Source organism: Tamandua tetradactyla, chromosome 1 (assembly GCF_023851605.1).
Source record: "Tamandua tetradactyla isolate mTamTet1 chromosome 1, mTamTet1.pri, whole genome shotgun sequence".
Taxonomy (NCBI): domain Eukaryota; kingdom Metazoa; phylum Chordata; class Mammalia; order Pilosa; family Myrmecophagidae; genus Tamandua; species Tamandua tetradactyla.
The window spans coordinates 22,259,073-22,369,020 of record NC_135327.1 but is presented as its reverse complement, the minus strand read 5'-3'; the positions used below and the strand labels follow the sequence as shown (position 1 = coordinate 22,369,020).

Genomic DNA, 109,948 nt, shown 5'->3' with positions numbered 1-109,948 from the left:
AAAAGGAAAACAGCAGCAGCTGGTAAGTGGTTTTTTGATCCCACCCAGTGAGTCAGTCTCAGCTATAGATAAATATTTATGGCCGTATCTAGAAGAGCGGGAGCTTGTTTAGTATATATTGAACAGTTCCAGGAACTCCACAGTGAATTTCCAGTGAAAAACCCTAAATACCACACCCTTTTGTATATCTCAGTCTGACCCCCACTCGCCCACACTGCTCCATCCTGTAGTGTTGCATTTCTCATCCACTGTCCTGTCTGACTGCCTTTCTAGAGTTCATTTGTCCATAAAAATGCTCTTCAATTCAACAAAAATTAGTTGATGTCAGCCTGGCCCTATCCTAAGCACTGGGGATTGAGAGAAATGAGGCACAGGCCTTTGGGGAAATGCATGTTATTGTTAAACTTAAAAGTGGGAAAAAAAAATTGTGTTAACGGGATCATTTCAGTTGTGTAAAAAAATTCTATAGTAAAAAATAAGATTTCAGTAATTCTTAACATCATCACATAGATGCATGATCATCATTTCTTAGTACATTTGCATCGATTTAGGAAAAGACTAGCAAAACAACAGAAAAAGATATAGAATGTTGATATAGAGAAAAAAATAAAAATAATAATAGTAAAAAAGAAAAAAGAAAAGGAAAAAGAAAAAAAGACAAACAGACAGACAAAAAATAATAATAATAATATTTCCAGTCAGCATGATGGACTGAGCTAACTCAGATAGGTACCTGCCTCCTACTCCAGATACATGGAGGTGCTGTATAAAATACCATAATTTACTTTGAAATAGCCAGTTTCAAAGAAAGAAGTGGAAATTCCCAATGGCAGTAAGTGGAGGTAAGAGGGTATTGAAGTCATAGTGACCACCAGGACACCAGGCCTGGGTACGAATGAGCCTTAGGGATTAAGAGCTGGGGGTTGAATTGCTCCAGGGAGATTGCCTTAAAATCTTTCAAGGTGGAAACTGAAACAGCCCCTTGGCACTTGAAAAGCTGCCTCCATGAAAAAAAGAACAGAAGAAAACAAAAGATTTACTGTCCTGGCTGTGGGGAGCAAGATTGATGTCACAGAAAAACCTTGATTGGGAGGAAGAAAGGGGTGCTGAAGTCTTGGAGAAGGGAGATTGGTCAGGAAAGCCCATGGGAAAGCTTCCTGAGCTGGGCAGTGAAAGGTTCAGCCTTAGCATGTTGGAGCTGCCAGGATCCACGCTGGAATCAAAACCCATGTCTCCTGGCTCAGTTGTTTGCCAGACAAAACCCTGTCCAGGTTTCTAGCCAGTCATTACAGATAAACTTTTTCTTTAACTTTTACTCTCGCTTTCTGGTCATTTCAACAAAAACATTTGTCCTGGATATCAATAGCCAAATAAATGAAAGAAGACCTCCTGTCTTACACCCTGTGAGGTTAGGTTCTGGTGTCAGCTTGACCAAGTGATGATGCCCAGTTGTCTGGTCAGGCAAACACTGACCTAGCCATTGCTGCAAGGGTATTTCATGGCTGGTTGATAAACTGGAAGGCTGATTTATCAAACCATCGGTCAGTTGATTGCAGCTATGGCTCATTACATCCTCAATCAACTAAAGGTTTATCTCCCACAAATTAGATAACCCAATCAGTTGGATTTAAGCCAATCAACTGAAGACTTTTAAGGGAGAAGAGAGAATTTTCACTGCTTCACCCAGCAAGACTCTCCTGTGGAGTTCATCAAAAGACCCTTCATCAGAGTTGCCAGCCTTGCAGCCTCCCTTATGGATTTGGGACTCACAATACCCATGGTTGCATGAGATACCTTTAGAAATCTCATATTTACAGGTATCTCTTGTTGGTCCTGTTTGTCTAAAGAACCCTGACTAATACCCTATACAAAAATTAACTCAAAATGGATCAAAGACCTACATATAAGAGCCAGTATCATAAAACTAGAAGAAACATCTTCAAGACCTAGTGATAGGAGGTAGCTTCTTGAAGTTTACACCCAGAGCACAGGCTATGAAATAAAATATAGATAAATGGGAACTCCTTAGAATCAAAAGCTTGTGCCTCAGTGAGTTTGTCAAAAAGGTGAAGGAGCAACCAAATCAATGGGAGAAAATATTTGGTAACCATATATCGGATAAAATTTTGATATCCTGTGTATATAAAGAAATTGTACAACTTAACAACAAAAACCAACCCAATTATAAAATGGGCAAAAGATATGCATACACATGTGTTCAAAGAGTAAACAAATGGCTAAAAGGCTCATAGAGTTGCACATCTTTATTAGCTATAAGGAAAATGCAAATCAAAGCTACAAAGATATCACCTCACACCTATAAGAATGGCTGCAATTAAACAGGAAACTACAAATATTGAAGAGCATGTGGAGAAATTTGAACACTATTCACTGCTGGTGGGAATGTATAATGGCACAGCAGCTGTAGAAGACAGTTTAGTGGTTCCTTGAAAACTAAATATTGAGTTGCCCTATGACCGGGCAATATCAATACTAAGTATATACCGTGAAGAGCTGAAAACAGTGACACGAACAGACATTTGTACACCAGTGTTCGTTGCAGCACTATTCATAGTTGCCAAAAGATGAAAACAATTCAAGTGCCCATCAACCAATGAATGGCTAAATAAAATGTATATACACACTATGGAATATTATGCAGCAGTAAGACAAAATGAGATTCTGAAGGATATGACAACATGGATGAACCTAGAGGATATAATGCTGAAAGTCAGCACAAAAAGATAGATATAATATGATTTCACTACTATGACTCTGGCAAAGAGGGCAAACGAAAATCTACTCATATAACAATGAACTAGATGTTGCATCTCTGTAGCTAGGGTATGCAAATGACTTCACAAGTAACAGTTTCCATATGTTTCGTATTTTTAACATTGACCATTCATAATAAAGATTCTATAAAAGAGAAAAAAAAGATGCTAATAAGTGGTTAAGAGTATTTTTTACAATATGGTGAGTGTTATTTCATAATGTTTCATTAGCCACAAATCCTCAAGTTACTTTTAAGAAATCCAGTTGGTCTACTATAGGTATTTTTGCAGCTGTTTTGTGGGAAATTATGAAAGTGCAACTCTCTCTGGCAAAAAAATATATATAATTTCTACTGGGACTGGTCCCTTTTACTGCATAAAAACAGATGTAAAGACAACTGTGTACTGTATATATTCTCTCCATATGCCTGAAGTTCAGACAGTTAATATATCTTCTAATTTGTATTTTTATTTTACTTTGAAGGAAGGCCTCCTTTTGAATTGGTTATGATATGCTCTGCCTTACATTTTTCTTCCTGCTTTTTGCAGCACAAAATTGGGCCTCCAGAAGTTCGACCTTCGTCTGATGCTTTAGCTTTTGCAACTCATGTTATTGTTCTCTGTGGTTAGATTTATAAGTTGAAGCCACACATTGTTTTACCTGGTACACAACATATTGAGCATAACATGTGATCTTGGGATCACATATATTTCCTTTTGTAAAAAAAAAATCATATCAATTTTGAAAATTATATTGACAATATTGTGAATATACACTAACATCATCTTATACTTCAAGGATATTTTGACACATGGCAGCCACATTTTGTAAGTTTTATAAATGTATATGTAATAAAGATAAAAGCATTCCTTTCATTATTTCCTGTACCACATAATTTATAGTCTTCATTATCTGACATAATCACATATCTGGATTTTAATGTTTCTGGTAATCATTTCTTTCAAACAAACACTGAGAATATTGTAGAACTGGAGATTTGGGGCCCAATGGCCCTACTGAAATTCATGTTGCTAGGATTTCAGCTGCAAAATCAAGGCTAGAAGAATTCCATTGGGAGGAACTGTGCTAAAAGGAAAACTGGACTGGAATCCACAGACCAATTTTTGGCTCTAGCTGTTTGTAGCTGTTGGTGGCAACAGTTAGAGTTAATTATTTAAATGTTCACATTTTACAGATGGAGGGAGAAAAAAGCATTGATCCTGACACAGATCTGCAGGTAAACTGTGGTCCTACTGATCTAGAGGGTTCAGCTAATCACCACTGCTTCAGGTTGAGGTTGGCTAGGCTTAGCTCCTCCCGGTGATTGGACTTAGGTTTGCTCCATGTAATTCATTCCGGATCCTGTTCTTAAGCAGCAGCAGCAGCAGCAGCAGCAGCAGCATGCTCTACTCTTGGCAAGTGACTGGAGCGCAAGAGGCTAAATGAAATTACACAAGCATAACTCAAACCTCATGCTTGTGTTACATCTGCTATCCTCCCAGTGATCAGAGCAAGTCACATAGCCAAGTGCAACATTAATGGGACAGGCAGATATACTCCCCTTACAAACACAGTGGGAGAGCTATGCGGTACATGGCATAATCTTATTGCAGGAGAGTAAAGAATTGAAACCAATAATTAAATGAGCCATGTCATGTAAGTAGACATGGAAGGCCCCATATATAAACATCTATGTGTATATATGCAGGGAAAGTAACACTTGAAGGATTTACACTATCTGTTAATTGATTATCACTGAGGGGTGAGAACCATGGATAATTCTATCCCTCTTAATCATCTGTTTTATATGTGTGTGTGTTATATGTGAGTTATGTATATATGTATTCATCGGTGAGAACTCATGTTTTCAAACTATAAAAATCAACTCAAGAATCGGGGTTTGCAAAGCAATAGCCTGAGCCCCCAATCTTGGGGTTTGTTCATATGAAACTTAACCCTGCAAAGGATAGGCTAAGCCTACTTAAAATTAGGCCTAAAAGTCACCCCCAAGAAAACCTCTTTTGTTGCTCAGATATGGCCTCTCTCAGCCAACATGACAAGCAAACTCGCTACTCTTCCCCTCTCTACCTGGGACATCACTTCCAAGGGCGTAAACCTTCCTGGCAACGTGGGACAGAAATCCTAGAAGGAGCTGGGACTCAGCAACAAGGAATTGAGAAAACCTTCTGGACCAAAAGGGGAAGAGCAAACTGATACAAAATAAAGTGTCAATGGCTGAGAGATTCCAAACAGAGTGGAGAGGTTATCCTGGAGGTTACTCTTACACATTAAATAGATATCACCTTTTTAGTTAAGGCATAACAAAGAGGCTGGAGGGAAGTGCCTGAAAATGTAGAGCTGTGTTCCAGTAGCCATGTTTCTTGAAGATGATTCTATAATGATATAGCTTTCACAATGTGACTGTGTGATTGTGAAAACCTTGTGTCTGATGCTTCTTTTATCTACTTTATGGAAGATGAATAAAGCATATGGATTAAAAATGAATAAATGTTAAAATAAATTGAATAGATTGAAATTCTAGTGATCAATGAAAGGGAGGGGTAAGGGGTATGGTGTATATGAATTTTTTTCTGTTTTCTTTCTATTTCTTTTTCTGAATTGATGCAAATGTTCTAAGAAATTATCATGATGATGAATATACAACTATGTTATAAAAAAAGAATGTTCATATTGTATGTTGATTTGTTTTATTAATAAAAATTTAAAAAGGAAAAAAAAGAATTGGGGTTTGAGGCTCCCCAGCCAGATACAATATAAAAAATTCCACTACACACAGGGAGCTTCTGGGAGTGGCAGTGTTATCCAAGTGGTAGTTACATGTATGTTTGTGCTATAATTATTTGTTAAGCTGTACATTTATTTGGTGCACTTTCAACATATTTGTTAGAATTTGTTTTTTTTTTAGGAATTTGAAAAAGAAAAGGAAAACTAAACAAACTAAAACAAAAATACATCTAACTCCAGGAAAGGAAGAGAAGGAAAGGAACACCAAATATTACACTGCTGGCTCAGCTGTTATTAGTATTTGCATAGCCATAATAATATAAACTGAATACTGATTGTATTAGTTAGGGTTGATTCTCTAGAAAAATCAACAGGAAAATTTGTAAATATAAAATTTATAAAAGTGTCTCACGTAACCGTGGGAATATAGAGTACAAAATCCACAGGGCTGACAATTCCGATGGAGGGTCTGGACAAACCCCACAGGAGAGGCTCGCCTGCCTAAGCAGGAAGAGAGCCTGTCTCTTCTGAATCCTCCTTAAAAGGCTTCCAGTAATTAGATAAAACATCACTCATTGCAGAAGACACTCCCCTTGGCGGATTACAAATGGAATCAGCTGTGGATGTAGCCGAGGTGATCATGATTTAATTCTATGAAATGTCCTCATAGCAACAGACAGGTCAGCACTTGCCCAGCCAGACAAACAGGTACCGCCACTTGCCTGAGTTGACACATGAATTTGACTGTGACACTGATCTAACCAAAATTGCAGTATGATTAAAATGGAAAGTGTGAATGGTGGAAGTGTAGTAGTGTTAGTAATAGGGATAAACAGTTAAAGAGCATGTGCTGGTTTGAAAGGATATATGCCCCCTAAGAAAAGCCATGTTTTAATATAAATCCCATTTCATAAAGGTAGAATAATCCCTATTCAATACTGTATATTTGAAACTGTAATGAGATCATCTCCCTGGTTGATGTGATTTAGTCAAGAATGGTTGTTAAACTGGATTAGGGGATGACATGTCTCCACCCATTTGAGTGGGTCTTGATTAGTTTCTGAAGTCCTATAAAAGAGGAAATATTTTAGGAGAATGAGAGATTCAGAGAGAGCAGAGAATGCTGCAGCACTATGAAGCAGAGTCCACAAGCCAGCAACTTTTGGTGATGAAGAAGGAAAACACCTCCCAGGGAGCTTCATGAAACCGGAAGCCAGGAAAGAAAGCTAGCAGATGACGCCGTATTTGCCATGTGCCCTTCCAGCTGAGAGAGAAGCCCTGACTGTGTTCACCATGTGCCTTCTCACTTGAGAGAGAAACCCTGAACTCCATCGGCCTTCTTGAACCAAGGTATCTTTCCCTGGATGCCTTAGATTGGACATTTCTATAGACTTGTTTTAATTGGGACATTTTCTCGGCCTTAGAACTGTAAACCAGCAACTTATTAAATTCCCCCTTTTAAAAGCTATTCCGTTTCTGGTATATTGCATTCCAGCGGCTAGCAAACTAGAACAGAGCACTAAAGCTACATCTTTTGTGGAAAGTCTGTAAATAATGCCTAATATTGAAAGAACTGGTACTACGTGCATGGTATTTTAAGATGTAAATTAAAACTGCTCAACAGTTCATTCAACGAGTGGGAAATTGGAAGGACATAATATATTTATTACTTTGATAAAAATGTAAACCAAATTGGAAAAAAGTAGACAGGCATTTTGAATGCATCCACATCCTTCCCCATTCCAACCTCCAACTCCCTCATCCAGGTCACCATCCTCTCATCCACAGCAGATAACCAGCTTTGAAGCCTTTCTGTGTCTCTCTCTCTCTCTTTTTTTTTTTGAAATGATCATTCAATTTTATTAGTCACATTCTTTGCTATTCCAAAGGATATTATAACAGTATAGAACTTCTTCATTAAATGCTATTATATTTGCCTGTGTGTATAGGACATTTAGAATACCCAGTACAGATATAATTCTAATGAACTTGAAATATCAAAATTAAATATTTCACATTGTAGTTCCATCAAATTCTGATCACGCTCCTTACAATCATTCAAATTCCAATGGCTCTTTTGTGTTCTGTGATTTAATGAGACTTTTGTTGTTTTTTTAATTTTTATTAATTAAAAAAAAATTACGAGAAAGAAACACAAACATTCCCAACACATACACTCAGCAATTCACAATATCATCACATAGTTGCATATTCATCATCATGATCATTTCCCAGAACATTTGCATCAATTCAGAAAAAGAAATAAAAAGACAACAGAAGCCTAAGAGTCACCCCCAAGAGAGCCTCTTTTGTTGCTCAGATGTGGCCTCTCTCTCCAACCAACACAACAAGCAGACTCACCACCCTCCCATCTACGTGGGACATGACTCCCAGGGGTGTGGACCTTCCTGGCAACATGGGACAGAAATCCTGGAATGAGCTGAGACTCAGCATCAAGGGAATGAGAAAACCTTCTCGACCAAAACGGGGAAGAGAGAAATGAGACAAAGTGTCAATGGCTGAGAGATTCCAAACAGAGTTGAGAGGTTACCCTGGAGGTTATTCTTATGCATTAAGTAGATATCACCTTGTTATTCAAGATGTAGTGGAGAGGCTGGAAGGAACTGCCTGAAAATGTAGAGCTGTGTTCCAGTAGCCATGTTTCTTGATGATGACTGAATAATGATATAGCTTTCACAGTGTGACTGTGTGATTGTGAAAACCTTGTGTCTGATGCTCATTTTATCTACCATGTCAACAAACGAGTAGAACATATGGAATAAAAATAAATAATAGGGGAACACCCGATGAATCCCAGAGTGATTTGATCAGTGACTGGAAAAGTATTTGCAAGCCCCCTTCGGGGAATGGTGAGAGTGGGGAGAAATTCAACTTCCCCAAGTTGAATTCTTGATATTCTCACAAGCAGTGTGGACAACCAAAGCTATAGGCTGAGCCCCCAGTCTTGGGGTTTGTTCACATGAAACTTAACCCCACAAAGGATAGGTCAAGTCTACTTAAAATTTAGGCCTAAGAGTCACCCCCAAGAGAGCCTCTTTTGTTGCTCAGATGTGGCCCCTCTCTCCAGCCAACATGACGAGCAGTCTCACCACCCTCCCCCTCTCTGCGTGGGACATGACTCCCAGGGGTGTGGACCTTCCTGGCAACATGGGACAGAGATCCTGGGATGAGCTGAGACTCAGCATCAAGGGACTGAAAAAACCCCTAGAATGAGCTGAGAATTAACATCAAGGGATTGAGAGAACCTTCTCGACCAAAAGGGGGAAGAGTAAAATGAGACAAAGTGTCAATGGCTGAGAGATTCCAAACAGAGTCGAGAGGTTATCCTGGAGGTTATTCTTACACATTAAGTAGATATCACCTTGTTGTTCAAGATGTAGTGGAGAGGCTGGAGGGAATTGCCTGAAAATGTAGAGCTGTGTTCCAGTAGCCATGTTTCTTGATGATGATTGAACAATGATATAGCTTTCACAATGAGACTCTGAATGTGAAAACCTTATGTCTGATGCTCCCTTTAGCTACTATATCAACAGAAGAGTAGAACATATGGAATAAAAATAAATAATAGGGGGAACAAATGTTAAAATAAATTCAGTTTGAAATAGTGGTAAATGAAAGTGAGGGGTAAGGGGTATGGTATGTATAGTCTTTTTTTTCTCTATTATCATTTTATTTCTTTTTCCGTTGTCTTTTTATTTCTTTTTCTAAATTGAGGCAAATGTACTAAGAAATGATGACTATGCAACTATGTGATGATATTAAGAATTACTGATTGTATATGTAGAATGGAAAAAAATATTGTGTAGAAGAAACTTCCTTCAAATATAATTATATTGATCGAAAAAAAGTTAAAAAATAAATAAATAAATAAATAATGGGGGAACAAATGTTAATATAAATTTAGTTTGAAATGCTAGTGATAAATGAAAGCGAAGGGTAAGGGGTATGGTATGTATAATCTTTTTTTTTTCTCTGTTATCGTTTTATTTCTTTTTCTGTTGTCTTTTTATTTCTTTTTCTGAATTGATGCAAATGTTCTAAGAAATGATGAATATGCAACTATGTGATGATATTGAGAATTTACTAATTATATATGTAGAACGGAATGATATGTTAATGTTTGCTCTTAATTTTTTAATTAATAAATAAATTAATTTAAAAAAGAAAAAAGATTTTTAAAAGTAGGGGGAAAAAAAGACAACATAAAAATAACACAAAAACAGAAAAAAAAATTTTACATACCATACCCCTTATCCCTCCCTTTCATTGATCACTATCTATGTCTCTCTTAATTCCTTGAATTCATCCTCCACCCTCAACCAAATAAATCTTTCAGAAACATGAATCTTCTCATCTCTGTCCCTTGCTAAAAGTCCTTCGAGGCACCAGATTGCAGGCAATGTTGGTTGTCAACCCATCAGCCATTCCTTCCTTCGTCTTTGAGCCCCAGCTTGGGGACAGGAAGTGGGGGGATGTTCACCCTGCCTCTGTGTGACTCAGGGGTAACTGTAACCAGTCACCCTACTGACAGTGACTGGTTTAGAGGTGGACATAATGAAGGGAAGTCTTTTAGAAAGGGTTCTGGAGAACCGAGGTCAAAAGGCAACCACCTGGCCCCAAACCTAGGAAGATACAGGTGGGAGATGGAAGCGATGAGACCTGGGCCTAATTACTCAGGATAAACACAGCTGGACACTGGTACGAAAAACTGGCTCTGGTAAGACAGTGGGCTTCATATTGTGAGGTCTTTCACCAGTTTCAGGTTTTTTTTACGTGAACACTCACAAAAAAATTGAAAGTTGTAATAAAATGTCCCCTGTAAAAGATCTGGGGCAAGGGAGCAGCAGCAACTGTGGCAGGATCACGAAATGCCAACCAGACTCTTTTTCCCCATCTCCCCTATTGGACAAAGCCTTCGTCTGTGGGGGGAAGGGACAAACACTGTCACCGAGCACTGGTAACACCTCCTAGCATCTGGGGGAAGGAAAGGAGAGTGGGGGGTGGAATACCCGTGGGCAGAGGCAGGAAGGAATACATGCTGGGCCTAGAGCTACACTTGGGAAAGAACAGGAGCACCAAGACCATGTCCCCGAGATCCAGGGCACAGTGCCTAAGACAGAATACGCCTCTCCCCCCACCTGAGTTAACTAACCTCATGTCAAGTAAAAAATAGTGGTAGAATATTGCTGAAAGGGGCAGGAGAAGGGTGAAAGCATGGAAAGAAGACTATCTTCTGAGGTATAGCACAAACAGAAGACCTAAAGCTAAGCATGGATCAGCTATTGATGGGAAAAAACCTGGAAAACCAAATTTTCATTAAGGGAATTTGAAGCCTATGGTGTATCAGGAGTAACATAGCAACCATATTAGTTATGGTAAAGGCTCTAACAGAAAAGGTGAGTGACAGGTAAGATCAGTGCACAATCTCAGCAGAGAGATGGAAACTGTAAGAATCAACTGGAAATGCTAGGAATGAAAACATACTAACAGATGAAGAATATCTTCAATGGGCTCAACAGTACACGCAGCCAAGGAAAGAAGAGGTGAGCCTGAAGATAGGTCAATAAAAATTATCCACATTGAAACCAAAGGTGAAGACAGGCGGGAAAAGACACAGCACCCAAGAGTTACGGGACACTATGAAACATCCAAGCACTGTGTAGTAAGATTCCCAAAGGGAGGAGAGAAAACAAAGCAAAATAAATATTTGAAGAAATAAAGATTGGGAATTTTCCAAAATGAAGAACACAGACCTAAGTAAGCTCAGAGAACACCACAAGGATAAATTTAAACACACACATGCACAGCTGGGCATATCATATTCAAAATGTTAAAACAAAAGGCAAAGAGAAAATCTTAAAAGCATCCAGAGAAAAAAAGACATTACAGAGGAACAAGGTTAAGAATTACAGCAGGAGGGCGGACCACGGTGGCTAGCAGGCAAGAATGCTTGCCTGCCATGCCAGAGGACCCGGGTTCGATTCCCGGTGCCTGCCCATGTAAAATAATAATAATAATAATAATAATTGCAGCAGGTTTCTCATCAGAAATCATGCAAGCTGGAAAACAATAGTGGCATCTTGGAAGTACTGAAAGGAAAAAAAGAGAAAAAACTTGCTGACCCAGAATTCTATACACGGTGAAAATATCTTTCAAAAATGAAGAAGAAATAAAGCCTTTCTCAGACAAAGAAAAGAAAAACAAGGAATGCATTTTCAGAAGATCTACTCTGCAAGAAATGTCAAAGGAATTTCTTCAGTAGTATTATTTGTTGATTTTTATATTTATTACATTATTAATTGTGTATTTATAGCATATTGAAAGTAAAAAAATAGATAAATTGTGACATATCCATACAATGAAATAGTACTCACAATAAAAAGGAATAAATTTGATACATGCAAGAATATGGATTGATTTCAAATTAATTATGCTAAATGAAAGAAGTCAGACATAAAAGACTACATACTATTTGATTCCATTCATAAAATTATAGAAAATGCAAACTAATCTATAGTGAGAGAATACAGATCAGGGGTTGCCTGGGGGTGAGGGAGAAGCGGAAGAAGAGAAAGAGAAGGGAAGAATTTTAAAAAAATAAAAATGTATGTCAACAACAGCACAAAGAACAGGAGGGAGAAATTAGGAATCTACTTTTATAAGATCTTTACACGTAATGCGGGATAATTTTATTTGAACGTAGATTCTGGTAAAAGATGTATATTGTAAAACCTGGGGCAATCGCTAAAACTCATCTCTTCTACCTCCTCCCCACTCTGAGCCCCAAGGTTTTGGATGGGGCTCCACCCGATGCAATGGTGGAGCACGAAACTCAGGCCCAGCCAATTAGCACATGGCATTCCCCTGGCCACAGTGACTGGGTCAGGCCTGGGCTGATGACTATATCAGAGGCAGTAAGACATTAAAAGACTGCTTGGAAATGCTGTGACAAAGACACACTATTTTACAGGGTTAAAATGTAGGAAATATGTGAGACCTGGAGTTACAATCACGTTATGACCCTAGCACAACAGCCTGTTGAAGAATGCTGCTGCGCTGGTTTGAAAGGATGTATGTCCCCTAGAAAAACCATGTTTTAATCTAAATCCCATTTCATAAAGGCAGGATAATCCGTATTCAATACTGTATGTTTGAATTGTAATTAGATCATCTCCCTGGAGATGTAACCCAGTCAAGAGCTGGATTGGGGGAAATGTGTCTCCACCCATTTGGGTGGGTCTTGATTAGTTTCTGAAGTCCTATAAAAGAGGAAACATTTTGGAGAATGAGAGATTTCTGAGAGAGCAGGGAATGACATAGACACAAGAAGCAGAGCGCACCAACCAGAGACCTTTGGAGATGAAGAAGGAAAACGCCTCCTGGGGAGCTTCATGAAACAGGAAGCCAGGAGAAGAAGCTAGCAGATGATGCCATGTTCGCCATGTGCCCTTCCAGATGAGAGAGGAACCCTGACCGTGTTCAACATGTGCCTTTCCAGATGAGAGAGAAACTCTGTTTGCCATGTGTCTTTCCACTTGAGAGAGAAACCCTGAACTTCATCGGCCTTCTTGAATCAAGGTATCTTTCCCTGGATGCCTTAGATTGGACAGTTCTATAGACTTGCTTTAACTGGGGCATTTTCTCGGCCTTAGAACTATAAAGTAGCAACTTATTAAATGCTTCCTTTTAAAAGCCATTCTGTCTCTGGTATATTGCATTCCAGCAGCTAGCAAACTAGAACAGCAGCCAACATGAGTTGGGGATCTATGAGATGGAGAGAGATGGGGCATAGAGCAGTGAAAAATTTTCAGTTATGTGTACCTCTAAATCTCTTTGCCTGAGCTTATTTGAGTCAGATTTTTCAGTCATTTGCTGTTAGTCTTCTTTTTGCTGCATAACAAAATACTAAAAATTTAGCAGCTGAAACACAACACGAACTTATTACCTGACAGCATCTGTGAGTCAAAAGTCCAGGTATGGCTTATCTGGGCCTTCTGCACAGGGATACCTGGCTGAATCCAGATGTCAGACTGGGCTGTAATCTCAACTGAGGCTTAGGGCCCTCTTCCAAGTACACTGTTTTTTGTAGAATTCAGTTTCTTGTGGTTGTAGGCCCTCAGGTCCTAGAGGCTGCTCCCCACTTCCTGCCATGTAACCCACTCTACAATATGGGAACTTGCTTCTTAAAGGCCAACAGAAGAGCTTTCCAGTGATTAGATTAAACATCATTCATTGCAGGAGACACTCCCCTTAGCTGATTGCAAATGCAATCAGCTGTGGATGCAGACCACATGGTCATGATTTAAGTCCATGAAATGTCCTCACAGCAACAGACAAGCCGCACTTGCCTGACCAGACAACCGGGCACCATCACCTGGCCAAGTTACACATGAACCTGACCATGACAGTCCACCCCTAGTCAACTTGGTAGGTGCACACATCACTTTAAACCATATTGAATCTCTAAATAGAAAACAATAACAGATACATTTTTCCTCTCCTTGCAATACTCAACTGTCCTGCATACAACTGGAAATGCATTAAATCTCTCCAGAATAGGGTGCAAGTCCTTGGGTAATATTCAGTCTTAACTTAATATCTTATAACTTAAATACTATAACATGAACAAAAAAGCATATGTCATATGATAAAAGGGATAAAATAAAGAGAAAATAAAGATATTTGATTTATGCATAAATACATAAAACTAGTTACAAAGTGTTCTAGTTTGCTAGCTGCCAGAATGCAATATACCAGAAATGGAATGGCTTTTAAACAGGGAAATTTAATAAGTTGCTAGTTTACAGTTCTAAGGCCGAGAAAATGTCCCAATTAAAACAAGTCTATAGAAACATCTAACCAAAGGCATCCAGGGAAAGATACCTTGGTTCAAGAAGACCAGTGAAGTTCAGATTCTTTCTCAAGTGAGAAGACACATGGCGAACACGTTCAGGGTTCCTCTCTCATCTGGAAGGGCACATGGCAAACACAGCATCATCTGCTTGCTTCTTCTCCTGGCTTCCTGTTTCATGAAGCTCCCTGGGAGGCATTTTCCTTCTTCATCTCCAAAGATCACTGACAAGTGGACTCTCTGCTTCATGGTGCTGCAGCATTCTCTGCTCTCTCGAATCTCCTTCATTCTCCAAAATGTTTCCTCTTTTATAGGACTTCAGAAACTAATCAAGACCCACCCGAAAGGGTGGAGACATGTCATCACCCAATCCAGTCTAACAACCATTCTTGATTAAATCACATCTCCAGGGAGATGATCTGATTACAGTTTCAAAAATACAGTATTGAATAGGGATTATTCTGCCTTTATGAAATGAGATTTAGATTAAAACATGGGTTTTTCTAGGGGACATAGATCCTTTCAAACCAGTATACAAAGCAAGGAAGAACTATTCATACTATTACAGCCCTCATTTCTGTAACTGATTGCATGAGCATAGTTCATCTTTATCACTACCTTCTTACACTACCCATTTCATGTTCCCTTTACCCTCAGCCAGCACCTCAGGTGGCCGTGGTTCTTTGCCTGGTAGGGTGACCCAAATCTTCATTCCTGAAGTTTCAGAGCCATTAGTAGTCCTGCCTGGATTAGGTTTTTGAAGTTTTCCATTGATTTTAACCACAGGGCATAGCAGTACTAAGAGACACGCTAGGGGTTCTCCTACATTCCAGGAAAACTCTTCTTTACCTCCATTGTGTAGCTGCAGTCCTATTTCCCCCTCATAGTCAGGGTCAATCACCCCAGCCAATAATGCAATCCCCTTCTTGACTTGTTGATCCAGGGGCTTGAGTGACCTCAAAGTGACCAGGGGGCAGTACAATGGATTCCAGTCCATTGTACTGGAATCATTGTTGTTTCTCCTGGTGGAAGCACTCCCCTTTCTAGAACTAAAACCTGTAGACCAGCAGAGCTCAAGGTCGTAGGGACAGGAAGCAAAAATTTTCCTAGTAGATCACTAGGGGTAATAGTGAGTGGTGCCACTCCCATTTCCACCCCTTGATTTCTGGACCCATGGATTCTGGCTATGGGAGAAACAGCACCATACAGTGGATGCTGATTCAGAGCATACACAGCTTCCTGGAGACCATTACCCCAGCCCTTCAAGGTATTGCCACCTAGTTGGCACCATAATTAAGTTTTCAAAAGGCCATTCCACTGTTTTATCAACCTGCCTCTGGATGATGGGGAACATGATAAGACCAGAGAATTTCATGAGCGTGTGCCCATTCCTGCAATTCATTTGCTGTGAAGTGGGTTCCTTGATTAGAAGCAATGCTATGTGGAATATCATGACGATGTATAATGCATTCCTTAAGTCCACAGATGGTAGTTTTGGCAGAAGCATTGTGTGCAGGGAAAGCAAATCCATATCCAGAGTATGTGTCCATTCCAGTTAGAACAAATCGCTGCTCCTTCCATCATGGAAGTGTTCGATGTAATCAACCTGCCACCATGTAGCCGGCTGAACACCTTAGGGAATGGTGTCATATTGGGGCTGAGTTTGGGTCTCTGCTGCTGCAGACTGGGCACTCAGCAGTGGCTGTAGCCAGGTCAGCCTTGGTGAGTTTAAGTCCATGTTGCTGAGCCCATGCATAACCTCCATCCCTACCACCATGACCACTTTGTTCACGAGCCCATTGGGCAATGACTGAAGTTGCTGGGGTAAGAGGCTGACTCCACAGATGAGTCATCTTACCCACTTGATTATTAAAACCTTCCTCTGCAGGTCACCCTCTGGTGAGCATTCACATGGAACACAAATATCTTCATGTTTTTAGCCCACTCAGAAGGATTTATCTCTTCCCCAGACCTCTTTTTCACCAATCTTCCAATCTACCTCTTCCCCAGAACTCTTTTTCACCAATATTCCAATCATGCTCTTTCCAAGTCCCTGACCATCCAGACAAACCATTAGCAACAGCCCATGAGTCAGTATACAAACGCACCTCTGGCCAGTTCTTCTTCCAAGCAAAATGACCAACCAGGTAGATTGCTCAAACTTCTGTCCATGGGAGGACTTCCCCTCACCATGGTCCTTCAGGGACATCCCCAAAAGGGGTTATAGTGCTGTAGCTGGCCACTCTTGGGTGGTACCTGCATGTCGTGTAGAGCCATCTGTAAACTAGATGGTTTCAGTGGCCCAAGTTTTCTCTTCCTCAGTCAATTCACTGTAAGGAACTCCCCAAGACGCCATAGCTCTGGTCTGGGAAAGAGAAGGTAATGTGGCAGGAGTGCAGGCCATTTTTAGCCACTTCCTCATGTAACTTACTTGTACCTTCAGGACCTGTTCTGGCCCTATCTCATATATACCATTTCCATTTTACAATAGAGTGCTGCTGCGCATGTCCAACTTAATGGCTTGGTGGGTCAGACAGCACCCAGCTCATGATAGGCAACTCAGGTCTCATGGTAACTTGGTGGCCCATGGTTAAGTGTTCAGTCTCTACTAAAGCCCAGTAGCAGGCCAAAAGCTGTTTTCAAAAGGAAAGTAGTTATCTGCAGCAGATGGTAAGACTTTGCTCCAAAATCCTAAGGGTCTGTGTTGTGATTCTCCCATAGAGGCCTGCCAAAGGCTCCAAACAGCATCTCTATTTGCCACTGACACTTCCAGTACCATTGGATCTGCTGGATTATATAGTCCAAGTGGTAGAGCAGCTTGTACAACAGCCTTGGACCTGTCTCAGAGCCTCCACTTGTTCAGGTCCCCATTCAAAATTAGCTGCTTTTCCAGTCATTTAATAAATGGGCTGGAGTAGCACATCCAAATGAGGAATATGTTGTTGCCAAAGTCCAAAGAGACCAACTAGGTGTCGTGCCTCTTTTTTGGTCATAGGAGGGGCCAGATTCAGCAACTTATCCTTCACCTTAGAAGGGATATCTCGACATGCCCCACACCACTGGACACCTAGAAATTTCACTGAGCTGGAAGGCTCCTGTATTTTTGTTGGATTTATCTCTCATCCTCTGACACACAAATGCCTTACCAATAAATCTAGAGTAGTTGCTACTTCTTGCTTGCTAGGTCCAATCATCATCAATATAATGGACCAGTGTGATGCATTGTGGGAGGGAGAAATGATCAAAGTCCCTGCAGACAAGATTATGACATAGGGCTGGAGAGTTGATATACCCCTGAGGTAGGACGGTGAAAGTATATTGCTGACTTTGTCTTGAAAGCAAACTGTTACTGGTGGTCCTTACTAACACCTATTGAGATAAAAGTGCTTGCCAGATCAATAGTGCATACCAGGTACCAGGGGATGTGTTGATTTGCTCAAGCAACGATACCACATCTGGGACAGCAGCTGCAATTGGAGTCACTACCTGGTTGAGTTTACAACAATCCACTGTCATCCTCCAAGACCCATCTGTTTCCTGCACAGGCCAAATAGGAGAGTTGAATGGGGATGTGATGGGAATCACCACCCCTGCATCCTTCAAGCCCTTAAGAGTGGCACTAATCAGTACAATCCTTCCAGGAATCTGGTATTGCTTCTGATTTACTATTTTGCTAGGTAGGGGCAATTCTAATGGCTTCCACTTGGCCTTTCCTACCACAACAGCCCTCACTCCACGAGTCAGAGAGCCAATGTGGGTACTCTGCCAGTTGCTCAATATGTCTATTCCAATTATGCATTCTGGGACTGGGGGAATAATTACAGAGTGGGTCCGGGGACACACTGAACCTACAATGAGATGGACCTGAGCTAAAATTCCATCGATCACCTGACCTCCATAAGCCCCTACTCTGACTGGTGGACCAGAGTGATGTTTTGGGTCCCCTGGAATTAATGTCTCTTCTGAACCACCGTCTAACAATCCCCAAAATATCTGATCATATTCTTTTCCCCAATGCACAGTTACCCTGGTAAAAGGCTTTAGGTTCCCTTGGGGAAGGCTGGGAGGAAGATTAACAGCATAAATTTGTTGCAGTGTAACAGGATCCTCCCCCAAAGGGACCCTCATTCAAGGGGCTCTGGGTCTGTAAACTGTCTCAAGTCTGGAAATTGATTAAGGGGCCGTGACTCTATGTTTTTGTAATTCAACTTAGACTTCCATCACTTGCCCTAGAACTCTTCTGCTTATACTGCTCAAACAAGAATTTAGTAGACTGCCCATCTATTGTACTTCTAGGCACCCCATGATCTACTAGTCAGCACCACAGTCTCTATAAGTCAGATTATTTTGACTCCTGCTTTGAGTCTGCCATCCATTATGATAGCCATGCCCACCTTGTCTCTGGCAATTAAGTACTGCCATCTGGCTTCTACCAAATTGGGATCCGATCATCCCCATTGTGTTGAAGGATTCCAGCTCAGTGATAGCAGCTCCTGCAGTAATATCTGACCTACAGAGAAGGGCGACTACAAAGCTCTTCAGGGATGATGGCGCTAGTCTCACAAATTTGTTTCTCACAGTTCTGGTAAAAGATGCATCCTCCGGACTGTGTATGAGCAGAGTGTAAGAGCAGGCTTTGCATGATAAATCCACTCTAACATTCCAATCTCTCTAAGCCTCTGGATCCCCTCATCTACATTATACCAGGGCAATTCAAGCATTTCAACTGCAGATAATGTCAGCCACCTTTTGATCCATGTTTCAGCCAACCATCCAAACAAATTGTTGATACCTTTTCTAACCCCTCAAGCTATAACATTGAATCCAGAATCTCTGCTTAGTGGGCCCATATCGATATATTCAGCCTGATCCAGCTTTATATTCTACTATTATAGAATATAATAGTTCTACTATTTTATTAGTAATTATTAATTATTAGTATTTTAATAGTAATATATACTATTATATAGAATATAATAGTTCTACTACTTTATTTTCTACTATTATTCCAAACATTTAAAGTCCATTCCATATGTATTCCCCTGATTTCTGTTTATATACACTGGAAACTTCATGCAGTTCTTTTGGAGTATAGCATACCTCCTCACGGCTGGCACTTTGCACCTCACCTTTTGGGGCCTATTGGGACCTCAGTCTAATTATCTGTCTGTAAGAAAAGAGGGATGGTGGGGGTGGGTCATGAAAAAAATTAGAGGTATCTTCCAAGCCAATTACTTCAGGACATTCATTTGCAATTCCATCTGGTGAAACAGGATTAATCACTCCAGGCAGAGGAGGAAGGGCTGTTTCCCCATGAGGGGTAATTACATGCTTCACAGGCACTGAAGGGTTAATTCCTTCAGGTGAAAGTTGGGTGGTCAACTCTTCAGGGCAGGCTGGAGGTGGGGCGGCTGTGTCTTCAGGGCAAACTATTATAGAGTTATCTAGAGAAGACACAGCACAATCCAGGGTTACAATGTCTCCACAGCCATCATTATCAACCCATATGTCGCCATCTCATTTTTCAGGGTCCCACTCCTTTCCAGTTAATGCCCTCACTTTAACGGCAGACACCATGCAAGGCTCAGATTTCAGTTTACGTTGCAAAGTTGCTACTCTAACAATGAGACTCTGAGTCTGATTTTCAGAGATCTCAAGTCTGCAGCTACAGGAAATAAAAGATTTTCCTTCAGGGTGCTCATAGAAACATTTACATCTGCCATATGAAGTAAGCTTCTCATTGGAAGCCTTCACCTCATCCATTTCCCTCATCAATGCATCCAGTATATCCAACAACAATCAACCAACATCTCCATACCTCTTAATTTCACTTAATTCTACTCCATAAAAGTGTCAAAATCATTATCACCCAGAGCCTGACCTCGTATGAGCATACAATTAGCAGAATCAAATGGTGATATCTTGACTATCTCTTTTGCCAGCTCACCCCATGGACTGGCAATGCCATCCTGATTACAGGAAACAGAGTCATTAGTGCCTTTGAGTCCAGTTAGAGTAGAAAGCCAGTTGTAAAAACCCATTTTTAAAATTCTCTTTCTTAAGAACCACTCCCAGTACCAAGCTGTATTAGCTAGGGTCTCCAGAAAAACAGAATCACAGGAGATATCTGTAAATACAAAATTTATAGAAGTGTCTCATGCAACTGTGGGGATGTAAGAGTCCAAGATCTGTAGGGCAGGCCACGAGATGGCAGCTCCAATGAAGGTCCTCAATGAACTCTCAGGGGAGGCTGGCTGGCTGAAGCAGGGAGAGTGATTGTTTCTTCTGAATCCTCCTTAAAAGCCTTCCAGTGATTAAATTAAGCATCACTCATTGCAGAAGACACTCCCTTTAGCTGACTGCAAATGCAATAAGCTGTGAATGCCACCAACGTGGCCATGATTTAAGTCCATGAAATGTCCTCACAGCAACAGACAGGCTGGCATTTGTCCAACTAGACCGGACACCACTATCTGGTCAAGTTGACACATGAACCTGACCATACAGTAGGGACCATGAATATTGGTTGAGCTAAAAAATGAGTTCAGTTTCTGTGTCTGTGACTTGGGATCTTCTGAGGTGTTCATTCTTCCTGGTGTCCTTGGGCCCATGGCAGACTAGCCTGGCAGGATCCAGCCCAGAGATGGGCTCCAAGGCCAGGCCACGGGGTAGTGGCTCAAATCATACCCTAGCATAGGCTGGCTCCCACTGGCCCAGGAAAACTTATTATTATATTCTTCTTGCCCCCCTACATCTCCTTTCAAAGAGAGCACGTGTAGAGGAAATATAAGGTAAAATGACCTGCACTTCTTGTCATGCTGTACCTTTAGAGCTCCATGGTAAAGAAGTGCAGTTGGGCAATGTGCAGCCTGGAGGATGGGTTACCAGCCTGGAACAAGGGGTATCTGATACTTAAACTTTTGCATACTTGACAATAGCTTGGCTATCCTTCCTTTCCTCTGAGCCCCTGTCAACTTAATTTTCAGAGGACAAGAGCTGGCCAAGCCTCACAATGAATAGGCAACTATTTAGCCCCAGAGATGTGATGGTGGGGAGAGGAAGGGGCTGCTGGGAGCTAAGAGACCTGGAACTAATCCCAGACCTTTTGTTACCTTGCTAGGTAGCCTTTTTAGGGTCACTGTCCCATCATTATCACAGGCCAGAATCCAGCTGTCTTGCAGGACAGTGCGGTAAACAAGAGGGAATAAATAATGCTAAATTGGAATGACTTAATTCCTTCTTCAGTGGGCAAAGGCACCTTTTAACCTCAGTGATGATTTAGATCAAAGACTAGAAATATTTTCAAACTTTCAGTGTTAATATTTTTGTGTTAAGGAATCTATGTGATCTTATTCAGTTTGTATTAGCATATTTAAAAGAATGTATGACTCAATATATTTATAACTTTAACTTATTACATTTACAGGAGTTCTATTTGAACTTGACTTTGTTAGAAGATTATGATACTTTAAGGAAAGTGAATGATTACATTTATAAATGCAATTTCAGTGGTTCATAGGAAATTAAGTTTATTAATGGAACCAACCAAGTGATTGTTAAATTTACTAGATTATGAATAGAATTGTAAAATTTGTTCATTGAAGTGAAAAGTTTAAGGAAGAATTAGGCTTTGGGATTTAATCCATTGAATATTAGCTTTAAAAATTAAATTAACTTCCTTGAGGAACTATGGTATATACATACAATGGACTACTGAGCAGCCCCAAGAAGGAATGAAGTTGTAAGGCGTGCAACTAAGTGTATGAATTTAAAGGACAATATGGTTAAATGAATTGCTTGGAACAAGGAGACAAATGTTTTCATGCCTCAATCATATGGACTAACTATAGTATAAAAACTCAGCAATGTGAAGTTGAGAGCATGAGTTGTCAGATTGGAGCCTATTGTAAAGCGTCCTAGATTGTAAGATCTCACAGCATCATATGTATTCAGAAGTTGTAACTGTTATTTCTAAATTCTGAGATACTGAGCTGTTTTTTATAACCTAGTCATTGCCAGAAACTTCAGGCATTTATGTGACACCTGGGACTCAGAGTTAGAACTCTGAAGTTATGAAAGTCAGCAGTACCCCATATATGAACTATTTAAAAAGTTGAAAAAATGATCAAACATCAACTAGAGATATGAATGAAACTGATGTGGATAGGACTAAGGTAAATCAGAATACAGGGTAAAGGATATATTGTCCATATTTTAAAACTTCAACTTCTGTGAGACCAAAGGGAGAGATGTTTATTTGGTGTAAAATCTATATTTTGGATAGAGTATCTCCTAATTTAAGTTGTATGGTAAGTTTAGCTGAACACCATAAGTACATGGAATCTTGAATAGGGCATGAGATCTTGTTTGTTTGTCCAGGTTGGTGTGATGCTTCTATATATTCCAGAGTAATTTGGGCAGTGAATAAATAAGTATTAGCAAAGTGCCCTTGGGGGACTGAGGAGAAAGGATGAAACATTCCACTTCCCCATTTGAAGAATTTGTGATATTCTTACAAGTAGTGGGGACAACCATATCAATAGACCAAGCTCTCTGTCTTGGAGTTTGCTTCTTTGCAACTTATTCCTGCAAAGGACAGGCTAAACCTCCTTTAAATTAGGCCTAAGAGTCACCCCCGGAGAACCTCTTTTGTTGCTCAGATGTGACTTCCCTCTGTAAGCCAACTTGGCAGGTGAACTCACTGCCTCCCCACCTACGTGGGACATGACTCCCACGAGTGTAAATCTCCCAGGTAATATGGGACAGAACACCCAGGATGAGCCAGGCCCCAACATAAAAGGACTGAGAAAGCCTTCTTGACCAAAAGGGGGAAAGGAGCAATGAGACCAAATAAAAGTTTCAGTGGCTGAAAAATTTCAGACAGTCGGAAGCTTAGCCTGGAGGTTATTCGTATATATTACATAGATATCCCTTTTTAGTTTATGATTGTGCTGGTTTGAAAGGAAGTGTGCCCCCTAGAAAAGCCATGTTTTAATCAAAATATCATTTCATAAAGGTAGAATAATCTCTATCCAATACTGTAGGTTTGAAACTGTAATCAGATCATCTCCCTGGATGATGTGATTTAGTTAAGAATGGTTGTTAAACTGGATTAGGGGACGACATGTCTCCACCCATTTGGGTGGGTCTTGATTGGTTTATTGGAGTCCTATAAAAGAGGAAATATTTTGGAGAATGAGAGATTCAGAGAGAGCAGAGAATGCTGCAGCACCACGTAGCAGAAAGTCCACCAGCCAGAGACCTTTGGAGATGAAGAAGGAAAACGCCTCCCAGGGAGCTTCATGAAACCGGAAGCCAGGAGAGAAAGCTAGTAGATGACGCCGTGTCCACCATATGCCCTTCCAGCCGAGAGAGAAGTCTGACTGTGTTCGCCATGTGCCTTCTCACTTGAGAGAGAAGCCCTGAACTTCATCCGCCTTCTAGAACCAAGGTATCTTTCCCTGGATGGATGCCTTTGATTGGACATTTCTATAGACTTGTTTTGATTGGGACATTTTCTCGGCTGTAGAACTATAAACTAGTAACTCATTAAATTTCCCTTTTTAAAAGCCATTCCATTTTTGGTATATTGCATTCCAGCAGCTAGCAAACTAGAACAATGATATATTGGAGTGGCTGGAGGGAAATACCTGGAACTTGAGCTATATTCCAGTAGCCTTGATTCTTGAAAATGATTGTATAAAGACATAACTTTTACAATGCTACTGTGTGATTGTGAAAACCTTGTGTCTGATGCTCCTTTTATCCAGGGTATAGATAGATGAGTTAAAAAAATAAATGGATAAAAATAAATAAATAATAGGGGAGACAAAGGATAAAATAAATTGGGTAGAAGGAAATACTAGTGGTCAATGAGAGGGAGGGATAAGGGGTGTGGTACATATCTTTTTTCTTTTACTTTTTCTGGAGTGATGCAAACGTTCTAAAAAATGCATGGCAATGAATACACAACTATGTGATGATATTGTGATATTATACATGTATGGAATATATGCGTGTGAAGATTTTACTATAAAAATATTTTTAAAAAAATCAAATTAGCTTCCAAGTAATCTTTTCGGCTCATTGAAACTACCCAGAGAAAGTTAAAAAAAAGAAAAAAAAAAAGGACTTACAATGTATCAGTAGACCATGGAATCTAGACTGGGCAGATTAGACACGAAGCTAGGAGGGGCTAGTGAGCTCCATGGGCTGGAGGTCTCATGAGAATAAAGAACTGATGTGGCTGGGATCTTTGAGCAACCAGAATCATAGAAACTTCAGAGTGAGGGCTTAGCATTAGATATTTGGGAGGCTGGACAGGTCCTGCTGTTGACAGTAGGAAGGATTTGATCACAGGAATGAGCGGCTAACTGGAAACAAGGAGACTGTCTCGAAATATGAAGAAGGAAGTGAAATACCTGACGAGCCAGCAGTACTATTTTGAATGGGTGGCCATTACTTTGCACAAGACTGTTCATATAATCGAAATTTTGAATGGCGCCCCCTGGCGTTGTGCAGTGCACCACCCGCAGCTGTTTGCTTACGCTAAGTCCCGAAGTCGCCAAGTATAATGACAAGAGTTGTGGAGAGGTGAGGTAAGAGTTAAAAGTGCTTGGCAAGCAAAAAATAATAGCTCATAATTGTGGAATCATAATTGCGGACTATTTACTACGTTTGGTAGCACTTTTTCAATAACCCTGAGAGTTCGGTACTATTATTTTCAGCAGCACCATTCTACAAATAAGAAAAGCAAAATAAATGACAAAATATGGCCCTAAACATACTCGGGCAAGAGCACAACTCTACAGCTGAGTTGAACTCAACTCTCCCGGTCCCCTCGGCTCACGGAGCCTGCGCGAGCGCCGTCGCCCCAGTTTAGGGGAAAGTCACGTGCCTGCGCGGGGGCGGGGTCCGCACGGGAACGCCTACGCGCCTGCGCGCGGTGGGCCGAAGGCGCCGAGCCTGTCTTCGCGAAGTGGGCGCTGGGTTCTGCCGTCGCAGCTGCGTCTCCTCAAAGCTCTGCTATCATCCGGGGCTCGGGCCCGGGCCCGGGCCCCCGGGGCATGGCCCTCCGGAGTGCGCAGGGCGATGGTCCTGCCTCCAGCCGCTGGCCCAGGGACGCGGAGAAGGCAGGTACGGAAGCCGGGTGGGGCCGGGGCGTCCAGGAGTGGCCTGCGAGGATGGCCTGAGGGGCAGGGGCGGCCTGAGAGGCAGGGGGGAGCACGCCTGGGACAGAGGTGGCATGGGAGGGGCCGCTGGCTGGAGGGTCCGAGGCAGCGGAGCTGGGACACGCAGGCGGACGCGCCCAGGGCCGCGGGCGGGGGTCGGCGCGGCTGGGGAGGGAAAGGCTGAAGGGCCCGAGTCAGGTCTGAAAGGGGGAGAGGACTTGAAAGTGGGGGATCGGGCGGAGGCTGAGGTGGCTAGAGGAGCGGTGGTGGCAGAATCGCATCTCACTGAGATGGGAGCCCAGGCCTCACCCCCGGCCTGAGACAGCCCGGCCACGTCCGCAGACTCCTGGTGCCAGACTCCTGGTGCTTCCGCTGTTGCTGTAAGGCAGGTTTCTCAAACTTCATTCATATATTGGCGTCGTGACGTAACGCGATGTCCATTTGTCACTTAAAAATTTTTTCGGTAATAAATTTCAGTCTTTTGAAATATAAAATCCAGCGATTCTTAGTATATTCATGACCATTGCCGCTGTCTAATTCCAGAACATTTTCGTGGCCCCAAAAAGAATGCCTGTACCCGTTAGCAGTCACTCCCCCTTCCCCAGCCCCTAGCCACTACTAATTTACTTTCCACCTCTATCGTTTGCCACCTATCTTAATGTTTATTTAATTGTCTAGAAGGTGATCCTCTTTTTCTTTTAACTTAGTTTCATTTTAAGCAGTGATTTGTGTGAAATCATGTTTTTGTTGTGCATTGTTTCCAGACATGTTTTACATGCAATAAGTACATGAAAAAACCTTCAATATTCGCCGTATAACAACTACAATAATCTTATGTCCCTTGGGAAGCAATAAGGTGGCCTTCCACTTTCCTGTCCTCTCATGGGTGGTGCCCATAATAGAACCACTGCCTATTCAACCCAAATGCTTTGAGGAAACATCTGTTAGCCACATCTTCCTCTGAGCTCATTCTCTGTTATTTCCTTTTTCTTCCGTTCTGTGACCTGATGGAGGTGGAGCTGACTTCCGATATACTTCTATGGGCCCTTTGGCATTATAACCTTTTGCTGATGTTTTGTGACATCTGCCCTCATGGCATAATAGTCAGTGTCCAAGCAGTATGGTGCTTGTGACTTGTTGCTCACAGCTGTGCCTAGGTTGCTAGACTAGACGTCTATGAGTGTGAGGAATTTAGAGATGACTTTTTTTATTTTTGTCCTTGTTTTTAGTCATATTAGTGTTGTCAAAGTTACTAATACTAGAAGCCCTCCTTTGTACAGTTTATGATCAGATTGATTTGCTGTCTAGAATATTTTTCTCCATTGTTGGGGTAAAGCAGTCTTTCTAGATATGTCCTTATCTTTATGTTTTAAGCAGGTAATGAATCTCTGCTAATTTGTTTTGTTGAAACTAATTAGAACCACCCAAAACAGAGACTTATTTGTTTTATCTTGTTTTTTTAATAAGCACCTTACCGAAGGTAAAAGTAAGATTTTCCTTTCCCATTGTCTTTCTTTGATACAAGTTCAAGCATAAATTTTGCAGTCAGTTTTCAGTGTTAGCATCGGGAAATCAGTGGGGTAAGAGGATGTTTGTCTGGGAGGATCTCTTACTCTCTCTTTGACTAGCTCTTTCATTGTTTTGATTAAGGCCAGGATTATGTAGTCTAACTTCTGTTTAAAGACTGTGACGTTTTCTTGATGTGCAAGCTTAAATAAAATATCAATATGGTAGTTTGTAGTCTCACATAAGATTCCATTATTGCATATAGACCATTTACCTTATCTAAATCACTTTTATTTTGGTGATATGGAAAAACTTCTAGTGGTTTCTTTAGTCATTGCCTGTTCCCTATACAGGAAACTAGTAAGAGCCCAAGCCGGTTGCTGTTAGAGGTACCTGTTGCTCTGAGGAGGCAGAAGTCCTTACCTGGGTTCTGTACCCAAAGTCAGGAGAGGTTTGAGGCAATAACTGGGCTCCAGCCATCTTTACTTTATCTGAACTGTTAAGAACTACTGCTTTATTGAATGAATTACTTTCCAGGCATCAGGAAATTTATTTATAGAAGAGTCTTATATTTTACAGTCAACCATGGGACAATCATTTCATTCAGTCCTCGTTATAATATCTAAGACCTCTACTATAAAGAAATTTGGAAGATAGCAGCTTTGAAATGCATAATACACCTCTCTAATAAGAAAGGCAGTAAAGAAATTGTAGAAGAAAGAATTCAGGGGATTTGAATTGCATATATGCCACTTCAGATGAAATGTGAGCTTTTATCCCAAGCCCAGATAGAGCAGTCTCAGTCTGGAAATGTAAGCCTCAACCCCAAATCCAGATATAAAACTTATTTTAAAATAAAATAGATATCCCAACCCATGTACTTCCCCCAAAAAACGAACAAGCAAAACAAAGGAAAAGCAAGCAAACAACAACAACAAATGGTGTTGCAATAATGGGATACTCAAATAGAAAAAGAATGAAATGTGACCCCCACCATACAGCATACAAAAAAAGAATAAGAAAATAAAATACATAGCATTAATTTGAATCTTTCCTGAGCATCCCAAGAATAAATAGCTCTGTGGTATTTCTCTTTCCGAGATGAGAAGATATGTAAATTAGTTGCTCATTTGACACTGCTACTCTTTTCTCCCTCATTATGTAGCCTAGCAGTTAACTTTATCTCTGTAATTTATACATCTTTGGCTCACCTGAGTTTTCCCTTTTCTCTTCCTTTTTTATGTCACGATGAGAGCCTACACATTAGATACAGTGAAATACTTGCAAGGTGGGGTGGATGGCTTGGTGGCTTATTTGACGTACCTTCCTCAGCTGCCATCAAACTTTTTTCTTTTTTATTAGAAAAACTGTAGGTTTACAGAAAAATCATGCATAAAATACAGAATTCCCATATACTACCCTGTTGTTAACGCCTTGCATTAGTGTGGTACATTTGTTACAATTCATGAAAGAACATTTTTATAATTGTACTATTAACTATAGTTTATTATTTACAATATGGTACACTATTATACTGCCATTAACATTTAATCACTGTACTGTGGGGTTGAGAACGGTGGTATTTTGGGGCTTGAATGGACAGTAGCTAAAATCCACATCTGAAAATCATCTTACTTTCTGGGAAGCACTGGTAGCTTTAGAAACAGGACAGAGAGTCTTCAAATGAATTTAGAGTTCTATGGCGAGCATATTCGTAGCAGTAGTGTGGGGAAAATAACATCATTATTTATCATAGGCCATAATTTTCCAGAGGAACAATAGCTCTGCTGAGTCTTTTATTCTATTCAGCACATATTTATTGAGTGCCACAGAGTGCCAACAATGAAAAGATAGTAGTAAATCTTGAAATGCAGGATTAAAAATAGAAACAGAGCAGAGTCTTAAGAGAAATAAGTATTGGAGCTGTGGTTTTAGTTCAGAATTAGTTAACGTTCTAGCAGATTATTTGCCAAATGGAAATCCAGCTGATTGCAAACATGCTCTTTTCCCCCAGAAACAAGCAATGGCTTTACTTTCCCCCAGATTTATTAAGGTATTGCTGAGCTCGTTTAGAAAGTGTGGGGGTGGGGTGGTGGGGAGAAAATTATTGTCTAAACAAATTGAGGAAAATTTTCCATACTCTTAAGAAATAGGTTAACAAGATTTTAAGTAACAGCTTATATCAAGTAATATTCAATGTTATCATTTAAATTCTCTAAATTTATGATGTGTGGAAAATGCAAGGATTCTCTTTAAAAAAAGAATAAATAAAATTAAAATATCTGGTAGATCTTTTTGTTGTTAGAAATTAGCTCAATTCCTGCTCTTATTTTGTCTCTGCATATGTTGTTAAATAGAAAGTTTTCTCTGTCTTCTGGGTGTCTACAACCTCTCCTTGAAAGCAGACAGTCTGTTCTTTCTTGGAGGGCCCTTAGGCCCAAAGTAAAATCCCTCCGTGGCTTCCCCAGTGTGCAGGATAAAGCTTCTATCTCATTTACTACTGTCCTTCCAACCTCAACTCTCTCCCTTTACCTGATACTCCAGCCTTACAGAATTTCTCTGTTTCTTGAACATGGCATTTCTTTGATGTGACAAGATCTTTGCACATATTCTTCCCACTGCTTGGAATATTCTCCTCCCAATACATCTCTTCTGTTTGTTTGTTTTTCTTTTTTTTGCGTGTGCTTTTTTTTTGTGGCAAAGTTGTCTTTAAGAAGGTGCTAGAAAATATTCTCAGTGAAGCTTTTGCCTGTTTGTCTCAAATGTAGTCAGTCATTCTTTCCTCTGGACTTTCCTAACCCTACATGATTTTATTGTATCTTGTATAATAATTGTTGGTATTCCTCCCTAATGTGAGCTAATTAAGGGCTGGGAGTGAGTTATATTCGTCTTTTGACACTCAATAAATTCTGGACTTATGAATGGAAGGATGGACTAATGGACAGGTGAATGGACAGACGGAAGGATAAACCTGAGCCAAGAACTTGAAGCACCTCAGAAAAATCATTTGACTACTTAGGTGCTATACTGACAGAAGAAATTAGAACTTATCTATCATGTTTTCTAGTTACAGTAACCATTTAATTTAGCCTTAAAACTGGGACATTCTTTGAGAGTGTGGCTGGTAGAAGAGGTTTGCTATGAATAATTACACTAGGACTATAGATGTAAACCAGGATTCTCTTGGACAAACTGGAACAGATGGTTACCCTGCTAGGTTGTCAGGGCAAACACAAGTCTTGCCAGTAGAACAGGTTAGACTAAGTAAAAAGTTACCTAAGTTATTTTCCTGTCTGTACTTGTAGTTGTATATGACTCCAAACATCTGCTTATCTGGTTTGTATTTCGTGGCTATCTGGGACTGTTGGTACCAACTTTTATTTGTATTAATATGCAGTTTCATTATGGAAACAATTTGTTCTAGTTTGCTAGCTGCCGGAATGCAATATACCAGAAACGATTGGTTTTAAAAAGGAGAATTTGATCAGTTGCTAGTTTACAGTTCCAAGGCTGAGAAAATGTCCCGATTAAAACAAGTCTTTAGGGCGGGCCACGGTAAGAATGCTTGCCTGCCAAGCCCGAGGACCCGGGTTCGATTCCCGGTGCCTGCCCATTTAAAAAAAAAAAAAAAAAAAAAATTGAAAAAAAAAAACAAGTCTTCAGAAATGTCCAATCTAAGGCATCCAGGGAACAATACTTTGGTTCAAAAAGGCCAATGAAGTTCAGGGTTTCTCTTTCAAGTGGAAGGACACATGGCAAACATGGCATCATCTCCTCTCTGCTTCTCTTGGCTTCCAGTTTCATGAAGCTCCCCGGGAGACATTTTCCTTCTTTATCTCCAAAGGTCATTGCCTGGTGGACTCTGCTTCTCATGGCTATGTTGTTCTGCTCTGCTCTCTCTGAATCTCTTTCATTCTCCAAAATGTTACCTCTTTTATAGGACTCCAGAAATTTATCAAGACCCACCCGAATGGGTGGAGACATGTTGTCACCTAATCCAGCTTACCAACCACTCTTGATTAAATCACATCTCTAGGACGAGGATCTGATTACAGTTTCAAACATACAGTATTGAATAGGGATTATTCTGCCTTTATGAAATGGGATTTAGATTAAAACACGGCTTTTCTAGGGGACATACATCTTTTCAGACCAGCACACAATTTGTATACTGTTGTGTCAGAACTAACATTGCTGAGGACAGTTGCTCATTGACCCTTCTAAAGCTTAACCCACCTTCCAGTTTACATTAATTTGAGCTAGGTGCCTTGCACCTAGTATAGCTACATAATTTTTTTAAATCAGTCTATTTACTGTCAAATGAAAGGGCTGTGAGTTTCCTCTCCTCAAGCTCTGCCCCTCCTTCCAACCTCTTTAGTGCTCCTTATCCTTTTTATTATTTATTTATTTACTAAACATAACATACAAACACAAGCATTCTTACCATATGTTCATTCCATTCTTGATATATAATCAGTGACTCACAATATCATCACATAGTTCTATATTCGTCATCATGATCATTTCTTAGAACATTTGCATCAATTCAGAAAAAGAAATAAAAAGAAAAGAGAAAAAAATTCATACATACCATGCCCCTTACCCCTCCTTCTCATTGATCACTAGCATTTCAATCTACTAAATTTAACATTTGTTTCCTCTATTATTTATTTTTAATCCATATGTTTTACTTGTCTGTCAATAAGGTAGATAAAAGCATCAGACACAAGGTTTTCACAGTCACACACATTGCGAAAGCTATATCATTATACAATCATCTCCAAGAAACATGGCTACTGGAACACATTTTCAGGCACTTCCCTCCAGCCTCTTCATTACATCTTAACTGAAAAAGGTGATATCTATATAATGCATAAGAATAACCTCCAGGATAACCTCTCGACTCTGTTTGGAATCTCTCAGCCATTGACACTTTATTTTGTCTCATTTCACTCTTCCCCCTTTTGGTCAAGAAGGTTTTCTCAATCCCTTGATGCTGAATCCCAGCTCATTCTAGGATTTCTGTCCCACATTGCCACACCTCTGGGAGTCATGTCCCATGTAGACAGGGGGAGGGCAGTGAGTTTGCTTGTCGTGAGAGAGGCCACATCTGAGCAACAAAAGAGGCTCTCTTAGGAGTGACTCTTAGGCCTAATTTTAAGTAGGCGTGACCTATCCTTTGTGGGGTTAAGTTTCATATGAACAAACCCCAAGATTGGGGGCTCAGACGATTGCTTTGGTTGTCCCCACTACTTGTGAGAATATCAAGATTTCTCCACTTGGGGAAGTTGAATTTTCACCCTTTCTCACCATTCCTCCAAGGGGACTTTGCAAATACTTTTTTATTCACTGTTCAAATCTGTCTGGGATTTATGGGGATATCATTCTGGACAAACCTCCAAAATCTCATGCCCTACTCAATCCCCGTCCTTTTTAGGTACACCCTTTGGTAATCCTTTGTAGGTACACCCTTTGGTAATACCTTCTCAGACTAGCCAGACCCGCAGCAGACTCTTTGAGCGCTGGGCATTTACCATCTGCACATACTCCCCTCTGGTGAAGTTTAGTGGACTGAGCCTGAAATTAATAGTGCATCTGGCCCTTGACTTTATGCAAGCAGGCGATCTCAGAGCTGTCTGTCTGTGGTACAAGTACCTACTTGTACTTCAAACCAAATAGATAGAGCCCTAAGCAGAAAATATACATCTTAGGTATGTGCCTAATGCCTTTTCTCTTTTGTTTTGTAGATTATAGCAGCAAGAGGAAAAAGAAAGTGGCAGAGATACACCAGGCTCTGAACAGTGATCCCGCTGATGTGGCTGCCCTTAGACGCATGGCTATTAGCGAAGGCGGGCTCCTGACTGATGAAATCAGGCAAAAAGTGTGGCCCAAGCTCCTCAACATCAACACCAGTGACCCACCTCCTGTATTAGGTAATGAGGAGCAGGGCTCCATGAGGGGAGCTTGTCTAGGGGACGGGGAGACAAGAATTCCAGCATCTTTTGATTTTTGATGCTCATTTCTAACCAAGTGTAGATGAATAAATTTAAAGCATTTTAGGATATGCTTGGGCTTTCTTAAAAATAAGGCCAAACTGATATGTAGAATTTATTTTAAAACGTAATGGGCTTTCCTCAGGGACTAAAGTATTGGCTAAGTATGGCAGTTTATTAAAAATGCGTATTCTAGTCTAGATTTTATGTGGATTGTATTTTAAAATACAGGAATCTGTATTTTAATAAGCACCCAGCTGATTCTGATGCAGATTAACTACATTTTGATAAACACTGGCTAGGGGGATAGATAATATCTCTAAGGTCTTTTAAAATAAGAACAAAACAAAAACAATACCTTTTTATTGGGGAATACCGAGGTCCTTTCCAATCCCAAAATTCCGTACTTCTTTGAAAAGTTGTTGTTTAACTAAATTTCAAGGCCCATGTAGTGAAAGAAATTCTTTGGAATACAATGCAAAATAATACTAATAATAATCCACTTTGCCATTTGTTCACTCAACAAATGTTTATTGCATTCTTGCTATATATGGCAAAATGCCAGGTGCTGGAGTTAGCTTTCATTCATCTGGCAGATATTAGCTGAGTTCCTGTTGTATGCACGGTATGTGGAAATGATTAAAACAAGGCCTCTGCACAGTGTGAAGCCCAGGAGGTCTAAGTTGCCACTTGTTATTATCTTTGGAACTAGGTGCCTCAGAGCTGTCAGCTTTTTGTTGTAAGGAAAAGGTATTGTCATATTCATACTCTAAAGCCTGAAGTGATACTCTTCTATCAGATTCCAAATTTCTCATGTTTTTTAGAAAATGAAGTCTTGGGGAGGTGGGGTTTTGCACAGGTCTCTGATAGCTTTTGATTTCAGTTGTGAGAGAAACACACCTGTCTATAACAGCTAAAGACTGCCTCTATTTTCATAATGTATTGGGTTTATTAGCTGAATACAGGCATATTCCCTCTTTGTAGTGTCTTAGTTTTAGGATCAAGAGAGAAACGTTAAGTTCTTTATGTGAATTGATCTTAATACTCATTTCTGAACCACTCTGTGCTCCCTGGTTTACTACAGTAAGTTTTGTCCGTGGTCTGTGGTTTCCATATCCGTGATCTTATTCAATCTTTATGTTAACCCAAGAACACATATAGAAGAGAAAGTCCCCATTTTACAAATGTGGACACTGAAATTCATGACGCTTCTGCAGTATTGCACGTTATGGCAGCCTGCAGTGGGGCCTGGTCTCCTGACTTCTCCATTACTCTTTACACCACACTGTATTGCCTGTTGGACAATTGGTGTGCCCTCCTTTTACAGTCATCATGACTTGCATGAAACAGCATGTGTTTGGAAATAAACTAGGGATTCCCCTCCAGATGTTGTCTTACGAGTCATGTCCTACTTCAGGAAAAGTTGAGGTGTGTCCTCCAAGCCTTTTATGTCATTCCAGAATGCTTTGGTCCTGATCTAGCTTTCCAGACATTCCTGCAGTAATGTGTTCCTTTTCTTCTGTAGAGAAGAACCTACGGCAGATGAGCAAGGACTACCAGCAAGTGCTACTGGATGTCAGGCGGTCTTTGCGACGCTTCCCTCCTGGTAAGAAGCTCTCCCTGTCTTGCCACATTCAGAATAGGGTTTTCTGTCCCCATTGCACTCACTTGCTGGTGCTTGCCAACCCTAGGGAGTTTCTGGAGGCTGCTCTGTCAGGTATAACCTGCCTCTTCAGACACCTTTAGTATTCTCCATCTGCTAGGTTAAAATTTTGTTGATGCCTTACTTTCAGATCCCCAGTGTAAAAGCCTGAGCCAAAAATAATTTATTTTGGTCTGAAGTTGAATAAGGAAAAAGTTTTGTTTATTTTTCCTTCAGAGCCACAGAAGTATTTTGTGGGGATTGTTAGTGTCAGCAGATTAGTTTAGAACTGAGCAATAACAGGAACTACTACTGTCTTCAATTGACTAGATATATAAATATAGATATATAGGCATGTACATATACTGGGTGCCTTGGCCTGGAAGTGAGGCCATTTCCTGCATATTTATAGAGTCTGTTCCTGAATTCGCCTCTCCATTGCCGGGAAGAAGGAGAAGAATGGCCATTGTCTTAATTTTCACAATGAAAGAAACAGGGCAGCAAACCTCATGTTTGTGATCCATTTCTTTTCCTCTGCTCTGGCACGTCCACCTTTAGGACCATGAAGGAGGAGAGACTTGCTAAAGGAACCAGCTAAGAGTCTCTGTGTTCTGGCTTGAATTTGTCTGTTAAAGGGCTTTCCTGTTCCCTTGCGATGTTCTGGGGAGTCCTGTGTGGCCAGGAGCCAACCAGCTTGTTTTTTGCTGTTATTATTATTTTAAGCAATTTTATAGAGATGTATAATTTTATAGCGATACCTTACAATCCATCCAAAGTGTATAATCGGTGGCTTTTATAATCTGTACAATCACAGAGTTGTGCGTCATCACCACAATTTTAATACATTTTCACTACTCCAAAAAGAAAAACCCCATACGTCTTAGCAGTCACTCTCAATCCCTCTATCCTTTCCCAGCCCTACTTAACCACTTAGCTAATTCTGTCACTATAAATTTATTTATATTTACATTTTATATAAATGGAATCATATACTGTATAGTACTTTGCATCTGGTTTCTTTACTTAGTATAATGTTTTTGTTTTTTTTTTAGTTAGAGAAGTTATAGGTTTACAGAAAAGTCATGTAAAAAATACACTCCCATATGTATACACCTTTGTTATTTCACTTTTTGTTAGTGTGGTACCTTTGTAACAATTGATGAAAGAATATTAAAATATTACTGTTAACTGTATCTATGGTTTCCATTAGATGTATTTTTTCCTGTATGCCATCCTATTATTAACACCTTGTGATAGTGTTATACATTTGTTATCATTCATGAAAGAATGTTCTTGTACTATTAATCCCAATCCATATCCACAGCAGCGTTCACTGTGTGATACAGTCTCAGATTTTATCTTCTAACTTTCATTCTAGTAACATATACAACCCAGAACTTCTCCTTTCATCCACATTCACAAACATAATTTAGCACTGTTAATTATACTCACAATAATGTGCTACCATCACCATCTTCCATTTCCAAACGCTTACAATCAACCTAAATAAAAATTCTACACAAATTAGGCATCAGCTCCCCATTCTCTACCCCCATTCTATCCCCTACTAACCTAAATTCTAGATTCTAACTCTGTGAATTTGCTTATTATAATTAGTTCATAAAAGTGAGATAATACAATATTTTTTCTTTTGTACTTGGTGTATTTCACTCAGCGTAATGTCCTTGAGGTTCATCCATGTTGTTGCATGCATCCAGACTTCCTTTCCAATAGCTAAATGATATTCTATGGTATGTATATAGCACAGTTTGTTTATCCATTCATCAGTTGATGGACACTTGGGTTGTTCCATTTTTTGGCAATTGTGAATATGTTGCTGTGACCATCACTGTGAAAATTTCTGTTCAAATTCCTGCTTTCAGTTCTGGGCATATACCTAGTAGTGGGATTGCCCAATCATATGGTAATTGTATATTTACCTTCCTGAGGAGTGACCAAACTGTCTTCTATTGTGACTGCACCATTTTACATTCCCACCGGCAATGAGTGAGTGTTCTTATTTCTCCATATCCTCTCTAACACTTGTAATTTTCTGTTTAATAGTGGCCATTCTAGTAGGTGTGAAGTGATATTATGGTTTTGATTTGCTTTTCCCTGATAGCTAGTGATGTTGAGCATCTTTTCATGTGCTTTTTAGTCATTTGTATTTCTTCTTTGGAAAAATGTGTGTTCAAGCCTTTTACCCTTTTTTTTTTGCATGGGCAAGCACTGGGAAGTGAACTGGGAACTCCGGTATGGCAGGCAAGAACACTGCCTGCTGAACCACTGGGGTCCGCCCCTTTTACCTATTTTTTAATTGGGTTGTTTGTCTTTTTATTGTTAAGTTGTAAGATTTCTTTATATATTCCAGATATCCTTGTTGATTGTGTGGTTTCCAAATATTTTTTTCCTTTGGGTATAAATTCTAAGAAACCATTGCCTACCGCAAGATTTTGAAGAGGTTTCCTTACATTTTCTTCTAGGAGTTTTATGGTCCTGTTGTTATGTTTAGGTCTTTGATCCACTTTGAGTTAATTTTTGTGGGATAAGGGTCCTCTTTCTTTCTTTTGCATGTTGAAGAGACTATTCCCGTCCCAGTTGAAGAAACCTATTAAATATCAGTTGGCCTTGTTAAATATCAGTTGGTCGTGGAACTCTCAATTCAGTTCATATGGTTAATATATCAGTCTTTATGCCAGTATCATGCTGTTTTGACCACGGTAACTTTGTAATATGTTTTAAAGTTAAGAAGCTCATTCTTAAGAAGTTAAGAATGAAATCATAATTTCATTCTTTTTCAAAATGTTTTTGTTTTTTCGGGGCCCTTTACCCTTCCAAATAAATCTGACAGAGGGCTTTTCCATTTCAGCAAAGTAAGCTGTTGGAACTTTTTTCTTTAGCAATTTTATTGAAATATTTTCACACACCATACAATCCATCCAAAATATATAACCAGTGGCTCACAGTATCATCACATAGTTGTGCATTCAACTTTATCAATTTTAGAACATTTTCATTTCTCCAGGAAGCAGAAGAAAAAGAAAATACCCAAAGCATCCTGTACCCCTTATCATCTGTGTCACTGATCCCTAGCATTAGTGTGGTACATTTGCTGCCATTGATTAAAGACTGTTAAGATATTACTGTTAACTATAGTCCATAGTTTGCAGTAGGTGTGGTTTTTCCCATATACTACTCTATTATTAACTTCTTGTGATAATTTTGTATATATGTTCTAGTTCATGGAGGAAGTTTTTTATATTTCTACTATTAATCATAGTCATCATCCACAAGATGTATTGAATTATACATTCAATGATAACTTTCCCTATCAACCACAGTTCAGCACTGTATGATTATACTCACAATATGTGCTGCTATCACCTCTGTTCCATTTTCACTCATTTCAGTTCAACCTAGTTAAAAATTCTGCACATCTTAAGCAACTATTCCTCATTCTCTAGCCTCATGATATCTCCTGGTAACCTATATTCTACATTCTACGTCCGTGATTTTGCATAATATAATTAGTTCATATTAGTGAGCTCATAGAATATTTGTCCTTTTGTGTCTGACTTATTTTATTCAACGTGACATCCTCAGGTTTCATCCATGTTGTCACATACTTCAGGACTTCATCCCTTCTCACTGCTGGATAATATTCTATCACATGTGTGTACCACATCCATTCATCAGTTGGTGGCCACTTGGATTGTTTCCATCTTTTGGTAATTGTGACTAATGCTGCTGTTCATGTTGGTCTATAAATGTGTGCTCACATCCCTGCTTTCATTTCTTCTGGGTATGTACTGAGTAGTGGGATTTCCAGATCATAGGGTAACTCTATACTTAGTTTTCTGAGGAATCGCCAAACTGCCTTCCATACCAGCTGTACCATTTTACATTTCCACCAGCAATGAGGCTGTTGGAATTCTGATTGGGATTGTGTTGAATTGGTAAATCAATTTGCGTAGAATTGGCACCTTAATATTTAGTTTTCCAATCCATGAACATGGAATATCCTTCCATTTAAATAGGTCTTCTTTGATTTCCTTTAGCAGTGTTTTGTAGTTTACTGTGTCCAAGTCCTTTCATCCTTGGTTAAACTTATTCCTAGATACTTAATTCTTTTAGTTGTTGTTCTAAACGGAATTTTTTTCTTGATTTCCTCCTCTGATTGCTCATTACTGGTATATAGAAACATCACTGATTTTTGCATGTTGATCTTATATCCTGCCTCTTTGCTGAACTCTTTTATTAGCTTTAGTAGCTATATTGTGGATTTCTCCCTTCAGTTTTGTCAGTGTTTGCTCAGGCATTTTGGAGCACTGTGGTCAGGTGAATCAATATTTATTTTGTTATTTCTTCTTGGTGGATTGCCCCTTTTATTAGTATCTAGTGTCTTTCTTTGTCTCTTATAACGGTTTTGCTTTTTAAGTCTAATTTGTCCAATATTAGTATAAGTACCCCAGCTCTTTTTTTGGTTATTGTTTGCATGGAATATCTTTTTCTAGCTGTTCGCTTTCAAGCTATTTGAGTCTTTGGGTCTAAGGCAAGTCTCTTGTAGACAGCATATAGTTGGATCATACTTTTTTATACCTTCTGCCTATCTATGTCTTTTGGGGAATTTCCACTAACATTCAGTGTTATTACTATAAAGGCAGTACTTACTGCAACCATTTTGTCCTTTGGTTTTTATATGTCCTGTCTTTTTTATTCTCTCTCTTTTTACCCTTTTAGTTACCCTTACCGATAATCTTCATTTCTACACTCTACTCCAAGCCTCTCTATCTTGTCTTTTCCTTTCAAGACTAGAGAATACCCTTTAGTATTTCTTGTCAGGCAGGTCTCTTGTTGACAAACTCTCTCAGTTTCTGTTTATCTGTGACTGTTTTAAACTCTCTCTTTTTTTTTTATTTTTAACTTTTTTTTTATTGTGTAGTATAACATATATACAAAGCACAGAAATAAAAAAGCAGTCGTTTTCAAAGCACTCTTCAACAAGTAGTTACAGGACAGATCCCAGAGTTTGTCGTGGGCTACCATATGATCCTCTCATATTTTTCCTTCCAGCTGCTCCAGAATATAGGAGGTTAGAGGGCTTAATTATTTTTTTATCATCACAATCAACTTTTTCCTTTTTTTTTATGAAAAATAACACATATACAAAAAAAGCTATAAATATCGAAGCACAGCACCACAATTAGTTGTAGAACAGATTTCAGAGTTTGACATGGGTTACAATTCCACGATTTTACTCTCCTCATTTTTGAAGGGCAGTTTTGCCAGATAAGGAATTCTTGGCTGGCAGTTTTTCTCTTTCAGTATCTTAAATATATCATACCACTGCCTTCTTGCCCCCATGGTTTCTGATGAGAAATCAATACTTAATCTTATTGTGGTTCCATTGTATGTGATGAATTGTTTTTCACTTGCTGCTTTCAGGATTCTCTCTTTACCTTTGGCATTTGACACTCGGATTAGTATGTGTCTTCAGAGTAAGTCTATTAGGATTTTTTATTTATTGGATCATTTGTGCTTCTTGGGCATGTATATTTGTGTCTTTCATAAGAATTGGGAAATTTCCGATCATTATTTCCTCAGATTTTCCTTTTTCCCCCTTTCCTTTCTCTTCTTTTGGGAAGGGAATATGTTTGTGTGCTTTGTGCTGTCATGCAGATCCCTGAGATCCTGTTCAATTTTTTCCATCCTTTTCTCTGTTCTTCTCTCTGTAAGAGTTCTTATAGTTTGTTGATTCTTTCTTCTTTCTGTTCATATCTGCTGTTGTATGCCTCCTGTGTATTTTTTAAAATTTACTTTGTATTATCAAACCAAAACAATATATAAATGTGAACATTCTTAACATACAGACATTCTGTGTATGGTGTACAATGGTGTACAATGCTCAGTACATTACGTAGTAGTATATTCATTACCATGATCATTAAAAAAAATGTTTTTTTTTAAATTTTATTACATGGGCAGGCATCAGGAACCGAACTCGGATCTCCGGCATGGCAAGCAGTAGTTCTCCCACTGAGCCACCATTCTGTCGCCCTCCTGTGTATTTTAAATCTCTTCTAGTCTGCCTTTCATTCCCATGATTTCTGTTTCTTTTCATACTTTCACATTCTTCTTAATAGCCTTTCTTGTTTTAACCATATTTTCTTTCATCTCCTTAAGCTGATTTAGGAGATTTGCTTGAACATATTTTTGATTAGTTATTCCAATTTCTGTGTCTTCTCTGAAGTTTCTGTTTGTTGCTTTGGGCTGTATCTTCCTGTTTCTTAGTATAGCTTGTAAATTTTTTGCTGATGACTGACATCTGATTATCTTGATGAATTTTCTCTGAAGGTCAGTTTCTCTCTCTTGCCTAATGTTTTATTGTTGATTGGTTTTGCGTTGAGGCTCTTCTTTGACACTTGGTTCAACTTTTTCTAGACCTTTAGAATTGCTCATGTTTAATTGATCAGTTTTTTTCAGCTCTTTTTCATCTGAATCTTACCCTGGATATGTTGTACAGTTTTTAAGATTATACTATTTTTGCATTTATTTCACTGCCCAGGAAAAAGCTTCCTTTCCTCTCTTCCTTCTCCACATTTTTGATCTGTTCTGTTTGTTTTGCCTCTATAGCTTTTTAAATACTCCTTTCACTGCCTATAGCTGTTTTTGCCTGGAAAGCAAATTCTGAGAGGGTGGTCACCCTGGAGAGGACTTTTTCACAAGTCACTATTTCCTAGCCAAAACAGGGCCAAGGACCCATAAAGGAGGCACAGACCAGCTCCAAAGAGCCCTGGGGAGAGAGGGTCAGGAAAGATGCCAAAAGCTTTTTTTTTTCCCAAAAGCCTTTTTTGATGACTCTCCAAAGCTGTGCTTTTCAGGCCTGCCCAGCAGATGGCACCCTTCAACAAGCTGTTCCCCATAGTCCTTAGGAGGCACTGTGTCTTTAAACTTCCAGAGCCTTCACCCCTGTTGGGGTCAAGAACAGTGACTGTGGCCATCTGTTTCTGGGACAGGCTGAAACATCAGCCAGAGGTGGAACCCAGCAATCTGAATTTGCAGAGCAAAAACTGTTATCAATGCTCAGCCATGCACAACCTCCCCTCGCTTTGCCCCCCTCAGCCACACACACACACACACACACACACACACACAAACCTATTCTTTTTTTTTTATAATCATTCCATTCTACATATATAATCAGTAATTCACAATATCACATAGTTGCATATTCATCATCATGATCATTTCTTGGAACATTTGCATCTATTCAGAAAAAGAAATAAAAAGAAAAGAGAAAAAAATTCATACATACCATACTCCCACCCCTCCCCCTCACCAATCACCAGCATTTCACTCTAAATTTATTTTAGCATTTGTTCCCCTTATTATTCATCTTTATTCCATATGTTTTACTCATCTGTTGATAAGGTAGATAAAAGGAACATCAGACACAAGGTTTTCACAATCACACTGTCACATTGTGAAAGCTATATCATAATACAGTCATCTTCAAGAAACATGGCTACTGGAACACAGCGCCACATTTTCAGCCAGTTCCCTCCAGCCTCTCCACTACAACTTGACTAACAAGGTGATAATCTATTTAACGCGTAAGAATAACCTCCAGGATAACCTCTCGACTCTGTTTGGAATCTCTCAGCCATTGACACTCTGTCTCATTTCACTCTTCCCCCTTTTGGTCGAGAAGGTTTTCTCAATCGCTTGATGCTGAGTCTCAGCTCATTCCAGGATTTCTGTCCCACGTTGCCAGGAAGGTCCACACCCCTGGTAGTCATGTCCCATGTAGACAGGGGAAGGGTGATGAGTTTGCTTGTTTTGGCTGGAGAGAGAGGCCACATCTGAGCAACAAAAGAGGTTCTCTTGGGAGTGACTCTTAGGCCTAATTTTAAGTAGGCTTGACCTATCCTTTGTGGGGTTAAGTTTCATATGAACAGACCCCAAGATTGGGGGGTTCAGCCTATAGCTTTGGTTGTCCTCACTGCTTGTGAGAATATCAAGAATTCAAATTGGGGAAGTTGAATTTTCCCCCTTTCTCACCATTCCTCCAAGGGGACTTTGCAAATACTTTTTTATTCACTGTTCAAATTACTCTGGGATTTATTGGGGTATCACTCTGGACAAACCAACAAAATCTCATGTCCTACTTAAGGTTCCATGTACTTATGATGTTCAGTTAAGCTGTCTACCTAAGTTATATTAGGAAATGCAGTAGTCAAAATATAAATTTTGTACCAAATAAACATTTTTTGCTTTAATCTCACACATAAGGTAAAATTTTAAAATATTAATTACCATCTATTTTCAGCACCCTGCAGTGATGACATTCCTTTGTTCTTCCTCATGCAAAAACATTTTTAAAATTTGTACATTTAGTCACTATCATTATACACTCTAGGCATTCCTAGATTATACCGTCTCAGGCTTTATCGTCTTTCTTTCTGATTTTATCTGTGCACCCAGCCCTCCTCCATCATTCTCACATTCAGCTTCATTCAGTCTGCACAGTTCTTTATTGCAGTTTCTCACCCTCTTCCTGTTGCCTCTTCCCTGGATGCTGTACAGTTCACCTCTGGCCTCTGGAATCCCAGCACAGTTGTTTTAGACACTTCCTGCCTGTCCATTAGCTGTTTTGGAGGAAGTATGAATCCTAGAGCCCCTTACTCCACCATCTTCCCTGGAAGTTCACCTCTAGATTGGTTTTGATAAAAGCATATACCTGTGACCTGGTCTGCTTTATTTATCCTGCTGTTTTGGTGAGACCACACAGGACACATAATTCCCATTTTTCTCCAGAGGTAAACTGCTCTCCATTTATTCCTATTCCATTTATATACTGTCAGTCTGATATTCCTTCTGTAGGCTGAACTTTCCATGTAGTTTCACATTCCCTTTCCATTGATGTTCTCCTAGACTTACCTCCCCACTCTTCTACTGAAAATTCAAATAGGGTTTTAGTTTTTTCCCACTACTGTATTACTTTCTTTTACTACTTCATTACTTTCGTTACTTCTCCTATACACAGTACTTTATTTCATTTTCTTTTTTATTTTAATCTTTTTAATTATGCCTATCTGAAAAGGGTGGGATAAATATGGGCAAAAGATGAGCTTTGTTCATTATCTTTTCTTGGATACTTCCTTAGAAAATCCATTGCTGGCCCTCTTCCTAACCTTCTAGGTACTAGGCCGCTTGCATATTCAGGTGTGCTGTCTCTCCTCCCTCCCAGGCATGCCGACTGAACAAAGGGAAGGGCTCCAGGAAGACCTGATTGACATCATCCTCCTCATCTTAGAGCGCAACCCTCAGCTACACTACTACCAGGGCTACCATGACATCGTGGTGACATTTCTCCTGGTGGTGGGCGAGGAGCTGGCAGCATCCCTGGTAGAAAAATTGTCCACCCACCACCTCAGGTACTAATGCAGAGGCACATAGGAGAATGGGGATAGCTCCTCAGCACCCCGTGGCAGTAACTCCTGCTTCCTAGTTAGTGTTTTCAGTGGTCTGAATCTCTTTCCACCCCCCACCCCAATCTAATTTGTCTTTGGTCTGATCAAGCTTTTAAAATTGTCTCCCTCCAGAGATTTCATGGATCCAACAATGGACAACACCAAGCATATATTAAACTATCTGATGCCCATCATTGACCAGGTGAATCCAGAACTCCATGACTTCATGCAGAGGTATATATGTGTCTACATTTATATGTACACATGCATATACACACATGCACACACACACACACAGAGACACCTTCAACTCTCCTAACCTTCGTTCCTTCCTCCACATATCTAGCTCAATTTCATCATCATCTTATGCTGACTAGTGCTAAGTTCTTCTGAGTCTCCTTTCCAGTTACCAGCTCTCTGGATAATTCAGTTCTGTATAAAATCTTTGAGCACTTTTTGGGTGTCCTACTCTTTGGGGAATATAGGAGATGACACAGCAATGCCTTTGAGGAGTTTACATCTAATGGGGAGAGTGGGTAAGGTAAGTATGCCAAAGTAGATTTTGAGGTTATTGCCACAAGAGAAATACAAAGTCCTACTGAAGTCAGAGAAGAGAAAGACAAGACCATCTATAAGTGGTTTCATTTCCCAAGAACCAAGAAAAAGAAAATATTTTTTTGCAAATCTCATGTTTTTCCCTCCTCCTCTGTTTAGTTGGAGATGCGTTCTTGGCCAGTGCTTCAGGTTGCTGTTTGTTGTTTTTTCAATTATGGTTGTGTTTAAAGTGTTTCGGTGGTCTCATGTTGGTTAAAAAGATAATATGGTTGTGTTCTCATACCTGTAAAACTATGCCTTTGCCCTTGAAAAGGGTATGATTTTCTCAGAAGGAAAATCATTTTACCATTCTCTGAAAGTAAGTATTTCCTGGTCCTGTAGTTGACAGTTCTTAGCCATTAGGAGACGAACAGTGAGAAAAGGCAACCACGACCACATTGTGGTATCAGAGTCCTAATGATGGGTACATTTTAATGCTGTTAGAATTTTGAAGGGAGAAGATGCTGAGATTTCTGAACAGAATTTTTAGAAAGCATATTTTCCAAATGCTTCCTTTTCACCAGCACTGAGGACAAAGAAGGCCCAGAGAGAGGGAAGAGATGACCCAGCAGGGGACCTAATGTCTGGATTTCCTTTGCTCCTAGTGCTGAGGTGGGGACCATCTTTGCCCTCAGCTGGCTCATCACCTGGTTTGGGCATGTCCTGTCCGACTTCCGGCATGTCGTGCGGTTATATGACTTCTTCCTGGCCTGCCACCCACTGATGCCCATTTACTTTGCAGCTGTGGTAGGTACAGGCCGTGAACCAGCAGCTCAGTTCACCACCACCCATTCCAGCTTAGGTCATTTTCCTTGAAGGAAAACTTGGAGATTATGGAAAGATACAAATTACCGGATCTGAGGGTCTGTGTAGCATTTCCCAGGCTAATGACCCTGGATACCATTTTGTGCAGTGTTAATGGGGATATCATGAAAAAAAAGTTCTGTATATACGTAAGTTTGGGAAATGCTGTTAAAGTTAAACAAATTTCTTTACTGCTTGACTCTTTTGTGCCTTTGAAATACTAATGTGCATTGTGAATTGTCAGAGTTCCTTTTGACATCTCCTGAAACTGTGTCCTGCTGTTGAAAACAACTAGGGAAACGGTAGTACCAACTGCGAACTGCAGGTTTAAGAAAGGAAGAAAACTGGTATTACGATAGAAAATTGAGATGGCTTGTGGTAGAGAGTAGGGATTCCAGTTATTAGAAGAGCCTGAAGTGTAGAGGGTTGGGGAGACCTCAGGGAAAGACTTCATGCCCCTTCTGCAGCTGTGACTCCGAGGCACAGTGGTCAAAAAAGTTCTGTAAAGGAAGCAAGAACCATTCTTTCTATTGCTTTGAGCCATTTCTGTGCTAGAGCTCCAAGATATCCAATAATTCCTCTCCCTTTCCTCCTTCTAAAAGAATCTACTTCATTTCTTTCAAGATGTTGAGGGTCACGTGAGCAGAAAAGTGTGCCTGGAATGACACAGATATTAATTCAGTCAGCCTTTCCACTTTATGGGGTAAAAGTTTGCCTCTAACAGGAAGGGTAGCTGAGAAGCACTTTAAGTATGTACATTCTTACTCCCTAGATGGATACAAGAGTTTGCTGAAAACTTGGGATAAGCCTTGTCTGTGACCACTTTAAATTCATCTCTAGGAAGAGTGAAAAGTGTATAGCCAAGCAAAGGCCCTGTGTGTTCTGGGCTTCTGATGCAAGGCCTTACTGTCTGCAGATTGTGTTGTATCGTGAGCAGGAAGTCCTGGACTGTGACTGTGACATGGCATCAGTCCACCACCTGTTATCCCAGATCCCTCAGGACCTGCCCTATGAGACGCTGATCAGTCGAGCAGGGGACCTCTTTGTTCAGTTTCCCCCATCTGAACTTGCTCGGGAGGCAGCTGCCCACCAGCAAGCTGAGAGGTGAGTGTGGCTGAGGCACCGACTGAATGGGGAACATTTGTAAATGAGCAGAAGTAATGGAGGATCAGGCTAAGCTTATGTCAGCAGAATTCCCAGTTTAGACTTCACGGCTCTTTATCAGGAAGAGCTTTCTGAGCCATGGGTGGCTTGTCCTTATGCTATTTAGTCCAGTGTTTCTTTCTTTCTTCTTTAATACCATTCCCATCTTTTTGTTTCCTTCCCTTGCAGAACAGCTGCTTCTACCTTCAAAGACTTTGAGCTGGCATCAGCCCAGCAGAGGCCTGATATGGTGCTGCGGCAGCGGTTTCGGGGACTTCTGCGGCCTGAGGCTCGAACGAAAGATGTCCTGACCAAACCAAGGACCAACCGCTTTGTGAAACTGGCCGTGATGGGGCTGACGGTGGCACTTGGAGCGGCCGCTTTGGCTGTGGTGAAAAGTGCCCTGGAGTGGGCCCCTAAGTTTCAGTTGCAGCTGTTTCCCTAAAAACCAGAGAGGACACTTCCTTTTATGTTACATTAAGATCTCACCCTTCCATGGAAGGATTAGGAGGGGGTAGAATTTCCTTTATTAAAAGGGTTTCTGTCCAGGGTTTTCTATTCCTGCCACCCTTCCCTGCCTGCCTGTCCATGGTTTGCCTTTGCTTCAGAGGCCAATACCAGGCCCCCTGCACTGAGGGCCTTTGGGGGCCTGGGAATAGAACTTTTTCCCTCTCAGAGTGGGTGTCTGAGTCAGCTTTTTGCTGCCTCCCCTTGTGTTGGAGGCATTGGTTTCTTTAGTCCTAGCTACCTTTGGAATCAGCTAGGCCTGGGCTACCCTGGTTACTGGAGAGCCTCCTAGCTACCCAATAGTAAGTAACCTGGGCCACTGAATGCCCTCCTTGCATTTTCTTGTGTTCTCTCTGCTTCATGTGAACAAAGAAGGAAGGAGCTGCTGCAATAGAAGTCAGATCTTGGGAATAAAACAGGAAGACAAAGCAATCTAGCCTAAGAGCAAGATTGCCCTCTCAGAGCAGCTCCATCGCTGGTCAGAAAACAAAAACGTGACTAGGTTACTAGTAAAATTCTATTTTTAGTCTAGCAATTACTTGAGCATTTCCAGTTAAATGGGAATGAATGACAATTTTTAGGGCTCAGACCCAGTTTGGTTTTGTGTGCGCCCCCCCCCCCTTTTAACCTCATTATTCTTTCCCACAAACTACATGATATTGCTTATAAAAGACATTTTTATTATTATTTTTAGAATTACATGCATACAACATATAAAGTACCCTCACTTTCAAAATCATAGTTCCTTCATGGGAAAATAGTTATCATTAGGAGGATGAGCTTGTCAGGCTTAAGATTTATTTTCTACTCAATTATTTTAACATTTTGCTTTAGCCAGAGTTGCTATTTGTAGACTTCCAAAGTGCCCACTTCCCCACTGACTTTCCTTTTTCTTTTCCTTAAATCACCCTTCTATTCTGAAATAGGCCCTCACTCACTATCTTGGCATTGTTTTTTTGGGTTTGATTTATCCCTCAAATACTGGTATCTGTTGCCTGGTTGGAAATGCCTTTGGAAACTTGCCAGCACCCAGAAAGTGACAAACTGCAGCCAAAAGAGCTTGGTGGAGCCTGGAATAGCTAGGTCCCCCAGGGGCTTTCCAGACCTTATGGAGTAAAGTGGATCTCTTGGTCCTCTGGGACAACTTTTCCTGTAAGCAAAACCAGGTTTGTTTCAGATCAACTCTGGCTTTTTAAGAAGTGCCTTTTGCTGCTTTAAAAGAATGGGGTGTATGGTATGAAGTAGCCATGTACTTTAGTTTCCTGGTCTCTCTTAGACACTGTTCTCTCTTGGCAGGTGTTTTTTAAGTGAATGTGCCAGAAAAACTCCACTTTACCATCCTTTCCTTAATGTTCTTACCTGTACCCACTTCTGCCCCATGCGGCGTGGAGGGCATTGCGCATGCCAGGCAGTGGCTGAGCCAGAGAGGTCAGCAGAGGTGGCTACACCAAGTTACACTAAGCACTTTAAAACCAGAACAAGAGCAAAGTGATGTATCCTTTTCAATAGCAGGAGCCCACTTTGGTGAGTGTTATGTAGATGTGTTATCCTAGAAAGTGGTAGGTTCATGAGGACGAAGGACGAAGGTTCATGGTAGGTTTGCGTCCAGGATCCAGAGGAGATAACGTGGCAGAAATTCTTTGTCCTCTTTACAAATGGGCAGCAGCATATGCCCCTCCTGCCACAGACACTCGTCCTGCTTCAATACTGAAAGAACCCACGAGGGATAGGAAAAGTTGACGTGGTCACACTCCCAGAGCTACTTTTTAGATCCAAGGAAGCAAGTGGCATTTGTCTATGTTGTGGCCTAACAATGTGAAGAAAGTTTGCTGCCGATGAGAAGAAAGCATTATCTTTTTTACTTTCAGGTGGTTTACTTATTCTGTAAAGAATATGTGTAAATATTTTGTACAGAGATCTGTATGAAATAAACAGCCATATGTGGTTACTAGTCCCGTCTTCTGTCATTCTGCCCTTATCCATCACTTACTGAGAGTGCACGCCATCTGTTTTGATTTGGTCATTTAGATGGGCCATCTTTGCCTGTATCTTCATTTGCTTTGTGATTTTCTGTTGTATCTAGGGCATTTGATTATAAAGGTAATTTTGCAAATTGGTTTCCTTCACTCATCTAAAGTTTTGTATTTACTTGGGTTTTTGTTGAAGGTCCCCTTTTATATTTGGTTTGTCAGTAATTCCCTGCCAAAACAAGACCCAGATACCATGTAGGATGTGCAGCTTTACTTGGGGGTGTGTTACAACTTAGAAAAGATGCATGGGTGGTTCAGTGGAGGTTCACCTCCCTATCATGTGGGAGAACCAGCTTTGAATCCTGGCCCATGTACCGTAAAAAAAAAAAATACTTGAGAGTCTGTTAAAAACTAGGCAGAAAAGGGTGTACAGGTGGTTCAGCTGTAGAAAGCTTGCCTAGCCTGTGGGAGACCCAGGCTCAACTCCCAGCCCATGCACCAGAAAAAAAAGTGGTGGCATATAGCTCAGCCAGACTATTCAGCCCCACCTCTCTGTCCATGTGTGTCTCACCTCTCTGTCCATGTGTGTCTGAGATACCTGGGTTTCTGTGGGTAAAGGGGTGCAGGACCAGGACTCCAGGAGGCTTCCTTACCAGCTGGCTGTTGGATTGGCTCCACTTTTGTGCCCCTTCCTCCCCTCTGGTGGGGGGCCCTCAGTCTCTGCTAAAACCAGGTGCCCATAGCAGTGAGAAGCAGGCACAGTGCACTGACGCAACATTCTCTATGCACAGGGGAAGCAAGTCCACTGTCCCCCAAAGCCTGCTGCAGGAGCTGGCTGGGGTGCAGAAATGCACCGCTCCCTTGGGACCTGTGCCCCACTGCATACCGCCTGCCCCCTCTGGGCTCATGGTGAGGATACTCACAACCCTCTTCATCCCAGTCTCTCAGCTTCAACTTCATGTTTTTCTTTTTACCCGATTTCACAGAATGTGGGTGAAGTCAGTCCACCCTACTCCGCCATCTCACCATGCCACCCTTTTAATTGGACAGTTGTGGAGGACACTGGGCTGGCCAGGACACCCCATCTTGCCCTGGGAGCTCACACCAGGGAGTTGCGTTGGTGGAGTAATTTGTTTTGAGTGGAAGACTCGGGCAGTTTCATAGGTGCCCATATTAGAATATAATGAATGAAAATTGTAATAGAGAATTGAAGGAAAAATAGCTAGTATAAAGATAACAGAATAAAAAGTGGGTGCTTTGGAAGTCCCCTTGGAAAAGCGAGAAAGGGGGGAAATTCAATTCTCCAAGTGGAGAATTCTTGATATTCTCACAAGCAGTGGGGACAATCAAAGCAATAGGTTGAGCCCCTATCTTCGGGTTCGTTCATATGAAACTTAACCCTGCAAAGGATAAGCTAAACCTACTTAAAATTATGCCTAAGAGTCACCCCCAAGAGAACCTCTTTTGTTGCTCAGATGTGGCCTTTCTCTCAGCCAATACCACAAGCAAACTCACTGCCCGCCCCCCAACATGGGACATGACTCCCAGGGGTGTGGACCTTCCTGGCAACGTGGGACAGAAATCCTAGAATGAGCTGGGACTCAGCATCAAGGGATTAAGAAAACCTCAAACAAAAGGGGGAAGAGAGAACTGAGAGAAAAGTGTCAATGGCTGAGAGATTCCAGAGTGAGAGGTTATCCTGGAGGTTATTCTTACGCATTAAATAGATATCACCTTGTTATCCAAGATGTAACAGAGAGGCTGGAGGGAAGTGCCTGAAAATGTAGAGCTGTGTTCCGGTACCCATGTTTCTTGGAGATGATTGTATAATGATACAGTTTTTGCAATATGTCTGTGTGATTGTGAAAACCTTGTGTCTGATGGTTCTTTTATCTATCTTATCGACAGATGAGTAAAACAGGGATTAAAAATAAGTAAATAATAGGGGGAACAAATGTTAAAGTAAATTTAGTAGATTGAAATACTAGTGATCAATGAAAGGGAGGGGTAAGGGGTATGGTATGTATAAATTTTTTTCTGTTTTTATTTCTTTTTCTGAATTGATGGAAATGTTATAAGAAATGATCATGATGATGAATATGCAACTATGTGATGATATTGTGAATTACTGATTATATATGTAGACTGCAATGATAATATGGTAAGAATGTTTGTATGTTGGTATGTTTAATAAATAAATAAATAAATAAAAGTGGGTACTTTGGGGACAGCAAAGTCCAGCAGTACTGGGGTTTGAGGTCTGTAGAGAGAGTTGTGGTAGATGAAGTCAGTGGAAGGGTGTTTGGGGCCAGGCCAGGGAGGGATAGGAGCATCGTGTCAAAGAGGTGAGACTCCTCTGTAGGTGGTTGAAAGGTGAGGAGGGGTCTGAGACTGAGAACCAAGTGCTATCAGGTCCTGGTTGTGTGAGCTTGGGCACATCAATCCCTCTGAGACTTGTTTCCCATATGATCAAATGGGATCAGGGCCATCATACATGGAGGGTCTAATGAAATGAAGTTGTACAAGTGTTCTAATTCTATTCTAGGGAGCATTTATTTGTCAGTCAGTGCTTTTAGGCAGCCCTGTGCTTGGGCCCCAGTGCTCATCGAAGGATTAGAGGTAACTCAAAGAATATTCCAAAGACTTTTGCCAAGTTCAAGATGTGGGGCCTGAGGCTTAGCCTGGATTTATCTTTTTGGCCTGCAGCCTTTTTCCCTGCCTGTTGAAGCCCCTACTTGCTGGTGGCCTTTTCTGCAGATAAACATTTGGTTGGAATTTGCCTACCAGCCTCTGTGAGTAATCAAGGCTCGCCACTAACCACCTGTTTTGGGGTGGCTTTTGTGCCCACCCTAGGCACTCAAGGAAGATGTGTCGGCCCTAGCACCATCCTCCGCTTTCTGCCCATGCCAGTGGCGGCTGCCCTTTATCTGAGCAATAAACAGCTTTCCACCTGCCTTCCGCTGCTCCTGGAGAGCAAAAAGGATCATGGAGCACAAGTACATTCTTTGATCTTAGTCACTTCCTTAGCTGGGAGGTTTGAGTCTGAGGCCTGTGAGTTTTGGAGTTAAGTCTGCACTGGTGCACTAGTGCAAGGCTCTCAATGTCTGTGGCCCTGATTCAGGTGATTCCTTGGGAGGTGGAGGCACCGCCACTTGACCCTGCAGGGGAGAGCACTTGGAAGCCTGCTCATCTTAGCGCCAGCATGTTAAGTACATTATCAAGTTGGAGGCTAGAGATGGGGGAACAGCCTGCCCTTGGTTCTGCCTTCCCTTCTGGCTGCAGCAGATAGAAACTCTCACTGTGTTGGAGAAGATGGAGTGGGGCAAGTGAAAGACATAGCCAGTGTAGCCCATTTGCTGGTCACATTCATTTTCCTCAATATTTATGAGAAAAAGAATAGTGCCAGGGTACTGAACAGGCCTTGGCATGAGGAGGGATGGGGTGACGGGCACTGTGGTGGGCTGGGGAGTCCTCAAGGAGAGGGGCAGCCTCTCTGGAAACAAGGACCAGTACTTCTCAATTTAAAAATACTGGCAACCTGACCAAAAGAGGGAAAAGAAATGTAACAAAATAAAGTATCAGTGACTAACCGCAACCAAAACCATTTCTGTTAATTTTAAAGAACAACTAGGGCTTTATCTGAGAATCTATAAAAGTTTCTCTTACTAAGATTACTTTCCAGGAATGTACAACCTCCAGTTGGGTTCCTGGGCCAGATAAGTTCTGAAACCCAGAAAGGCCAGCCTCTCCAGTTCCATTCCTCTATCCCACATAGCCAACAGCTTTCCAACCTCAAAGGAGAAGGTAGAGTTGTAACTGACAGAATAGGATTTAACAAATGAGTATGATTGCTGAATCATTATATTGGTATCTCATTTAGCCTCCAGTGTCTTGGAGCAGGTAGAAGGAAAAACTTTAAATTGTGGAATATGTAGCACATACCAAACTCTGAAATCTGTTCTGTAATGACTTGTTACAATGTACTTTGAAATTCATTGCTTTTTTGTATATTTCACAATAAAAAATGTTTAAAAAATACTGGCAACCAATTCACATTTCTAAAGTAACATCTGGCAGACTGGTTACTGGTGTGACTTGTCCGTTTGTATCCTCTGTGGGCTCTTGTGCCCAGACTCCTGAAAGGTGCCAAGACGGGCTGTGACAGGAAAGGGAGGAGGCAGAGCTGGAAGTGTTCTGCCTTGACCTAGGCGCCCTCTCACTCTCCTGCAGCCCAGCTCTTAATAGCCTGTCCCGTTTCCTCCCAACCACTGGATCTGCCTGACCCTTTCTGGCTCCTAGAGCCATGAACTGCCATGAGCCAATGCTGGCCGAGCCGGAAAGCTCTCGGTCCCTTCACACATCTGATGTTTCTGCTCGTGGGGCCGTCGACTCACCCGAATCTTGGCATCCAAGGAAAGGGTGGGAATTCCTTTCCAGGAACTAGAACAGGCTCTTCTTCCAAACCACGTGTCCCATATTCTAAAGCCTGGAGCCCCAGTCTTGAAAAGAATAGGTGCCCTCTCCTGCTGTCATTGTGATTCCCTTTGGGGTGCAAATGATGTTTTCACCTTCAAAAATCAGATTTAACCAGGGTAAAGAGGGTCACAGAATGGAGTAAAAATGTATAGAATGGGCATCCCAGGCCCTGTTTATCTCTGACCAACACAGAGTGGGTCTTAATAATTATTTCTGGACCAAAACTTTGAAGTTTTGTCTAACTTCAAAGTTGAACAATCTTGGCCCTCAATAGGAACAGCTTCATTTGTTCCTGAAATATGTCTGCTCCCAAACCCCAGATACCTAATAAGAGGTCAAAAGAAGGCAGCAAAATTTTCCTGCCAGCCAGCAGCTGCTGTCTTGACCCCTTCCTCTCGCTAAGCCACGCTGATCTGCAGACCCCTCTTTTAGACCCTTAGCACACTGCAAACTCTGCCTGTCCATGCTAATGGTGACCCAAGAATGTGGCTTCCCTTGGAGCTGGATGCAGGGGTGCCAATTGTAATGTCCTGATGCTCAGCCACACCCCTGCTCTGCCATTGTAAAGGGCCGAACACCAATGTCCTGGGCAATTCCCAGAGAGCTTGGGACCTTGCCTGTGGGCAGAGTTCCAACCCATGACCCTCCCATTCCTTCTCAAGGACGCCACACACATCTGTTCCTGGAAAACCATTTTAATTAGCTTACACAGACAGCAAAGAAGGAGCTGCAGAAGCTGGGCCTGATGGGCTATGCTTTAAAAACTGCCAGGTCTCCCTCCTGGCTGTGAACAGGGTTAGCAGCAGCTATGGGAGGCCCCAGGCCTCCAGCAGCAAAGGCAGAAAAAGTCACCCCTAGAAAGCTGGAAGGGGAAGTGATGAGGCTGTGAGGGCTTGGCGTACGGCAGACGAGAGTGGTGGGAATATGAAGTCACACGGGAGGCACTCACAGGTTCCATCCAGCAAGGCCTCTGGCCAACAGCTGTGTTTAAGGCCAGGGTCGGACAGAGTGGCGGCTGTAGAGACAGGATGAGAGTTCTGGCTTGCAAAGTTCAGGGAAGGGCAAAGGCACTGGGGCAGAAGCAGCTGTGGACCACAGGCAGGGCCAGGCTGGCCCCCTGCAACACCCATAGCAAACAAGGCTGTCCGTGCAGCTCAGGGGCCTTGGCCTCTCTGCAGGGTCCATGCCTCACCCGGCCCAAAGGCATCTCCTAGGCCAGAAATCAGACCCAAAGTCCCATGCCCAGCCCTGCTCCCAGCAGCCTGCAGTTGTGGGGCTAAGTCGATTTGGGAACCAGGTCATCCTCAGCTTAGTGGCAGTTCTGACAGCTGGGGTGGCAAGGAACCCCAAACACCCGGCAGCGGCAGCCGCCGCTGGTGTCTCCTGGGCCCTGGGCGGAGGTGGGGGGAGAGAAAAAAAAGTCAGGGTAGTGACAGCTGAGAGTGCCCCCCATGCTACACCACCATGCCCCAAGCAGCACACACTATCCCACTCTGGGCCTTTGCTTCCGCAGGTGCTTCTGCTAAGAATGACCTTCTCGGCTGCCAAGAACTTTCTGAAGGAGGCAGTCATCAAGGCCTCTTCTGGGTTCCCACCACACCCCTTATTACATTGTCTGAGTCTGCTCACCCCTAAACCCAGAGCAGAGAAAGGCCTGGATGGGTCTTTGCGTATTTGGGCTATGTCTGCACTGGCAGGGGAAAGAGAGAAGCTCCTCTGCTTCGTCTGTCTTAATGTTCACCTGTATGTGGCCATGAGTCCCCAGCTTCAGGGACACACACAAACGACAGCTATGTTCAGGAAGTGCTCACCGTGTGACAGGCACTCCTCTTGCCCATTATCATCTGAATCTGACAACCTGAGACAGGCCCTGCTGTCACCCCCATTTTACAGATGCAGAAGCCAAGGCTCAGAGAGGAAAGGGGCAGCCTCATTCCCTGGCCAGAGAGTGCCAGAGCCAGGCCTGGGTCTGCTTCTACTCCAGCCTGCACCCTAACAGCAATCACTTAGGGCACGGCTCGGCAAACTTTTGCCATAATGGGCCAGTTGGTGATTTCAGGGCTTTGCAGGCCATGCAGCTGCCTTCGTAATGCGGGCAGGCAGGATGTAAACAAATGAGCCAGGCTGTGCTCCAATAAAACTGCACTTACAGACACTGGAATTTGAATTTCATGTCATAAAATATTCTTTTTTTTTTAATCTTTTCAACCATTTTATTTTAAATGTAAAAAACATCCTTTGCATGCAGACCGTACCAAAACAGGCTGTAGTTCTCCACACCCGACTCTGGGGCGAGGCCCCTGCTGGCACCCTGCCCTGCCGCTCGCAGAAGGACTCACCCCTGGCCCCCAGCGCGGGCCCTTGGTGACCCAGCAGATCTCGGTGTGGCAGACAGTGCAGCGGATCCAGTCGCAGCCGTCCTTCTTCTGCACGACGATCTGGCACCGGGGACAGTGCATGGCCTCGCCCTGCTGCAGCATCAACTGGAGCGAGCAGAGCAGGACTGACCTCACGGCAGGGCCCGGGCAGCCGCCCAGCCTGGCCTGCTCGCGGGCCCTTCCCCACCAGAGGGGGACTGTCCCCACTGCAGAGCTGTGGAATCTCTCTCCTGACGTGTCTCCACCCGGGCTCCCTTCCCTTAGTCCTGCCATGCCCTCCCTCCAACAGACGCTCTTCCTGCTGCTCGCCCCTGGCTGCTTCCCCTAAGTCCTGCGGGCCCTGGATGGGAGGCAGAGCTGCTAGGGCTGTGTGGCCCCCTGCCCTTTCTGAGCAGCTCGCCCATCCCCGGCCCTCAGCCTGGGTCCCAGCCTCACCTTCAGCATCTCCGTGGTCTGCCGAGCGGCCACGTCGTTCTGAGCCCGCAGGGCCAGGTCATCCTGGTACTCCTTGCAGTTCATCTGCTCATGGATGGCCTGGGGGGGGCGAGGGGCGGGGGGGGGGGCGGTGAGACGCTTCCCTCCGGGGAGGTGAGGGCAGAGCAGCATCTACGTAAACAGGTAATGTGAACCGTATGCCCGTATTTTACAGAAGATGACACTGAGGTCCTGGGAGAGGAAGCCAGAGCTGGCACGTAGGCTGATAATTATATACACGCCTCTGCCGGAGCGCTGGGGGGGCGCAGAACCCCTCACCCCCCTCTTCCAGCAGTGGGCCCTCCTGCCTAGGCTCCACCCCTGCTGCTTCAGCCAAGTCTGAAAAGGCCCCTGGTTGTCTGCCTGCTCCTGACCAGTCTCATCAGCCATCACCTTTTGCGGTGATGGGGCAGCGGCTGGCCTGGGTAGGGCCCCCCAGGTGGGGCTCAGTCCAGGCTCGGGTTGGAGATCAGAACAGGGCAGGGGTTGAGAGTCTGGGGCCGGGACGGGGGTTCGGTCAGAGGCCAGGGGTGGGGCTTGTCCAGGTCAGGGAGCAGTTTGGGGCCAGGATTCAGTCCAGTTTGGGGACTTGGTGCCCAGGGCCTGGGGTCAGGGTTCAGTTTGAATGTGGGACTCGGTTTCCAAGGTGCAGATCGGTGGTTGGGTCGGGCACAGGCTCAGTCTGGGGCCCAAGCCATGCGCAACCACCGACAGGCAGCTCTAAATCACACTCCCAGCCAGCGACAGGAGCTCCATTCCCAGGGGAACAGGTACTCAGGTGCGGAGAGTTCCTGGCAGGGCCAGGGAGTCTGGGCAGTGGAGGTCCCCATCCCCACCTTGCAAAGCAGGCAGTTGGTGTGAAAACACACGGGACAGGTGAACTCGTTGACATCATCCTCAAAGAAGCACCAGCCCTTGCAGTCGGGGGTCTTGCAGTGGTAGCTGAAGGTGCTGCGGTTCTCGGCGATGGAAACGCTCAGGTCCAGGAAACGCTGGTAATCCTCAGGGCTCAGGAGCTGCGGACAGACCAGGCCTGGCTGCTTGGAGTCCCAACATCTGACATACGGCCCTCCGAGCCCCCAGTATCCTCCAAGAACCCCCAAATGACCTGCATCAACCCAGTCTAGGAACTCTTCTTTCTCTAACCCTCAGACTGTTCAAAATGCCACTCAGAAAGCAGAAAAAAGCCCTTCTCCAAACTCATCACACAGCTAAGCTCTGAAGGAAACCACATGCACAGGCCAGTCTGCAAAAACTGAGAAAGGCATTTACTTTCTTTCCTTTTTCTTTCTTTCTTTTTTTTTTTTTTGTTAGTCCCTGACAATGAAGGAAATGTCTGTCATAACACTAGCTGGATACAAGTTTAAGGATCAGATGTCTCAGAGTCTAAATTCCAGTGGCAGCACATTAAAACATAAAAATTTCCAGGTTTCAACAGAAGATTACAAAACATACAGAGAAACATGAAGCAGTGGCCCAAGCAAAGAAGATTAAAGCAGCAGACACCACCTGTGCGGTACATCAGACCTGGTGTATTCCAAAGACTTTAGAAAATGGTTCTAAATATGTTCAAAGAGCTAAAAGAAAGTATGCATAAAGAACTAAAGGAAATTAGGAAAACAACAGATGAACACAAAGAGAATATCAATATAGAGATGGAAATTATGAAAAAGAACCAAACAGAGCTGAAGACAAGAATAACAGAAAAAAATTCCCTGGAAGGGTTTAACAGCAGATTGGAGCTGACGGAAGAGAGAATCGGTGAACCTGAAGATACAACAAATGAAATCATCTGTCTGAGGAGCTGAAAGAGGAAGGAATGAAGAAAAGGGGACAGCGCCCGAGGGACCTGTGGGGCACACGGCATGCACTGCACGGGTCCCAGGGGGAGGAAGGGAGGAAGGCAGAGAGCAGATTTTCAAAGAAATAATGGCTGAAACCTTCCCAAATGTAATGAAAGCCATGAATATACACATACAAGATGTTCAATGAACTCCAAACAGGACAGACCCAAACAGACCCGACCACGGCATGTTATGATCAAACGTCGACCGCCACAGAGAGAGACTTCTGTCAGCCGTAAGAGAGAAGCAGAGTGCCTCATACAAGGATGCCACGAGAAGATGAATGCCAATTTCCATTCAGAAACCATGCACATAAGAAGGCAATGGGAAGTCATATTTAAAGTGCTGAAAGCAAAAATGTGCCAAACAATAATTCTGCATCTAGAAAACTCTATTTCAAAGGGAAGGAAAAATAATGTCCAGATAAACAAAAGCTAAAGGACTTTGTCACCACTAGGCCGGCCCTACAGGAAATGCTCAAGTGAGTTCAGCAGGTTGAAAGGAAAAGGCACTAGACAATCGAGGGAGACCACATGAAGAAATACAGATTTCTGATAAAGGTAATGACACAGGTAAATATAAATACCGGCATGACTGCATTTTTTATTTGTAACTCTACTTTTTACTTCCTTCAAGATCTAAAAGGCAAATGCATGAAAGGTGATGATAAATCAGTGGTTTTGAACTCATGATGGATAAATATGTAATTTGTGACAAGAATTACAAAAAGATGGATGGATGGGGGGTGTGTCAGTTAGATTCAGTTGTCAACTTGGCCAGGTGAGCAAACCTAGTCTTGTTGCTGCGGACATAAGCCAATGGTGCGTGAACCTCATCTGCTGCCAATTACATCTGCAGTCAGCTAGGAGGCGTGTCTGCTGCAATGAGCGACGTTTGACTTAATTGGCTGGTGCTTAAATGAGAGATAGCAACGCAGCTCGGCATTCCTCATCTCAGCACTAGCAGCTCAGCCCAGGCCTTTGGAGATGCAGAAAGAAGTCACCCCGAGGAAAGTTGTTGGAACCCAGGGGCCTGGAGAGAAGACCAGCAGAGACCATCTTGTGCCTTCCACGTAAGAAAGAACCTCAGTGGAAAGTTAGCTGCCTTTCCTCTGAAGAGCCAACAAAATAAATCCCCTTTTATTAAAAGCCAATCCGTCTCTGGTGTGTTGCATTCCGGCAGCTAGCAAACTAGAACAGGGGGTATAGGAACATAGTTTATGTATGCTAGTTGAAGTTAAACTGGTATCAAAGCAAACAAGATTGTCATAGATTTAAGATGTTAAATTTAAGCCCCATGATAACCACAAAGCAAATATCAGAGAACATGTAAAATCACAGAGAAGCAAGCAGAGTACAGATTACGAGGGCAGGGGCTATGGGGAGTTACTACAGAATGCGTGTAAGGTTTGTGTTTGGAGTAGAGGGAAAGTTCTAGTAGTGGATGTGGTGCGGGCACTGCAACACTGGGGACGTGATTAATCCTACTGCTTGGTACTACTTGGGAGGGCTTGGAATGGGAAGATTTATGTTATACGTATATGTTTCCATGAGTTTAAAAAAAGGAAAAATCAAAGAGATAATAAGAATTAAATACAATATATGATTTTGGATGAGATCGAAGGCTGGAGGGGAAAAGGTTCAAAAGGACATTACTGGGATGTAAAAAAATTGAAACACAGAATGTAAATTTTATATCAATGTTAAATTTCCTGAACTTGGTAACTACACGTAAGCTGATAACACAAGTGAATGTCCGTGTTCATAGGAAACATACATGGAAGTAATGCATGTTCAAGGAGCATGATGTATGCCACCTTCTCTCATGTGTTCTGAAAATGGATGGATGGAAGGAAGGAAAAAGGGAAGGAAGGATGGATGGATTATATGACAACAGTAGCAAAATGTTAGAAATGGTGCATCTGGGTATAAGGAGGTGAGGTGGGGTATGTTGGAGCTTTCTGTATGGGGTTTGTGTTACGTTTGCAACCGTCCTATAAGTTTGAAATTATTTCAAAATAAAAAAGTTATTTGAAAAACAGACAAAAATAATAACAAGCATTGCTGAGGAAGATGTGATTAAACCAATATCCTCAAACACCTCAATTTGAAAAAGCAATGTCGCAATAATGTTCCAACTATCCCCAAATTTTCTGGCCCTTTGGGACCCATCACACTTCCACAAGTTTATCCGAAGAAAATAATATGTAAGAAGGAAGAGACATCAAGTCAAATGCTCCTTGAACTATTACTTATAAAACAGAAAATGAAATTAATAAGAGAAGACATATAGACAGGATACGTGCTGTAGGGATTAAAAATAATCTTTAGAAGGATTCATTAACAACACAGCAAAAGCTGTTGAACCTGTGCTGGTTGCAGTGAGGAAATTATAGACATGTAACTGAGGACAGCCCAGCAGCCAATCGCAAGCTGCCCTTCTCAGGAGCTCCACAGAACACAGCTGAAAACGGAGCTACTCTTAGGGGTTCCCAAAGTCCTGCCCCATCAGCCTCCCTCCTTCAGAGCCTTTTGGGGCTCCAAGAAACCTGGTGAAGTTGGGGGTGTCCCAGGAGTGAGTCCCAGGACAGAGGCAGGTGTGACAGGGAGAAAGGGAGGGTCTGTGCTCGTGTCTGTGGGGTCTTCCATCTGGGCCTCGGCTACATCCACACCTGCCTCCATGTTGTGGGCTGGGAACCCCAAGATGCCCAATTCTGGGAAGGCCATTCCCAGCAGCTTAAAAACTGTGAGTCAAGGCTAACAATTCAGTTTGCAGGTGGCAAGAAGGCCGGGAGAAGGAAAAGGACTTGCCGAAGACCAGCTGTCGAGAAGGGAACTGGATCAGAGCCACATGAATCACAGTTAGCAGAGTAGACATGCACACGGAGCACTGCGGAGGCGCTGCGCCACCCGCCCAGTGTGGTCTCCCTGAACGGGGAGCCCTGGGGCAGAACCCTCTCACACCGGTGCTGGGCCCGAGGTGTGGCTTGCTGTGGCCAGCAGAGACTGGTTAAGTGCTGGTGCACTGAGGCTGCCCCCCTTGCTGCTCTTGGGACCCTGAGACCACCACCACGTGGTCAGACCCCAGCCAGCCTGCCGGTGGATGGAGGGGCCCCCAGCTGTCCCAGAGGAGACCACCATCAGGCAGCCCGAGCCTCCAGCTGAGCCTCCATGAGATCAGCCAGGCTTAGCTCAGGCCAGAACCATCCCGCAAAGCCCGATCCAAACAGCCAGTGTGCAGAACCACAAGCTAAACAGATGGCTGATCTTTCAAAGCCCCTGAGTTGGGAGTGATTTGTAACACGGCGGCAGAAGCTAAGCGCTGCATGCGAGGAGCAGCGCGCTCAGGGCCGCCGCGCCGGCCCCAGCGGGAAGACCATGGAGCAGGAGAGGCGGAGCTCACTTCTCCACCCCGAGTAACCCGGACGAGGTTCTAGGGTACCAGCGGCCAGAGAGGGGCTTCTACATTATACAGGGAGGGCCTGGAGGAAAAGGCAGAGGTATTACGGCGGAAAGGTCCGGGTGAGTTTACCCAATCGTGCCGGCCTCCGGGCAGCTGCACCCCGCGGGCAGAGCGGGTGAGGGAGGCCCTGCGTACTCCCGCTTGCCCGCCTCCGCAGCCGGCCGGGGGCTTCCACGTGACAGCCTGAGAACCGACAGGCTTGTTTCAGCCACACACAGAGACCCTGCAGCGATGCACAGAGCCCAACCCCCAACCCTGAGGCAGGCCCCACCCGGCGCCGGTTTGGGGGAGACTGGGGAGCCCACCCCTCGGGAGGAGAGGGGACCCAGAGCAGATCTGACAGCCGGCGAGAGGGACACTGTGCTCCGCTGCTGTGTCCTTTCTCCGTGGAAGCCCACGCGCTCAGGCGTGCCCAGCAGAGAGGCCGGGACAAGGGCGACCACAGGCGGCGCCAAGAGCTCCTGCCCAGGGCAGGGATCATGCTGCCAACGAATGGCAGGGCACTTCCCCGGGGTGAGAGCTGGGGCAGTTGAGTCTCAGCCCCACAGCCCCAGGTGATTCCACTCGGAAGCCTGGAAATCACCAGAACCATCGCGCCGGCAGGTAGATTCTTTGCCTAGGTGCACAGTGCCCATGCCTAGGGCTGTTGGTCTCCAGCAAGCAGAGAGACCTGCTGCACGGATAGGAGTTTCACCTGGTTTAGACCCCGCCCAGCCGGCTGTGATAGGTAAAAACGCCGGCTTAAGGGAAAGAGGTGGCTGAGAAGTGCTATTTGCTGGGAAGACAGGGAAGTGCTGTCCCGCCACATCTACAGATGTCCAAATGAGCTCGCATTTCCCCGGGGAGGCCTTGGCCTTGGTTTGACTGGGAATTACTTATAACCCAGGTGCCGAAGACCTTCAGTGCAAACCCACGCAACAATAAAATCTTAGGCAAGCAAGGGAAATAAACTTTCAAAATAACCTTATCAAGATGATCAAATGCTGAGAAATCAGCAGAAAATCACAAAGCACATGAAGATGCAAGAAGATATGGCCAAGCCAGATGACTAAATTAAAAAGCCAGAGGCGACACAGAACTTGGAATAACTAATCAAGAAAGTACATACAAATCTCCAAAATAACTTCAATGGTTTGGTTAAAGACATAAAGGATATCAAGAAGACACCAGAAGAGCATAAAGAATTTGAAAGAGTAAACAGAAAAAAAACAGAAGTTATGGAAATGAAAGATACTGTCAAATCAAATAGAAAAGGTACTAAACATACAACAACAGATTTGAAGAGGCAGAAGGAACAGTAAATGAACTAGAGGACAGGGCAATTAAATACAAATACACACACAAAAAAAATGGTGAAAAAGATGGAAAGTTCTGAATTGGCCCTTAGGGAAACAGACATTTCAACAATAATAGTAGGAGACTTCAACACACCACTCTCCACTACAGACAGAACAACCAGACAGAAGATCAACAAGGAAACAGAGAACCTAAATAATCTGATGAACGAACGAGACCTAACAGACATATATAGATCACTACATCCTAAAACATCAGGATATCCATTCTTCTACAGTGCCCACAGAACGTTCTCCAGGACAGATCATATGCTGGGGCCCAAAACAGCTCTCAATAAATTTTTAAAGTTTGAAATTCCTCAAAGCACTTTCTCTGACCATAACTGAATGAGGCTGTAAATCAATAACCACAAAAGAAACAGAATTTTCACAAATATATGGAGGTTAAGCAACACGCTCTTTTTTTAATTAATTTTTTTAAATACCAAAAATACGAAATGCAAACATTCTTAACTTTTGATCATTTCGTTCTATATATATGACCAGTAATTCACAATATCATCACGTAGTAAGTAAGCAACACACTCTTATTAAACAACAAGTGGGTCAAAGAAGAAGTTGCAAGAGACATCAGTAAATATCTGGAGACTAATGAAAATGAAATACAACACGTCAAAACCTATGGTTGCAACAAAGGCAGCGCTGAGACAGAAATTTATACCTCTAAACACACACATTAAAAAGGAAGAAAGAGCTAAAACCAAAGACCTGACTGAACAACTGAAGAAACTAGAGAAAAAGCAGCAAACTAACCCCATAGCAAGTAGGAGAAAAGAAAGAACAAAGATTAAAGCAGAAATAAATGAACTAGCTTACCTGCCCTGCAGGAGACCCAAGTTTGACTGATGGCCCATCATGTACTCCCCCCCCCCAAAAAAAAAGAGAAAAAAATGAACTAGAAAACAACCACCGCACACACATACAAAAATAGAGAGAATCAATAAAACCAAAAGTTGGTTCTTTGAGAAGATCAACAAGATTGACAAATTCTTAGCTACAGATACAGATTTGCAGCTTTTTTCTTTGTTGCCTTAATTTTAAATTGGTTTATAAAACTTACTGTGCAAACACACACACACACACAAAAGAGAGAAACACAAATATACAAACTCCAAAATGAGAGGGGGTCATTACCATGGATCCCACAGAAATTTTAAAAATCATACGATTTTTACAACTGTATGCCAACAAACTAGACAACTTAGAAGAAATGGACAATTTCCTCGAAAACACATGAACAACCTATATTGATGTGAGAAGAAACAGAGGATCTCAACAAACCAATCACACGTAAAGAGATTCAATCAGTCATCCAAAACCTTTCTACAAAGAAAAGCCCAGGGCCAGACAGCTTCACAGGGGAACTTTACCAAACAGTCCAAAAATAACTAACACCATTCCTGCTCAAACTCTTTCAAAAAATGGAAGAAAAAGGAATATACTACCTAACATTTTATGAAGCTAACATCATTGTAACACCAAAACCAAATAAAGATACTACAAGAAAGGAAAACTACAGGTCAAAATCCCTAGTGAATATAGATGTAAAAATTCTCAACAAAATACCTGCAAATTGAATCCAAAGGCACATTAAGAGAATTATACATCATGACCCCACGGGGCTCATTCTGGGAGTGCAAGGGTGGTTCAACACAGGAAAAGCAATCAACGGAACACAGCACATTAATGATTTGAAGGGGAAAAATCACATGATCATCTTTACTGATGCTGAAAAACATTCAACAAAATTCAGTATCCATTTCTTTTTTTTTTTGGATTTTTTGTTGTTAATTTTTTTTTTAATTTAAGAAAACAAACATCACACTTAGAACCACCAACAATGGATATCTTAGTTAGCTTAAGCATAGGCAAATGTAAATAAAGTAGCCATGCAATCATTGTAAAGCCTGTGTTTGCATAGCAAGTTTGATAAACTAATTTAAAATTAAGGCAAGAAGGAAAAAACCTACATATTCAGTATCCATTTATGATAAAAACACTTCAAAAGGTAGGATCAAAGGAAACGTCCTCAATATGACAAAGGGCATATATGAAAAACCCACAGCCAGCAGCACAGTCAATGGTGAAAGACTGAAAGCCTTTCCCCTAAGACTGGGAATGACACTAAGATGCCCACTGTCACCACTATTATTCAACGTCATAGTAGAAGTTCTAGCTGCAGCAGTCAGGCAAGAAAAGGAAATAAAAGGCATCCATTTTGAAAAGGAAGTAGTAAAAACTCTCATTATTTGCAGATGACATGATCCTATGCTTGGAAACCCTGAGAAATCTACAACAAAGCTACTTGAATTAATAAACAAATTCAGCAAAACGGTGGGATACAAGAGTAATATGCAAAATCAGTCATGTTTTGATACGCTAGTAATGACCTAACTGAGGAGGCAATTAAGAAAAAAATCCATTCACAACAGCAACTAAAAGAATCGAGTATAGGGCGGGCCACGGTGGCTCAATGGCAGAGTTCTCACCTGCCATGCCGGAGACCCAGGTTTCATTCCTGGTGCCTGCCCATGTTAAAAAAAAAAAAATCAAGTATATAGGAATAAACTTAATCAAGGATGTAAGGGACCTCCACACACACAAAAAATACCTCTACTAAAAGAAATAAAAGAAGCACCTTCAATTTTAAATAGTTGGAAAGATATTCTGTGTTCATGGATAGGAAGGCTAAATGTCGTTAAGATGTCAATTCTACCCAAGTTGATCTACAGATACAATGCAATTACAATAAAAATTCCAACAACCTGCTTTGCAGACTTGAAAAGCTAGTTACCAAATTTATTTGGAAGGGAAAGGGACTTCAAACTGCCAAAAACACCCTAAAAAAAGAATGAAGTGCCTCACACTCCCTGAGTGTGGAAGGCCTCACACTCCCTGAGTGTGGAAGGCCTCACACTCCCTGACTTGAAAGCTCATCATGAAGCCACAGTGGCCAGAACAGCATGGTGCTGGCACAGAGACAGACATGCTGATCAACAGAATAGAAATGAGAGTTTGGAAATACACCCTCAGATCTATGATCAACTGATTTTTGACAAAGTCCCCAAAACCACTTAACTGGGACAGAACAGTCTCTTCAATAAGGGACTGGGAGAACTGGATATCCTTAGCCAAAGCAATGAAAGAGGACCGATACCCCATATTCTATATAAACTTAACTCAAGGTATCAAAGACCTAAATATAAGAGCCAGTACCATAAAACTCCTAGAAGAAATATAGCAAAACATCTTCAAGACTTAGTAAAGTAGCTTCTTAGACCTTATATCCAAAGCACAAGCAACGAAAACAGATAAATGGGAACTCCTCAGAATCAGGTTCTTCTGTGCCTCAAAGGACTTTACCAAAAAGGTAAAGAGGCAGTCAGCTCAAAGGGGGAAAATATTTGGAAACCATGCATCTAATAAGGGTTTGATATCCAGTATATATAAAGAAATCCTACAATTCAACAATAAAAGAACATACAGCCCAGTTATAAGTTTTGGAAAAAAATGTTTTTGGAAAAAAATGTTTTTCCAAAGAGAAAATACAAATGGCTAAAAAGTACATGAAAAGATGCTCACCTTCATTAGCTATCAGGGAATCACAAATCAAAACCACAATGATATATCTTACGCCTGGAAGAATGGCTGCCATTAATCAAACAGGAAACTACAAATGTTGGAGAGGATATGGAGAAACTGGGACTTTATTCCAAACTAACACTAAGCTTATTCACTGTTGGTGGGAATGCATAATGGTACAGCTGCTATTGTTCCTCAGAAAACTATCGAGTTGCCCTATGACCCAGCAATTCCATACTCTGTATATACCCAGAAGATCTGAGAGCAGTGACACTAATAGACATTTGCACACTGATGTTCACAGTGGCATAATCACAATCGCCAAAAGACAGAAACAGTCCAAGTGTCTATCAACAGACAAATGGATAAAAGCATGGTATATACGTACAATGGAATATTATGGAGCAGTTAAGTTGAAATGAGGTCACGAAGAATATGACAACATGGATGAACCTTGAGGACATGATACTGACTGAAATAAGCCAGGCACAAAAGGATTGATACTGTATGAGTTCACTAATATGAACCCCCTCAAAAATGTAAACTCAGAGACATAAAATGTATCTACCTAGAGATAGACAGAAGCTAGAGAAGGGGGAGTGATTATCTAATATGTACAGACATGTTTACGAGGTTGAATTTAAATGTATGGGAATGGATAGAGGCAATGGCAGTTCATTAGTGGGATTATAAGTAACAGTGCCGAACTGAAGGTAAATATGGTTGAAAGGGGTTTAGAGCCATGTACCTCACCGATTAGCATTACAAATATAAGTTTTGCATGAACTACTTCAAAGGCATGACACTTGTACAAAGAGTTAGTACTAGAGTGGTATATGGGGAAACTGCCTAGTGCATGGTAGGGACTACATTTAACAGGACTAGATTGCTAGTACCACAATACTAGGAGTAAATAAGTGGGTGGGCAGATCAGAGTTATGGGATGGGGTGTTTGGGGTTTTCTCTTTGGAGCAATGAAAACTGTCAAAATTTGAGAGTAATGATTGTACAACTCAGTGAGGATAGTGTGAGACACTACTTATTTTGGATAGACTATATCTCAACAAAATCTGCAGCTTCAAAATAAACAAACAGACAGAGATAGATAAATGATAGAAGGGCTTACAGAGTGTCTCTCACATATACTCTCTGGTCCAATCTTCATGGCCCTTGAAATAAAAACTGACTGTAACCCTGACCCTAGACAAGGCGAGTACACAGGCACAGAGAGGCTGGGCGTCTCACTCCACAGTTCCTCCATTCTCTGCACTCCCTGCTAAGCAGGGTTTCTTTACCAGCTCCTTCCCCCAAGGCCTGTGCGTGGGCCCCAGCACTGTGCATCCAGAAGGCTCTGGACAGATGTCTGCTGCCTGAGACCAGCACTCCGGAGCCGTCTCCCACCTGCCCGTGAAGGGCCCAATACCCTGGGATGGGGTGCTCCTCCCACCCCAGGCCTTACCGCCCGGATCTCTCTCTCTAGCAGCTTGCCGGAGCAGGAGTATGTGTTGTCAATGAAGGGACAGGAGACCTCGGCCTCCTGGCTGTTGCAGATGGTGCCCTGCAGGCATTCCCTAGGGAAGGGAGTTGGAAGGAGGGTTAGGGTCCCTGTACCCCCACCAGGGACCCATCCCCCACGTGGCCAAGCCAAACCCCGGGGACCATTCTCAGTCACCATCAGGCAGGCTTATCTTACATCCACCTTCCTACCTTTCCTGCCCACCAGGCCATCACCAAGGTTTCCACTTCTGTCCTCCACCCCTGCCACCGCTCTGGGCCAGGCGAGGATGACCCTGGCCACGCCCCAACCCAGACTTCAACCCCATCCACCTGTGACGTAGTTCCAGCCCATCCTGGCCATGATCTCATCTGGACCCAACCACCCCTGACCCTCACCCCACTCCCTCTCAGGTGTGACTCATCCTTGACCCCCTGTCTCCCCACATCCACCCAGGTCTCCCCGCATCCACCCTGCCCCCCTAGAGTCTATTCTCAGCATGTTTCTCCCCAGAGGCCTCCCAGACCCCCCCAGGCAAACCCAAATCCCTCACCATGGCTCACATGGACCGCCTTGGCCCCACAACAACTTTGTCCTGTCTCCTGCTCTGCCCCTCCAACCCTCTGCTCCCCACTGCACGCACGCACGCACGCACGCGTGCACACACACACACACACACACACACACGCCTCTTTGCTCTTCTCCAGGCCAGGCAACGGCCACCTCAGAGGCCCTCTGGTTGGAGTTTCACCCTCAACTCCTTCGGGTCACTGTTGAAACATTACCTCCTACAGGCTTCCCTGGCCAGGCTTTTGGAGTAGGACCCCTGGTGTTTCTATCATAATCCACTGTTACTTGGCATTTGATAATGTGCAATTACATTTAGCAGTGATGACATCAGCCCGCCCGCCCACCCCCCAGTGGAATGCAAGCTCCAGGAAGCAAGTGAGACAGGATTTCCAGGGCCCAGCAAAGTCCCGGGCCCCTAGGGTGCTGCAGTGAATAAGTGAATGAGTACCTGTTCTCAATGGCCAGGGGGGTGGAAGGATGATGAGAGGAGGCTAAGGGGAAAGGCTGCTGCTGGGCAGGGCAGGCAGGGCCTTGGCGCTTGCCTCCAGGACTGGGACGATGCCCCTGCATGGTCCTGGGCATTGAGGGTTGTGGTCGAACCACAGGCTCTGGAGCAGAAGGCCTGAGCTATGGTGGGCTTCTCCTCTTGAAAGCTGTGTGGCCACAGGCAAGATGCTTGGCCTCTCTGTACCTTACTGCCCTCATCCACAAAATGGAGAGAACAGAACCCACCTTGCATGTTTCTGTGACGTCCAATGAGATGTAGGAGCCCAGGGCCCCACCCACCGTCAGCCCATAAGCCCGCACGTCTGGGGGCGGGACTTGGGGCGCACCTGCAGAAGGTGTGCAGACACTCACGCAGCACCACGCCTTCTCCGGGCCCCAGCAGCAAGTAGCACACGGGACACTCGGTGGGCTCGGTGTTCAGCACCAGGCTCCTCTGATCCAGCTGGACATGCTGCTGGTAGTTCCCCTCCTGCTGCTTCTGCTTCCGCTGGGCACACGGGGCGGGGCCATGGGCGTGTCAGGGTCTCGGAGTGCAGTCAGACCGGTGGGAGGGGGTGGGAGGTGAGGATCAGGGCCTCAGGGACAGGGGAGACCAGGAGACCAGCAAAATTGGGGGAGTCCGGATCCCAGATGGGTCCAGGCCGTGGCACGAGGAGGAGAGCTCTGAAAGGCTGGGAAGGGCGGCTGGGAGCCGGGGCCAGGTAGGGAGGCATGAAACCAAGGGGCAGGAAGCGGGCCAGGCAAGGTCAGGCTGGCGCTGCAGCCAGCGGCAGAACCAGCAAGGGAAGGATGGTGGAGGGCCAGGGAGGCCACTAGGGTCTTGGGCAGCAGAGCTCACATTCCTGCCAAGAAGTGAGACAGAAAAAGAAAAAGAAAAGGAAAAAAAAAAAAAAGCAAGGCAGGGCTGGGATCAGGGGGAGGGGGCAGAGCAGGGTCAAGGTCAGGGGTGGAGGGGTGTCAAAGCTAAGGAGAGGAGCAAGGAGAGGGAGGGGATGGGGTCATGGCCAAGGTGGAGATGGGATCAGAAATGGGTTCATGGCTGGGGTGGGGCAAGGGCAGGGCTCAGTCCCAGGGGAATGCAGGTGGGAGGTGGGGTCATAAAATCAGAATGGGGGCTATTGGGTGTGTGGGCTATGGGAGGGGCAGGACAGAGGGTGAGGGCTTGGGCCAGGGTCACAGGGGGTCAAGGATGAGCCGCACCTGAGAGGGAGTGGGGTGAGGGTCAGGGGTGATTGGGTCCAGATGAGACCGTGGCCAGGGTAGGCTGGGACTACGTCACAGGTGGATGGGGCTGAAGTCCGGGTTGGGGCGTGGCCAGGGTCATATTGCATATTGTGTGCGTCTGTCCAAGCCGGGGGCGGGGCATGTGAGCCGCGGTCTCAGTTGGCCACCTTGGGGAAGGGCTGGTCACAGTCCAGTTCGAGGTCACCGTCGGGACGTGGTCGTGAGGGGGCAGGGGAAAAACAGGGGAGGGGCGACAATGTGGCAGCGTCCCCTGTCCTGGCCTACACCTCCCCTCGGTGTCCAGGTGCTAGTCCCAAGGTGCCTGTCGGGGACCTCGGCGCCCACCTGCTGGTACTTGCGCAGCGCCTCCTCCTCGCCCTGCAGGCGCGCGCGCTCCTCCTCGTCGGGCTGGTACGAGGCCGGAACCTCGTAGGCCTCGGGCCGCGCCCGGCAGCACATCTCGCAGCCGGGCCGCGTGGGCTTGTTGATGAAGGTGCACCCGGGGCACTGCCAGCCCACCTGGGGGCAGAGGGGCCGTGAGCGCGGTGCGCCAGGCAGGGAAGAGGGCGCACGCCCGCGGGCGGCTTACCCGCGGCGGCTCGGGAGCGGCTTCGGGCGGCCCCTGCCCCGGCTCCTGGGTGGCCCCGGATTTCGGGGCAGCTGCCTCCAGGGGACCCCTTGGCTGCAGCGTGAGGTCCTTGAAGCCCAGATCTGCGGAGAAGGGTCAAGGGGTGGCGGATCCAGGTGGCCCTCTTCCCTCCCCCTCCTCCCCTCCCCCTCCCGCCCGCCTCCGGTCCTGCGCCCGCCCCGAGCTCCCGCAGGCAGGGCCTTGACTCCAGTTCGACTGCTCCCGGGCCCTCTGGGGGAACAGCCAGCTTGGCCCTCCTGAAGTGATGCGCCTGAAAGGGCACCACACCTTGGAGGTCTTCCTACCAAAACACTGACTCTGAATCCCGTGGTGGGAGGCATGGGGAACCCAAGTTAAGGGACCAGCCTACAGGAAACAAAACAGAACTGGTCTGGACTGTTTAAAATGCCAGAATCAAAAAAGTGAAGGCGCTCCTTTTATCTATGGTATGGACAGATGAGGAAAAAGTATGGATAAGAAATAAATAATAGGGCGGGCCGCGGTGGCTCAGCGGGCAAAGTGCTTGCCTGCTATGCCGGAGGGCCTCGGTTGGATTCCCGGCCCCAGCCCATGTAACAAAAACAAAAAAACAAAATACAATAAAACAAGAGAATGTTTGAAGATGTTTCCCTTTCTTCCTTCCTTCCTTCCTTCTATCCTTCCTTCCTTCTCTCTGTCTTTCCTTTAAAAAAAAAAAAAAAAAAAAAAAAAAAAAAAAAAAAAAAAGAAATAAATAATAGGGGGAACAAAGGTTAAGATAAATTGAGTAGATTGAAATATTAGTGCTCAATGAAAGGGAGTGGTAAGGGGTGTGGCATGTATGAGTTTTTCCTTTTTTCTTTCTTTTGCTGGAGAAAAGCAAATGTTCAAAATAGTGATCATGGTGATGAACACACAACTATGTGATGATATTGTGAGCCACTGACTGTAACCATGTCGAGAATGTCTGTATGTCAAGAATGTTTGTATGCTTGATTGTTTATAGAAAAAATATTTTTAAAAAAAAAGAAATCAAGGGAAGACAGAAGAAGCCAAAGATTGAAAAGTATAGAGACATGAGGGCTAATGTCATGTCTTTTCTATAAAGATACCCAGTAGAAAACTGGTTAAATGTGACTATGGGCTGTAGGTTAGGTAATAGTAAGGCATCCTGAATGTAACATTGTGTGTAGTAGTGTAAGAAAATGCCCTTTTTGTTTTAGGAAATACTGAAGTATTAAGGGGGGAGGAATATCATGTCTGCCAATCACTCCCAAAATGGTTCGGAAAAAAAATTATTTACATGTAAGTTTATACATATATAGGGAGAAAGCAAATGTGGTAAAATGGCAACATTTGGGGAATCTGTCAGTATACTGGAATTCTTTGTACATTTCCGCAACTTTTCTGTAAATGTGGAGTATTGAAAAAGAAAAAGGAAAAAGTTTAGAATAAACTCTAGCTATTATCATCATGCCCCATTTGCAGGTTAGAAAACTGAGGTACAGAGAAGGGAAGGAATGCCAGTGCCAGGACGGAGCCCAGCCCCTCTCCCCGGTGCTGGCTGGTCTCCAGCGGTTCCCTGAAACGGCTCCCTTCCGGGTGGGCCAAGGCTTCTGCCTCTCCTCACCCTCCAATTCCAGCTGGGGCTGGGGTCCCTGAGCCCTGTGTTACTGGGGAGCAGGGCCTCACCTTCCAGCATCCGCAACTGCCGCTCCCGCTGCAGCTGCTGGGGGTTGAGTGAGGTGTTGCGGGCTGACAGCAGGTAGAGGTAGGCGCTGTCCCCATCCCGCCGCACCCCATGGGAGTGTAGGGTCTCCTGGTCTCGGGCCAGACGCTGCCCAATCACCCACTGCTGCAGGGCTGGCGGGAAGCCGTAGTCCAGGAATACCTGGCAGGGGGCACCGAGAGAGGGAGAGTGGGAAGCGGGACCAGCGTAGGGAGGCTGGAGCAAATGCATGCCTCTTCCTGGTGTCTCCCTTCTGCCCCTCACTCACCATGTCCTTGAGGGAAGCCACCGTCATGTCAGGGCGCACCGTGAGCCAGATGGTGACGAGGTGTATGTGAGCATCCTCCACGCTCACCCACAGCCTGAGGAGAAGGGTAGGTGGGGGCCAGGGCTCAGGTCACAGGGCCAACTTCGGCCACCAGCTATGGACAGGGACACATCTGCACACGTGTGCATGCACACAGCTGGACAAACACACGCCACCCCAAGTCTGGGTGAGAGGCCACCCCTGGATTCCCACCCCCCGTGCCTCCCCCTTCCTTAGATCCCACTGTGTAGGCTCCTCCAAAGCCGCCCGCCCGCTGCTCTCAGAAGGAAATTGAACTCCTCACTGCGGCCAAGCCCCTCCTGCCTCTCCAACTGCTTCTCCTGGCATCCTCTCCCCTGCTCCCCAGCCAGACCACCCACGTTATTACTTCCCACGTGCCAAGACAAGTCAAAGGGCTTAGAATGTAAGAATGTATTTAATCCTTTCCACACACACATGAGGCAGGTACTGTTTGTTATCCCTGTTTCACAGACGAACAAAAAATGAGGTACAGAGAGTTCAGAGTGACTCTGCACAGTGAGGAATTAATATCTGAGGGAGTCAGGATTTAAATCCAAACAATCTTCACTTCAGAGAAAGTGGTTTTAAAGCACCAACTTTCTCAAGAATACTCAAGCCAAACACCAGAAGAACAAAAGCCCAAAAAGGAAGGACTAAGATGAAAAAAAAAAAGAACTGACCCCAAAGGAAACAGAAATAATCTGGGAAACAGAACACTAATAGGAGTGAAGCCTCATCAGTGCCTTCGGGGAGACTGCAGACAACAGCATGCCCCTAAAAGCAAGAGCAGGCAGGAGGACTCACCTGGAGACCGAGGAGGAGGTCCTGGGAGTGAAAGAAGTGACTGCTGACTAATCAAACCTTTAGAGCCAACTAAAATCTCTCAAAATATGTGTGGTGGAGGAACCTACTGAATGACACCATGAGGAAGCAATCCACTAAAACCAGAATGTAGGAAAATTGTGGAGGCCAAAGGACAAAGCTCCTTAAAAAAAATGGAAAGGTATAAAAAAAAATGGAGGAGAATAGGACAGACTTAAGAAATATATTAACCAGATGTTACATGTGGATCTTATGTGGCTCCTAATTGGAATAAACCAACTATAAAAAGCATTAATATGATAATCAGGGAAATTTTAATGCAAACTGGGTATCTGAGGATTTTAAGGAATTATTGTTAATTTTGCAAGGTTGATAAAGATATTTAGGTTATTTTTAGGGCCTTATTTTTTTTATTTTTAAATTTTTAATCCATATGTTTTACTTGTTAGGGCCTTCTTTTTAAGAGATACACAGCAAGGTACTTATGGGTGAAATATTATCTAGGATCTCCTTTAAAACACTCTAGAAGATGCCCTCAGAGTTTCTCAGGAAAATGATTTTGAACACCCAGCAAACTATTAATGAAGTGAGAGGGCAAAATTTGGAAATTTTTAGACATGCAATGACTCTAAAAGTTTACCACATGAAAAGCTTTTGGTTGTTTTTTTTATTCCACAAGAAAAGCTTCTGAAATACAAGAAACAAGAACAGCTCAGTCTGATTCAGGAGACTGGAAGAAACTAAAAAGAAATGAAAAGAACGACTGGATCATAACCCTCAAAATGTTTTTCTTCAAGTAACAGGGGTTTTGAAACATAAAAATGTACATGGTTTTAACTGGCACTACTTATTCTATGGCGAATAATATTTCCATAAGCAGAATACTATAAATGCTATTTTAGTGGGTTTACGTTTTTAGAATTAACCGAGAGGCAAAGCATAGAACCCTTAATTATAGTCAGAAAACAAAATAGCAGCTATAATCTTAACACTAAACAAACAGAACCACAATTAGAACCAGCCTCCTCATCCAGCATCATCAAGACCTGCGGGTACACAGTACATCAGAGAGCTGGTTAAAGCAAAGAACTGCAAAAAACAACTCTGGACAAAATGTTAACCCTTAATTTTAGTTTACAAGTTATAAATGTGCATTCACTGCCAGTCTCTAGGTATACAGCCAAAAGCTTTTCTTTGCATATGAATCTGCTGACTGGAATTTCCCATGGTTGCTATTTTAATGAACCACATCCATAATACATAGTCTATGATTTCCAGGTTCAGCTTCATTAAAGTGGAGCAAGAATTTAGATACTTTCAAAGTACCTGAGAGCTGGATTTTTACCATATTTTATTTTTACAACTATCTCACCCTAAAGTGACAACAGTTCTGTTTGGTGACTTGCCTGTATCGTTTCTTTCTAAGCCATCAATATAGTTTTCATATAAACAATTCTCTGTTAGCACTTGTATTTTATTAAGTAATGTAACAGCTAGTTAAATTGTGTTATTACAATAATAAGTATAGGTCACTAGGGAGCAAACTCAATGGACAGCTGTTGTGCGTCAGCTCCACTGATAAGCATGGAGGGGAGCAGGTCTGCAAGAGGGGGGACCATCAAGATGGGTGCTGATCCAGCACATCAGAGGTGGGGCCTGAGACTCTGCTCAGGCTGCTGGACCCTAGACCACACTGTGAATACATGGTGCTGGCTGATACTGTCCACGAAGCTATGAGCATCAGTATGTTTTACAGAGGAAACTACGGTGCCATTTATTAGGGAGACCAAGTGGAGGTCAGCTGGGAGAGCTGCCTCTGTAATACTTCAACAAAAATCTGGAAGTCAGGGGAAGGAAGAGTGGGCAATAAGAATGTTAAATTCCTCATCTTCATGCATCCCCAGGTACTGCCTCAAGTTGATATATCAAGAAATAGGTATACAAATATTTCATTTAAAATCAAATGGCCAAAAGACATAGACTGGCAGAATGGATTAAAAAACAGGATCCTTCTATATGCTGTCTACAGGAAACACATCTTAGACCCAAAGATAAACATAGGTTGAAAGTGAAAGGTTGGGAAAAGATATTTCATGCAAATAACAACCAGAAAAGAGCAGGAGTAGCTATACTAATATCCAACAAATTAGACTTCAAATGTAAAACAGTTAAAAGAGACAAAGGACACTATCTACTAATAAAAGGAACAATTCAACAAGAAGACATAACAATCATAAATATTTATGCACCGAACCAGAATGCCTCAAAATACGTGAGGAATACACTGCAAACACTGAAAAGGGAAATAGACACATATACCATAATAGTTGGAGACTTCAATTCACCACTCTCATCAATGGACAGAACATCTAGACAGAGGATCAATAAAGAAATAGAGAATCTGAATAGTACTATAAATGAGCTAGACTTAACAGACATTTATAGGACATTACATCCCACAACAGCAGGATACACCTTTTTCTCAAGTGCTCATGGATCATTCTCAAAGATAGACCATATGCTGGGTCACAAAGCAAGTCTTAACAAATTTAAAAACATTGAAATCATACACAACACTTTCTCGGATCATAAAGGAATGAAGTTGGAAATCAATAACAGACGGAGTGCCAGAAAATTCACAAATACGTGGAGGCTCAACAACACACTCTTAAACAACGAGTGGGTCAAAGAAGAAATTGCAAGAGAAAATAGTAAATACCTCCAGGCGAATGAAAACGAAAACACAACATATCAAAACCGATGGGACGCAGCAAAGGCAGTGCTAAGAGGGAAATTTATTGCCCTAAATGCCTATATCAGAAAAGAAGAAAAGACTAAAATTCAGGAATTAACAGTCCACTTTGAAGAACTGGAGAAAGAACAGCAAACGAACCCCAAAGCAAGCAAAAGGAAAGAAATTACAAAGATTAGAGCAGAAATAAATGAAATTGAAAACATGAAAACAATAGAGAAAATCAATAAGACCAGAAGTTGGTTCTATGAGAAAATCAATAAGATTGATGAGCCCTTAGCAAGATTGACAAAAAGAAGAAGAGAGAGGATGCAAATAAATAAGATCAGAAATGGAACAGGAGACATAACCACTGACCTCACAGAAATAAAGGAGGTAATAACAGGATATTATGAACAACTTTATGCTAATAAATACAACAATTTAGATGAAATGGATGGATTCCTGGAAAGACATGAACAACCAACTTTGACTCAAGAAGAAACAGATGACCTCAACAAACCAATCACAAGTAAAGAAATTGAATCAGTCATTCAAAAGCTTCCTAAAAAGAAAAGTCCAGGACCAGACGGCTTCACATGTGAATTTTATCAAACATTTCAGAAAGAATTAGTACCAAATCTCCTCAAACTCTTCAAAAAAATCGAAGTGGAGGGAAAGCTACCTAATTCATTCTATGAAGCCAACATCACCCTCATAACAAAACCAGGCAAAGATATTACAAAAAAAGAAAACTACAGGCCAATCTCTCTAATGAATATAGATGCAAAAATCCTCAATAAAATTCTAGCAAATCGAATCCAACAACACATTAAAAGAATTATACATCATGACCAAGTAGGATTCATCCCAGGTATGCAAGGATGGTTCAACATAAGAAAATCAATTAATGTAATACACCATATCAACAAATCAAAGCAGAAAAATCACATGATCATCTCAATTGATGCAGAGAAGGCATTTGACAAGATTCAACATCCTTTCCTGTTGAAAACACTTCAAAAGATAGGAATACAAGGGAACTTCCTTAAAATGATAGAGGGAATATATGAAAAACCCACAGCTAATATCATCCTCAATGGGGAAAAATTGGACACTTTCCCCCTAAGATCAGGAACAAGACAAGGATGTCCATTATCACCACTATTATTCAACATTGTGTTGGAGGTTCTAGCCAGAGCAATTAGACAAGAAAAAGAAATACAAGGCATCAAAATTGGAAAGGAAGAAGTAAAACTATCACTGTTTGCAGACGATATGATACTATACGTCGAAAACCCGGAAAAATCCACAACAAAACTACTAGAGCTAATAAATGAGTACAGCAAAGTAGCAGGTTACAAGATCAACATTCAAAAATCTGTAGCATTTCTATACACTAGTAATGAACAAGCTGAGGGGGAAATCAAGAAACGAATCCCATTTACAATTGCAACTAAAAGAATAAAATACCTAGGAATAAATTTAACTAAAGAGACAAAAAACCTATACAAAGAAAACTACAAAAAACTGTTAAAAGAAATCACAGAAGACCTAAATAGATGGAAGGGCATACCGTGTTCATGGATTGGAAGACTAAATATACTTAAGATGTCAATCCTACCTAAATTGATTTACAGATTCAATGCAATATCAATCAAAATCCCAACAACTTATTTTTCAGAAATAGAAAAACCAATAAGCAAATTTATCTGGAAGGGCAGGGTGCCGCGAATTGCTAAAAGTATCTTGAGGAAAAAAAATGAAGCTGGAGGTCTCACGCTGCTGGACTTTAAGGCATATTATGAAGCCACAGTGGTCAAAACAGCATGGTATTGGCATAAAGATAGATATATCGACCAATGGAATCGAATAGAGTGCTCAGATATAGACCCTCTCATCTATGGACATCTGATCTTTGATAAGGCAGTCAAGCCAACTCACCTGGGACTGAACAGTCTCTTCAATAAATGGTGCCTAGAGAACTGGATATCCATATGCAAAAGAATGAAAGAAGACCCGCATCTCACACCTTATACAAAAGTTAACTCAAAATGGATCAAAGATCTAAACATTAGGTCTAAGACCATAAAACAGTTAGAGGAAAATGTAGGGAGATATCTTATGAAACTTACAATTGGAGGCGGTTTTATGGACCTTAAACCTAAAGCAAGAGCACTGAAGAAAGAAAGAAAGAAATGGGAGCTCCTCAAAATTAAACACTTCTGTGCATCAAAGAACTTCATCAAGAAAGTAGAAAGACAGCCTACACAATGGGAGACAATATTTGGAAACAACATATCAGATAAAGGTCTAGTATCCAGAATTTATAAAGAGACTGTTCAACTCAACAACAAAAAGACAGCCAACCCAATTACAAAATGGGAAAAAGACTTTAACAGACACCTCTCAGAAAGAGGAAATACAAATGGCCAAAAGGCACATGAAGAGATGCTCAATGTCCCTGGCCATTAGAGAAATGCAAATCAAAACCACAATGAGATATCATCGAACACCCACCAGAATGGCCATTATCAACAAAACAGAAAATGACAAGTGCTGGAGAGGATGCGGAGAAAGAGGCACACTTATCCACTGTTGGTGGGAATGTCAAATGGTGCAACCACTGTGGAAGGCAGTTTGGCGGTTCCTCAAAAAGCTGAATATAGAATTGCCCTACGACCCAGCAATACCATTGCTAGGTATCTACTCAAAGGACTTAAGGGCAAAGACACAAACGGACATTTGCACACCAATGTTTATAGCAGCGTTATTTACAATTGCAAAGAGATGGAAACAGCCAAAATGTCCATCAACAGATGAGTGGCTAAACAAACTGTGGTATATACATACGATGGAATATTATGCAGCTTTAAGACAGAATAAACTTATGAAGCATGTAATAACATGGATGGACCTAGAGAACATTATGCTGAGTGAGTCTAGCCAAAAACTAAAGGACAAATACTGTATGGTCCCACTGATGTGAACCGACATTCGAGAATAAACTTGGAATATGTCATTGGTAACAGAGTCCAGCAGGAGTTAGAAACAGGGTAAGATAATGGGTAATTGGAGCTGAAGGGATACAGACTGTGCAACAGGACTAGATACAAAAACTCAAAAATGGACAGCACAAAAATACCTAATTGTAAAGTAATCATGTTAAAACACGGAATGAAGCTGCATCTGAGCTATAGGTTTTTTTTTGTCTGTCTGTCTGTTTGTTTGTTTGTGTCTTCTTTTTTCTCTTTTTCCTTTTCTTTTTTTTTACTATTGTTATTATTTTTATTTTTTTCTCTATATTAACATTCTATATCTTTTTCTGTTGTTTTGTTAGTTCTTTTCCTAAATCGATGCAAATGTACTAAGAAATGATGATCATGCATCTATGTGATGATGTTAAGAATTACTGATTGTATATGTAGAATGGAATGATTTCTAAATGTTGTGTTAATTTCTTTTTTTTTCTTTAATTAAAAAAAAAAAAATCAAATGGCCAAAGGGTGGGGAAATGGTGGCTCAGTGGCAGAATTCTCGCCTGCCATTCTGGAGACCAGGGTTTGATTCCCAGAGCCTGCCCAGCAAAAAAAAAAAAAAAAAAAAAATCAAATGGCCAAATGATCTGCAAATTCAATGCATTCCTTATCAACATCCCCCCAGTCCCAGATGATTTCTTTGCAGAAACTGACAAGCTGATCCTAAAATTCACATGGGAAATTCAGAGTCCCAGAGTTGCCAAAACCATCTTGAAAAAGAACAAAGTTGGTGGACTCATACTTTCTAATTTCAAAATTTACTACAAGGCTACAGTAATCAAGACAATTTAGTACTGGCATCAGGACAGATAAATAGATAAATGAAATACAAATGAGAGTCCAAGAATAAGCCCCCACATTTGTGGTCAATTGGTTTTCGACAAGTGTGCCAAGACAGACAGGGAAAGAAAAGTCTTTCCAACAAATGGTGCTGAACAAGTGGATATCCACATGCAAAGGAAAGAACATGGACTCGCCTCGCATCAGATACAAAAATTAATTCACAATGACTCAAACAGCTAAATGTAAGACCTGAAGCTATGAAACTCTTAGAAGAAAAGAGGCATAAATCTTCTTGACTTCAGACTAGACAGTGGTATCTTAAATACGACACCAAAAGCAACAGTAACAAAAGAAAACATAGATAAACTGGACTTCACCAAAATTAAAAACTTGTGCTTCAAAGGACACCAAGAAGAAAGTGAATAGAGAACAGAATGGGAGAAAATTTTTGCAAATCATTTATCTGATAAGGGATTTGTATCCATAATACACAAAGAACTCTTACAACTCAATAACAGAAACTATCATTTTCTATAATTAAATATAAAATATATTATTTTATATAATTAAAAATGGACAAAAGATCTGAGTAGACATTTCTCCAAAGAAGAGCTATACAAATGGCTAATGAGCACATGAAAAGATGCTCAACATCATTAGTCATTAGGGAAATGCAAATCAAAACCACAGTGAGACACCACTTTATACCCCTTAGGATGACTATAATTAAACAGACAGACAATGAGAAGTGTTGGCGAGGATACAGAGAAATTGGAACCCTCAATACACTGCTGATGGGAATGTAAAGTTGTGCAGCCACTTTGGAAACAGCTCGCAGTTCCTCAAAAGGTTAAACAGAGAGTTAACAGAAGATCCAGCAATCCCACTCCTAGGTATATATCTAAGAGAACTGACAAATATGTCCACATAAAACCCTGTACACCAATGTCCATAGCTGCCTTATAATAGCCAAAAACCAGAAACAACGCAAATGTCCACCATCTGCTAAGGACTAAATAAAATGTGGTGTATCCATACAAAGGAGTATTACTCGGGAATAAACTGAAGCGAAGTACTGGTGCACGCTACAATCTGGATGAACCCTGAGAACATGCTAAGCGAAATTAACCAGACCCAAAGGGACAAATACTATCTGCTTCTACTTACACAAGAGTCAGCAAATTCAGAGACAGAAAGTAGATTCGATCACTGAGAGCTGGGGCCCCGCTGGGGAAGGTAGAAAGTGACTGCTAATGTGACTTTCTTTCTGGTTTGATGAAAATATTCTGAAGTTGGCTGCAGTGATGGCTGCACACTTCCACGCTATACTTAAACCCACTGAATTGAACACTTTAAATGGGTGAACTGTAGGGTAGGTGGATTTGATCCCAAAGATGTTTAAGAATGTCAAATGGGACCCACCAGGAGAACTAAAAATCAGGAAATGTAAAGCCATTTATTGCCTTACTACACGGTAGTATCCAAGAATGAGGAAGATCTTTATGTTCAGATGTGAAGAGATCTCTAAAAGCAGAGGCTATGGGTAAAAAGGGTGGAAAAATATATATATACTCATGCATCACCCATAGGTGTTCACACACATACACATTTAAATGTCTGTGTGTCTGTGTCTGTGTGTGTCTATTTTGTATGCATGAAACTCTCTGGAAGGAAAGGCTGGAGAAAGGGCCGGTGGGGGTGAGGACGGGGGCAGCTGGAGGATGGGGCAGAGAATGCCTTTCATTATAAACCCTTTTAGAATTTAACAGTAAATTACAGATGTGGAAAGTAATATAAAATGTAATCAAAATAAAAAAGGGGTTACTTCTGGGAGAGGGACTTGAAGGTAAAAGTGGAAGACATTTAATTTCACTTCAGATCCTTTTGTATGGTTTAATTTTCTTTTTACCATAACTGGGTTTAATACACACATACATATTTATTATAAACTGTGGTAAATGCTAGCAGGAAAAGAACAGGCTGCAACACGAGAGACTGAAATAAACCTAAGCTGAGGGTGGGCGATGGTGGCTCAGCAGGCAGAGTTTTCCCCTGCCATGCTGGAGACCCGGGTTCAATTCCCGGTGCCTGCCCATGCAAAAAACAAAAGTGAAAAAAAACACAAAAATCTAACCTGGGTTCTGGGGTCAGGGGAAATCTTAGAACATTGGCCTGGCGCCCGGAGGATCCCAGGCTGGGGTCTGGCTCTGCCCTGCGGGGGAAACACCTCTGCCTGTTTAGGAAGGCTCAAGCAAGCCCGAGCCCAGCAAGGGAAGGGAGCAGGAGACAGAGAGGGGCTTCAGCAGGTGCCTGCCTCACGGGACCCTGTAGGCCTCAGTGAGGTCATCCTGTCCACCCCAACAGCCATGGGGAGCCACAGGGGTTTCAGATTTACATTTTTTTTTTAAAAGAAAAAGCTATTTTAAGAGATAATTTTTAAAATATGTACAGGGAGGTACAAGAGAGGAAGCCAGGAGACCCATCAGGAGGCTCTTTCTGCATGGCCCAATCTTAGGGAGGCAGAACTTTCTAATGCGTGAAGGCATCGGAAAGGGAGGTGCCACTTAACAAGACGGAGTGATGGAGAGAGAAGCATATCTGGGGGAAGACTGGGCTCCGTTTGAGTTCTGTGAAGTTCTAGATGCCTGGGCTAGCCAAGTGAGAGGTGAGGTCATCAGTGGATGCAGGAAGCTGGAGCTCAGAGGAAGGGCTGTGCTGGAGGGACACACCTGGACATCCTCTGCCTGCAGATGGTGGGTAATTCATGGAGTGAGGCCTCCTGGCAAGGAGTACAGCTCCAGGAGAGAGAAGGGCCCAGAACCCACCCTGAGAAACCCCAACCTTTAAAGTCAAGGAGAAAAGCTAGGGAGAGCCACTGAGAAGTAGCAGTCCCTGGGTTTGGAAAAAGGTAATATGGTGTCCCAAAGGCCAAAAGAGAACATTACTACTAAAAATCATCCATTTATTGGTGACTAACATGTTTTAGACACTGTGCCAAGTATTTCAGCAACAAGTTTAAGACTCCTGCTGGAGACCGACTATCCATTCTCCCTTGCTTCCTTTGCTTGGAGAACCCCCAAATTCCAGCCATGTACATGCCATACATCCCAGGCACCCTTCAAACTGGGTGTAGCCGGGAGAATAAGTACTGGGATTAAGCAGAAGTAGTGTGTGCAACTTCTAGGGTGTGCCTTTACGAAGAGTGAGCAGGGTACCCCTCTTCCCTTCCTCCTTCCTGCTGACCAGAAGGCTGTGCCAGTTTGAAGTATTACGTGCCCCAGAAAAGCCACATCCTTTAATCCTCATTCAGTATTGGCTGGGTGGGATCTTTCTGATTGTTTCCAAGGAGATGTGGCCCACCCAATCGGGTGGTAACTTTTGATTAGATGGTTTCCATGGAGATGCGTCTCCACCCATCCAAGGTGAGGTTGCTTACTGGAACCCTATAAGAGGGAACCATTTTGGAAAAAGCAACCAGAACCAACAGAGCCCACACAGCCAGAGATCTTTGGAGATGAAGAAGGAAAATGCCCCCAGGGGAGTTTCATGAAAAAAGCAGCCAGGAGAGAAAGCTAGCAGATATTGTCATGTACCCTCCCAGTTGTGAGAGAAATCCCCAGCTTCATCAGCCTTTCTTGAGTGAAGGTAACCTCTTGTTGGTACCTTAATTTGGACATTTTCATGGCCTTAGAACTGTAAACTTGCAACTTAATATATTCTCCTTTTTAAAAGCTATTCCATTTCTGGCATATCACATTCTGGCAGCTAGCAAACTAGAACAAATGCCTATGTGATGGATGGAGCTGGAGCAATCATTTTGTACCATGAGGTAATCCTGAGCATGAAGGCCATGAATGGCAGAATAATAGGAGGAGAATGAGCCTCTGAGGACTACAGGGAACAGAACCTTCACATCTGGACTGCCTGCAACCAAACTTTATGCCACTGTTACGAAGGATTTTTCTGTTATGTTACATCTAACCTCATCCTAATATACCTTCTAATAACCCTATGAGACAGCTACTACCATTGACCCATTTTACAAATGAGAAAACTGGTTCTGAGAGGTGAAGTGACCTGCCCTAGATCTCTTAGCTGGTTAGTGATGGAGCTGTGGTTTTAATCCAGATCTTCTGACACCAGAGCCTGTCATTTAGAATAGCTAGTCTCGAGTACAAGAATATAAGGCCACCCAGGGGATGCAAGGATAGTTCAGTGGTAGAATTCTTGCCTGCATGTAGGAGACCCGGGTTTGACTCCCAGTCCATACACTTCCCAAAAAACAAACAAACAAGCAAAACAAACAAGAACAAGCAAACAAAAATTCAACAAATCATGCTGCAATAATGGGATACTAACATGGAAAAATAATGAAATATGACCCCACCATACAGTATACAAAAAAAAAAAAGAAGAATATAAGGCCACCCACTGTGTCCAGGAAGTCTTTCTTAAGTAACCCACCAACCATGCACTCCTTACCTGACATCCTGCGTTGGGGAGAGCTCGGGCTTCAGGTGCACAATCAGGGGCACCCGTTGCTCTGCCAGCCAGATAGCACACTGCATGGCCACCTGCTCGTCCCCGCCAACCACTGCCCTGGCAAGGCTCAGGGCCATCTCCTCTGCTGAAAACCAGCACAGCAGGAATACGTCAGCACCAAGGTTTAACATTTGAGGAACAGAGCCTGAAGGCATGGGGGAGGGGCGCTATGCTACTTAGGCATGCTGTTCACCTTCCTGGTGAACACCTACGTATCCTTCAACACCCAACTTAAAAATCCTTCCCTCTGGGAAAAATATGGAAATATTAAATTTTCCCATTTGGGAACCCCCCTGGTACTCTCTCAAACATTAGGGAAGTTTTGTAAGAGCAAGTTTGTGTTGTTGTTTTTTCAATATTTTTATTGAGAAAACAAAACCATGTACAAACACGAACATTCTTAACATATGAACATTCCATACTTGGTATACAATCAATGGCCCACAATATCACCATGTAGTGGTATATTCATCACCATGATCATTTCTTGGAACATTTGCATCATTCCAGAAAAAGAAATGAAAAGAAAAAAGAAAAAAATTCATATATACCCCACACTCTCATTGACTATTTGTATTTCCATCTACCCAATATATTTTAACCTTTTTCCCTCTATTTTTCCCAATTCCCCTTACCTCTCCCTTTCACAGGGAGTAGTATTTCAATCTACTCAATTTATTTTAACATTTGTTCCCCCTGTTATTTATTTATGCATTTTTTTTTTGCTCATCTGTCCATACCATAGATAAAAGGAGCATCAGACACAAGGTATTCACAATCACACAGTCACACTGTGAAAGCTGTATCATTATACAATCATATATTGATATTTCTTTTAATCTCCAGTATCTTACAGGAGCTAGAAATAAAAACCTAAAATTGTAGAACTGCAACCCATACCAAAGTCTGAAATCTGTTCTACAACTAATTGTTGTGATATGCTTTGAAATTTATGTAAGTTTTGAGGCTTGCCCTTGCGAAACTTGTTTCTGTAGCAGAGAAGCTAAGATTACCCATAACAACCGCTTCCAGAAAACCTCTTTGGTTGCTCAGATGTGGTTTCTCTCTAAGCCAAACTCTGCAAGGAAAAGTACTACCCTCCCCACTATGTGGGACATGACATTCAGGGGTGAAGGTTTCCTCACAACAGGGGACACGACTCCCAGGGTTGAGCCTGGTACTGTGGGATCGACAATGCCTTGCAGGCAAAAAGGGGGGAAAGAAATGTAACAAGGTGGAGTGTCAGTGGCTAAGACAGCTAAATGGAGTTGAAAGGCTATTCAGGAGGCTACTATTAATGGAAGCTTCAGCTAGACACTGCTAATTGCCATGGTTTGCTATACCCTAACTAACATCATTCCCGTTAACTCTAATGAACACCTAGGGCTCTGAGACTACAAAGGTTTCATGTACTAAGTTTACCTTCCTGAAACCTATAACCTCCAGAGGGTTTCTAGGCCAGAAAAGTCCTAAAACCCAGAGGGACCAGCTTCTCCAAGAATATCAACAAATTCCATCCCCCATTCTACACTGATGACCCCCCTTTTCAACATGAAACTGTTAGAGTTGGCATAGCCCAAAGACCCCTGTAGACTAGGAATAGGATCAAAGGAGAAGGAGGAATTATAACAGAGAAGACAGGATTAAACAAATGAGTATAACTGCTAAAACACTGCAATATTTCTCTTAGCTTCCAGTGTTGTGGAACACTTAGAAGGAAAAACCTGAAAATGTGTAATGGTGACCCCTACCAAACTTTGAAATCTGTTCTGTAACTACCTGTTAAAATGTACTTTGGAAATTATTATTTTTTTGTATATATATTTCACAATAAAAAAAATTAAAAATTCCTTCCTCTGGGAGGTCCTCTCTAACATGTTCCCCACTCCTCCCCACCCCAGGCTGTTAGGTTCATTTTTTTCCCCTTCATACTCCCAGGGTCCTCAAACTTCCATTCATTTCTCTGACAAGCATTTATTGAGCTCCAACTGTGTTAGCCACTGTCCGGGAACTGGGACCCAACGAAGAATATGATACACAGGGTCTCTCCTCACAGTCCTCCCAAGCCCAGTGAGACAGCGGTTAAGCAGTTTAACAAAAGAACAAACACCAGGGTATGATCCAAGCAAATAAACAGAGTAAGGAGATTAGGAAAGGCCTCTGGGAGGAGGTAATGCTGAAGCTGAGACCCGAATTGGAGGAGTTGGATATGTCTCAACTAGTCGGGGAAGGGTGTTCAGGTGCAGAGAATAGCAAGGGCAAAGACCTTGAGGCCAGAAATGGTTGGATGTGATCAGAAAGAAGCCTGGGAGGGGTGGGAGTGGGGGGCTGGCCAAAGACACTGGGGTTGGCAAAGCCTGCAGCACCTGGTAGGCGCCTAGGACTCCGGGTTTTGTTCTGAGAACACAGAAGAACAAGGGAGAGTTTAAAGCAGGGCAGTGGCATGACCAGTACAAGGCTGGCTAGAGACGGCAAGAGAGGAGGCAGGGAGAACGCTGGTACTCAGGTTAGCTGAGGGGCATCTCCCCCACCAGTCTGGGAGGTCTCCCAGTTCAATCGTTTATTTCCTCTGGGAGCCCCCCTACCCCAACCCACATCTCGGCCCAGACCTGGCCCGGAGTCTGGAAGCCCGGAGTCCCCAGGGAGGAAAGGAAGAGGCAAGTAGGCAGAGCAGGGCCAGGTTAAATCCCCTCCCCCAGGCCCTTGTGGACAGGCCAGGCTGGGGCCTGCCGGGGTCCACCTCCCACCCGAGGTCCCCCTGCTGCCTCCGGTCCGTGCCTACCTTTCTTGGTCTTCTCGTCCATCTGGCGTGACTGCGCCCATTCCCCCCAGGCGGGGGCTCGGGCTCCGGGAAAATGCTACCACCAGGTCACCTGGTGAGGTCGGGAGGCGGCCAGGAGATCCCTCTCTCGGCCTCGGGGTCTCCGGCGCAGTCAGTCGAGCGTGGGGCCGGCGACCCGCGCCGGGGCAGGGCGGGCCGGGACTCCGCGCCGAGGGGTGAAGGCGCTGGCGGCCCCGAGCCGAGCCCGTCCCGGGCCGCAGGGGCAACGCGGCAGGCCCGGTCAGGGGCTGCGGGGTCGGCGGCGGGCTGGGTGGGGCACAGGCCCGGGCTGCGGCCCGAAGCGCACAGCGCGGCGCCCCACGCCCCGGGGAGCACCCCCCTTTCTCCCTGCGGGGAGGGCCCGCGCGCCGAGGATCTCAGCCCAACTCGCTGCCCTCCCCCGGCAGCCCCCGGCTTTCGGGAAAAAGAGAGAAGCAGTTTCCGCGCAGGAGAAAGTGAAAGCGGCGGCCCCGGAAGTGAGGCGGCACGCAGGGGGGTGGCGAAAATGGTTCCCCGGTCCGGGACCCCCCCTCCCACCCGGCCCACCCGGCAGCGCCGGGGCCCAGGCAGTCCCTGACGCCCCCGGCCCCGCCTCAGGGTCTCGGCGCGCCCGGCTTGTCTCCCCGGGGCTGGCTGCCGACTACCGGATTCCCGGACCCCTACCGGCCGGGCCGCGCGGGCGGCGCCCGGAGAGGAGCGAGGGGCCGGGGGCGACCGGGCCGCGGGGCGCCAGGATAGGGGCGGGGACTCCGGGCGCGGCGCAGAGCCAGTTTCCACACGCCCGGGGTCACCCAGACCCCCAACACACCGTGGCCAGGCCGAGGCTTGTGGAAACGGAGGCTCTGTTTGTGTGTCACCTTGCCCAAGGTCACACGGCCAGACTTAGAATCCAGGCCTGGCAGACTCGGGGACCCACCCTCTGCCAGGCCGGACACTGCCTGTGGGCCGTCACACTGCGTGTTTTGTTTGGTTGGTTATTTTTTATTGTGTGTGTGTGTGTGTGTGTGTGTGTGCGTGTGTGTTTGAGCCACTCATGAAGTTTGCGTGCGCCTGGCAGAGGCTGTAAGCCCTTTGCACCCCCCAGGACCCCCACTCTTTTTTTCTTCCACTCCTCATTCCGAAGACCAGCAGATTCTGCAACTCCACCCGCAGGAGAGATCCAGAATCTGTCACCTCCCATGTCCTCCATTTGAATCACCTAGGGAATTTTTTAAATTCCTATGCCCAGACAATATACAGATCAATTGATTCAGAATCTCTAGGGGTGGGGCCCGGACCTCAGGATTTTTTTTTTTTTAAACTCTCTAGTGTCTGCAATGAGAAGCCAAGTTTGAAAACCACTGTTTTAGAATTCTCTGCAGGGAGAGCCTTCTGTTGAAGAACTTTCTCAGTTTTTGTTTGAAAAGTTCTTTATTTAAACCTCACTAAAAAAATGTATTGTGATACAATGTATAGAACACAAAATTTTCCATTTTGTGATCATGGTGATGAATACACAGCTAAATGATGATATTGTGAGCCATTGATTATACACCATGTATGGAATGTTTGCCTGTTAAGGATGTTTGTGTTTGTATGCTCTCATCAATAAAAACATTTTTTTAAATTTCCCATTTTAATCACTTTTATGTATACACTTCAGTGATATTAATTACGTTTGCAATATTGTTCAACTGCATCCACCATCCATTACCAAAAAATTTTCATCAACCCAACTAGAAACTCTGTATCTATTAAGCAAGAATTCCCTATCCCCCCACCCCCTCTAGCCCCTAGTAACTAAACCTCATTCTTGATAGATATATTCACCGAGTACAGAACTCTAGCTGGCATTTCAGCACCTTGAAGATAACATTTCATTGTCTTCTAGTTTCCATGGTTGCTATTGAGACATTACTTGTCAGTTTAATTACTGTCCTTTAAAAAAACAAAAAACTCTTTGAGAAATCATTTACATACCATAAAATCCACCCAATTGAATGGGTTTTAGTATTCTTGCAGAGTTCTGCAACCATCACCACAATCTAGTTTTAGAACATTTTTATCACCTTCAAGAGAAACCCGCTTCCCATGTCCCCAAATCCCCAGCCCTAGGGAATCACTAATCAAATTTCTATCTATATTTTCCTATTCTGGACATTTTATATAAATTAGATCTTACAGCAGGTGGCCCTTTGTGACTGACTTCTTTCACTTGGCATAGTGTTTTTGTTTTGTTTTGCATGGGTAGGCAGTGAGAAATGAACCCAGGTCTCCGGCGTGGTAGGCGAGAACTCTACCTTCTGAGCCGTCATGGCCCTTAGCATAGTGTTTTTGAGGTTCATCCATGTTGTACTATTATTATTTTAAAGGTAATATGTCTGGGTGTTTTTTCCTTCTGAGTGCTTTAAAGATTTTTTCCCTTTGTTTTTTGCATTGTCACTATTGTGTGTCTGTGGAAATTTAGTGGGGCTCTCAAATCTGTGTCTGATTTCTATCCCATTAATTCTCTCTTTACCCATGTCTAATCTCCTGCTTAGCCCATTATTTAATTTTGTGTGTGTGTGAAGGATATTTAATAACAAGGTAGATAACATAAGCTTATCTAACATGTAACTTTATGTCACTGCAGTTAAAGTATCCTTTTCACTGGGGAAAAAAGGACCTGCTTTGTACACATCAGCACAATTAAAAAATATATGTATATATATATATACTGTAATTATAATTTCAGAACTTCATGATCTGAAAAGGTGCCTGTTCTAGTTTGCTAGCTGCCAGAATGCAATATACCAGAAATGGAATGACTTTTAATAAGTTGCTAGTTTACAGTTCCAAGGCCAAGAAAATGTACCAATTAAAACAAGTCTATAGAAATGTCCAATATAAGACATCCAGGGAAAGATACCTTGATTCAAGAAGGCTGATGAAGTTCAGGGTTTTTCTCTCAAGTGGAAAGGCACATGGCAAACACAGTGAAGGTTTCTCTCTCATCTGGAAGGGCACATGGCAAACACGGCATTATCTGCTAGCTTTCTCTCCTGCTGGCTCCCTGTTTCATGAAGCTCCCCGGGAGGCATTTTCCTTCTTCTTCTCCAAAGGTCACTGAGTAGTGGACTCTCTGCTTCTTGTGGCTATGTCATTCTCTGCTCTCTTAGAATCTCCCACTTTCTCTGAAATGTTTCCTCTTTTATAGGATTCCAGTGAACTGATCAAAACCCACCCAAATGGGTGGAGACAAGTCTCTCTATCTAATCAAGTTTAATACCCACATTGATTTAGTCATATTTCCATGGAGATAACCCAATCAATTTTCCAACCTATAGTACTGAGTAAGGATTAAGAGAAACTATTGCTCCCACAAGATTGCTTAGGATTAAATCATGGCTTTTCTAGGGTACATAAATCCTTTCAAACTGGCACAGTGCCAATGTCGTCCTGTTTGAATATGGGGAAAATTCCTTTGACAGTCATTTGAAGCTTGGACAAAAGTTCCATAGCTGTCTTATTAGGATCATTCTGTCAAGTCTTCACGATTCAGATGATACAAAGGAAGCTTCAATTCAACCTTTTAGAGAAGACGTTCCAGCTCACACAATCTCATCAATCAGAAGAAAATTGGTGGCAATCACAGTGCAGAAGAGCAGAAGCTGTTTCTTTACACAATAGGTATCCCACATGCCTACTTCTGCTGCTGCCATTGGCTTACCTGCGTTTAAGTCTACGCCCACAGGTTGACCTGATTCTGAATAGTCTGCTTTTACTTTTACTACTGTTTCCTGAAGGTCAAAACCAGAATTCTGAGCAAGAACCTTGGAAATCATGAGCAATGCATCAGCAAATGCTTGGACTCCAAGTTGGGCCTGCATTTACACGGGGCTTATAATTAACCAGAGTTCTGCATTGCCACTTCCACTGCACCAATAGCTGGAACCACACAGCCATCATGAATAGCATTCTTGACAGCGCTCAGGCCATCCCTTATTGCATCTTTGATTTGAGTGAGTGTGTGTTGATTTGGTCCTTTCACCAGTAATGTGACAGAATGAGGATTATTACATTTCTCAATAAAGGTGAACTTTTCTTCTCCCAATGGATACTCATAGACAAGGCCTGCATGTTCCAGTCAGGATTTAGGTCATCCAGAGAATTTAGAGCTACCCCACCACAAGCAAGAGTCACCATCTCCATATTTCTCCTTTTAGCTCTGTGCGAAACAACTATGCCTGCACAGCATCCAAAGAAAAGGGGTCATAGCAAATCTGTTATCTGAATGTATCTGAATCACCACAGGCTTTCTCAGAAAGTTCTATGACTTTTTAACTCTACCTTCAATGAATTTTCTTTCTGCTTTTACTTGAAAGAAACCAGTAAAAACTCTCTGTCTTCTGTACTTTTGTAAAAAAAAAAAAAAAAAAAAAAAAAACCAGAGTTCACTTCTGTTTTTTTCATATTCTTATGACACATTGCACGTGAGGATGTACTCATCTTCTACTTTGTTTTATATCATGATGCTTTGCCCCATAGTCCAAAACGAGCCCTCTGATTAAGCTTGTATCAGTTTCAGATTTATGGTTCATCTACATGATCTCAACCATGAAAAGGTGGATAGATTCATCTTATTGTTAATGGCCAAAATGGAGTCCACTACAGCCTCTGTTAAGACGTCCGCAAGTTCAGCCTGAACGTTAGTACGTGGAGATGTTCTGGCCATGTCCAAAAGCCCACCTCTTTCTTTAGATTTGTTCCCAAAATTGAAGTGCCTTTTCCTTTGCAGCTTCAAATCCTTCTGTTATTATTCTGGGAATGTAGACCTTCAGAAATGTGGAGGTCCTCTCATTGCAGCAGCTGTCCCATGATTAGAACATTGGAACTAGTATCATCACCACTCGTGTCATCCTGGGCTATTGTTACTTTTGCTGTTAAGGAGGCTGTTCGGTGTTGAATTTGCATTTCAGGAAGCAGCATGTTGCCATCTTTAGTAAGCTTGATGTTTCCAGCACCAGAATCAAGCATCTTCCTGGTGCCCCTGGGCCCCAGGTCAGCCCTCAGCACGTCCTGCCGCCTTCATGCTGCACTAATGTTGACCACCAGCGCCGCCTGGGCGCAGCCACCTTGGCCTTGGCATTCAGGTCTTCACGGCAGCCACAGCTGACCCAGCAGAGAAAGAGGAGGAAACCCCAATGTGGCCTCCGTTTTAATTTTTAAAAATTGAAGCCTCCATTTTAATTTTTATTTTGGTTCTTGTGTTTTTAATTTTAGAAGTTCGGTTCTTTTTCAAACCTGTTATACAGCTTGATATAGTTCCTTGTTCTTTGGCAATAGCTTCTATCTTACTATTTATTTAAACACAGTAAATATTGTTGTTTTTATCTCCTGTGTCTGATAATACCAATATCTGAACGCTGCATGTGTCTGTTTCTGCTATTTTTCACTCCTTTGCCTCACTTTCTTCTGTTAACCCGGCTGGTTTCTGATGGTCGTGCTTCCTTCGGCCCTGAGATCACCTGCACAAATTTATATTGGGAGCAAATATATTCTTTCAGGGTTTCTGCCTTGGTCCTGCAAGGGCAGGGCTGGGATTCAGCTTGGACATCTTCCACTCCAATGGAAGACTCTGAAGTCATTTGAACCACAAGCCACTATCTGTATAACCCTAGATGAGAGATGCCTCCTCTCTGGGCCTCAGTTTCTTCCCCCATAGGGTGGTGACTGCGCTGGCCCCGCCCTCAAGGGATGTTGTGAGTATCTGTATTAGTTATTGATATGTGATGAATTACCCCTAAACTTAGAGCCTAAAACAACAAAAAATATGAAATGTCTCACAGTTTCTCTGGGTCTGTGAGGAATTGGGGAGCGGCTTCCTAGGTGGTTCTGGAGGGTTCTCTCAGGGGCTGCGGTCGTCTGGACGCCTGGCTGGCCTGGAGGCTCCACTGTGGAGAACGCTCCTTCACGTGCCTGGTTGGCGCTGGCTGTTTCAGAGTGTCTGAGCTCCTTGGGGCATGGACCACTCATACGCCTACTTGGGTGGGCTTGAAGGGCAGGTGATTCGGAGAGCGAGACAGGAGCCATAGACTATTTTATGACCCAGCTTGAGAAGTCATAGTCCATCCTATTAATCACACAGGTCATCCCAGCTCAGGGGGGGAGGGGATTACACAAGGACATGGATGCCAGGTGGGACCATCTTGGACTTCAGGCCATCATGTAGTCAAATGAGATAAACCATGTAAAGCCCTTAGAATCATGCCTGGCATGTGGTATGTGCTCATTAAACATTAACCCCACTTAGTTCCCCAACTTAGTGGAGGCACTAGGGCTGCTGCTATAGAAAACCTCCCAGGAGCAGGAACTGCTCTAATAGCTCCCAGCGCTCACAGCTGTTGGTTCAGAGTGGATGCTCCAGTGCTAGGAATGGACTGGCTGATGTCTATGGCAAGGACTGATTCAGGAGCAATATCCAGAGAGAGTGAGCTCCTTGTTCCTGGAGGTTTTCAAGCCTGGCGCCGGAAGATGACCTGTCAAGGACCTGGGGAACGCATCCTTCACTTGGGGAAAGGATAGCCTCTGCCCAGTGGGGTTTCTGCTATTCTAAGGTTCGTATTTGAGGCAGGGGAGTGCTTCAAAAATGGATACATTTCAAAGTACTTCTATCGCTCATCCATTAATTTATTCGTTCAAGATTGCAAAAGGTTTTGGAGAATTCCTGATGGTCTCGCAAGCAGAGGGGACAACCAAATCAATAGGCCAAGCCCTCAATCTTGGGGTTCGCCCCTATAAAACTTATTCCTGCAAAGGACAGGCTAAGCCTTTTTAAAATTAGGCCTGAGAGTCACCCCCAGAGAACCTCTTTTGTGGCCTCTTTCTCTCTCTCTCAGCCAACACGACAAGCAAACTCACTGCCCTCCCCCTCTCTACGTGGGACATGACTCCTAGAGGTGTAAACATCCCTGGCAATGTGGGACAGAAATCCTAGAACAAACTGGGACTCAGCATCAAGGAATCGAGAAAACCTTCTCGACTGAAAGGGGGAAGAGAGAAATGAGACAAATATGGGCGGGCAATAGTAGTTCAGTGATAGATTTCTCACTTGCCATGCTGGAGACTCGGGTTTGATTCCCAGTGCCTACCCATGCAAAAAATAAAATAAAGTGTTAGTGACTGAGAGATTTAAAACAGAGTCAAGAGGTTATCCTGGAGGTTATTCTTACGCATTATATAGGTATCCTTTTTCAGTTTATAGTGTATTAGAGAGGCTGGAGGGAAGCGCCTGAAACTGTAGAGCAGTCTTCCAGTAGCCATGCTTCTTGAAGATGATTGTATAATGATATAGCTTTTGCAATGTGACTCCATGATTGTTAAAACCTTGTGTCTGATGCTCCTTTTTATCTATGGTATGGACAGATGAGTGAAAAATATGGATAAAAAATAAACAAATAATGGGGGAACAATGGTTAAAATAAATTGAGTAGATTGTAATACCAGTGGTCAATGAAAGGGAGTGGTAAGGAGTATGGTATGTATGAGTTTTTTCTTTTTTCTTTCTTTTGCTGGAGAGATGCAAATCTTAAAAAAAAAAATGATCATGGTGATGAATACACAACTATGTGACGATATTGTGAGCCATTGATTGTAACCATGTCAAGAATGTTTGTATGTCTGTTGTTTATAATAAAAATATTAAAAAGAAAAAAGTTCGCAATTCTTACAATAATGAGGAATGGTACCTCAACAGCAGTGTCACAATGGATGGGGCAAGGTGGCCCACTTAGTGGGACAAGAAGTCCTCTCTGAAGAAGGAAGTTTTGAGCTGAGATCTGAATAAAGAGTAATCTTTATACACATGAAGGTAGAGGTGGAGCGGGAAGAGTCTATCAGGAAAGGAAACAGCATATGCAAAGGCCCTGCTGTGGGGGAGAGCTCTGAAGCATTCTGCGCTGGGCAGAATGAGTAAAAGGAAGAGAGGCAAGTGTGAGAGGCAGGTAGAAGGGTCAGCAGTGAGCAGACCACACAGGGCCCTGAGGCTGCGGTAAGGATCCTGAATTTTATCTCCAGAGCAATGGGGAGCTATTAAAGGATATAAGCAGCCTCTCATAAGGCAGTATCCAGCATACCTTACCAAACAAACGTTTATCCAGAATTTGGCAACTCAGAGCTGCTGGTCATCATCACTAAGCGTGAACACTGTTGGCTGCCCACCAGCATCCATTTCTCCTTAACCCCTCTGTCTCAGAACCCCATTTTATTGAGACACCTCCCCTCCCATATTCAGCAAGAGCCTCTGGGAGGCCACAGCACCAACAGCAAGAGGAGATGCCCAATTAATAAGTGTACTTGGATTCCTTTGTGTGTGATTGGTCCAGAAAGGACATGTGACCCAGTTCTGGCCAATGGGATGTGTGGGAAAATCTGTTCATGCTTCTGGGATAGTCTGCCCCAGCCCAGGAAGGAGCTATTGTAACAACAACTGCAACACAATCTACTCAAGGGCTGTTGCGCCTGTCACTTTTCCAAGTGTTGTACATAAAATAGCTCATTCAGAAAATTGAGAAAGCTCTTATAGGCTGATAAAGAACAATATAGGCAACTGTGCTGGTTTGAAATAATGTATGTACCCTAGAAAAGCCATGTTTTAATCCTAATACCATTTTGTAAAGGCAGCTGTTTCTTCTAATCCCTATTCAGTATTATATGTTTGAAACTGTAATTAGATCATCTCCCTGGAGATGTGATTTGATCAAGAGTGGTTGTTAAACTGGATTAGGTAGTGTCCCCATCCATTTGGATGGGTCTTGATTAGTTTCTGAAGTCCTATAAAAGAGGAAACATTTTGGAGAATGAAAAAGATTCAGAGAGAGCAGAGAATGCTACAGCACTACAAAGCAGAGAGTCCACAGCCAGTGACCTTTGGAAATGAAGAAGGAAAACGCCTCCCGGAGAGCCTCATGAAACAGGAAGCCAGGAGAGAAAGCTAGCAGATGATGCCGTGTTCACCATGTGTCCTTCCAGCCGAGAGAGAAACTGTGACTGTGTTCACCATGGGCCTTCTCACATGAGAACTTCATCGGCCTTCTTGAACCAAAGTATCTTTCCCTGGATACCTTTGATTGGACATATCTATTGACTTGTTCTAATTGGGACATTTTCACCCACCTTAGAACTGTAAACTAGCAACTTATTAAATTCCCCTTTTTAAAAGCCAAAAAAAAAAAAGCTCATTCAGTCCTCATGAGTTAGGTGTAATTATTCCCCATTTTATGGTTAAAGAATCTGAGGCACAGAATGGTTAAGAAATTTACCAAGCGTCAAACACCTAGTGAGTGCTGAAGCCAGGATTAAATTCCAGGCTGAATTTAATTCCTGGCTCCAGAATCCAAGTTCTTCAGCACTACAATGCCACCTTCAAAAATGTTCCCCTTTTCTTCTGGTCATGGATGTCTCCATGTGATGTCGGGGACGTGTTATAGCCAGTATAGTGGCAGTTACCCAGGACGTCAGGACAAAGAGACAGAAAGAGTTCAGAGAGCTGGGCTCCTTGTTGACAGCTCTGAGAGCAGAATCAGCCAGCACTGAAGCCCGTCCCACCCAAGGAATTCTTGTTTTGTGTGAAAAGACATTTTCTTCTTGTTTAAGCACCTTTGATACAGTGCTTCTGTTATTGCAGCCAAAAAAAACACCACAACAGATGCACCACTGCCTGCAGAAGAAACAGAGGGAGTAGAGAAGAGCTGCTGGGCTGCAGGGAATCTGCTCTCACCATCCACTGATTGAGGGTAAGTCTCCCGGCCTTTCCCCATGGAGCTGGTTTTGGAGGCAGGGAAAACTGATGGACGGTGGGGAGGGGACTAGAGAAGAAATCTCCTGGAATAATCAAAGTAATCACCTTCTTTTATTAGGCACAAGGTAGAAATATATACTCGTAGCATCTAAAACCCAGTGTTGATGTGGGATCCTGAACCCTGAGTGAACCCAGAACCCGGTACTTTCTAGGTGGCCAGAGGGCAGGCCCCTGCCTAATCCTGTCCCCCAGCCCAGTGCTCAGGTCAGGGGCCACCAGGTGGACAGGCCTGGGCCCTCGTTCCAAGCCATTCCTTGAGTTAGAGGAGGACTGGCCTCATCGTTTGGATCCGGGTTCTCCTGGCCCAAGTGCCTGGCTCGGGCCTGTAGGAAGAATCTCTTGATCCAGAGGACAGAGGCGCCAGGGGCACAGTTCCCAGCACCTTCCAGACTCTGGAGTCCTAAGTTGCAGAGTAGGGGCCTGGGGCCTTTGGCACAGGGGTGCTTCCCTTTTACTGGACGAGGTGCAAGACTCAAGGGTAGCTGGGTTTTGCTTGTGAAAGGGGAGCCGAAGAACCAGCATGAGGGGATGCCGACACACGTGGGTGCTGAGTGTGTCCAGCGCAGACACGCAGCGTGGAAAAGTGTCGGCAGTGCAAGAAGGCCAAGCAGGTCAGCTCTGAGAGGGGAGGGAGTTTGTCTCTTTTGTTCCCTGCCGTATTTCCAGCACCTGGAAAAGGGCTTGGCACGTGGTGAGCACCAAGAAGGACATGCCGGATGCACCAGCGTGTGTGCACAGGCGTGCAGAAGGCACATGCCGCGTACACACGCCTCCCTTCTCCCTCCTAGAAGGCACTTAAGGTTTGACTTGGTTCAAAGGGGAGGAAAGAAGTTTGGAGACACCCCAGTCTCAATCCACTGTCTGTAGCCGAGAGTCTAGTGGGGAGACCTTATCCGTACAGACCCACCTCCCTCAGTCCCTCCTCTTCCTCAGCTTCCTCCGGGCCGGGCCCATCGGGGACCACCTGGTCAGCCTCCCAGAGGTGGGATCGGGAGGGAGTCAGGGGCAGTGGGTCCCCCCGCAGCCAGGGGTGCAGCAGGATGCCTGTGGCCATGAGCCTCTCGGCCGGCTCCCGTCGCAGGAGGCAGCGGACCAGGCAGCGGGCAGGGGCTGAGAGGCCCTCGGGCAGGGCGAAGGCCCCGCGGCGAATCTTGCCGAAGAGCAGGGCGGGCTCTGAGTCCTGGAAGGGGTAGTGGCCGGCCAGCATGGTGAAGAGCGCCACGCCGAGGCTCCACACGTCGGCTGCCTTGCCCGAGTAGCACGCCTGTGAGCTGAGGAGCTCAGGCCCCACGTAGGCTGGGCAGGCGCGCTTGTCCCACAGGGAGTCATCCGGCCCGGCCAGCACGCAGGCGTCCTCCAGGTCCTCCAGCACCAGCTTTGTCCTGGGGTCGGAGGCGGGCGGGGGGGGGAAGCAAAGGGGTCAGGTCCCACCTGGGACCCCCATACCACCCCCACCCCCATACACACACTATCACCCCTAATGGCGCTCACTTCCAGAGCAGCTGAAAATTTTGACCAAAAACTGAACCAGTCCGGTGAGGCTGGCGCGGCTCATCCCGTTTTACGGAAGACAAGGCCCAGGTTCAGAGAGGTTAAGTCACTTCTCAAGATTACAGAGCAATTCAATTTGAATAAGACTCAGAGAGGAGTCTCTCCAGGAGGGGGCCTGCGAGGGTTAAGCCTGTCTTAAATCACATACAAACTTACCAAGTCCAGACAGGGAATAAAATGACAGAAATAGGAAGCTGGGACTGTGCCAAATGTCTCAGCACAAACTGTACCTAAAAGGACGTGGCTAATGACAATACACTCTGTGTGTTGAGCTTCCGCTGTGTGCCTGGCACTGGACTGAGCTCATTACCTGCTCCTCTCATGTCATCTCCTCTATGGCCTGTAAGGAAGACACCATTTTACAGGTGGGAAAATCGAGGACTCACACACCCCTAGGGCTGGGCGCTGGGGTTTGAACCTGTGCTCTCAGTCTCGGAGCCAATGCTATGAGCCTCTGTGTGGGCACAAGGTGCCCATGTTTTCCCCCAAGAAGGCGGAAATCCATATTTTAGCAGAAAAGTCCCGGTTTGTAAAATGTTGGCAACCAATTCCAATTAAAGGCACAAATGGTCACCAAATGCAGGGCAAACATAAAACACGCCTGTGGGCTGCCATTTGCGACTTCTGCTTTCAACATGCCTCCCGGGGCACCCCAGGCTCCTTTAGTCTAATTATTCTATTACTGGTGCGATTATCCTTCCTGTTCCCGGCATTTCACGAATGTTAACCTACCCTGCGAGCCGCAGCCTCAGGGTTGTGGGAAGTTGGCATTACTGGCCCATTTAACAGATGAACAACCAAGGCTCAGACACCTGAAGCTGCTGGTAAGCAGGTAAGAAGCAAAACTAAGATTCGAACCCAGGCCTGCCTGACTCTGTGGTCCCTCTTCTCAAACTACTGCCTTGAAAAGAGAAGGAAGCACTGTGTCACTTCTGGGAGGTATGGGGGTGTTGTCCCTACCCCAAATTGCATATTAGCTTAAAAAAATCAATATCAATTTTACATTCTACTTCTTACTAAAGGCATGTTTGTTTTTACTTTTTTTGCATGGGCAGGCACCAGGAATAGAACCCGGGTCTCTGGCATGGCAGGTGAGAACTCTGCCACTGAGCCACCATGGCCCGCCCATGTTTGTTTTTAATATAAAATGTAATGAAAGAAGGAAAGAAGAAAATAGAAAATCACCATTAGGCCAACAGCACACTAATAACTGCTGCAGATGAGATGGATAGCTGCTAAAATTTGTGGGGTGAATGTTTGAGGAGAAATGGATGTCTGCACACATAGCTTCAAAGTACCTGCCTGATCCAAAGGGAAAATTAGGTGCTGCAGTGAAGACACCTGGGAGACGCCACCTTAGTTAAGTGGTCAGGGTTGCCATCATGGCTACGGACATTCTGAGATCCAGCAGGTTTCTCCTGACCTGATGCGCTGAGAGGGGCTGTTGCTTCCGAGGTGTCACTGCAAACACTGCATACCCTCAACCTAACCGTGAACAGAACACCCTCTGCAAAATAGCTGGCCAGTACCCTTCAAGAGTGTCAAGGTCATAAAAGAAGAGGCTAGACTGAGGATCTGTCCCAGATTGGAGGAGACACAGGGAACGTGACAACCAAACGCAAGTCGGGGTCCCAGATGGGATCCCGGGCAGAAAAAGGGAACTAGGGAAATCTGAATAAATCTGTGGTTAGGTTAAAAATATCAAACCAAGATTAGTTCTTCATCTTGATTGTTGTGTTATGGTCATGTAACACATTACTATCAGGGAAAACTGGGGGAAGGATATATAGGAACTCTAACAATTTTTGCAACATTTCTGAACGCTTAAAATTATGTCAAACTGAAAAGTTAGGAAAATGCAATGAGGTCACCCTCCTCCCCTGCAAAAAAAAAAATCTTGCTATAAAACTGATGCTCCTGATGGATGCTTAAGCACACCTGTGGCTCGGGGCATTCCCTGACACGCGCCACCTACAGCAGGAATCTGGGGCGGGACAGGCTGCCAGTCCGTCTAGCTCCAGTAGGAAGCAGTATGGGGAGCTCACTTCTCAACAAAAACCATTGATTCTCAGTTTTACAGAAAAAGTTCCCACGTGGGAAACCTCAGGGTCCATTTTGGCTGTTGTCTGACAGTCCAGCCCTTTCCCTTACCCATAGGGAAACGGAGGCCCAGAGACCCTGGGCCACCAGAATAAGCAATAGGCCCAGCCTGGCCTCCAGGCCAACTGCCTCCCAAGCTCAGAGTGAAGTAGGACCTAGGCTCTGGAGTCAGATCTGGATTGGAATCCCAGCTCTCCCCTGAATTTTGCTGTGGGATCTTGGGTAAGTTATTTAACCTCTCTGGGCCTCTGTTTCCTCACCTATCATATGGGACCTCCTCCTATGTGTATGGGGCCAGGCCTAATATTGCACTGTGATAAGCTTCACTGTCAGCCTTGTTATCACAAGTCTAATGTTTGACCAGGCTTCCAACAGGAGTGAGCTGACTTTCTCCAGAGAACTGGGCCACGGGTGCTAGTCCAGTCTTCTCACTTTTTGCATAAGTTATTTTGCCTTTCTGGGCCTCAGTTACCCCATCATGGCCTATCTCTTGGGTGTGACTGTGGTCACACTCACCTCTCACAGTTGGTAAAGACAAAGCGACACAGCTTGAGGTCACGCAGGATAAGGCCGTGCTGGTGGCAGTGTGCCACGGCAGCCACCATCTGGCGGAAGAGCGCGGCCGCCTCGGGCTCGGGAAGGCGGCGGCGGCTGCGCACCAGGCTGTGCATGTCCCCTCTGGGCCGCGGAAAGAAGGCGTAGAGCTGCTGGGCACCCGCCAGCACCTCGGCCGGCCGTGCCACATGCTCGTGGGGTGGCAGGCGCCCGTAGGGTTCCAGCACCGCCTGGGCCTCGCAGGCCGGGTACACCTGAGGATGGAGCAGGGTGTGAGCACAGCGGGGGACACCGTGCAGCCCGGGCTGGGCTTGGAGGCGCTTTAGACACCTACTGTGTGCTGGCGCTGTGCCTAAATGCACCGAGTCTCTCAACCCTTGCAGCAGCCCTAGGAAGTAGTACTGTGATTCACCCCAATTTGCAGCCACGGAGAGTGAGAAGCCACACAGCCAGCGGGCAGCAGAGCCGGCATTTGAACCCATGTACTCCATTGTCCTTGCTCTTAACTGCTACCTTATATGGTCTCCTGTGTCAGATAATTGAAAAGTAATAAGTAAACCAAACAGAAAAACAAACCTCAAAGGAGGGGAAATCCAGAAGAGAGGGTAATGCAGACTGATTATCAGAACAGCTACCAGTCCCTGCACCCACTGTCACCCTTTTATTCATCCTACCTGTGTGCATTGATTATGGGTGTGTGCCAGCTAGTGGGAATCTCACTTGACTGCTAGCCACCATCCTTGCCCTCCAGGTGCCCAAAGTCCAATACAAGAGACAGTAAACAAGCTAACAGACTAAAGATTTATAATTTCTCAGAAGCATTGCAAAGGAATCAAAAAAGATGCTAGACCCAAGAATACCTTGGAAGGGGGCACTGATTTTTTAAAGCATGGTCCAGAAGGGACTCAAGGGAAGTAAACTGAAGGATCTGGAGATGCCCATGGGGTGAACTTTCCAGGTGAAGGGCACAGGTGGTGCAAAGGCCCTGTGGCGGGAAAGAGCTTGACCTGCTGTGGGTGGGGTGGAAGGGGAGGAGGGTAGTGAGGTTGACGGGAAAAGTGATAGGGGCTTTATGAACATAAACTGAAACCTGGCCATGGCCTTGGAAGTGTGTCCCATTTTACAGATGGGAAAACTGAGATCAGTAAAGGAAAGCAACTTGCTAGAATTCATACGAGTGCAGAGGTGAAGCACTCACTTTGGCTCATCTGACTTTATTCACTTTTTGCATGTTCTTTTGGTTATGCAACAGAGAAAAAAATATCATAGCATATACATATCTAATGCGTGAATTTGCTTTTTTAAGCAGATGATGAAAATAACGAAAACAGCTGGAGTGGCATGGCGTGAATAATTCAAAAACAGAGATTTCTTTTTTGCTCTTGTTGGTGGGTCAAGAACATTCCTGTCTCCCTCACTTGCTCTATCTGCTCCTAGATTCCCCTGCCTCAGGTCCCCACACGGCCAGCTCCCTCAGTCACATAGGTCACTGCTCAAATGTCACCCCTCAGAGATCTTCCCGGACCTCCCTACCTAAACTCGTGTCCTGCACCCCTGCATCTCTGTCCCTCACTCTCCCTGTCTCCAGCTTCATTTTTCTCCACAGCACTTAATGATCACCTGAAACATATTGTACTTTTTCACTTGTTCACTTTCCATCTCCTCCACATCTCATCAGCTCGATGAGAGCAGAATTCTGTCTATTTTTAAATCACAGCACAGGTTGTGGTACACAGGGGCGCTCAGGGAAGGTTTGTAGAATTAATGAATAAGGTAATCATCTACAAAGATGGGACCCTATGTCTGAATTGTCCCCAGTTCACTGCACCCCTGTGCAGGAACTCAGCCAGTCCCCCTTGCTTCTCTGTGCTTCCTTGAGGAAAACCAGGCATCTTTCTGCCCTTCCTGTGAACCTGGGTCTCCCCCACATTCCTTATCCTGCCCAGTGGGGGGCAAGCCTGCAGCATAATCCACACTGCCAGAAACAATCGTGCTAGTTGAGCCCAACTCCAGTTCTAACACCTCCTGGCTCTGTGATTATGGCAAGTAACCATAACTTTCTGAGCCTCAGTGTCCTCTATCTGTAAAATGGGTACAATAATGGTAACCACCTCATGTGCTGCATGAAGATTAAAAAAGATTGTGTATACTAAGCAATCACCATAATCACAGCAAATGCCTATTGTTATGCTTTTATTCTCATCTCTGTCTTTTTCGGCTGTGGCTCTCAGCAAGTCCTGCCTGTCTCCTGATTCCTGCCAGGAATCCCCAGCTTTTCTACCCCTAACTTTGCTATAGGAGCCAGGCCTGATGGTCTGTGACTCCAGCCTTCCCATCTGTAAAGTGGCCATGGGTTCTGCCATCTACCACACCTGACCCTTCTCTTGTGTAAACATCTTCAGTGGCTCCCCACAGCCCACTGGAAAACTCCTGCCTAATGCTTTCACAGGCAGTCACCAACAACCATCATCTCCGGCCTCTCCCTACTCCAGCCATATGAAGTCCTTTCAGTTCTCTGAGGTGCCATGCTCTCACTCAGCCCTAGGCTTTTGCACAGAAAAGAGCCTTTTTGTTCCCCCTGCCTGGAACTCCCTTCTCCCACTTCTATCTGGCTAGCTTCTACTCAGTCTGTTCAGACACCCCCTCCCTTAACTGTGCTCCCACGGCCCCCCACAGCAGCCCATGGCATTTACCACACCATTGGGCCTACGCTGGGAAGGCCTCAAAGCCTGAGATGATTTGGGTCAGCACGCTGGTTGCAGCCCGGCCCAAGGCCTGACAGAGAGCTGGGGCTCGCTGGCTGCTTCCCTAATAAACACAGGGAAAATGAAAATATGCCCTCCTCCAGACCCCTGGCACTCGTCTGGAACCAGGCCGCCCCCCGCCCCCAACTTCCCCCATGTCTGGGGAGAGCCGCGCCTGGGGGACTGACCTTGCAGGTGTACTCAGTGCCCGTGGGACAGTGCAGAGCGCGGTAAGCCCGCCTGCCCTCCCTGGGCTCCAGGAGGACATAGGGCCCAAGGCGGGAGGCAGCAGTCACAGCGGGTGCAAGAACTGGGGCAGGGGGTGGGCTCAGAGGCAGCAAGCAGGGGGCCACCCTGGGCTGGGGCCCACTCTGAGTTCGTTTCCTGCTGGAAAACTCGGCAGCTAAATCATCATCCAATTCTACCCGCTTCTTCCTGGTGAGGGCGCCCAGAGGGGCATCCGGCGGCACGGCTCGCATCTAGAAAGAAGGGGAGAAAGGAGCTAAGGGAAGGCTGCTTTGTGGCCCCCTTCTGCCCTGCTGGCGGGCTGGCACAGCCATCACGTTGGGAGATTTTGATGACAAGTGTGTGCTCTTCCAGTTTAACTGCTCACAAAAAAATGCATAAAACTTGTTCGCTGAGGTCTTGAGTCTAATATCAAAAGAAATACCCCAAATTCCAGCAGTAGAAATCTGGTTATAACACCATGGTACATCCATACAATGGAATATTATGCAGCTCTGAAAAGGGACTGGGATGGTCTCTGGATAATGTGGACCAATCTTCAAAATATATTAAGTGAAAAAGGCAAAACAGAACTATGTGCAGACAATGCTCTTATGTTAAAAAAAGATTATATATTGTTCCATTTATGTAAGAAAAACCCCAACGGTATAACATATATCCTCAGTAAGACAAAACAATAAATTGGATCATCTTGCTTGTATCATTCAGCAGCTTGCTTTGTTCACTTGATTTGTGCATTCCAGTGCACACATTCACGTGTGCGTCTAGTACATCCTTCATTCATTCCTCATCCTTCCTTCCTTCCTCCTCTTCTCCATAGATAATAGATGCTCGCACTACAAAACTTAACAGATGCAGGGCAATCTCTCTCCCTCCCTCTCACCTATCACCAAGCCCATCTCTCCACTATTTTTTTTTTTCCACTAAACAGTTCATCCTGGAGGACTTTCCAATATATTTGTGTTTGTGTAAATTCATTTAAAAATGTCTGGAAAGATCCAGCCTAAACTAGCCAGAGTGGCTCCTGGAGAGGAAAGGATTTGGAAGCAAGGCAAAGGAATTCTCCATTTCAAAATTTAAAATAAAGATGCTGCCTTCAGTTATTGCTTAGGTATTTCAAAACAGGGAGTGTATTTCTTTTTTCCAATGTGATTTTTTTTTTTTACAGCTTTGTCCTGATGGTCCAAGGGCTAGCAGAATCTCAGAGTCCACATGCAGAGTTAGTCTACCAGACAGACAACTGAGTGTTCCAGTTTACCATTACCGGAGAAATGGGGCAAGGCAGAGAGTGTCTCTCTAAGGCCCCATTCAACTGTGGAGGAAACTGCCATGGATCCAGCTGTGTAATTGTACATGTCGCTGGAGGAGGGCAATGCGAGGGCATGTCAGGAAAGGTTCCTTCCAGACCCATCTGCCCACCTATTCAGACCCCAGATGAGGAAAAGGAGGCCCAGGTATGAGGGTCTAGAAGGACACAGTTTTCAGTCCTGTTAAAGACCTTCCCAACAGCCAGGGCAGGATTAATGGGGAGACACCACTCAGAGTCAGCTGTCAGCCTGAGGCTCACCTCTCCAATCACGCTGCTCCCAAATCCACAGGCTGCCTTGGGAGGGAGGAGCCCTGCATCCAAGGAAAGGTCACAGTGTCCTCTAAAAACGAATGCAAAAGGGGGCGGCTGGAGTGAGATATTTCTGAGTTCTAATCCTGGCTTGGCCCCTTCCTGGCTGGGTAGTGCTGGGCAAGTTCCTCAGTCTTCCTGAGCCTCAGTTCCTTCATCTGCAAATGGGAATGTCATGCAAAGGCCACAGGATTTGGGGTACCTGGGATGGAAATGCAAATAAAGCTCAGCACCACCCTGCCGCGGGTAGGTGTCTGGAAATGATCAGTATTGCAGTTCTGTTATTATCGCCCTTATTTATAGCTGAAGGTGTGTCAGTGCTCCTCTGGGAAGTCTTAGAAATCTCCCCAGGGATGAGGCTGCGATGACAAGCCTTATTTCACAGGGCTGTTCTGAGAATCCCTAATATCCTAATATCCTTAATATCCTGGCAGGGAGGAAGGCGGAATCACACCCATGACACACACTCACACACACACCCGAGGCTGACAGCGGTACCTGCACCCCTCAGAAACACACTTCCTTCAAGTAGTCTGAGACACACTCAAAGCAGGGTGGGGCTCACACACAGTTACATGACACACCCCTCACCCTCCATGACACACCCCTCACCCTCCACGGCCAAGCCCACACAGCGCTCGTCTCGGAATGATCACATCGGTTACCCACACCAACACGCCCACACGCACCGACCAACAGCGGGGCCGCGCCAGCTGGGGGCCCTGACCAGCCTTCCGCAGCCCGGATTCCCCCGTGGGAGCGGAAGCTGCTGGCGGCGGGTGTCTGGGGGCAGAAAGGTCAGCGGAAACCGAGGGGTGCTCACGGGACCGGGAGGGGGTGAGGCAGAGGGGTTGGGCCCCAGCGCCTGGAGAAGGGGAGGACCTCCGCCCTCGCCCCCGCACACCCCGGAATCTGCGGACACAGCACACACGGTCTATAGGAACAAAACACCCACGCGCACAGTCCAACCTGCAAAGCCCTCAGCCACCCCGCCAGGTGGGCGCTCACCTCCGGCACCGCGCGCTTGTCCCACCCGCCTGCACCGGCACCTGGCGCCCTGCACCGGCACCTAGAGCCCTGCACCGGCACCTAGAGCCCTGCACCGCCTGCTCCGTCCCACTGCCCTGGTCCAGCCATGCCCCCCCCCCCCCCCGCACAGCCGACACCTGCCCCGAGCTGCCCAGCCCCCTCCCCAGATCCTATCATCCACAGAGACACGCTCTCACATCCCCTTCGGCACAAACACACATCCACAGCTACACGGACTCCACTCCCAGTCCCCTAACCCCCAGCCCCACAGGCCCCTCACACACAGGTCTCCCCCACAAAACAGCACAACCCCCCCACTCCACTTTCACGGAAAAGACAGACATCTCCACACACCTCTCCAGGATGTGACCCAGATCTATCTCCTTGGGGCTCTCCTCCCCTCTCCCGCAGGCACAGGTGCCACTCCCCGCAGGTGTGCACACTCGCCCCAACCGGACTCGGCCACACTCCGGCGACCCCACGCCCTGCGGGACCTGTCACCTAAGACCCGGCGGGAACACTCAACCTAGGCAGTCCCGAGGACGGCGGAGTTTGGGTTGGTTAAAAGTCGTGTATGTGTGTGTGTGTGTGTGTATGTGTGCGCGCGCGTGTGGGTGAACGCGCAGCCACCCTCGGACGCCCACAAGTCCCGTGCCCTACGCCCGCCTCCAGCCCCCAACCTGCCAGGCCCAGGTCCACTCCTCGGCCCCCGCAGGCTACCTTCCCCTCGCGACCTGGCACCGCCCGAGCTCAGGGCCGCCAGGCACTCCCAGGCGGACCGGTCGCCGCTCCGCTGCGGCCGAACTCCCGTCCCGATCGCGCTCGGACCGGGGTCCCGAGCAGCCGGACACCTGCTGAGCCGCCGCCGCTCGCGCTGCGTGTGTCCGGCGAGCGGCCGGCAAGGGACTCCGGCTCGCCCGCCGGGTGATGTAAACCTGAGCTAATCAGCGCCGCCTGACGCCCGCGGGCCGGGGATTGCACCATCCCCCGCGCCCCGCCCGCGAGGTCACCGCCCCGGCCCCGCCCCCTCCGGGCCGCCCTCTGCCCCCGGTAGCCCCAAGGTGGGGCCGGCTAAGGCCGAGCGCGGAGACCAGGCACGGCCTCTCCCTATCATCTTGGAAAAACCACTTTGCTTTTCTGAGCCTCTGTTTCTCCATCTGTGAAATGGGAAGAACACCCTTCGCTTCCAGGATGGTGCTGAGGAGAGAGAGAGCAGACAAGACAGTCCCGCCCTGGCCTCGTGAAACCTTTATGAGAACCCTGGGCAGAACTTCCCGTTGTGCCCATTCTACTGATTTGCAGTCTGAGGCCCTGCTATGGGAAAGCAATGCAGGAGCTTTGCAAAGACTCGCAGGTTTAAGGGCTGACACTGGGAGCCGATTCCGAGCTCACGAGAACCATTGGAGGCTCCAGGAGTGGCCTGCACTTCACAGCCGGGTCCTCAGCATTCATTGGATAGAGGCAGTGCTGCCTGGTGGTTAAGGACAAGCACCCTAGCATGAGCCCCACCTCGCCCCCCACACCGCGCTGCCTCAAAACCCTGCTTCAGTTTCCTCCTCCATTGAAGAGGCTGGTTCTAGTCTTCTCCTCACGGGGCTACTGTCAGGATTAAGTTAACGCAGGTAAAGTGCTTAGAACAGCGTGTGACGTGTTGTAGGTTCTCTGTAAATAAAGTGGAGACACCAGAGTCTCCGGAGAGGAGAAGAGACCCACAGCAAGACTTGAACCCAGGCCACGGAGGGTTTTGCTGGTGCCTCCCTGAGCAGCACCCTTCTTGGGAATCCCTTTTGGGTCTTGGTATCTAAATTCACCCAGTGTCAAAAAATAACTCCCCCTGGCAGAGGCTGGCTGGGAGGAGAGGGAGTCGCCTCTGTTTCTCTGGTTCCTGAACCCCAGGGATCAGCTCACTGTATCTCAGAACTTCCCAGGGCCTACCGGAGGGATCTGGGGTGTCTTTTAACCCTGCTGACTCCCCTGCCAGGGATATGTGAACAAATTCATTTTCTACACCATGACACCAAGGCTCAGATTGGAAGATGCCATGGCTGTAAGGGTTGAGGAATGGAGGACCGGGTTTGCTCATAGATTCCTAATTTTGTGGCATGCTGTGTCAGGCCCTGTTCCAAAACCAAACTGGGGATTCAACAGGGATGAGACTGACCCGTCTCTGCCTTCACAGATCGTATAATTCAGTGGGTAGACAGACCATTATCAAGAATCAAGATCATTTAAGACAGATTGTGCATCATGTATTTATTTCATTGAATAAAAGAGAAGTGTGTTCTCTATCATGACTGGTAGGCAGGCAATCTTCAATAGAGCTCA

At 44.2% G+C, this 109,948-nt stretch overlaps 3 protein-coding genes and 1 pseudogene across 5 annotated transcripts; 1 reads left to right on the top strand and 3 right to left on the bottom strand.

Annotated features, from left to right (window-relative positions):
• The first annotated feature begins 25,313 nt into the window (after nucleotides 1-25,313).
• Nucleotides 25,314-49,176, top strand: TBC1D20 (TBC1 domain family member 20). Of its 2 annotated transcripts, XM_077112047.1 has the most exons (8): nucleotides 25,316-25,528; nucleotides 32,817-33,002; nucleotides 34,588-34,668; nucleotides 43,955-44,141; nucleotides 44,310-44,411; nucleotides 45,377-45,518; nucleotides 46,492-46,679; nucleotides 46,908-49,176. In XM_077112047.1, exons 1-8 carry the CDS (start codon nucleotides 25,459-25,461, stop codon nucleotides 47,161-47,163), a joined length of 1,212 nt encoding a protein of 403 aa, XP_076968162.1. In that variant the 5' UTR covers nucleotides 25,316-25,458; the 3' UTR covers nucleotides 47,164-49,176. The 2 variants fall into 2 exon arrangements, with proteins under 2 accessions (XP_076968165.1, XP_076968162.1); XM_077112050.1 differs by lacking the exon at nucleotides 45,377-45,518 and having other exon boundaries at nucleotides 25,314-25,528; nucleotides 44,310-44,379.
• Nucleotides 49,177-54,348: 5,172 nt separating this feature from the next.
• Nucleotides 54,349-88,144, bottom strand: RBCK1 (RANBP2-type and C3HC4-type zinc finger containing 1). Of its 2 annotated transcripts, none has more exons than XM_077112043.1 (12): nucleotides 87,925-88,144; nucleotides 85,083-85,227; nucleotides 73,167-73,260; nucleotides 72,862-73,060; nucleotides 71,152-71,273; nucleotides 70,908-71,081; nucleotides 69,665-69,825; nucleotides 68,226-68,337; nucleotides 57,360-57,539; nucleotides 56,485-56,583; nucleotides 56,011-56,154; nucleotides 54,349-54,686 (listed from the first exon to the last, which is right to left on the bottom strand). In XM_077112043.1, exons 1-12 carry the CDS (start codon nucleotides 87,944-87,946, stop codon nucleotides 54,468-54,470), a joined length of 1,671 nt encoding a protein of 556 aa, XP_076968158.1. In that variant the 5' UTR covers nucleotides 87,947-88,144; the 3' UTR covers nucleotides 54,349-54,467. The 2 variants fall into 2 exon arrangements, with proteins under 2 accessions (XP_076968158.1, XP_076968160.1); XM_077112045.1 differs by having other exon boundaries at nucleotides 54,560-55,061.
• A 3,361-nt stretch (nucleotides 88,145-91,505) lies between these two features.
• Nucleotides 91,506-98,491, bottom strand: LOC143680269 (T-complex protein 1 subunit zeta-like; annotated as a pseudogene).
• On the bottom strand, nucleotides 97,829-108,530 carry TRIB3 (tribbles pseudokinase 3). Its single transcript, XM_077112040.1, has 4 exons — nucleotides 108,344-108,530; nucleotides 104,919-105,209; nucleotides 101,948-102,240; nucleotides 97,829-99,162 (listed from the first exon to the last, which is right to left on the bottom strand). The coding sequence occupies exons 2-4, from the start codon at nucleotides 105,207-105,209 to the stop codon at nucleotides 98,670-98,672; spliced, it is 1,077 nt and encodes a 358-aa protein (XP_076968155.1). The 5' UTR covers nucleotides 108,344-108,530; the 3' UTR covers nucleotides 97,829-98,669.
• Nucleotides 108,531-109,948: the final 1,418 nt, after the last annotated feature.

Bases quoted from the DNA above. Each gene is read 5' to 3' on its own strand.
- TRIB3 (XM_077112040.1), bottom strand. From the start codon at position 105,209: ATGCGAGCCGTGCCGCCGGATGCCCCTCTGGGCGCCCTCACCAGGAAG. The intron at 102,241-104,918 runs GTCAGTCCCCCA...CTCCATCCTCAG, and splicing joins GCACTGAGTACACCTGCAAG to GTGTACCCGGCCTGCGAGGC. The intron at 99,163-101,947 runs GTGAGTGTGACC...CTCCGACCCCAG, and splicing joins GTCTTTACCAACTGTGAGAG to GACAAAGCTGGTGCTGGAGG.
- TBC1D20 (XM_077112047.1), top strand. From the start codon at position 25,459: ATGGCCCTCCGGAGTGCGCAGGGCGATGGTCCTGCCTCCAGCCGCTGG. The intron at 44,142-44,309 runs GTACTAATGCAG...GTCTCCCTCCAG, and splicing joins TTGTCCACCCACCACCTCAG to AGATTTCATGGATCCAACAA. The intron at 44,412-45,376 runs GTATATATGTGT...CTTTGCTCCTAG, and splicing joins CTCCATGACTTCATGCAGAG to TGCTGAGGTGGGGACCATCT.
- RBCK1 (XM_077112043.1), bottom strand. From the start codon at position 87,946: ATGGACGAGAAGACCAAGAAAG. The intron at 73,061-73,166 runs GTGAGTGAGGGG...GCCCCCTGCCAG, and splicing joins TGGCTTCCCTCAAGGACATG to GTATTCCTGGACTACGGCTT. The intron at 57,540-68,225 runs GTAAGGCCTGGG...GTCTGTCCGCAG, and splicing joins TAGAGAGAGAGATCCGGGCG to CTCCTGAGCCCTGAGGATTA.